Source organism: Lissotriton vulgaris, chromosome 5 (assembly GCF_964263255.1).
Source record: "Lissotriton vulgaris chromosome 5, aLisVul1.2, whole genome shotgun sequence".
NCBI lineage: Eukaryota > Metazoa > Chordata > Amphibia > Caudata > Salamandridae > Lissotriton > Lissotriton vulgaris.
Window position 1 is genome coordinate 541,967,298 of NC_141693.1, and position 144,179 is coordinate 542,111,476.

Below are 144,179 nucleotides of genomic sequence, written 5' to 3' on the forward strand. Positions count from 1 at the left end.
ACTGTGAGGGTTTAAAAAAGTGGTTATTCAACATGAGGCCCGATCCAAATGACATTTTGAATAATTTTTGGTAGAGTCCAAAAAATCAATTTTCTGATGAAAAACGATGACCCCGGACCAGTCGAACGTTGACAAAATGGTTAATATTGATGAAATTTTAACATTTAATCTTTTGACTTTAAATGACGGCTGGATGTGAATTATTACTTTTTCAACTAAAATAAGTGTGTTTAAAGTCATTTCTGTGCCTGAAATTGGTCAAAATTGAAGCTTCTGAGTAGGAGCAAAACTCTTTAAAAATTGCAATTTTGGTCACTGTGAGGGTTTAAAAAGTTGTTATTCAACATGAGGCCCGATCCAAAAGACATTTTGAATCATTTTTGGTAGAGTCCCAAAAATCAATTTTGTGATGAAAAACGATGACCCCGGACCAGTCGAACGTTGAAAAAATGGTCAATATTGATGAAATTTTAACATTTAATCTTTTGACTTTAAATGACGGTTGGATGTGAATAATCATTTTTTCAACTAAAATAAGTGTGTTTAAAGTCATTTCTGAGCCTGAAATTGGTCAAAAGTGAAGATTTTGAGTAAGCAAAACTCTGTAAAAATGGCAATTTTGGTCACTGTGAGGGTTTTAAAAAGTGGTTATTCAACATGAGGCCCGATCCAAATGACATTTTGAATAATTTTTGGTAGAGTCCAAAAAATCGATTTTCTGATGAAAAACGATGACCCCGGACCAGTCGAACGTTGACAAAATGGTCAATATTGATGAAATTTTAACATTTAATCTTTTGACTTTAAATGACGGTTGGATGCGAATTATTACTTTTTCAACTAAAATAAGTGTGTTTAAAGTCATTTCTGTGCCTGAAATTGGTCGAAATTGAAGATTTTGAGTAAGCAAAACTCTGTAAAAATGGCAATTTTGGTCACTGTGAGGGTTTAAAAAGTGGTTATTCAACATGAGGCCCGATCCAAATGACATTTTGAATCATTTTTGGTAGAGTCCGAAAAATCAATTTTCTGAGGAAAAAAGAAGACCCCGGACCAGTCAAACGTTGAAAAAATGGTCAATATTGATGAAATTTTAACATTTAATCTTTTGACTTTAAATGACGGTTGGAAGTGAAGTATTACTTTTTCAACTAAAATAAGTCTGTTTAAAGTCATTTCTGTGCCTGAAATTGGTCAAAATTGAAGATTTTGAGTAAGCAAATCTCTGTAAAAATGGCAATTTTGGTCACTGTGAGGGTTTAAAAAGTGGTTATTAAACATGAGGCCCGATCCAAAAGACATTTTGAATCATTTTTGGTAGAGTCCCAAAAATCAATTTTGTGATGAAAAACGATGACCCCGGACCAGTCGAACGTTGAAAAAATTGGTCAATATTGATGAAATTTTAACATTTAATCTTTTGACTTTAAACGACGGTTGGAAGTGAAATATTACTTTTTCAACTAAAATAAGTGTGTTTAAAGTCATATCTGTGCCTGAAATTTGTCAAAATTGAAGATTTTGTGTAAGCAAAACTCTGTAAAAATGGCAATTTCGGTCACTGTGAGGGTTTAAAAAGTGGTTAATCAACATGAGTCCCGATCCAAAAGACCTTTAGAATCATTTTTGGTACAGTCCAAAAAATCAATTTTGTGATGAAAAACGAGGACCCCGGACCAGTCGAACGTTGAAAAAATGGTCAATATTGATGAAATTTTAACATTTAATCTTTTGACTTTAAATGATGGTTGGATGTGAATTATTACTTTTTCAACTAAAATAAGTGTGTTTAAAGTCATTTCTGTGCCTGAAATTGGTCAAAATTGAAGATTTTGAGTAAGCAAAACTCTGTAAAAATGGCAATTTTGGTCACTGTGAGGGTTTAAAAAGTGGTTATTAAACACGAGGCCCGATCCAAAAGACATTTTGAATCATTTTTGGTAGAGTCCCAAAAATCAATTTTGTGATGAAAAACGATGACCCCGGACCAGTCGAACGTTGAAAAAATGGTCAATATTGATGAAATTTTAACATTTATTCTTTTGACTTTAAATGACGGTTGGATGTGAATTATTACTTTTTCAACTAAAATAAGTGTGTTTAAAGTCATTTCTGTGCCTGAAATTGGTCAAAATTGAAGATTTTGAGTAAGCAAATCTCTGTAAAAATGGCAATTTTGGTCACTGTGAGGGTTTAAAAAGTGGTTATTAAACATGAGGCCCGATCCAAAAGACATTTTGAATCATTTTTGGTAGAGTCCCAAAAATCAATTTTGTGATGAAAAACGATGACCCCGGACCAGTCGAACGTTGAAAAAATGGTCAATATTGATGAAATTTTAACATTTAATCTTTTGACTGTAAATGACGGTTGGATGTGAATTATTACTTTTTCAACTAAAATAAGTGTGTTTAAAGTCATTTCTGTGCCTGAAATTGGTCAAAATTGAAGATTTTGAGTAAGCAAAACTCTGTAAAAATGGGAATTTTGGTCACTGTGAGGGTTTAAAAAGTGGTTATTAAACATGAGGCCCGATCCAAAAGACATTTTGAATCATTTTTGGTAGAGTCCAAAAAATCAATTTCCTGATGAAAAACGATGACCCCGGACCAGTCGAACGTTGACAAAATGGTCAATATTGATGAAATTTTAACATTTAATCTTTTGACTTTAAATGACGGTTGGATGTGAATAATCATTTTTTCAACTAAAATAAGTGTGTTTAAAGTCATTTCTGAGCCTGAAATTGGTCAAAAGTGAAGATTTTGAGTAAGCAAAACTCTGTAAAAATGGCAATTTTGGTCACTGTGAGGGTTTTAAAAAGTGGTTATTCAACATGAGGCCCGATCCAAATGACATTTTGAATAATTTTTGGTAGAGTCCAAAAAATCGATTTTCTGATGAAAAACGATGACCCCGGACCAGTCGAACGTTGACAAAATGGTCAATATTGATGAAATTTTAACATTTAATCTTTTGACTTTAAATGACGGTTGGATGCGAATTATTACTTTTTCAACTAAAATAAGTGTGTTTAAAGTCATTTCTGTGCCTGAAATTGGTCAAAATTGAAGATTTTGAGTAAGCAAAACTCTGTAAAAATGGCAATTTTGGTCACTGTGAGGGTTTAAAAAGTGGTTATTCAACATGAGGCCCGATCCAAATGACATTTTGAATCATTTTTGGTAGAGTCCGAAAAATCAATTTTCTGAGGAAAAAAGAAGACCCCGGACCAGTCAAACGTTGAAAAAATGGTCAATATTGATGAAATTTTAACATTTAATCTTTTGACTTTAAATGACGGTTGGAAGTGAAGTATTACTTTTTCAACTAAAATAAGTCTGTTTAAAGTCATTTCTGTGCCTGAAATTGGTCAAAATTGAAGATTTTGAGTAAGCAAATCTCTGTAAAAATGGCAATTTTGGTCACTGTGAGGGTTTAAAAAGTGGTTATTAAACATGAGGCCCGATCCAAAAGACATTTTGAATCATTTTTGGTAGAGTCCCAAAAATCAATTTTGTGATGAAAAACGATGACCCCGGACCAGTCGAACGTTGAAAAAATTGGTCAATATTGATGAAATTTTAACATTTAATCTTTTGACTTTAAACGACGGTTGGAAGTGAAATATTACTTTTTCAACTAAAATAAGTGTGTTTAAAGTCATATCTGTGCCTGAAATTTGTCAAAATTGAAGATTTTGTGTAAGCAAAACTCTGTAAAAATGGCAATTTCGGTCACTGTGAGGGTTTAAAAAGTGGTTAATCAACATGAGTCCCGATCCAAAAGACCTTTAGAATCATTTTTGGTACAGTCCAAAAAATCAATTTTGTGATGAAAAACGAGGACCCCGGACCAGTCGAACGTTGAAAAAATGGTCAATATTGATGAAATTTTAACATTTAATCTTTTGACTTTAAATGATGGTTGGATGTGAATTATTACTTTTTCAACTAAAATAAGTGTGTTTAAAGTCATTTCTGTGCCTGAAATTGGTCAAAATTGAAGATTTTGAGTAAGCAAAACTCTGTAAAAATGGCAATTTTGGTCACTGTGAGGGTTTAAAAAGTGGTTATTAAACACGAGGCCCGATCCAAAAGACATTTTGAATCATTTTTGGTAGAGTCCCAAAAATCAATTTTGTGATGAAAAACGATGACCCCGGACCAGTCGAACGTTGAAAAAATGGTCAATATTGATGAAATTTTAACATTTATTCTTTTGACTTTAAATGACGGTTGGATGTGAATTATTACTTTTTCAACTAAAATAAGTGTGTTTAAAGTCATTTCTGTGCCTGAAATTGGTCAAAATTGAAGATTTTGAGTAAGCAAATCTCTGTAAAAATGGCAATTTTGGTCACTGTGAGGGTTTAAAAAGTGGTTATTAAACATGAGGCCCGATCCAAAAGACATTTTGAATCATTTTTGGTAGAGTCCCAAAAATCAATTTTGTGATGAAAAACGATGACCCCGGACCAGTCGAACGTTGAAAAAATGGTCAATATTGATGAAATTTTAACATTTAATCTTTTGACTGTAAATGACGGTTGGATGTGAATTATTACTTTTTCAACTAAAATAAGTGTGTTTAAAGTCATTTCTGTGCCTGAAATTGGTCAAAATTGAAGATTTTGAGTAAGCAAAACTCTGTAAAAATGGGAATTTTGGTCACTGTGAGGGTTTAAAAAGTGGTTATTAAACATGAGGCCCGATCCAAAAGACATTTTGAATCATTTTTGGTAGAGTCCCAAAAATCAATTTTGTGATGAAAAACGATGACCCCGGACCAGTCGAACGTTGAAAAAATTGGTCAATATTGATGAAATTTTAACATTTAATCTTTTGACTTCAAACGACGGTTGGAAGTGAATTATTACTTTTTCAACTAAAATAAGTGTGTTTAAAGTCATATCTGTGCCTGAAATTTGTCAAAATTGAAGTTTCTGAGTAAGCTAAATTTTGCAGAAATGGCAATTTTGGTCACTGTGAGTGTTTAAAAAGTGGTGTTTCAACATGAGGCACGATCCAATTGACATTTTGAATCATTTTTGGTTCGATCCAAAAAATAAATTTTCTGATGAAAAATGATGACGCCGGACTCGTCGAACGTTCCCAAAATGGTCAGTAGTGATGACATTTTAACATTTAATCTTTTGACTTTAAATGACGGTTGGAAGTGAATTATTACTTTTTCAACTAAAATAAGTGTGTTTAAAGTCATATTTGTGGCTGAAATGGGTCAAAATTGAAGATTTTGAGTAAGCAAAACTCTGTAAAAATGGCAATTTTGGTCACTGTGAGGGTTTAAAAAGTGGTTATTCAACATGAGGCCCGATCCAAAAGACATTTTGAATCATTTTTGGTAGAGTCCCAAAAATCAATTTTGTGATGAAAAACGAGGACCCCGGACCAGTCGAACGTTGAAAAAATTGGTCAATATTGATGAAATTTTAACATTTAATCTTTTGACTTCAAACGACGGTTGGAAGTGAATTATTACTTTTTCAACTAAAATAAGTGTGTTTAAAGTCATATCTGTGCCTGAAATTTGTCAAAATTCAAGATTTTGTGTAAGCAAAACTCTGTAAAAATGGCAATTTCGGTCACTGTGAGGGTTTAAAAAGTGGTTAATCAACATGAGTCCCGATCCAAAAGACATTTTGAATCATTTTTGGTAAAGTCCAAAAAATCAATTTCCTGATGAAAAACAATGACCCCGGACCAGTCGAACGTTGAAAAAATGGTCAATATTGATGAAATTTTAACATTTAATCTTTTGACTTTAAATGACGGTTGGATGTGAATTATTACTTTTTCAACTAAAATAAGTGTGTTTAAAGTCATTTCTGTGCCTGAAATTGGTCAAAATTGAAGATTTTGAGTAAGCAAAACTCTGTAAAAATGGCAATTTTGGTCACTGTGAGGGTTTAAAAAGTGGTTATTAAACATGAGGCCCGATCCAAAAGACATTTTGAATCATTTTTGGTAGAGTCCCAAAAATCAATTTTGTGATGAAAAACGAGGACCCCGGACCAGTCGAACGTTGAAAAAATTGGTCAATATTGATGAAATTTTAACATTTAATCTTTTGACTTTAAACGACGGTTGGAAGTGAAATATTACTTTTTCAACTAAAATAAGTGTGTTTAAAGTCATATCTGTGCCTGAAATTTGTCAAAATTGAAGATTTTGTGTAAGCAAAACTCTGTAAAAATGGCAATTTCGGTCACTGTGAGGGTTTAAAAAGTGGTTAATCAACATGAGTCCCGATCCAAAAGACATTTAGAATCATTTTTGGTACAGTCCAAAAAATCAATTTTGTGATGAAAAACAATGACCCCGGACCAGTCGAACGTTCAAAAAATGGTCAATATTGATGAAATTTTAACATTTAATCTTTTGACTTTAAATGACGGTTGGATGTGAATTATTACTTTTTCAACTAAAATAAGTGTGTTTAAAGTCATTTCTGTGCCTGAAATTGGTCAAAATTTAAGATTTTGAGTAAGCAAAACTCTGTAAAAATGGCAATTTTGGTCACTGTGAGGGTTTAAAAAGTGGTTATTAAACATGAGGCCCGATCCAAAAGACATTTTGAATCATTTTTGGTAGAGTCCCAAAAATCAATTTTGTGATGAAAAACGATGACCCCGGACCAGTCGAACGTTGAAAAAATGGTCAATATTGATGAAATTTTAACATTTATTCTTTTGACTTTAAATGACGGTTGGATGTGAATTATTACTTTTTCAACTAAAATAAGTGTGTTTAAAGTCATTTCTGTGCCTGAAATTGGTCAAAATTGAAGATTTTGAGTAAGCAAAACTCTGTAAAAATGGCAATTTTGGTCACTGTGAGGGTTTAAAAAGTGGTTATTAAACATGAGGCCCGATCCAAAAGACATTTTGAATCATTTTTGGTAGAGTCCCAAAAATCAATTTTGTGATGAAAAACGATGACCCCGGACCAGTCGAACGTTGAAAAAATGGTCAATATTGATGAAATTTTAACATTTAATCTTTTGACTTTAAATGACGGTTGGATGTGAATTATTACTTTTTCAACTAAAATAAGTGTGTTTAAAGTCATTTCTGTGCCTGAAATTGGTCAAAATTGAAGATTTTGAGTAAGCAAAACTCTGTAAAAATGGCAATTTTGGTCACTGTGAGGGTTTAAAAAGTGGTTATTAAACACGAGGCCCGATCCAAAAGACATTTTGAATCATTTTTGGTAGAGTCCCAAAAATCAATTTTGTGATGAAAAACGATGACCCCGGACCAGTCGAACGTTGAAAAAATGGTCAATATTGATGAAATTTTAACATTTATTCTTTTGACTTTAAATGACGGTTGGATGTGAATTATTACTTTTTCAACTAAAATAAGTGTGTTTAAAGTCATTTCTGTGCCTGAAATTGGTCAAAATTGAAGATTTTGAGTAAGCAAATCTCTGTAAAAATGGCAATTTTGGTCACTGTGAGGGTTTAAAAAGTGGTTATTAAACATGAGGCCCGATCCAAAAGACATTTTGAATCATTTTTGGTAGAGTCCCAAAAATCAATTTTGTGATGAAAAACGATGACCCCGGACCAGTCGAACGTTGAAAAAATGGTCAATATTGATGAAATTTTAACATTTAATCTTTTGACTGTAAATGACGGTTGGATGTGAATTATTACTTTTTCAACTAAAATAAGTGTGTTTAAAGTCATTTCTGTGCCTGAAATTGGTCAAAATTGAAGATTTTGAGTAAGCAAAACTCTGTAAAAATGGGAATTTTGGTCACTGTGAGGGTTTAAAAAGTGGTTATTAAACATGAGGCCCGATCCAAAAGACATTTTGAATCATTTTTGGTAGAGTCCCAAAAATCAATTTTGTGATGAAAAACGATGACCCCGGACCAGTCGAACGTTGAAAAAATTGGTCAATATTGATGAAATTTTAACATTTAATCTTTTGACTTCAAACGACGGTTGGAAGTGAATTATTACTTTTTCAACTAAAATAAGTGTGTTTAAAGTCATATCTGTGCCTGAAATTTGTCAAAATTGAAGTTTCTGAGTAAGCTAAATTTTGCAGAAATGGCAATTTTGGTCACTGTGAGTGTTTAAAAAGTGGTGTTTCAACATGAGGCACGATCCAATTGACATTTTGAATCATTTTTGGTTCGATCCAAAAAATCAATTTTCTGATGAAAAATGATGACGCCGGACTCGTCGAACGTTCCCAAAATGGTCAGTAGTGATGACATTTTAACATTTAATCTTTTGACTTTAAATGACGGTTGGAAGTGAATTATTACTTTTTCAACTAAAATAAGTGTGTTTAAAGTCATATTTGTGGCTGAAATGGGTCAAAATTGAAGATTTTGAGTAAGCAAAACTCTGTAAAAATGGCAATTTTGGTCACTGTGAGGGTTTAAAAAGTGGTTATTCAACATGAGGCCCGATCCAAAAGACATTTTGAATCATTTTTGGTAGAGTCCCAAAAATCAATTTTGTGATGAAAAACGAGGACCCCGGACCAGTCGAACGTTGAAAAAATTGGTCAATATTGATGAAATTTTAACATTTAATCTTTTGACTTCAAACGACGGTTGGAAGTGAATTATTACTTTTTCAACTAAAATAAGTGTGTTTAAAGTCATATCTGTGCCTGAAATTTGTCAAAATTCAAGATTTTGTGTAAGCAAAACTCTGTAAAAATGGCAATTTCGGTCACTGTGAGGGTTTAAAAAGTGGTTAATCAACATGAGTCCCGATCCAAAAGACATTTTGAATCATTTTTGGTAGAGTCCAAAAAATCAATTTCCTGATGAAAAACAATGACCCCGGACCAGTCGAACGTTGAAAAAATGGTCAATATTGATGAAATTTTAACATTTAATCTTTTGACTTTAAATGACGGTTGGATGTGAATTATTACTTTTTCAACTAAAATAAGTGTGTTTAAAGTCATTTCTGTGCCTGAAATTGGTCAAAATTGAAGATTTTGAGTAAGCAAAACTCTGTAAAAATGGCAATTTTGGTCACTGTGAGGGTTTAAAAAGTGGTTATTAAACATGAGGCCCGATCCAAAAGACATTTTGAATCATTTTTGGTAGAGTCCCAAAAATCAATTTTGTGATGAAAAACGATGACCCCGGACCAGTCGAACGTTGAAAAAATGGTCAATATTGATGAAATTTTAACATTTAATCTTTTGACTTTAAATGACGGTTGGATGTGAATTATTACTTTTTCAACTAAAATAAGTGTGTTTAAAGTCATTTCTGTGCCTGAAATTGGTCAAAATTGAAGATTTTGAGTAAGCAAAACTCTGTAAAAATGGCAATTTTGGTCACTGTGAGGGTTTAAAAAGTGGTTATTAAACATGAGGCCCGATCCAAAAGACATTTTGAATCATTTTTGGTAGAGTCCCAAAAATCAATTTTGTGATGAAAAACGATGACCCCGGACCAGTCGAACGTTGAAAAAATGGTCAATGTTGATGAAATTTTAACATTTAATCTTTTGACTGTAAATGACGGTTGGATGTGAATTATTACTTTTTCAACTAAAATAAGTGTGTTTAAAGTCATTTCTGTGCCTGAAATTGGTCAAAATTGAAGATTTTGAGTAAGCAAAACTCTGTAAAAATGGCAATTTTGGTCACTGTGAGGGTTTAAAAAGTGGTTATTAAACATGAGGCCCGATCCAAAAGACATTTTGAATCATTTTTGGTAGAGTCCCAAAAATCAATTTTGTGATGAAAAACGATGACCCCGGACCAGTCGAACGTTGAAAAAATTGGTCAATATTGATGAAATTTTAACATTTAATCTTTTGACTTCAAACGACGGTTGGAAGTGAATTATTACTTTTTCAACTAAAATAAGTGTGTTTAAAGTCATATCTGTGCCTGAAATTTGTCAAAATTGAAGTTTCTGAGTAAGCTAAATTTTGCAGAAATGGCAATTTTGGTCACTGTGAGTGTTTAAAAAGTGGTGTTTCAACATGAGGCACGATCCAATTGACATTTTGAATCATTTTTGGTTCGATCCAAAAAATCAATTTTCTGATGAAAAATGATGACGCCGGACTCGTCGAACGTTCCCAAAATGGTCAGTAGTGATGACATTTTAACATTTAATCTTTTGACTTTAAATGACGGTTGGAAGTGAATTATTACTTTTTCAACTAAAATAAGTGTGTTTAAAGTCATATTTGTGGCTGAAATGGGTCAAAATTGAAGATTTTGAGTAAGCAAAACTCTGTAAAAATGGCAATTTTGGTCACTGTGAGGGTTTAAAAAGTGGTTATTCAACATGAGGCCCGATCCAAAAGACATTTTGAATCATTTTTGGTAGAGTCCCAAAAATCAATTTTGTGATGAAAAACGAGGACCCCGGACCAGTCGAACGTTGAAAAAATTGGTCAATATTGATGAAATTTTAACATTTAATCTTTTGACTTCAAACGACGGTTGGAAGTGAATTATTACTTTTTCAACTAAAATAAGTGTGTTTAAAGTCATATCTGTGCCTGAAATTTGTCAAAATTCAAGATTTTGTGTAAGCAAAACTCTGTAAAAATGGCAATTTCGGTCACTGTGAGGGTTTAAAAAGTGGTTAATCAACATGAGTCCCGATCCAAAAGACATTTTGAATCATTTTTGGTAGAGTCCAAAAAATCAATTTCCTGATGAAAAACAATGACCCCGGACCAGTCGAACGTTGAAAAAATGGTCAATATTGATGAAATTTTAACATTTAATCTTTTGACTTTAAATGACGGTTGGATGTGAATTATTACTTTTTCAACTAAAATAAGTGTGTTTAAAGTCATTTCTGTGCCTGAAATTGGTCAAAATTGAAGATTTTGAGTAAGCAAAACTCTGTAAAAATGGCAATTTTGGTCACTGTGAGGGTTTAAAAAGTGGTTATTCAACATGAGGCCCGATCCAAAAGACATTTTGAATCATTTTTGGTAGAGTCCCAAAAATCAATTTTGTGATGAAAAACGAGGACCCCGGACCAGTCGAACGTTGAAAAAATTGGTCAATATTGATGAAATTTTAACATTTATTCTTTTGACTTCAAACGACAGTTGGAAGTGAATTATTACTTTTTCAACTAAAATAAGTGTGTTTAAAGTCATATCTGTGCCTGAAATTTGTCAAAATTGAAGATTTTGTGTAAGCAAAACTCTGTAAAAATGGCAATTTCGGTCACTGTGAGGGTTTAAAAAGTGGTTAATCAACATGAGTCCCGATCCAAAAGACATTTTGAATCATTTTTGGTAGAGTCCAAAAAATCAATTTCCTGATGAAAAAGAATGACCTCGGACCAGTCGAACGTTGAAAAAATGGTCAATATTGATGAAATTTTAACATTTATTCTTTTGACTTTAAATGACGGTTGGATGTGAAATATTACTTTTTCAACGAAAATAAGTGTGTTTAAAGTCATATCTGTGCCTGAAATTGGTCAAAATTGAAGATTTTGAGTAAGCAAAACTCTGTAAAAATGGCACTTTTAGTCACTGTGAGGGTTTAAAAAGTGGTTATTCAACATGAGGCCCGATCCAAAAGACATTTTGAATCATTTTTGGTAGAGTCCCAAAAATAAATTTTGTGATGAAAAACGATGACCCCGGACTCGTCGAACGTTCCCAAAATGGTCAACATTGATGTCATTTTAAAATGTAATCTTTTGACTGTAAATGACTGTTAGATGTGAATAATTACTTTTTCAACTAAAATAAGTGTGTTTAAAGTCAATTCTGTGCCTGAAATCGGTCAAAATTGAAGTTTCTGAGTAAGCTAAATTTTGCAGAAATGGCAATTTTGGTCACTGTGAGTGTTTAAAAAGTGGTGTTTCAACATGAGGCACGATCCAATTGACATTTTGAATCATTTTTGGTACAGTCCAAAAAATCAATTTTCTGATGAAAAATGATGACGCCGGACTCGTCGAACGTTCCCAAAATGGTCAGTAGTGATGACATTTTTACATTTAATCTTTTGACTGTAAATAACTGTTGGATGTGAATTATTACTTTTTCAACTAAAATAAGTGGGTTTAAAGTCATTTCTGTGCCTGAAATCGGTCAAAATTGAAGCCTTTGAGTAAGCAAAACTCTGTAAAAATGGCAATTTTGGCCACATTAAGGGTTTCAAAAGTGGTTATTCAACATGAGGCACGATCCAATTGACATTTTGAATCATTTTTGTTACACTCCACAAAATAATTTTTCTGATGAAAAACGGTGACCCCAGACCTGTCGAACGTTCCCAAAATGTCAGAAGTGATGTTTTTTTTAACATTTAATCTTTTGACTGTAAATGACTGTTGGATATGAATAATTACTTTTTCAACTAAAATAAGTGTGTTTAAAGTCATTTCTGTGCCTGAAATTGGTCAAAATTGAAGCTTCTGAGTAGGAGCAAAACTCAGTAAAAATGGCAATTTTGCTCACTGTGAGGGATTAAAAAGTGGTTATTCAACATGAGGCCCGATCCAAAAGACATTTTGAATCATTTTTGGTAGAGTCCCAAAAATCGATTTTGTGACGATAAACGATGACCCCGGACCAGTCGAACGTTGAAAAAATGGTCAATATTGATGAAATTTTAACATTTAATCTTTTGACTTTAAATGACGGTTGGATGTGAATAATCATTTTTTCAACTAAAATAAGTGTGTTTAAAGTCATTTCTGTGCCTGAAATTGGTCAAAATTGAAGATTTTGAGTAAGCAAAACTCTGTAAAAATGGCAATTTTGGTCACTGTGAGGGTTTAAAAAAGTGGTTATTCAACATGAGGCCCGATCCAAATGACATTTTGAATAATTTTTGGTAGAGTCCAAAAAAATCAATTTTCTGATGAAAAACGATGACCCCGGACCAGTCGAACGTTGACAAAATGGTCAATATTGATGAAATTTTAACATTTAATCTTTTGACTTTAAATGACGGTTGGATGTGAATTATTACTTTTTCAACTAAAATAAGTGTGTTTTAAGTCATATCTGTGCCTGAAATTTGTCAAAATTGAAGATTTTGTGTAAGCAAAACTCTGTAAAAATGGCAATTTCGGTCACTGTGAGGGTTTAAAAAGTGGTTAATCAACATGAGTCCCGATCCAAAAGACATTTAGAATCATTTTTGGTACAGTCCAAAAAATCAATTTTGTGATGAAAAACAATGACCCCGGACCAGTCGAACGTTCAAAAAATGGTCAATATTGATGAAATTTTAACATTTAATCTTTTGACTTTAAATGACGGTTGGATGTGAATTATTACTTTTTCAACTAAAATAAGTGTGTTTAAAGTCATTTCTGTGCCTGAAATTGGTCAAAATTTAAGATTTTGAGTAAGCAAAACTCTGTAAAAATGGCAATTTTGGTCACTGTGAGGGTTTAAAAAGTGGTTATTAAACATGAGGCCCGATCCAAAAGACATTTTGAATCATTTTTGGTAGAGTCCCAAAAATCAATTTTGTGATGAAAAACGATGACCCCGGACCAGTCGAACGTTGAAAAAATGGTCAATATTGATGAAATTTTAACATTTATTCTTTTGACTTTAAATGACGGTTGGATGTGAATTATTACTTTTTCAACTAAAATAAGTGTGTTTAAAGTCATTTCTGTGCCTGAAATTGGTCAAAATTGAAGATTTTGAGTAAGCAAATCTCTGTAAAAATGGCAATTTTGGTCACTGTGAGGGTTTAAAAAGTGGTTATTCAACATGAGGCCCGATCCAAATGACATTTTGAATCATTTTTGGTAGAGTCCAAAAAATCAATTTTCTGATGAAATATGATGACCCCGGACCAGTCGAACGTTGAAAAAATGGTCAATATTGATGAAATTTTAACATTTAATCTTTTGACTTTAAATGACGGTTGGATGTGAAATATTACTTTTTCAACTAAAATAAGTGTGTTTAAAGTCAATTCTGTGCCTGAAATCGGTCAAAATTGAAGTTTCTGAGTAAGCTAAATTTTGCAGAAATGGCAATTTTGGTCACTGTGAGTGTTTAAAAAGTGGTGTTTCAACATGAGGCATGATCCAATTGACATTTTGAATCATTTTTGGTACAGTCCAAAAAAATCAATTTTCTGATGAAAAATGATGACGCCGGACTCGTCGAACGTTCCCAAAATGGTCAGTAGTGATGACATTTTTACATTTAATCTTTTGACTGTAAATAACTGTTGGATGTGAATTATTACTTTTTCAACTAAAATAAGTGTGTTTAAAGTCATTTCTGTGCCTGAAATCGGTCAAAATTGAAGCCTTTGAGTAAGCAAAACTCTGTAAAAATGGCAATTTTGGCCACATTAAGGGTTTCAAAAGTGGTTATTCAACATGAGGCACGATCCAATTGACATTTTGAATCATTTTTGTTACACTCCACAAAATAATTTTTCTGATGAAAAACGGTGACCCCAGACCTGTCGAACGTTCCCAAAATGTCAGAAGTGATGATTTTTTTAACATTTAATCTTTTGACTGTAAATGACTGTTGGATATGAATAATTACTTTTTCAACTAAAATAAGTGTGTTTAAAGTCATTTCTGTGCCTGAAATTGGTCAAAATTGAAGCTTCTGAGTAGGAGCAAAACTCAGTAAAAATGGCAATTTTGCTCACTGTGAGGGATTAAAAAGTGGTTATTCAACATGAGGCCCGATCCAAAAGACATTTTGAATCATTTTTGGTAGAGTCCCAAAAATCAATTTTGTGACGATAAACGATGATCCCGGACCAGTCGAACGTTGAAAAAATGATCAATATTGATGAAATTTTAACATTTAATCTTTTGACTTTAAATGACGGTTGGATGTGAATAATTATTTTTTCAACTAAAATAAGTGTGTTTAAAGTCATTTCTGTGCCTGAAATTGGTCAAAATTGAAGATTTTGAGTAAGCAAAACTCTGTAAAAATGGCAATTTTGGTCACTGTGAGGGTTTAAAAAAGTGGTTATTCAACATGAGGCCCGATCCAAATGACATTTTGAATAATTTTTGGTAGAGTCCAAAAAATCAATTTTCTGATGAAAAACGATGACCCCGGACCAGTCGAACGTTGACAAAATGGTTAATATTGATGAAATTTTAACATTTAATCTTTTGACTTTAAATGACGGCTGGATGTGAATTATTACTTTTTCAACTAAAATAAGTGTGTTTAAAGTCATTTCTGTGCCTGAAATTGGTCAAAATTGAAGCTTCTGAGTAGGAGCAAAACTCTTTAAAAATTGCAATTTTGGTCACTGTGAGGGTTTAAAAAGTTGTTATTCAACATGAGGCCCGATCCAAAAGACATTTTGAATCATTTTTGTTAGAGTCCCAAAAATCAATTTTGTGATTAAAAACGATGACCCCGGACCAGTCGAACGTTGAAAAAATGGTCAATATTGATGAAATTTTAACATTTAATCTTTTGACTTTAAATGACGGTTGGATGTGAATAATCATTTTTTCAACTAAAATAAGTGTGTTTAAAGTCATTTCTGAGCCTGAAATTGGTCAAAAGTGAAGATTTTGAGTAAGCAAAACTCTGTAAAAATGGCAATTTTGGTCACTGTGAGGGTTTTAAAAAGTGGTTATTCAACATGAGGCCCGATCCAAATGACATTTTGAATAATTTTTGGTAGAGTCCAAAAAATCGATTTTCTGATGAAAAACGATGACCCCGGACCAGTCGAACGTTGACAAAATGGTCAATATTGATGAAATTTTAACATTTAATCTTTTGACTTTAAATGACGGTTGGATGCGAATTATTACTTTTTCAACTAAAATAAGTGTGTTTAAAGTCATTTCTGTGCCTGAAATTGGTCAAAATTGAAGATTTTGAGTAAGCAAAACTCTGTAAAAATGGCAATTTTGGTCACTGTGAGGGTTTAAAAAGTGGTTATTCAACATGAGGCCCGATCCAAATGACATTTTGAATCATTTTTGGTAGAGTCCGAAAAATCAATTTTCTGAGGAAAAAAGAAGACCCCGGACCAGTCAAACGTTGAAAAAATGGTCAATATTGATGAAATTTTAACATTTAATCTTTTGACTTTAAATGACGGTTGGAAGTGAAGTATTACTTTTTCAACTAAAATAAGTCTGTTTAAAGTCATTTCTGTGCCTGAAATTGGTCAAAATTGAAGATTTTGAGTAAGCAAAACTCTGTAAAAATGGCAATTTTGGTCACTGTGAGGGTTTAAAAAGTGGTTATTAAACACGAGGCCCGATCCAAAAGACATTTTGAATCATTTTTGGTAGAGTCCCAAAAATCAATTTTGTGATGAAAAACGATGACCCCGGACCAGTCGAACGTTGAAAAAATGGTCAATATTGATGAAATTTTAACATTTAATCTTTTGACTGTAAATGACGGTTGGATGTGAATTATTACTTTTTCAACTAAAATAAGTGTGTTTAAAGTCATTTCTGTGCCTGAAATTGGTCAAAATTGAAGATTTTGAGTAAGCAAAACTCTGTAAAAATGGGAATTTTGGTCACTGTGAGGGTTTAAAAAGTGGTTATTAAACATGAGGCCCGATCCAAAAGACATTTTGAATCATTTTTGGTAGAGTCCAAAAAATCAATTTCCTGATGAAAAACGATGACCCCGGACCAGTCGAACGTTGACAAAATGGTCAATATTGATGAAATTTTAACATTTAATCTTTTGACTTTAAATGACGGTTGGATGTGAATAATCATTTTTTCAACTAAAATAAGTGTGTTTAAAGTCATTTCTGAGCCTGAAATTGGTCAAAAGTGAAGATTTTGAGTAAGCAAAACTCTGTAAAAATGGCAATTTTGGTCACTGTGAGGGTTTTAAAAAGTGGTTATTCAACATGAGGCCCGATCCAAATGACATTTTGAATAATTTTTGGTAGAGTCCAAAAAATCGATTTTCTGATGAAAAACGATGACCCCGGACCAGTCGAACGTTGACAAAATGGTCAATATTGATGAAATTTTAACATTTAATCTTTTGACTTTAAATGACGGTTGGATGCGAATTATTACTTTTTCAACTAAAATAAGTGTGTTTAAAGTCATTTCTGTGCCTGAAATTGGTCAAAATTGAAGATTTTGAGTAAGCAAAACTCTGTAAAAATGGCAATTTTGGTCACTGTGAGGGTTTAAAAAGTGGTTATTCAACATGAGGCCCGATCCAAATGACATTTTGAATCATTTTTGGTAGAGTCCGAAAAATCAATTTTCTGAGGAAAAAAGAAGACCCCGGACCAGTCAAACGTTGAAAAAATGGTCAATATTGATGAAATTTTAACATTTAATCTTTTGACTTTAAATGACGGTTGGAAGTGAAGTATTACTTTTTCAACTAAAATAAGTCTGTTTAAAGTCATTTCTGTGCCTGAAATTGGTCAAAATTGAAGATTTTGAGTAAGCAAATCTCTGTAAAAATGGCAATTTTGGTCACTGTGAGGGTTTAAAAAGTGGTTATTAAACATGAGGCCCGATCCAAAAGACATTTTGAATCATTTTTGGTAGAGTCCCAAAAATCAATTTTGTGATGAAAAACGATGACCCCGGACCAGTCGAACGTTGAAAAAATTGGTCAATATTGATGAAATTTTAACATTTAATCTTTTGACTTTAAACGACGGTTGGAAGTGAAATATTACTTTTTCAACTAAAATAAGTGTGTTTAAAGTCATATCTGTGCCTGAAATTTGTCAAAATTGAAGATTTTGTGTAAGCAAAACTCTGTAAAAATGGCAATTTCGGTCACTGTGAGGGTTTAAAAAGTGGTTAATCAACATGAGTCCCGATCCAAAAGACCTTTAGAATCATTTTTGGTACAGTCCAAAAAATCAATTTTGTGATGAAAAACGAGGACCCCGGACCAGTCGAACGTTGAAAAAATGGTCAATATTGATGAAATTTTAACATTTAATCTTTTGACTTTAAATGATGGTTGGATGTGAATTATTACTTTTTCAACTAAAATAAGTGTGTTTAAAGTCATTTCTGTGCCTGAAATTGGTCAAAATTGAAGATTTTGAGTAAGCAAAACTCTGTAAAAATGGCAATTTTGGTCACTGTGAGGGTTTAAAAAGTGGTTATTAAACACGAGGCCCGATCCAAAAGACATTTTGAATCATTTTTGGTAGAGTCCCAAAAATCAATTTTGTGATGAAAAACGATGACCCCGGACCAGTCGAACGTTGAAAAAATGGTCAATATTGATGAAATTTTAACATTTATTCTTTTGACTTTAAATGACGGTTGGATGTGAATTATTACTTTTTCAACTAAAATAAGTGTGTTTAAAGTCATTTCTGTGCCTGAAATTGGTCAAAATTGAAGATTTTGAGTAAGCAAATCTCTGTAAAAATGGCAATTTTGGTCACTGTGAGGGTTTAAAAAGTGGTTATTAAACATGAGGCCCGATCCAAAAGACATTTTGAATCATTTTTGGTAGAGTCCCAAAAATCAATTTTGTGATGAAAAACGATGACCCCGGACCAGTCGAACGTTGAAAAAATGGTCAATATTGATGAAATTTTAACATTTAATCTTTTGACTGTAAATGACGGTTGGATGTGAATTATTACTTTTTCAACTAAAATAAGTGTGTTTAAAGTCATTTCTGTGCCTGAAATTGGTCAAAATTGAAGATTTTGAGTAAGCAAAACTCTGTAAAAATGGGAATTTTGGTCACTGTGAGGGTTTAAAAAGTGGTTATTAAACATGAGGCCCGATCCAAAAGACATTTTGAATCATTTTTGGTAGAGTCCCAAAAATCAATTTTGTGATGAAAAACGATGACCCCGGACCAGTCGAACGTTGAAAAAATTGGTCAATATTGATGAAATTTTAACATTTAATCTTTTGACTTCAAACGACGGTTGGAAGTGAATTATTACTTTTTCAACTAAAATAAGTGTGTTTAAAGTCATATCTGTGCCTGAAATTTGTCAAAATTGAAGTTTCTGAGTAAGCTAAATTTTGCAGAAATGGCAATTTTGGTCACTGTGAGTGTTTAAAAAGTGGTGTTTCAACATGAGGCACGATCCAATTGACATTTTGAATCATTTTTGGTTCGATCCAAAAAATAAATTTTCTGATGAAAAATGATGACGCCGGACTCGTCGAACGTTCCCAAAATGGTCAGTAGTGATGACATTTTAACATTTAATCTTTTGACTTTAAATGACGGTTGGAAGTGAATTATTACTTTTTCAACTAAAATAAGTGTGTTTAAAGTCATATTTGTGGCTGAAATGGGTCAAAATTGAAGATTTTGAGTAAGCAAAACTCTGTAAAAATGGCAATTTTGGTCACTGTGAGGGTTTAAAAAGTGGTTATTCAACATGAGGCCCGATCCAAAAGACATTTTGAATCATTTTTGGTAGAGTCCCAAAAATCAATTTTGTGATGAAAAACGAGGACCCCGGACCAGTCGAACGTTGAAAAAATTGGTCAATATTGATGAAATTTTAACATTTAATCTTTTGACTTCAAACGACGGTTGGAAGTGAATTATTACTTTTTCAACTAAAATAAGTGTGTTTAAAGTCATATCTGTGCCTGAAATTTGTCAAAATTCAAGATTTTGTGTAAGCAAAACTCTGTAAAAATGGCAATTTCGGTCACTGTGAGGGTTTAAAAAGTGGTTAATCAACATGAGTCCCGATCCAAAAGACATTTTGAATCATTTTTGGTAAAGTCCAAAAAATCAATTTCCTGATGAAAAACAATGACCCCGGACCAGTCGAACGTTGAAAAAATGGTCAATATTGATGAAATTTTAACATTTAATCTTTTGACTTTAAATGACGGTTGGATGTGAATTATTACTTTTTCAACTAAAATAAGTGTTTTAAAGTCATTTCTGTGCCTGAAATTGGTCAAAATTGAAGATTTTGAGTAAGCAAAACTCTGTAAAAATGGCAATTTTGGTCACTGTGAGGGTTTAAAAAGTGGTTATTAAACATGAGGCCCGATCCAAAAGACATTTTGAATCATTTTTGGTAGAGTCCCAAAAATCAATTTTGTGATGAAAAACGAGGACCCCGGACCAGTCGAACGTTGAAAAAATTGGTCAATATTGATGAAATTTTAACATTTAATCTTTTGACTTTAAACGACGGTTGGAAGTGAAATATTACTTTTTCAACTAAAATAAGTGTGTTTAAAGTCATATCTGTGCCTGAAATTTGTCAAAATTGAAGATTTTGTGTAAGCAAAACTCTGTAAAAATGGCAATTTCGGTCACTGTGAGGGTTTAAAAAGTGGTTAATCAACATGAGTCCCGATCCAAAAGACATTTAGAATCATTTTTGGTACAGTCCAAAAAATCAATTTTGTGATGAAAAACAATGACCCCGGACCAGTCGAACGTTCAAAAAATGGTCAATATTGATGAAATTTTAACATTTAATCTTTTGACTTTAAATGACGGTTGGATGTGAATTATTACTTTTTCAACTAAAATAAGTGTGTTTAAAGTCATTTCTGTGCCTGAAATTGGTCAAAATTTAAGATTTTGAGTAAGCAAAACTCTGTAAAAATGGCAATTTTGGTCACTGTGAGGGTTTAAAAAGTGGTTATTAAACATGAGGCCCGATCCAAAAGACATTTTGAATCATTTTTGGTAGAGTCCCAAAAATCAATTTTGTGATGAAAAACGATGACCCCGGACCAGTCGAACGTTGAAAAAATGGTCAATATTGATGAAATTTTAACATTTATTCTTTTGACTTTAAATGACGGTTGGATGTGAATTATTACTTTTTCAACTAAAATAAGTGTGTTTAAAGTCATTTCTGTGCCTGAAATTGGTCAAAATTGAAGATTTTGAGTAAGCAAAACTCTGTAAAAATGGCAATTTTGGTCACTGTGAGGGTTTAAAAAGTGGTTATTAAACATGAGGCCCGATCCAAAAGACATTTTGAATCATTTTTGGTAGAGTCCCAAAAATCAATTTTGTGATGAAAAACGATGACCCCGGACCAGTCGAACGTTGAAAAAATGGTCAATATTGATGAAATTTTAACATTTAATCTTTTGACTTTAAATGACGGTTGGATGTGAATTATTACTTTTTCAACTAAAATAAGTGTGTTTAAAGTCATTTCTGTGCCTGAAATTGGTCAAAATTGAAGATTTTGAGTAAGCAAAACTCTGTAAAAATGGCAATTTTGGTCACTGTGAGGGTTTAAAAAGTGGTTATTAAACACGAGGCCCGATCCAAAAGACATTTTGAATCATTTTTGGTAGAGTCCCAAAAATCAATTTTGTGATGAAAAACGATGACCCCGGACCAGTCGAACGTTGAAAAAATGGTCAATATTGATGAAATTTTAACATTTATTCTTTTGACTTTAAATGACGGTTGGATGTGAATTATTACTTTTTCAACTAAAATAAGTGTGTTTAAAGTCATTTCTGTGCCTGAAATTGGTCAAAATTGAAGATTTTGAGTAAGCAAATCTCTGTAAAAATGGCAATTTTGGTCACTGTGAGGGTTTAAAAAGTGGTTATTAAACATGAGGCCCGATCCAAAAGACATTTTGAATCATTTTTGGTAGAGTCCCAAAAATCAATTTTGTGATGAAAAACGATGACCCCGGACCAGTCGAACGTTGAAAAAATGGTCAATATTGATGAAATTTTAACATTTAATCTTTTGACTGTAAATGACGGTTGGATGTGAATTATTACTTTTTCAACTAAAATAAGTGTGTTTAAAGTCATTTCTGTGCCTGAAATTGGTCAAAATTGAAGATTTTGAGTAAGCAAAACTCTGTAAAAATGGCAATTTTGGTCACTGTGAGGGTTTAAAAAGTGGTTATTAAACATGAGGCCCGATCCAAAAGACATTTTGAATCATTTTTGGTAGAGTCCCAAAAATCAATTTTGTGATGAAAAACGATGACCCCGGACCAGTCGAACGTTGAAAAAATTGGTCAATATTGATGAAATTTTAACATTTAATCTTTTGACTTCAAACGACGGTTGGAAGTGAATTATTACTTTTTCAACTAAAATAAGTGTGTTTAAAGTCATATCTGTGCCTGAAATTTGTCAAAATTGAAGTTTCTGAGTAAGCTAAATTTTGCAGAAATGGCAATTTTGGTCACTGTGAGTGTTTAAAAAGTGGTGTTTCAACATGAGGCACGATCCAATTGACATTTTGAATCATTTTTGGTTCGATCCAAAAAATCAATTTTCTGATGAAAAATGATGACGCCGGACTCGTCGAACGTTCCCAAAATGGTCAGTAGTGATGACATTTTAACATTTAATCTTTTGACTTTAAATGACGGTTGGAAGTGAATTATTACTTTTTCAACTAAAATAAGTGTGTTTAAAGTCATATTTGTGGCTGAAATGGGTCAAAATTGAAGATTTTGAGTAAGCAAAACTCTGTAAAAATGGCAATTTTGGTCACTGTGAGGGTTTAAAAAGTGGTTATTCAACATGAGGCCCGATCCAAAAGACATTTTGAATCATTTTTGGTAGAGTCCCAAAAATCAATTTTGTGATGAAAAACGAGGACCCCGGACCAGTCGAACGTTGAAAAAATTGGTCAATATTGATGAAATTTTAACATTTAATCTTTTGACTTCAAACGACGGTTGGAAGTGAATTATTACTTTTTCAACTAAAATAAGTGTGTTTAAAGTCATATCTGTGCCTGAAATTTGTCAAAATTCAAGATTTTGTGTAAGCAAAACTCTGTAAAAATGGCAATTTCGGTCACTGTGAGGGTTTAAAAAGTGGTTAATCAACATGAGTCCCGATCCAAAAGACATTTTGAATCATTTTTGGTAGAGTCCAAAAAATCAATTTCCTGATGAAAAACAATGACCCCGGACCAGTCGAACGTTGAAAAAATGGTCAATATTGATGAAATTTTAACATTTAATCTTTTGACTTTAAATGACGGTTGGATGTGAATTATTACTTTTTCAACTAAAATAAGTGTGTTTAAAGTCATTTCTGTGCCTGAAATTGGTCAAAATTGAAGATTTTGAGTAAGCAAAACTCTGTAAAAATGGCAATTTTGGTCACTGTGAGGGTTTAAAAAGTGGTTATTAAACATGAGGCCCGATCCAAAAGACATTTTGAATCATTTTTGGTAGAGTCCCAAAAATCAATTTTGTGATGAAAAACGATGACCCCGGACCAGTCGAACGTTGAAAAAATGGTCAATATTGATGAAATTTTAACATTTAATCTTTTGACTTTAAATGACGGTTGGATGTGAATTATTACTTTTTCAACTAAAATAAGTGTGTTTAAAGTCATTTCTGTGCCTGAAATTGGTCAAAATTGAAGATTTTGAGTAAGCAAAACTTTGTAAAAATGGCAATTTTGGTCACTGTGAGGGTTTAAAAAGTGGTTATTAAACATGAGGCCCGATCCAAAAGACATTTTGAATCATTTTTGGTAGAGTCCCAAAAATCAATTTTGTGATGAAAAACGATGACCCCGGACCAGTCGAATGTTGAAAAAATGGTCAATGTTGATGAAATTTTAACATTTAATCTTTTGACTGTAAATGACGGTTGGATGTGAATTATTACTTTTTCAACTAAAATAAGTGTGTTTAAAGTCATTTCTGTGCCTGAAATTGGTCAAAATTGAAGATTTTGAGTAAGCAAAACTCTGTAAAAATGGCAATTTTGGTCACTGTGAGGGTTTAAAAAGTGGTTATTAAACATGAGGCCCGATCCAAAAGACATTTTGAATCATTTTTGGTAGAGTCCCAAAAATCAATTTTGTGATGAAAAACGATGACTCCGGACCAGTCGAACGTTGAAAAAATTGGTCAATATTGATGAAATTTTAACATTTAATCTTTTGACTTCAAACGACGGTTGGAAGTGAATTATTACTTTTTCAACTAAAATAAGTGTGTTTAAAGTCATATCTGTGCCTGAAATTTGTCAAAATTGAAGTTTCTGAGTAAGCTAAATTTTGCAGAAATGGCAATTTTGGTCACTGTGAGTGTTTAAAAAGTGGTGTTTCAACATGAGGCACGATCCAATTGACATTTTGAATCATTTTTGGTTCGATCCAAAAAATCAATTTTCTGATGAAAAATGATGACGCCGGACTCGTCGAACGTTCCCAAAATGGTCAGTAGTGATGACATTTTAACATTTAATCTTTTGACTTTAAATGACGGTTGGAAGTGAATTATTACTTTTTCAACTAAAATAAGTGTGTTTAAAGTCATATTTGTGGCTGAAATGGGTCAAAATTGAAGATTTTGAGTAAGCAAAACTCTGTAAAAATGGCAATTTTGGTCACTGTGAGGGTTTAAAAAGTGGTTATTCAACATGAGGCCCGATCCAAAAGACATTTTGAATCATTTTTGGTAGAGTCCCAAAAATCAATTTTGTGATGAAAAACGAGGACCCCGGACCAGTCGAACGTTGAAAAAATTGGTCAATATTGATGAAATTTTAACATTTAATCTTTTGACTTCAAACGACGGTTGGAAGTGAATTATTACTTTTTCAACTAAAATAAGTGTGTTTAAAGTCATATCTGTGCCTGAAATTTGTCAAAATTCAAGATTTTGTGTAAGCAAAACTCTGTAAAAATGGCAATTTCGGTCACTGTGAGGGTTTAAAAAGTGGTTAATCAACATGAGTCCCGATCCAAAAGACATTTTGAATCATTTTTGGTAGAGTCCAAAAAATCAATTTCCTGATGAAAAACAATGACCCCGGACCAGTCGAACGTTGAAAAAATGGTCAATATTGATGAAATTTTAACATTTAATCTTTTGACTTTAAATGACGGTTGGATGTGAATTATTACTTTTTCAACTAAAATAAGTGTGTTTAAAGTCATTTCTGTGCCTGAAATTGGTCAAAATTGAAGATTTTGAGTAAGCAAAACTCTGTAAAAATGGCAATTTTGGTCACTGTGAGGGTTTAAAAAGTGGTTATTAAACATGAGGCCCGATCCAAAAGACATTTTGAATCATTTTTGGTAGAGTCCCAAAAATCAATTTTGTGATGAAAAACGATGACCCCGGACCAGTCGAACGTTGAAAAAATGGTCAATATTGATGAAATTTTAACATTTAATCTTTTGACTTTAAATGACGGTTGGATGTGAATTATTACTTTTTCAACTAAAATAAGTGTGTTTAAAGTCATTTCTGTGCCTGAAATGGGTCAAAATTGAAGATTTTGAGTAAGCAAAACTCTGTAAAAATGGCAATTTTGGTCACTGTGAGGGTTTAAAAAGTGGTTATTAAACATGAGGCCCGATCCAAAAGACATTTTGAATCATTTTTGGTAGAGTCCCAAAAATCAATTTTGTGATGAAAAACGATGACCCCGGACCAGTCGAACGTTGAAAAAATTGGTCAATATTGATGAAATTTTAACATTTAATCTTTTGACTTCAAACGACGGTTGGAAGTGAATTATTACTTTTTCAACTAAAATAAGTGTGTTTAAAGTCATATCTGTGCCTGAAATTTGTCAAAATTGAAGTTTCTGAGTAAGCTAAATTTTGCAGAAATGGCAATTTTGGTCACTGTGAGTGTTTAAAAAGTGGTGTTTCAACATGAGGCACGATCCAATTGACATTTTGAATCATTTTTGGTTCGATCCAAAAAATAAATTTTCTGATGAAAAATGATGACGCCGGACTCGTCGAACGTTCCCAAAATGGTCAGTAGTGATGACATTTTAACATTTAATCTTTTGACTTTAAATGACGGTTGGAAGTGAATTATTACTTTTTCAACTAAAATAAGTGTGTTTAAAGTCATATTTGTGGCTGAAATGGGTCAAAATTGAAGATTTTGAGTAAGCAAAACTCTGTAAAAATGGCAATTTTGGTCACTGTGAGGGTTTAAAAAGTGGTTATTCAACATGAGGCCCGATCCAAAAGACATTTTGAATCATTTTTGGTAGAGTCCCAAAAATCAATTTTGTGATGAAAAACGAGGACCCCGGACCAGTCGAACGTTGAAAAAATTGGTCAATATTGATGAAATTTTAACATTTAATCTTTTGACTTCAAACGACGGTTGGAAGTGAATTATTACTTTTTCAACTAAAATAAGTGTGTTTAAAGTCATATCTGTGCCTGAAATTTGTCAAAATTCAAGATTTTGTGTAAGCAAAACTCTGTAAAAATGGCAATTTCGGTCACTGTGAGGGTTTAAAAAGTGGTTAATCAACATGAGTCCCGATCCAAAAGACATTTTGAATCATTTTTGGTAAAGTCCAAAAAATCAATTTCCTGATGAAAAACAATGACCCCGGACCAGTCGAACGTTGAAAAAATGGTCAATATTGATGAAATTTTAACATTTAATCTTTTGACTTTAAATGACGGTTGGATGTGAATTATTACTTTTTCAACTAAAATAAGTGTTTTAAAGTCATTTCTGTGCCTGAAATTGGTCAAAATTGAAGATTTTGAGTAAGCAAAACTCTGTAAAAATGGCAATTTTGGTCACTGTGAGGGTTTAAAAAGTGGTTATTAAACATGAGGCCCGATCCAAAAGACATTTTGAATCATTTTTGGTAGAGTCCCAAAAATCAATTTTGTGATGAAAAACGAGGACCCCGGACCAGTCGAACGTTGAAAAAATTGGTCAATATTGATGAAATTTTAACATTTAATCTTTTGACTTTAAACGACGGTTGGAAGTGAAATATTACTTTTTCAACTAAAATAAGTGTGTTTAAAGTCATATCTGTGCCTGAAATTTGTCAAAATTGAAGATTTTGTGTAAGCAAAACTCTGTAAAAATGGCAATTTCGGTCACTGTGAGGGTTTAAAAAGTGGTTAATCAACATGAGTCCCGATCCAAAAGACATTTAGAATCATTTTTGGTACAGTCCAAAAAATCAATTTTGTGATGAAAAACAATGACCCCGGACCAGTCGAACGTTCAAAAAATGGTCAATATTGATGAAATTTTAACATTTAATCTTTTGACTTTAAATGACGGTTGGATGTGAATTATTACTTTTTCAACTAAAATAAGTGTGTTTAAAGTCATTTCTGTGCCTGAAATTGGTCAAAATTTAAGATTTTGAGTAAGCAAAACTCTGTAAAAATGGCAATTTTGGTCACTGTGAGGGTTTAAAAAGTGGTTATTAAACATGAGGCCCGATCCAAAAGACATTTTGAATCATTTTTGGTAGAGTCCCAAAAATCAATTTTGTGATGAAAAACGATGACCCCGGACCAGTCGAACGTTGAAAAAATGGTCAATATTGATGAAATTTTAACATTTATTCTTTTGACTTTAAATGACGGTTGGATGTGAATTATTACTTTTTCAACTAAAATAAGTGTGTTTAAAGTCATTTCTGTGCCTGAAATTGGTCAAAATTGAAGATTTTGAGTAAGCAAAACTCTGTAAAAATGGCAATTTTGGTCACTGTGAGGGTTTAAAAAGTGGTTATTAAACATGAGGCCCGATCCAAAAGACATTTTGAATCATTTTTGGTAGAGTCCCAAAAATCAATTTTGTGATGAAAAACGATGACCCCGGACCAGTCGAACGTTGAAAAAATGGTCAATATTGATGAAATTTTAACATTTAATCTTTTGACTTTAAATGACGGTTGGATGTGAATTATTACTTTTTCAACTAAAATAAGTGTGTTTAAAGTCATTTCTGTGCCTGAAATTGGTCAAAATTGAAGATTTTGAGTAAGCAAAACTCTGTAAAAATGGCAATTTTGGTCACTGTGAGGGTTTAAAAAGTGGTTATTAAACACGAGGCCCGATCCAAAAGACATTTTGAATCATTTTTGGTAGAGTCCCAAAAATCAATTTTGTGATGAAAAACGATGACCCCGGACCAGTCGAACGTTGAAAAAATGGTCAATATTGATGAAATTTTAACATTTATTCTTTTGACTTTAAATGACGGTTGGATGTGAATTATTACTTTTTCAACTAAAATAAGTGTGTTTAAAGTCATTTCTGTGCCTGAAATTGGTCAAAATTGAAGATTTTGAGTAAGCAAATCTCTGTAAAAATGGCAATTTTGGTCACTGTGAGGGTTTAAAAAGTGGTTATTAAACATGAGGCCCGATCCAAAAGACATTTTGAATCATTTTTGGTAGAGTCCCAAAAATCAATTTTGTGATGAAAAACGATGACCCCGGACCAGTCGAACGTTGAAAAAATGGTCAATATTGATGAAATTTTAACATTTAATCTTTTGACTGTAAATGACGGTTGGATGTGAATTATTACTTTTTCAACTAAAATAAGTGTGTTTAAAGTCATTTCTGTGCCTGAAATTGGTCAAAATTGAAGATTTTGAGTAAGCAAAACTCTGTAAAAATGGCAATTTTGGTCACTGTGAGGGTTTAAAAAGTGGTTATTAAACATGAGGCCCGATCCAAAAGACATTTTGAATCATTTTTGGTAGAGTCCCAAAAATCAATTTTGTGATGAAAAACGATGACCCCGGACCAGTCGAACGTTGAAAAAATTGGTCAATATTGATGAAATTTTAACATTTAATCTTTTGACTTCAAACGACGGTTGGAAGTGAATTATTACTTTTTCAACTAAAATAAGTGTGTTTAAAGTCATATCTGTGCCTGAAATTTGTCAAAATTGAAGTTTCTGAGTAAGCTAAATTTTGCAGAAATGGCAATTTTGGTCACTGTGAGTGTTTAAAAAGTGGTGTTTCAACATGAGGCACGATCCAATTGACATTTTGAATCATTTTTGGTTCGATCCAAAAAATCAATTTTCTGATGAAAAATGATGACGCCGGACTCGTCGAACGTTCCCAAAATGGTCAGTAGTGATGACATTTTAACATTTAATCTTTTGACTTTAAATGACGGTTGGAAGTGAATTATTACTTTTTCAACTAAAATAAGTGTGTTTAAAGTCATATTTGTGGCTGAAATGGGTCAAAATTGAAGATTTTGAGTAAGCAAAACTCTGTAAAAATGGCAATTTTGGTCACTGTGAGGGTTTAAAAAGTGGTTATTCAACATGAGGCCCGATCCAAAAGACATTTTGAATCATTTTTGGTAGAGTCCCAAAAATCAATTTTGTGATGAAAAACGAGGACCCCGGACCAGTCGAACGTTGAAAAAATTGGTCAATATTGATGAAATTTTAACATTTAATCTTTTGACTTCAAACGACGGTTGGAAGTGAATTATTACTTTTTCAACTAAAATAAGTGTGTTTAAAGTCATATCTGTGCCTGAAATTTGTCAAAATTCAAGATTTTGTGTAAGCAAAACTCTGTAAAAATGGCAATTTCGGTCACTGTGAGGGTTTAAAAAGTGGTTAATCAACATGAGTCCCGATCCAAAAGACATTTTGAATCATTTTTGGTAGAGTCCAAAAAATCAATTTCCTGATGAAAAACAATGACCCCGGACCAGTCGAACGTTGAAAAAATGGTCAATATTGATGAAATTTTAACATTTAATCTTTTGACTTTAAATGACGGTTGGATGTGAATTATTACTTTTTCAACTAAAATAAGTGTGTTTAAAGTCATTTCTGTGCCTGAAATTGGTCAAAATTGAAGATTTTGAGTAAGCAAAACTCTGTAAAAATGGCAATTTTGGTCACTGTGAGGGTTTAAAAAGTGGTTATTAAACATGAGGCCCGATCCAAAAGACATTTTGAATCATTTTTGGTAGAGTCCCAAAAATCAATTTTGTGATGAAAAACGATGACCCCGGACCAGTCGAACGTTGAAAAAATGGTCAATATTGATGAAATTTTAACATTTAATCTTTTGACTTTAAATGACGGTTGGATGTGAATTATTACTTTTTCAACTAAAATAAGTGTGTTTAAAGTCATTTCTGTGCCTGAAATTGGTCAAAATTGAAGATTTTGAGTAAGCAAAACTTTGTAAAAATGGCAATTTTGGTCACTGTGAGGGTTTAAAAAGTGGTTATTAAACATGAGGCCCGATCCAAAAGACATTTTGAATCATTTTTGGTAGAGTCCCAAAAATCAATTTTGTGATGAAAAACGATGACCCCGGACCAGTCGAATGTTGAAAAAATGGTCAATGTTGATGAAATTTTAACATTTAATCTTTTGACTGTAAATGACGGTTGGATGTGAATTATTACTTTTTCAACTAAAATAAGTGTGTTTAAAGTCATTTCTGTGCCTGAAATTGGTCAAAATTGAAGATTTTGAGTAAGCAAAACTCTGTAAAAATGGCAATTTTGGTCACTGTGAGGGTTTAAAAAGTGGTTATTAAACATGAGGCCCGATCCAAAAGACATTTTGAATCATTTTTGGTAGAGTCCCAAAAATCAATTTTGTGATGAAAAACGATGACCCCGGACCAGTCGAACGTTGAAAAAATTGGTCAATATTGATGAAATTTTAACATTTAATCTTTTGACTTCAAACGACGGTTGGAAGTGAATTATTACTTTTTCAACTAAAATAAGTGTGTTTAAAGTCATATCTGTGCCTGAAATTTGTCAAAATTGAAGTTTCTGAGTAAGCTAAATTTTGCAGAAATGGCAATTTTGGTCACTGTGAGTGTTTAAAAAGTGGTGTTTCAACATGAGGCACGATCCAATTGACATTTTGAATCATTTTTGGTTCGATCCAAAAAATCAATTTTCTGATGAAAAATGATGACGCCGGACTCGTCGAACGTTCCCAAAATGGTCAGTAGTGATGACATTTTAACATTTAATCTTTTGACTTTAAATGACGGTTGGAAGTGAATTATTACTTTTTCAACTAAAATAAGTGTGTTTAAAGTCATATTTGTGGCTGAAATGGGTCAAAATTGAAGATTTTGAGTAAGCAAAACTCTGTAAAAATGGCAATTTTGGTCACTGTGAGGGTTTAAAAAGTGGTTATTCAACATGAGGCCCGATCCAAAAGACATTTTGAATCATTTTTGGTAGAGTCCCAAAAATCAATTTTGTGATGAAAAACGAGGACCCCGGACCAGTCGAACGTTGAAAAAATTGGTCAATATTGATGAAATTTTAACATTTAATCTTTTGACTTCAAACGACGGTTGGAAGTGAATTATTACTTTTTCAACTAAAATAAGTGTGTTTAAAGTCATATCTGTGCCTGAAATTTGTCAAAATTCAAGATTTTGTGTAAGCAAAACTCTGTAAAAATGGCAATTTCGGTCACTGTGAGGGTTTAAAAAGTGGTTAATCAACATGAGTCCCGATCCAAAAGACATTTTGAATCATTTTTGGTAGAGTCCAAAAAATCAATTTCCTGATGAAAAACAATGACCCCGGACCAGTCGAACGTTGAAAAAATGGTCAATATTGATGAAATTTTAACATTTAATCTTTTGACTTTAAATGACGGTTGGATGTGAATTATTACTTTTTCAACTAAAATAAGTGTGTTTAAAGTCATTTCTGTGCCTGAAATTGGTCAAAATTGAAGATTTTGAGTAAGCAAAACTCTGTAAAAATGGCAATTTTGGTCACTGTGAGGGTTTAAAAAGTGGTTATTAAACATGAGGCCCGATCCAAAAGACATTTTGAATCATTTTTGGTAGAGTCCCAAAAATCAATTTTGTGATGAAAAACGATGACCCCGGACCAGTCGAACGTTGAAAAAATGGTCAATATTGATGAAATTTTAACATTTAATCTTTTGACTTTAAATGACGGTTGGATGTGAATTATTACTTTTTCAACTAAAATAAGTGTGTTTAAAGTCATTTCTGTGCCTGAAATGGGTCAAAATTGAAGATTTTGAGTAAGCAAAACTCTGTAAAAATGGCAATTTTGGTCACTGTGAGGGTTTAAAAAGTGGTTATTAAACATGAGGCCCGATCCAAAAGACATTTTGAATCATTTTTGGTAGAGTCCCAAAAATCAATTTTGTGATGAAAAACGATGACCCCGGACCAGTCGAACGTTGAAAAAATTGGTCAATATTGATGAAATTTTAACATTTAATCTTTTGACTTCAAACGACGGTTGGAAGTGAATTATTACTTTTTCAACTAAAATAAGTGTGTTTAAAGTCATATCTGTGCCTGAAATTTGTCAAAATTGAAGTTTCTGAGTAAGCTAAATTTTGCAGAAATGGCAATTTTGGTCACTGTGAGTGTTTAAAAAGTGGTGTTTCAACATGAGGCACGATCCAATTGACATTTTGAATCATTTTTGGTTCGATCCAAAAAATCAATTTTCTGATGAAAAATGATGACGCCGGACTCGTCGAACGTTCCCAAAATGGTCAGTAGTGATGACATTTTAACATTTAATCTTTTGACTTTAAATGACGGTTGGAAGTGAATTATTACTTTTTCAACTAAAATAAGTGTGTTTAAAGTCATATTTGTGGCTGAAATGGGTCAAAATTGAAGATTTTGAGTAAGCAAAACTCTGTAAAAATGGCAATTTTGGTCACTGTGAGGGTTTAAAAAGTGGTTATTCAACATGAGGCCCGATCCAAAAGACATTTTGAATCATTTTTGGTAGAGTCCCAAAAATCAATTTTGTGATGAAAAACGAAGACCCCGGACCAGTCGAACGTTGAAAAAATTGGTCAATATTGATGAAATTTTAACATTTAATCTTTTGACTTCAAACAACGGTTGGAAGTGAAATATTACTTTTTCAACTAAAATAAGTGTGTTTAAAGTCATATCTGTGCCTGAAATTTGTCAAAATTGAAGTTTCTGAGTAAGCTAAATTTTGCAGAAATGGCAATTTTGGTCACTGTGAGTGTTTAAAAAGTGGTGTTTCAACATGAGGCACGATCCAATTGACATTTTGAATCATTTTTGGTTCGATCCAAAAAATCAATTTTCTGATGAAAAATGATGACGCCGGACTCGTCGAACGTTCCCAAAATGGTCAGTAGTGATGACATTTTAACATTTAATCTTTTGACTTTAAATGACGGTTGGATGTGAATTATTACTTTTTCAACTAAAATAAGTGTGTTTAAAGTCATTTCTGTGCCTGAAATCGGTCAAAATTGAAGCCTTTGAGTAAGCAAAACTCTGTAAAAATGGCAATTTTGGCCACATTAAGGGTTTCAAAAGTGGTTATTCAACATGAGGCACGATCCAATTGACATTTTGAATCATTTTTGTTACACTCCACAAAATAATTTTTCTGATGAAAAACGGTGACCCCAGACCTGTCGAACGTTCCCAAAATGTCAGAAGTGATGATTTTTTTAACATTTAATCTTTTGACTGTAAATGACTGTTGGATATGAATAATTACTTTTTCAACTAAAATAAGTGTGTTTAAAGTCATTTCTGTGCCTGAAATTGGTCAAAATTGAAGCTTCTGAGTAGGAGCAAAACTCAGTAAAAATGGCAATTTTGCTCACTGTGAGGGATTAAAAAGTGGTTATTCAACATGAGGCCCGATCCAAAAGACATTTTGAATCATTTTTGGTAGAGTCCCAAAAATCAATTTTGTGACGATAAACGATGATCCCGGACCAGTCGAACGTTGAAAAAATGATCAATATTGATGAAATTTTAACATTTAATCTTTTGACTTTAAATGACGGTTGGATGTGAATAATTATTTTTTCAACTAAAATAAGTGTGTTTAAAGTCATTTCTGTGCCTGAAATTGGTCAAAATTGAAGATTTTGAGTAAGCAAAACTCTGTAAAAATGGCAATTTTGGTCACTGTGAGGGTTTAAAAAAGTGGTTATTCAACATGAGGCCCGATCCAAATGACATTTTGAATAATTTTTGGTAGAGTCCAAAAAATCAATTTTCGGATGAAAAACGATGACCCCGGACCAGTCGAACGTTGACAAAATGGTTAATATTGATGAAATTTTAACATTTAATCTTTTGACTTTAAATGACGGCTGGATGTGAATTATTACTTTTTCAACTAAAATAAGTGTGTTTAAAGTCATTTCTGTGCCTGAAATTGGTCAAAATTGAAGCTTCTGAGTAGGAGCAAAACTCTTTAAAAATTGCAATTTTGGTCACTGTGAGGGTTTAAAAAGTTGTTATTCAACATGAGGCCCGATCCAAAAGACATTTTGAATCATTTTTGGTAGAGTCCCAAAAATCAATTTTGTGATGAAAAACGATGACCCCGGACCAGTCGAACGTTGAAAAAATTGGTCAATATTGATGACATTTTAACATTTAATCTTTTGACTTCAAACGACGGTTGGAAGTGAATTATTACTTTTTCAACTAAAATAAGTGTGTTTAAAGTCATATCTGTGCCTGAAATTTGTCAAAATTGAACATTTTGTGTAAGCAAAACTCGGTAAAAATGGCAATTTTGGTCACTGTGAGGGTTTAAAAAGTGGTTAATCAACATGAGTCCCGATCCAAAAGACATTTAGAATCATTTTTGGTACAGTCCAAAAAATCAATTTTGTGATGAAAAACGATGACCCCGGACCAGTCGAACGTTGAAAAAATGGTCAATATTGATGAAATTTTAACATTTAATCTTTTGACTTTAAATGACGGTTGGATGTGAATAATCATTTTTTCAACTAAAATAAGTGTGTTTAAAGTCATTTCTGAGCCTGAAATTGGTCAAAAGTGAAGATTTTGAGTAAGCAAAACTCTGTAAAAATGGCAATTTTGGTCACTGTGAGGGTTTAAAAAGTGGTTATTCAACATGAGGCCCGATCCAAATGACATTTTGAATCATTTTTGGTAGAGTCCGAAAAATCAATTTTCTGAGGAAAAAAGAAGACCCCGGACCAGTCAAACGTTGAAAAAATGGTCAATATTGATGAAATTTTAACATTTAATCTTTTGACTTTAAATGACGGTTGGAAGTGAATTATTACTTTTTCAACTAAAATAAGTGTGTTTAAAGTCTTATCTGTGCCTGAAATGGGTCAAAATTGAAGATTTTGAGTAAGCAAAACTATGTAAAAATGGCAATTTTGGTCACTGTGAGGGTTTAAAAAGTGGTTATTCAACATGAGGCCCGATCCAAAAGACATTTTGAATCATTTTTGGTAGAGTCCCAAAAATCAATTTTGTGATGAAAAACGAGGACCCCGGACCAGTCGAACGTTGAAAAAATTGGTCAATATTGATGAAATTTTAACATTTAATCTTTTGACTTTAAACGACGGTTGGAAGTGAAATATTACTTTTTCAACTAAAATAAGTGTGTTTAAAGTCATATCTGTGCCTGAAATTTGTCAAAATTGAAGATTTTGTGTAAGCAAAACTCTGTAAAAATGGCAATTTCGGTCACTGTGAGGGTTTAAAAAGTGGTTAATCAACATGAGTCCCGATCCAAAAGACCTTTAGAATCATTTTTGGTACAGTCCAAAAAATCAATTTTGTGATGAAAAACAATGACCCCGGACCAGTCGAACGTTGAAAAAATGGTCAATATTGATGAAATTTTAACATTTATTCTTTTGACTTTAAATGACGGTTGGATGTGAATTATTACTTTTTCAACTAAAATAAGTGTGTTTAAAGTCATTTCTGTGCCTGAAATTGGTCAAAATTGAAGATTTTGAGTAAGCAAAACTCTGTAAAAATGGCAATTTTGGTCACTGTGAGGGTTTAAAAAGTGGTTATTAAACATGAGGCCCGATCCAAAAGACATTTTGAATCATTTTTGGTAGAGTCCCAAAAATCAATTTTGTGATGAAAAACGATGACCCCGGACCAGTCGAACGTTGAAAAAATGGTCAATATTGATGAAATTTTAACATTTAATCTTTTGACTTTAAATGACGGTTGGATGTGAATTATTACTTTTTCAACTAAAATAAGTGTGTTTAAAGTCATTTCTGTGCCTGAAATTGGTCAAAATTGAAGATTTTGAGTAAGCAAAACTCTGTAAAAATGGCAATTTTGGTCACTGTGAGGGTTTAAAAAGTGGTTATTAAACACGAGGCCCGATCCAAAAGACATTTTGAATCATTTTTGGTAGAGTCCCAAAAATCAATTTTGTGATGAAAAACGATGACCCCGGACCAGTCGAACGTTGAAAAAATGGTCAATATTGATGAAATTTTAACATTTATTCTTTTGACTTTAAATGACGGTTGGATGTGAATTATTACTTTTTCAACTAAAATAAGTGTGTTTAAAGTCATTTCTGTGCCTGAAATTGGTCAAAATTGAAGATTTTGAGTAAGCAAATCTCTGTAAAAATGGCAATTTTGGTCACTGTGAGGGTTTAAAAAGTGGTTATTAAACATGAGGCCCGATCCAAAAGACATTTTGAATCATTTTTGGTAGAGTCCCAAAAATCAATTTTGTGATGAAAAACGAGGACCCCGGACCAGTCGAACGTTGAAAAAATTGGTCAATATTGATGAAATTTTAATATTTAATCTTTTGACTTCAAACGACGGTTGGAAGTGAATTATTACTTTTTCAACTAAAATAAGTGTGTTTAAAGTCATATCTGTGCCTGAAATTTGTCAAAATTGAAGTTTCTGAGTAAGCTAAATTTTGCAGAAATGGCAATTTTGGTCACTGTGAGTGTTTAAAAAGTGGTGTTTCAACATGAGGCACGATCCAATTGACATTTTGAATCATTTTTGGTTCGATCCAAAAAATCAATTTTCTGATGAAAAATGATGACGCCGGACTCGTCGAACGTTCCCAAAATGGTCAGTAGTGATGACATTTTAACATTTAATCTTTTGACTTTAAATGACGGTTGGAAGTGAATTATTACTTTTTCAACTAAAATAAGTGGGTTTAAAGTCATATTTGTGGCTGAAATGGGTCAAAATTGAAGATTTTGAGTAAGCAAAACTCTGTAAAAATGGCAATTTTGGTCACTGTGAGGGTTTAAAAAGTGGTTATTCAACATGAGGCCCGATCCAAAAGACATTTTGAATCATTTTTGGTAGAGTCCCAAAAATCAATTTTGTGATGAAAAACGAAGACCCCGGACCATTCGAACGTTGAAAAAATTGGTCAATATTGATGAAATTTTAACATTTAATCTTTTGACTTCAAACGACGGTTGGAAGTGAATTATTACTTTTTCAACTAAAATAAGTGTGTTTAAAGTCATATCTGTGCCTGAAATTTGTCAAAATTGAAGTTTCTGAGTGAGCTAAATTTTGCAGAAATGGCAATTTTGGTCACTGTGAGTGTTTAAAAAGTGGTGTTTCAACATGAGGCATGATCCAATTGACATTTTGAATCATTTTTGGTTCGATCCAAAAAATCAATTTTCTGATGAAAAATGATGACGCCGGACTCGTCGAACGTTCCCAAAATGGTCAGTAGTGATGACATTTTAACATTTAATCTTTTGACTTTAAATGACGGTTGGAAGTGAATTATTACTTTTTCAACTAAAATAAGTGTGTTTAAAGTCATATTTGTGGCTGAAATGGGTCAAAATTGAAGATTTTGAGTAAGCAAAACTCTGTAAAAATGGCAATTTTGGTCACTGTGAGGGTTTAAAAAGTGGTTATTCAACATGAGGCCCGATCCAAAAGACATTTTGAATCATTTTTGGTAGAGTCCCAAAAATCAATTTTGTGATGAAAAACGAGGACCCCGGACCAGTCGAACGTTGAAAAAATTGGTCAATATTGATGAAATTTTAACATTTAATCTTTTGACTTCAAACGACGGTTGGAAGTGAATTATTACTTTTTCAACTAAAATAAGTGTGTTTAAAGTCATATCTGTGCCTGAAATTTGTCAAAATTGAAGATTTTGTGTAAGCAAAACTCTGTAAAAATGGCAATTTCGGTCACTGTGAGGGTTTAAAAAGTGGTTAATCAACATGAGTCCCGATCCAAAAGACATTTTGAATCATTTTTGGTAGAGTCCAAAAAATCAATTTCCTGATGAAAAACGATGACCCCGGACCAGTCGAACGTTGACAAAATGGTCAATATTGATGAAATTTTAACATTTAATCTTTTGACTTTAAATGACGGTTGGATGTGAATAATCATTTTTTCAACTAAAATAAGTGTGTTTAAAGTCATTTCTGTGCCTGAAATTGGTCAAAATTGAAGATTTTGAGTAAGCAAAACTCTGTAAAAATGGCAATTTTGGTCACTGTGAGGGTTTAAAAAAGTGGTTATTCAACATGAGGCCCGATCCAAATGACATTTTGAATAATTTTTGGTAGAGTCCAAAAAAATCAGTTTTCTGATGAAAAACGATGACCCCGGACCAGTCGAACGTTGACAAAATGGTCAATATTGATGAAATTTTAACATTAACGTTTTGCTTACTCAAAATCTTCAATTTTGACCAATTTCAGGCACAGAAATGACTTTAAACACACTTATTTTAGTTGAAAAAATGATTATTCACATCCAACCGTCATTTAAAGTCAAAAGATTAAATGTTAAAATTTCATCAATATTGACCATTTTGTCAACGTTCGACTGGTCCGGGGTCATCGTTTTTCATCAGGAAATTGATTTTTTGGACTCTACCAAAAATGATTCAAAATGACGGTTGGATGTGAATTATTACTTTTTCAACTAAAATAAGTGTGTTTAAAGTCATATCTGTGCCTGAAATTTGTCAAAATTGAAGATTTTGTGTAAGCAAAACTCTGTAAAAATGGCAATTTCGGTCACTGTGAGGGTTTAAAAAGTGGTTAATCAACATGAGTCCCGATCCAAAAGACATTTAGAATCATTTTTGGTACAGTCCAAAAAATCAATTTTGTGATGAAAAACAATGACCCCGGACCAGTCGAACGTTCAAAAAATGGTCAATATTGATGAAATTTTAACATTTAATCTTTTGACTTTAAATGACGGTTGGATGTGAATTATTACTTTTTCAACTAAAATAAGTGTGTTTAAAGTCATTTCTGTGCCTGAAATTGGTCAAAATTTAAGATTTTGAGTAAGCAAAACTCTGTAAAAATGGCAATTTTGGTCACTGTGAGGGTTTAAGAAGTGGTTATTAAACATGAGGCCCGATCCAAAAGACATTTTGAATCATTTTTGGTAGAGTCCCAAAAATCAATTTTGTGATGAAAAACGATGACCCCGGACCAGTCGAACGTTGAAAAAATGGTCAATATTGATGAAATTTTAACATTTATTCTTTTGACTTTAAATGACGGTTGGATGTGAATTATTACTTTTTCAACTAAAATAAGTGTGTTTAAAGTCATTTCTGTGCCTGAAATTGGTCAAAATTGAAGATTTTGAGTAAGCAAATCTCTGTAAAAATGGCAATTTTGGTCACTGTGAGGGTTTAAAAAGTGGTTATTCAACATGAGGCCCGATCCAAATGACATTTTGAATCATTTTTGGTAGAGTCCAAAAAATCAATTTTCTGATGAAAAATGATGACCCCGGACCAGTCGAACGTTGAAAAAATGGTCAATATTGATGAAATTTTAACATTTAATCTTTTGACTTTAAATGACGGTTGGATGTGAAATATTACTTTTTCAACTAAAATAAGTGTGTTTAAAGTCAATTCTGTGCCTGAAATCGGTCAAAATTGAAGTTTCTGAGTAAGCTAAATTTTGCAGAAATGGCAATTTTGGTCACTGTGAGTGTTTAAAAAGTGGTGTTTCAACATGAGGCATGATCCAATTGACATTTTGAATCATTTTTGGTACAGTCCAAAAAAATCAATTTTCTGATGAAAAATGATGACGCCGGACTCGTCGAACGTTCCCAAAATGGTCAGTAGTGATGACATTTTTACATTTAATCTTTTGACTGTAAATAACTGTTGGATGTGAATTATTACTTTTTCAACTAAAATAAGTGTGTTTAAAGTCATTTCTGTGCCTGAAATCGGTCAAAATTGAAGCCTTTGAGTAAGCAAAACTCTGTAAAAATGGCAATTTTGGCCACATTAAGGGTTTCAAAAGTGGTTATTCAACATGAGGCACGATCCAATTGACATTTTGAATCATTTTTGTTACACTCCACAAAATAATTTTTCTGATGAAAAACGGTGACCCCAGACCTGTCGAACGTTCCCAAAATGTCAGAAGTGATGATTTTTTTAACATTTAATCTTTTGACTGTAAATGACTGTTGGATATGAATAATTACTTTTTCAACTAAAATAAGTGTGTTTAAAGTCATTTCTGTGCCTGAAATTGGTCAAAATTGAAGCTTCTGAGTAGGAGCAAAACTCAGTAAAAATGGCAATTTTGCTCACTGTGAGGGATTAAAAAGTGGTTATTCAACATGAGGCCCGATCCAAAAGACATTTTGAATCATTTTTGGTGGAGTCCCAAAAATCAATTTTGTGACGATAAACGATGATCCCGGACCAGTCGAACGTTGAAAAAATGATCAATATTGATGAAATTTTAACATTTAATCTTTTGACTTTAAATGACGGTTGGATGTGAATAATTATTTTTTCAACTAAAATAAGTGTGTTTAAAGTCATTTCTGTGCCTGAAATTGGTCAAAATTGAAGATTTTGAGTAAGCAAAACTCTGTAAAAATGGCAATTTTGGTCACTGTGAGGGTTTAAAAAAGTGGTTATTCAACATGAGGCCCGATCCAAATGACATTTTGAATAATTTTTGGTAGAGTCCAAAAAATCAATTTTCGGATGAAAAACGATGACCCCGGACCAGTCGAACGTTGACAAAATGGTTAATATTGATGAAATTTTAACATTTAATCTTTTGACTTTAAATGACGGCTGGATGTGAATTATTACTTTTTCAACTAAAATAAGTGTGTTTAAAGTCATTTCTGTGCCTGAAATTGGTCAAAATTGAAGCTTCTGAGTAGGAGCAAAACTCTTTAAAAATTGCAATTTTGGTCACTGTGAGGGTTTAAAAAGTTGTTATTCAACATGAGGCCCGATCCAAAAGACATTTTGAATCATTTTTGGTAGAGTCCCAAAAATCAATTTTGTGATGAAAAACGATGACCCCGGACCAGTCGAACGTTGAAAAAATTGGTCAATATTGATGACATTTTAACATTTAATCTTTTGACTTCAAACGACGGTTGGAAGTGAATTATTACTTTTTCAACTAAAATAAGTGTGTTTAAAGTCATATCTGTGCCTGAAATTTGTCAAAATTGAAGATTTTGTGTAAGCAAAACTCGGTAAAAATGGCAATTTTGGTCACTGTGAGGGTTTAAAAAGTGGTTAATCAACATGAGTCCCGATCCAAAAGACATTTAGAATCATTTTTGGTACAGTCCAAAAAATCAATTTTGTGATGAAAAACGATGACCCCGGACCAGTCGAACGTTGAAAAAATGGTCAATATTGATGAAATTTTAACATTTAATCTTTTGACTTTAAATGACGGTTGGATGTGAATAATCATTTTTTCAACTAAAATAAGTGTGTTTAAAGTCATTTCTGAGCCTGAAATTGGTCAAAAGTGAAGATTTTGAGTAAGCAAAACTCTGTAAAAATGGCAATTTTGGTCACTGTGAGGGTTTAAAAAGTGGTTATTCAACATGAGGCCCGATCCAAATGACATTTTGAATCATTTTTGGTAGAGTCCGAAAAATCAATTTTCTGAGGAAAAAAGAAGACCCCGGACCAGTCAAACGTTGAAAAAATGGTCAATATTGATGAAATTTTAACATTTAATCTTTTGACTTCAAATGACGGTTGGAAGTGAATTATTACTTTTTCAACTAAAATAAGTGTGTTTAAAGTCATATCTGTGCCTGAAATGGGTCAAAATTGAAGATTTTGAGTAAGCAAAACTATGTAAAAATGGCAATTTTGGTCACTGTGAGGGTTTAAAAAGTGGTTATTCAACATGAGGCCCGATCCAAAAGACATTTTGAATCATTTTTGGTAGAGTCCCAAAAATCAATTTTGTGATGAAAAACGAGGACCCCGGACCAGTCGAACGTTGAAAAAATTGGTCAATATTGATGAAATTTTAACATTTAATCTTTTGACTTTAAACGACGGTTGGAAGTGAAATATTACTTTTTCAACTAAAATAAGTGTGTTTAAAGTCATATCTGTGCCTGAAATTTGTCAAAATTGAAGATTTTGTGTAAGCAAAACTCTGTAAAAATGGCAATTTCGGTCACTGTGAGGGTTTAAAAAGTGGTTAATCAACATGAGTCCCGATCCAAAAGACCTTTAGAATCATTTTTGGTACAGTCCAAAAAATCAATTTTGTGATGAAAAACAATGACCCCGGACCAGTCGAACGTTGAAAAAATGGTCAATATTGATGAAATTTTAACATTTAATCTTTTGACTTTAAATGATGGTTGGATGTGAATTATTACTTTTTCAACTAAAATAAGTGTGTTTAAAGTCATTTCTGTGCCTGAAATTGGTCAAAATTGAAGATTTTGAGTAAGCAAAACTCTGTAAAAATGGCAATTTTGGTCACTGTGAGGGTTTAAAAAGTGGTTATTAAACATGAGGCCCGATCCAAAAGACATTTTGAATCATTTTTGGTAGAGTCCAAAAAATCAATTTTGTGATGAAAAACGATGACCCCGGACCAGTCGAACGTTGAAAAAATGGTCAATATTGATGAAATTTTAACATTTAATCTTTTGACTTTAAATGACGGTTGGATGTGAATTATTACTTTTTCAACTAAAATAAGTGTGTTTAAAGTCATTTCTGTGCCTGAAATTGGTCAAAATTGAAGATTTTGAGTAAGCAAAACTCTGTAAAAATGGCAATTTTGGTCACTGTGAGGGTTTAAAAAGTGGTTATTAAACACGAGGCCCGATCCAAAAGACATTTTGAATCATTTTTGGTAGAGTCCCAAAAATCAATTTTGTGATGAAAAACGATGACCCCGGACCAGTCGAACGTTGAAAAAATGGTCAATATTGATGAAATTTTAACATTTATTCTTTTGACTTTAAATGACGGTTGGATGTGAATTATTACTTTTTCAACTAAAATAAGTGTGTTTAAAGTCATTTCTGTGCCTGAAATTGGTCAAAATTGAAGATTTTGAGTAAGCAAATCTCTGTAAAAATGGCAATTTTGGTCACTGTGAGGGTTTAAAAAGTGGTTATTAAACATGAGGCCCGATCCAAAAGACATTTTGAATCATTTTTGGTAGAGTCCCAAAAATCAATTTTGTGATGAAAAACGAGGACCCCGGACCAGTCGAACGTTGAAAAAATTGGTCAATATTGATGAAATTTTAACATTTAATCTTTTGACTTCAAACACCGGTTGGAAGTGAATTATTACTTTTTCAACTAAAATAAGTGTGTTTAAAGTCATATCTGTGCCTGAAATTTGTCAAAATTCAAGATTTTGTGTAAGCAAAACTCTGTAAAAATGGCAATTTCGGTCACTGTGAGGGTTTAAAAAGTGGTTAATCAACATGAGTCCCGATCCAAAAGACATTTTGAATCATTTTTGGTAGAGTCCAAAAAATCAATTTCCTGATGAAAAACAATGACCCCGGACCAGTCGAACGTTGAAAAAATGGTCAATATTGATGAAATTTTAACATTTAATCTTTTGACTTTAAATGACGGTTGGATGTGAATTATTACTTTTTCAACTAAAATAAGTGTGTTTAAAGTCATTTCTGTGCCTGAAATTGGTCAAAATTGAAGATTTTGAGTAAGCAAAACTCTGTAAAAATGGCAATTTTGGTCACTGTGAGGGTTTAAAAAGTGGTTATTAAACATGAGGCCCGATCCAAAAGACATTTTGAATCATTTTTGGTAGAGTCCCAAAAATCAATTTTGTGATGAAAAACGATGACCCCGGACCAGTCGAACGTTGAAAAAATTGGTCAATATTGATGAAATTTTAACATTTAATCTTTTGACTTCAAACGACGGTTGGAAGTGAATTATTACTTTTTCAACTAAAATAAGTGTGTTTAAAGTCATATCTGTGCCTGAAATTTGTCAAAATTGAAGTTTCTGAGTGAGCTAAATTTTGCAGAAATGGCAATTTTGGTCACTGTGAGTGTTTAAAAAGTGGTGTTTCAACATGAGGCATGATCCAATTGACATTTTGAATCATTTTTGGTTCGATCCAAAAAATCAATTTTCTGATGAAAAATGATGACCCCGGACTCGTCGAACGTTCCCAAAATGGTCAGTAGTGATGACATTTTAACATTTAATCTTTTGACTTTAAATGACGGTTGGAAGTGAATTATTACTTTTTCAACTAAAATAAGTGTGTTTAAAGTCATATTTGTGGCTGAAATGGGTCAAAATTGAAGATTTTGAGTAAGCAAAACTCTGTAAAAATGGCAATTTTGGTCACTGTGAGGGTTTAAAAAGTGGTTATTCAACATGAGGCCCGATCCAAAAGACATTTTGAATCATTTTTGGTAGAGTCCCAAAAATCAATTTTGTGATGAAAAACGAGGACCCCGGACCAGTCGAACGTTGAAAAAATTGGTCAATATTGATGAAATTTTAACATTTAATCTTTTGACTTCAAACGACGGTTGGAAGTGAATTATTACTTTTTCAACTAAAATAAGTGTGTTTAAAGTCATATCTGTGCCTGAAATTTGTCAAAATTCAAGATTTTGTGTAAGCAAAACTCTGTAAAAATGGCAATTTCGGTCACTGTGAGGGTTTAAAAAGTGGTTAATCAACATGAGTCCCGATCCAAAAGACATTTTGAATCATTTTTGGTAGAGTCCAAAAAATCAATTTCCTGATGAAAAACAATGACCCCGGACCAGTCGAACGTTGAAAAAATGGTCAATATTGATGAAATTTTAACATTTATTCTTTTCACTTTAAATGACGGTTGGATGTGAAATATTACTTTTTCAACTAAAATAAGTGTGTTTAAAGTCATATCTGTGCCTGAAATTGGTCAAAATTGAAGATTTTGAGTAAGCAAAACTCTGTAAAAATTGCTATTTTGGTCACTGTGAGGGTTTAAAAAGTGGTTATTAAACATGAGGCCCGATCCAAAAGACATTTTGAATCATTTTTGGTAGAGTCCCAAAAATCAATTTTGTGATGAAAAACGATGACCCCGGACCAGTCGAACGTTGAAAAAATGGTCAATATTGATGAAATTTTAACATTTATTCTTTTGACTTTAAATGACGGTTGGATGTGAATTATTACTTTTTCAACTAAAATAAGTGTGTTTAAAGTCATTTCTGTGCCTGAAATGGGTCAAAATTGAAGATTTTGAGTAAGCAAAACTCTGTAAAAATGGCAATTTTGGTCACTGTGAGGGTTTAAAAAGTGGTTATTCAACATGAGGCCCGATCCAAAAGACATTTTGAATCATTTTTGGTAGAGTCCCAAAAATCAATTTTGTGATGAAAAACGAAGACCCCGGACCAGTCGAACGTTGAAAAAATTGGTCAATATTGATGAAATTTTAACATTTAATCTTTTGACTTCAAACGACGGTTGGAAGTGAATTATTACTTTTTCAACTAAAATAAGTGTGTTTAAAGTCATATCTGTGCCTGAAATTTGTCAAAATTGAAGTTTCTGAGTAAGCTAAATTTTGCAGAAATGGCAATTTTGGTCACTGTGAGTGTTTAAAAAGTGGTGTTTCAACATGAGGCACGATCCAATTGACATTTTGAATCATTTTTGGTTCGATCAAAAAAATCAATTTTCTGATGAAAAATGATGACGCCGGACTCGTCGAACGTTCCCAAAATGGTCAGTAGTGATGACATTTTAACATTTAATCTTTTGACTTTAAATGACGGTTGGAAGTGAATTATTACTTTTTCAACTAAAATAAGTGTGTTTAAAGTCATATTTGTGGCTGAAATGGGTCAAAATTGAAGATTTTGAGTAAGCAAAACTCTGTAAAAATGGCAATTTTGGTCACTGTGAGGGTTTAAAAAGTGGTTATTCAACATGAGGCCCGATCCAAAAGACATTTTGAATCATTTTTGGTAGAGTCCCAAAAATCAATTTTGTGATGAAAAACGAGGACCCCGGACTCGTCGAACGTTCCCAAAATGGTCAACATTGATGTCATTTTAAAATGTAATCTTTTGACTGTAAATGACTGTTAGATGTGAATGATTACTTTTTCAACTAAAATAAGTGTGTTTAAAGTCAATTCTGTGCCTGAAATCGGTCAAAATTGAAGTTTCTGAGTAAGCTAAATTTTGCAGAAATGGCAATTTTGGTCACTGTGAGTGTTTAAAAAGTGGTGTTTCAACATGAGGCACGATCCAATTGACATTTTGAATCATTTTTGGTACAGTCCAAAAAATCAATTTTCTGATGAAAAATGATGACGCCGGACTCGTCGAACGTTCCCAAAATGGTCAGTAGTGATGACATTTTTACATTTAATCTTTTGACTGTAAATAACTGTTGGATGTGAATTATTACTTTTTCAACTAAAATAAGTGGGTTTAAAGTCATTTCTGTGCCTGAAATCGGTCAAAATTGAAGCCTTTGAGTAAGCAAAACTCTGTAAAAATGGCAATTTTGGCCACATTAAGGGTTTCAAAAGTGGTTATTCAACATGAGGCACGATCCAATTGACATTTTGAATCATTTTTGTTACACTCCACAAAATAATTTTTCTGATGAAAAACGGTGACCCCAGACCTGTCGAACGTTCCCAAAATGTCAGAAGTGATGGTTTTTTTAACATTTAATCTTTTGACTGTAAATGACTGTTGGATATGAATAATTACTTTTTCAACTAAAATAAGTGTGTTTAAAGTCATTTCTGTGCCTGAAATTGGTCAAAATTGAAGCTTCTGAGTAGGAGCAAAACTCAGTAAAAATGGCAATTTTGCTCACTGTGAGGGATTAAAAAGTGGTTATTCAACATGAGGCCCGATCCAAAAGACATTTTGAATCATTTTTGGTAGAGTCCCAAAAATCAATTTTGTGACGATAAACGATGACCCCGGACCAGTCGAACGTTGAAAAAATGGTCAATATTGATGAAATTTTAACATTTAATCTTTTGACTTTAAATGACGGTTGGATGTGAATAACCATTTTTTCAACTAAAATAAGTGTGTTTAAAGTCATTTCTGTGCCTGAAATTGGTCAAAATTGAAGATTTTGAGTAAGCAAAACTCTGTAAAAATGGCAATTTTGGTCACTGTGAGGGATTAAAAAGTGGTTATTCAACATGAGGCCCGATCCAAAAGACATTTTGAATCATTTTTGGTAGAGTCCCAAAAATCAATTTTGTGACGATAAACGATGACCCCGGACCAGTCGAACGTTGAAAAAATGGTCAATATTGATGAAATTTTAACATTTAATCTTTTGACTTTAAATGACGGTTGGATGTGAATAACCATTTTTTCAACTAAAATAAGTGTGTTTAAAGTCATTTCTGTGCCTGAAATTGGTCAAAATTGAAGATTTTGAGTAAGCAAAACTCTGTAAAAATGGCAATTTTGGTCACTGTGAGGGTTTAAAAAAGTGGTTATTCAACATGAGGCCCGATCCAAATGACATTTTGAATAATTTTTGGTAGAGTCCAAAAAAATCAATTTTCTGATGAAAAACGATGACCCCGGACCAGTCGAACGTTGACAAAATGGTCAATATTGATGAAATTTTAACATTTAATCTTTTGACTTTAAATGACGGTTGGATGTGAATTATTACTTTTTCAACTAAAATAAGTGTGTTTAAAGTCATATCTGTGCCTGAAATTTGTCAAAATTGAAGATTTTGTGTAAGCAAAACTCTGTAAAAATGGCAATTTCGGTCACTGTGAGGGTTTAAAAAGTGGTTAATCAACATGAGTCCCGATCCAAAAGACATTTAGAATCATTTTTGGTACAGTCCAAAAAATCAATTTTGTGATGAAAAACAATGACCCCGGACCAGTCGAACGTTCAAAAAATGGTCAATATTGATGAAATTTTAACATTTAATCTTTTGACTTTAAATGACGGTTGGATGTGAATTATTACTTTTTCAACTAAAATAAGTGTGTTTAAAGTCATTTCTGTGCCTGAAATTGGTCAAAATTTAAGATTTTGAGTAAGCAAAACTCTGTAAAAATGGCAATTTTGGTCACTGTGAGGGTTTAAAAAGTGGTTATTAAACATGAGGCCCGATCCAAAAGACATTTTGAATCATTTTTGGTAGAGTCCCAAAAATCAATTTTGTGATGAAAAACGATGACCCCGGACCAGTCGAACGTTGAAAAAATGGTCAATATTGATGAAATTTTAACATTTATTCTTTTGACTTTAAATGACGGTTGGATGTGAATTATTACTTTTTCAACTAAAATAAGTGTGTTTAAAGTCATTTCTGTGCCTGAAATTGGTCAAAATTGAAGATTTTGAGTAAGCAAATCTCTGTAAAAATGGCAATTTATGGTCACTGTGAGGGTTTAAAAAGTGGTTATTCAACATGAGGCCCGATCCAAATGACATTTTGAATCATTTTTGGTAGAGTCCAAAAAATCTATTTTCTGATGAAAAATGATGACCCCGGACCAGTCGAACGTTGAAAAAATGGTCAATATTGATGAAATTTTAACATTTAATCTTTTGACTTTAAATGACGGTTGGATGTGAAATATTACTTTTTCAACTAAAATAAGTGTGTTTAAAGTCAATTCTGTGCCTGAAATCGGTCAAAATTGAAGTTTCTGAGTAAGCTAAATTTTGCAGAAATGGCAATTTTGGTCACTGTGAGTGTTTAAAAAGTGGTGTTTCAACATGAGGCACGATCCAATTGACATTTTGAATCATTTTTGGTTCGATCCAAAAAATCAATTTTCTGATGAAAAATGATGACGCCGGACTCGTCGAACGTTCCCAAAATGGTCAGTAGTGATGACATTTTAACATTTAATCTTTTGACTTTAAATGACGGTTGGAAGTGAATTATTACTTTTTCAACTAAAATAAGTGTGTTTAAAGTCATATTTGTGGCTGAAATGGGTCAAAATTGAAGATTTTGAGTAAGCAAAACTCTGTAAAAATGGCAATTTTGGTCACTGTGAGGGTTTAAAAAGTGGTTATTCAACATGAGGCCCGATCCAAAAGACATTTTGAATCATTTTTGGTAGAGTCCCAAAAATCAATTTTGTGATGAAAAACGAGGACCCCGGACCAGTCGAACGTTGAAAAAATTGGTCAATATTGATGAAATTTTAACATTTATTCTTTTGACTTCAAACGACGGTTGGAAGTGAATTATTACTTTTTCAACTAAAATAAGTGTGTTTAAAGTCATATCTGTGCCTGAAATTTGTCAAAATTGAAGATTTTGTGTAAGCAAAACTCTGTGAAAATGGCAATTTTGGTCACTGTGAGGGTTTAAAAAGTGGTTAATCAACATGAGTCCCGATCCAAAAGACATTTTGAATCATTTTTGGTAGAGTCCAAAAAATCAATTTCCTGATGAAAAACAATGACCCCGGACCAGTCGAACGTTGAAAAAATGGTCAATATTGATGAAATTTTAACATTTATTCTTTTGACTTTAAATGACGGTTGGATGTGAAATATTACTTTTTCAACGAAAATAAGTGTGTTTAAAGTCATATCTGTGCCTGAAATTGGTCAAAATTGAAGATTTTGAGTAAGCAAAACTCTGGAAAAATGGCACTTTTAGTCACTGTGAGGGTTTAAAAAGTGGTTATTCAACATGAGGCCCGATCCAAAAGACATTTTGAATCATTTTTGGTAGAGTCCCAAAAATAAATTTTGTGATGAAAAACGATGACCCCGGACTCGTCAAACGTTCCCAAAATGGTCAACATTGATGTCATTTTAAAATGTAATCTTTTGACTGTAAATGACTGTTAGATGTGAATAATTACTTTTTCAACTAAAATAAGTGTGTTTAAAGTCAATTCTGTGCCTGAAATCGGTCAAAATTGAAGTTTCTGAGTAAGCTAAATTTTGCAGAAATGGCAATTTTGGTCACTGTGAGTGTTTAAAAAGTGGTGTTTCAACATGAGGCACGATCCAATTGACATTTTGAATCATTTTTGGTACAGTCCAAAAAATCAATTTTCTGATGAAAAATGATGACGCCGGACTTGTCGAACGTTCCCAAAATGGTCAGTAGTGATGACATTTTTACATTTAATCTTTTGACTGTAAATAACTGTTGGATGTGAATTATTACTTTTTCAACTAAAATAAGTGGGTTTAAAGTCATTTCTGTGCCTGAAATCGGTCAAAATTGAAGCCTTTGAGTAAGCAAAACTCTGTAAAAATGGCAATTTTGGCCACATTAAGGGTTTCAAAAGTGGTTATTCAACATGAGGCACGATCCAATTGACATTTTGAATCATTTTTGTTACACTCCACAAAATAATTTTTCTGATGAAAAACGGTGACCCCAGACCTGTCGAACGTTCCCAAAATGTCAGAAGGGATGGTTTTTTTAACATTTAATCTTTTGACTGTAAATGACTGTTGGATATGAATAATTACTTTTTCAACTAAAATAAGTGTGTTTAAAGTCATTTCTGTGCCTGAAATTGGTCAAAATTGAAGCTTCTGAGTAGGAGCAAAACTCAATAAAAATGGCAATTTTGCTCACTGTGAGGGATTAAAAAGTGGTTATTCAACATGAGGCCCGATCCAAAAGACATTTTGAATCATTTTTGGTAGAGTCCCAAAAATCAATTTTGTGACGATAAACGATGACCCCGGACCAGTCGAACGTTGAAAAAATTGTCAATATTGATGAAATTTTAACATTTAATCTTTTGACTTTAAATGACGGTTGGATGTGAATAATCATTTTTTCAACTAAAATAAGTGTGTTTAAAGTCATTTCTGTGCCTGAAATTGGTCAAAATTGAAGATTTTGAGTAAGCAAAACTCTGTAAAAATGGCAATTTTGGTCACTGTGAGGGTTTAAAAAAGTGGTTATTCAACATGAGGCCCGATCCAAATGACATTTTGAATAATTTTTGGTAGAGTCCAAAAAAATCAATTTTCTGATGAAAAACGATGACCCCGGACCAGTCGAACGTTGACAAAATGGTCAATATTGATGAAATTTTAACATTTAATCTTTTGACTTTAAATGACGGTTGGATGTGAATTATTACTTTTTCAACTAAAATAAGTGTGTTTAAAGTCATATCTGTGCCTGAAATTTGTCAAAATTGAAGATTTTGTGTAAGCAAAACTCTGTAAAAATGGCAATTTCGGTCACTGTGAGGGTTTAAAAAGTGGTTAATCAACATGAGTCCCGATCCAAAAGACATTTAGAATCATTTTTGGTACAGTCCAAAAAATCAATTTTGTGATGAAAAACAATGACCCCGGACCAGTCGAACGTTGAAAAAATTGGTCAATATTGATGAAATTTTAACATTTAATCTTTTGACTTCAAACGACGGTTGGAAGTGAATTATTACTTTTTCAACTAAAATAAGTGTGTTTAAAGTCATATCTGTGCCTGAAATTTGTCAAAATTGAAGATTTGGTGTAAGAAAAACTCGGTAAAAATGGCAATTTTGGTCACTGTGAGGGTTTAAAAAGTGGTTAATCAACATGAGTCCCGATCCAAAAGACATTTAGAATCATTTTTGGTACAGTCCAAAAAATCAATTTTGTGATGAAAAACGATGACCCCGGACCAGTCGAACGTTGAAAAAATGGTCAATATTGATGAAATTTTAACATTTAATCTTTTGACTTTAAATGACGGTTGGATGTGAATAATCATTTTTTCAACTAAAATAAGTGTGTTTAAAGTCATTTCTGAGCCTGAAATTGGTCAAAATTGAAAATTTTGAGTAAGCAAAACTCTGTAAAAATGGCAATTTTGGTCACTGTGAGGGTTTTAAAAAGTGGTTATTCAACATGAGGCCCGATCCAAATGACATTTTGAATAATTTTTGGTAGAGTCCAAAAAATCGATTTTCTGATGAAAAACGATGACCCTGGACCAGTCGAACGTTGACAAAATGGTCAATATTGATGAAATTTTAACATTTAATCTTTTGACTTTAAATGACGGTTGGATGCGAATTATTACTTTTTCAACTAAAATAAGTGTGTTTAAAGTCATTTCTGTGCCTGAAATTGGTCAAAATTGAAGATTTTGAGTAAGCAAAACTCTGTAAAAATGGCAATTTTGGTCACTGTGAGGGTTTAAAAAGTGGTTATTCAACATGAGGCCCGATCCAAATGACATTTTGAATCATTTTTGGTAGAGTCCGAAAAATCAATTTTCTGAGGAAAAAAGAAGACCCCGGACCAGTCAAACGTTGAAAAAATGGTCAATATTGATGAAATTTTAACATTTAATCTTTTGACTTTAAATGACGGTTGGAGGTGAATTATTACTTTTTCAACTAAAATAAGTGTGTTTAAAGTCATATCTGTGCCTGAAATGGGTCAAAATTGAAGATTTTGAGTAAGCAAAACTATGTAAAAATGGCAATTTTGGTCACTGTGAGGGTTTAAAAAGTGGTTATTCAACATGAGGCCCGATCCAAAAGACATTTTGAATCATTTTTGGTAGAGTCCCAAAAATCAATTTTGTGATGAAAAACGAGGACCCCGGACCAGTCGAACGTTGAAAAAATTGGTCAATATTGATGAAATTTTAACATTTAATCTTTTGACTTCAAACGACGGTTGGAAGTGAAATATTACTTTTTCAACTAAAATAAGTGTGTTTAAAGTCATATCTGTGCCTGAAATTTGTCAAAATTGAAGATTTTGTGTAAGCAAAACTCTGTAAAAATGGCAATTTCGGTCACTGTGAGTTTTTAAAAAGTGGTTAATCAACATGAGTCCCGATCCAAAAGACCTTAAGAATCATTTTTGGTACAGTCCAAAAAATCAATTTTGTGATGAAAAACAATGACCCCGGACCAGTCGAACGTTGAAAAAATGGTCAATATTGATGACATTTTAACATTTAATCTTTTGACTTTAAATGACGGTTGGAAGTGAATTATTACTTTTTCAACTAAAATAAGTGTGTTTAAAGTCATATCTGTGCCTGAAATGGGTCAAAATTGAAGATTTTGAGTAAGCAAAACTCTGTAACAATGGCAATTTTGGTCACTGTGAGGGTTTAAAAAGTGGTTATTCAACATGAGGCCCGATCCAAAAGACATTTTGAATCATTTTTGGCAGAGTCCCAAAAATCAATTTTGTGATGAAAAACGAGGACCCCGGACCAGTCGAACGTTGAAAAAATTGGTCAATATTGATGAAATTTTAACATTTAATCTTTTGAATTTAAACGACGGTTGGAAGTGAAATATTACTTTTTCAACTAAAATAAGTGTGTTTAAAGTCATATCTGTGCCTGAAATTTGTCAAAATTGAAGATTTTGTGTAAGCAAAACTCTGTAAAAATGGCAATTTCGGTCACTGTGAGGGTTTAAAAAGTGGTTAATCAACATGAGTCCCGATCCAAAAGACCTTTAGAATCATTTTTGGTACAGTCCAAAAAATCAATTTTGTGATGAAAAACAATGACCCTGGACCAGTCGAACGTTGAAAAAATGGTCAATATTGATGAAATTTTAACATTTAATCTTTTGACTTTAAATGACGGTTGGATGTGAATTATTACTTTTTCAACTAAAATAAGTGTGTTTAAAGTCATTTCTGTGCCTGAAATTGGTCAAAATTGAAGATTTTGAGTAAGCAAAACTCTGTAAAAATGGCACTTTTAGTCACTGTGAGGGTTTAAAAAGTGGTTATTCAACATGAGGCCCGATCCAAAAGACATTTTGAATCATTTTTGGTAGAGTCCCAAAAATAAATTTTGTGATGAAAAACGATGACCCCGGACCAGTCGAACGTTGAAAAAATGGTCAATATTGATGAAATTTTAACATTTAATCTTTTGACTTTAAATGACGGTTGGATGTGAATTATTACTTTTCCAACTAAAATAAGTGTGTTTAAAGTAATTTCTGTGGCTGAAATGGGTCAAAATTGAAGATTTTGAGTAAGCAAAACTCTGTAAAAATGGCAATTTTGGTCACTGTGAGGGTTTAAAAAGTGGCTATTCAACATGAGGCCCGATCCAAAAGACATTTTGAATCATTTTTGGTAGAGTCCCAAAAATCAATTTTGTGATGAAAAACGATGACCCCGGACCAGACGAACGTTGAAAAAATTGGTCAATATTGATGAAATTTTAACATTTAATCTTTTGACTTCAAACGACGGTTGGAAGTGAATTATTACTATTTCAACTAAAATAAGTGTGTTTAAAGTCATATCTGTGCCTGAAATTTGTCAAAATTGAAGTTTCTGAGTAAGCTACATTTTGCAGAAATGGCAATTTTGGTCACTGTGAGTGTTTAAAAAGTGGTGTTTCAACATGAGGCACGATCCAATTGACGTTTTGAATCATTTTTGGTTCGATCCAAAAAATCAATTTTCTGATGAAAAATGATGACGCCGGACTCGTCGAACGTTCCCAAAATGGTCAGTAGTGATGACATTTTAACATTTAATCTTTTGACTTTAAATGACGGTTGGAAGTGAATTATTACTTTTTCAACTAAAATAAGTGTGTTTAAAGTCATATTTGTGGCTGAAATGGGTCAAAATTGAAGATTTTGAGTAAGCAAAACTCTGTAAAAATGGCAATTTTGGTCACTGTGAGGGTTTAAAAAGTGGTTTTTCAAAATGAGGCCCGATCCAAAAGACATTTTGAATCATTTTTGGTAGAGTCCCAAAAATCAATTTTGTGATGAAAAACGAGGACCCCGGACCAGTCGAACGTTGAAAAAATTGGTCAATATTGATGAAATTTTAACATTTAATCTTTTGACTTCAAACGACGGTTGGAAGTGAATTATTACTTTTTCAACTAAAATAAGTGTGTTTAAAGTCATATCTGTGCCTGAAATTTGTCAAAATTGAAGATTTTGTGTAAGCAAAACTCTGTAAAAATGGCAATTTCGGTCACTGTGAGGGTTTAAAAAGTGGTTAATCAACATGAGTCCCGATCCAAAAGACATTTTGAATCGTTTTTGGTAGAGTCCAAAAAATCAATTTCCTGATGAAAAACAATGACCCCGGACCAGTCGAACGTTGAAAAAATGGTCAATAATGATGAAATTTTAACATTTATTCTTTTGACTTTAAATGATGGTTGGATGTGAAATATTACTTTTTCAACTAAAATAAGTGTGTTTAAAGTCATATCTGTGCCTGAAATTGGTCAAAATTGAAGATTTTGAGTAAGCAAAACTCTGTAAAAATGGCACTTTTAGTCACTGTGAGGGTTTAAAAAGTGGTTATTCAACATGAGGCCCGATCCAAAAGACATTTTGAATCATTTTTGGTAGAGTCCCAAAAATAAATTTTGTGATGAAAAACGATGACCCCGGACTCGTCGAACGTTCCCAAAATGGTCAACATTGATGTCATTTTAAAATGTAATCTTTTGACTGTAAATGACTGTTAGATGTGAATAATTACTTTTTCAACTAAAATAAGTGTGTTTAAAGTCAATTCTGTGCCTGAAATCGGTCAAAATTGAAGTTTCTGAGTAAGCTAAATTTTGCAGAAATGGCAATTTTGGTCACTGTGAGTGTTTAAAAAGTGGTGTTTCAACATGAGGCACGATCCAATTGACATTTTGAATCATTTTTGGTACAGTCCAAAAAATCAATTTTGTGATGAAAAATGATGACGCCGGACTCGTCGAACGTTCCCAAAATGGTCAGTAGTGATGACATTTTTACATTTAATCTTTGACTGTAAATAACTGTTGGATGTGAATTATTACTTTTTCAACTAAAATAAGTGGGTTTAAAGTCATTTCTGTGCCTGAAATCGGTCAAAATTGAAGCCTTTGAGTAAGCAAAACTCTGTAAAAATGGCAATTTTGGCCACATTAAGGGTTTCAAAAGTGGTTATTCAACATGAGGCACGATCCAAAAGACATTTAGAATCATTTTTGGTACAGTCCAAAAAATCAATTTTGTGATGAAAAACAATGACCCCGGACCAGTCGAACGTTGAAAAAATTGGTCAATATTGATGAAATTTTAACATTTAATCTTTTGACTTCAAACGACGGTTGGAAGTGAATTATTACTTTTTCAACTAAAATAAGTGTGTTTAAAGTCATATCTGTGCCTGAAATTTGTCAAAATTGAAGATTTGGTGTAAGAAAAACTCGGTAAAAATGGCAATTTTGGTCACTGTGAGGGTTTAAAAAGTGGTTAATCAACATGAGTCCCGATCCAAAAGACATTTAGAATCATTTTTGGTACAGTCCAAAAAATCAATTTTGTGATGAAAAACGATGACCCCGGACCAGTCGAACGTTGAAAAAATGGTCAATATTGATGAAATTTTAACATTTAATCTTTTGACTTTAAATGACGGTTGGATGTGAATAATCATTTTTTCAACTAAAATAAGTGTGTTTAAAGTCATTTCTGAGCCTGAAATTGGTCAAAATTGAAAATTTTGAGTAAGCAAAACTCTGTAAAAATGGCAATTTTGGTCACTGTGAGGGTTTTAAAAAGTGGTTATTCAACATGAGGCCCGATCCAAATGACATTTTGAATAATTTTTGGTAGAGTCCAAAAAATCGATTTTCTGATGAAAAACGATGACCCCGGACCAGTCGAACGTTGACAAAATGGTCAATATTGATGAAATTTTAACATTTAATCTTTTGACTTTAAATGACGGTTGGATGCGAATTATTACTTTTTCAACTAAAATAAGTGTGTTTAAAGTCATTTCTGTGCCTGAAATTGGTCAAAATTGAAGATTTTGAGTAAGCAAAACTCTGTAAAAATGGCAATTTTGGTCACTGTGAGGGTTTAAAAAGTGGTTATTCAACATGAGGCCCGATCCAAATGACATTTTGAATCATTTTTGGTAGAGTCCGAAAAATCAATTTTCTGAGGAAAAAAGAAGACCCCGGACCAGTCAAACGTTGAAAAAATGGTCAATATTGATGAAATTTTAACATTTAATCTTTTGACTTTAAATGACGGTTGGAGGTGAATTATTACTTTTTCAACTAAAATAAGTGTGTTTAAAGTCATATCTGTGCCTGAAATGGGTCAAAATTGAAGATTTTGAGTAAGCAAAACTATGTAAAAATGGCAATTTTGGTCACTGTGAGGGTTTAAAAAGTGGTTATTCAACATGAGGCCCGATCCAAAAGACATTTTGAATCATTTTTGGTAGAGTCCCAAAAATCAATTTTGTGATGAAAAACGAGGACCCCGGACCAGTCGAACGTTGAAAAAATTGGTCAATATTGATGAAATTTTAACATTTAATCTTTTGACTTCAAACGACGGTTGGAAGTGAAATATTACTTTTTCAACTAAAATAAGTGTGTTTAAAGTCATATCTGTGCCTGAAATTTGTCAAAATTGAAGATTTTGTGTAAGCAAAACTCTGTAAAAATGGCAATTTCGGTCACTGTGAGGGTTTAAAAAGTGGTTAATCAACATGAGTCCCGATCCAAAAGACCTTAAGAATCATTTTTGGTACAGTCCAAAAAATCAATTTTGTGATGAAAAACAATGACCCCGGACCAGTCGAACGTTGAAAAAATGGTCAATATTGATGACATTTTAACATTTAATCTTTTGACTTTAAATGACGGTTGGAAGTGAATTATTACTTTTTCAACTAAAATAAGTGTGTTTAAAGTCATATCTGTGCCTGAAATGGGTCAAAATTGAAGATTTTGAGTAAGCAAAACTCTGTAACAATGGCAATTTTGGTCACTGTGAGGGTTTAAAAAGTGGTTATTCAACATGAGGCCCGATCCAAAAGACATTTTGAATCATTTTTGGCAGAGTCCCAAAAATCAATTTTGTGATGAAAAACGAGGACCCCGGACCAGTCGAACGTTGAAAAAATTGGTCAATATTGATGAAATTTTAACATTTAATCTTTTGACTTTAAACGACGGTTGGAAGTGAAATATTACTTTTTCAACTAAAATAAGTGTGTTTAAAGTCATATCTGTGCCTGAAATTTGTCAAAATTGAAGATTTTGTGTAAGCAAAACTCTGTAAAAATGGCAATTTCGGTCACTGTGAGGGTTTAAAAAGTGGTTAATCAACATGAGTCCCGATCCAAAAGACCTTTAGAATCATTTTTGGTACAGTCCAAAAAATCAATTTTGTGATGAAAAACAATGACCCTGGACCAGTCGAACGTTGAAAAAATGGTCAATATTGATGAAATTTTAACATTTAATCTTTTGACTTTAAATGACGGTTGGATGTGAATTATTACTTTTTCAACTAAAATAAGTGTGTTTAAAGTCATTTCTGTGCCTGAAATTGGTCAAAATTGAAGATTTTGAGTAAGCAAAACTCTGTAAAAATGGCACTTTTAGTCACTGTGAGGGTTTAAAAAGTGGTTATTCAACATGAGGCCCGATCCAAAAGACATTTTGAATCATTTTTGGTAGAGTCCCAAAAATAAATTTTGTGATGAAAAACGATGACCCCGGACCAGTCGAACGTTGAAAAAATGGTCAATATTGATGAAATTTTAACATTTAATCTTTTGACTTTAAATGACGGTTGGATGTGAATTATTACTTTTCCAACTAAAATAAGTGTGTTTAAAGTAATTTCTGTGGCTGAAATGGGTCAAAATTGAAGATTTTGAGTAAGCAAAACTCTGTAAAAATGGCAATTTTGGTCACTGTGAGGGTTTAAAAAGTGGCTATTCAACATGAGGCCCGATCCAAAAGACATTTTGAATCATTTTTGGTAGAGTCCCAAAAATCAATTTTGTGATGAAAAACGATGACCCCGGACCAGACGAACGTTGAAAAAATTGGTCAATATTGATGAAATTTTAACATTTAATCTTTTGACTTCAAACGACGGTTGGAAGTGAATTATTACTATTTCAACTAAAATAAGTGTGTTTAAAGTCATATCTGTGCCTGAAATTTGTCAAAATTGAAGTTTCTGAGTAAGCTACATTTTGCAGAAATGGCAATTTTGGTCACTGTGAGTGTTTAAAAAGTGGTGTTTCAACATGAGGCACGATCCAATTGACGTTTTGAATCATTTTTGGTTCGATCCAAAAAATCAATTTTCTGATGAAAAATGATGACGCCGGACTCGTCGAACGTTCCCAAAATGGTCAGTAGTGATGACATTTTAACATTTAATCTTTTGACTTTAAATGACGGTTGGAAGTGAATTATTACTTTTTCAACTAAAATAAGTGTGTTTAAAGTCATATTTGTGGCTGAAATGGGTCAAAATTGAAGATTTTGAGTAAGCAAAACTCTGTAAAAATGGCAATTTTGGTCACTGTGAGGGTTTAAAAAGTGGTTTTTCAAAATGAGGCCCGATCCAAAAGACATTTTGAATCATTTTTGGTAGAGTCCCAAAAATCAATTTTGTGATGAAAAACGAGGACCCCGGACCAGTCGAACGTTGAAAAAATTGGTCAATATTGATGAAATTTTAACATTTAATCTTTTGACTTCAAACGACGGTTGGAAGTGAATTATTACTTTTTCAACTAAAATAAGTGTGTTTAAAGTCATATCTGTGCCTGAAATTTGTCAAAATTGAAGATTTTGTGTAAGCAAAACTCTGTAAAAATGGCAATTTCGGTCACTGTGAGGGTTTAAAAAGTGGTTAATCAACATGAGTCCCGATCCAAAAGACATTTTGAATCGTTTTTGGTAGAGTCCAAAAAATCAATTTCCTGATGAAAAACAATGACCCCGGACCAGTCGAACGTTGAAAAAATGGTCAATAATGATGAAATTTTAACATTTATTCTTTTGACTTTAAATGATGGTTGGATGTGAAATATTACTTTTTCAACTAAAATAAGTGTGTTTAAAGTCATATCTGTGCCTGAAATTGGTCAAAATTGAAGATTTTGAGTAAGCAAAACTCTGTAAAAATGGCACTTTTAGTCACTGTGAGGGTTTAAAAAGTGGTTATTCAACATGAGGCCCGATCCAAAAGACATTTTGAATCATTTTTGGTAGAGTCCCAAAAATAAATTTTGTGATGAAAAACGATGACCCCGGACTCGTCGAACGTTCCCAAAATGGTCAACATTGATGTCATTTTAAAATGTAATCTTTTGACTGTAAATGACTGTTAGATGTGAATAATTACTTTTTCAACTAAAATAAGTGTGTTTAAAGTCAATTCTGTGCCTGAAATCGGTCAAAATTGAAGTTTCTGAGTAAGCTAAATTTTGCAGAAATGGCAATTTTGGTCACTGTGAGTGTTTAAAAAGTGGTGTTTCAACATGAGGCACGATCCAATTGACATTTTGAATCATTTTTGGTACAGTCCAAAAAATCAATTTTGTGATGAAAAATGATGACGCCGGACTCGTCGAACGTTCCCAAAATGGTCAGTAGTGATGACATTTTTACATTTAATCTTTGACTGTAAATAACTGTTGGATGTGAATTATTACTTTTTCAACTAAAATAAGTGGGTTTAAAGTCATTTCTGTGCCTGAAATCGGTCAAAATTGAAGCCTTTGAGTAAGCAAAACTCTGTAAAAATGGCAATTTTGGCCACATTAAGGGTTTCAAAAGTGGTTATTCAACATGAGGCACGATCCAATTGACTTTTTGAATCATTTTTGGTAGAGTCCCAAAAATCAATTTTGTGACGATAAACGATGACCCCGGACCAGTCGAACGTTGAAAAAATGGTCAATATTGATGAAATTTTAACATTTAATCTTTTGACTTTAAATGACGGTTGGATGTGAATTATTACTTTTTCAACTAAAATAAGTGTGTTTAAAGTCATTTCTGTGGCTAAAAAGTGGTTAATCAACATGAGTCCCGATCCAAAAGACATTTAGAATCATTTTTGGTACAGTCCAAAAAATCAATTTTGTGATGAAAAACGAGGACCCCGGACCAGTCGAACGTTGAAAAAATTGGTCAATATTGATGAAATTTTAACATTTAATCTTTTGACTTCAAACGACGGTTGAAAGTGAATTATTACTTATTCAACTAAAATAAGTGTGTTTAAAGTCATATCTGTGCCTGAAATTAGTCAAAATTGAAGATTTTGAGTAAGCAAAACTCTGTAAAAATGGCACTTTTAGTCACTGTGAGGGTTTAAAAAGTGGTTATTCAACATGAGGCCCGATCCAAAAGACATTTTGAATCATTTTTGGTACAGTCCAAAAAATCAATTTTCTGATGAAAAATGATGACGCCGGACTCGTCGAACGTTCCCAAAATGGTCAACATTGATGTCATTTTAAAATGTAATCTTTTGACTGTAAATGACTGTTACATGTGAATAATTACTTTTTCAACTAAAATAAGTGTGTTTAAAGTCAATTCTGTGCCTGAAATCGGTCAAAATTGAAGTTTCTGAGTAAGCTAAATTTTGCAGAAATGGCAATTTTGGTCACTGTGAGTGTTTAAAAAGTGGTGTTTCAACATGAGGCACGATCCAATTGACATTTTGAATCATTTTTGGTACAGTCCAAAAAATCAATTTTGTGATGAAAAATGATGACGCCGGACTCGTCGAACGTTCCCAAAATGGTCAGTAGTGATGACATTTTTACATTTAATCTTTGACTGTAAATAACTGTTGGATGTGAATTATTACTTTTTCAACTAAAATAAGTGGGTTTAAAGTCATTTCTGTGCCTGAAATCGGTCAAAATTGAAGCCTTTGAGTAAGCAAAACTCTGTAAAAATGGCAATTTTGGCCACATTAAGGGTTTCAAAAGTGGTTATTCAACATGAGGCACGATCCAATTGACTTTTTGAATCATTTTTGGTAGAGTCCCAAAAATCAATTTTGTGACGATAAACGATGACCCCGGACCAGTCGAACGTTGAAAAAATGGTCAATATTGATGAAATTTTAACATTTAATCTTTTGACTTTAAATGACGGTTGGATGTGAATTATTACTTTTTCAACTAAAATAAGTGTGTTTAAAGTCATTTCTGTGGCTAAAAAGTGGTTAATCAACATGAGTCCCGATCCAAAAGACATTTAGAATCATTTTTGGTACAGTCCAAAAAATCAATTTTGTGATGAAAAACGAGGACCCCGGACCAGTCGAACGTTGAAAAAATTGGTCAATATTGATGAAATTTTAACATTTAATCTTTTGACTTCAAACGACGGTTGGAAGTGAATTATTACTTATTCAACTAAAATAAGTGTGTTTAAAGTCATATCTGTGCCTGAAATTAGTCAAAATTGAAGATTTTGAGTAAGCAAAACTCTGTAAAAATGGCACTTTTAGTCACTGTGAGGGTTTAAAAAGTGGTTATTCAACATGAGGCCCGATCCAAAAGACATTTTGAATCATTTTTGGTACAGTCCAAAAAATCAATTTTCTGATGAAAAATGATGACGCCGGACTCGTCGAACGTTCCCAAAATGGTCAACATTGATGTCATTTTAAAATGTAATCTTTTGACTGTAAATGACTGTTACATGTGAATTATTACTTTTTCAACTAAAATAAGTGTGTTTAAAGTCATATCTGTGCCTGAAATTTGTCAAAATTGAAGATTCTGAGTAAGCTAAATTTTGCAGAAATGGCAATTTTGGTCACTGTGAGTGTTTAAAAAGTGGTGTTTCAACATGAGGCACGATCCAATTGACATTTTGAATCATTTTTGGTACAGTCCAAAAAATCAATTTTCTGATGAAAAATGATGACGCCGGACTCGTCGAACGTTCCCAAAATGGTCAGTAGTGATGACATTTTTACATTTAATCTTTTGACTGTAAATAACTGTTGGATGTGAATTATTACTTTTTCAACTAAAATAAGTGGGTTTAAAGTCATTATGGCTGAGATACCCGCCACCCCCTCTCAACACAATCCCCAAGAATTGGGAAACCGGAAACAGTTCTTGAACTTTTGGAAGGCGGGAAGGGAGTTACCCTTCCCAGCCGTATTTATTAAAATATGAAACAAAATCAAAACATTAAAATAACAGTTTCATATTATGTACAATTTCATTTCCACATTACGATGTTTGGCTAACCTTAACAGATCTCTAATACAAAGGTTCTCCTAGCCGAACTAACATCCTACAAAACATTTGACTTGAAATTGTACATCCTAACGTTAAGGGCCAACGGCAAGGTCGTAACCGGTGTCAGATCCCTAAACCAGAAATACCACCCTCACTTGTGAGGGGAGCGACCGCACAGAGGCGTACCTCAAGTGCATCTACCAATTTCCCTTGGACTTGACGGGGGCCCCAATGAACTCGACGCCATTTAACGGTCATCCGAGGACTCGTGTGAGGTGTCTAAAAGGTAGCGTAAACCCCCTCCCGCACCCCACACAACTTACCCATCTGCCGTCGCAGATGTCCTGGCCCCGGGAAATTCCCCAGGAGGGCCCGTAGCCCCTCCTATCCAGGAAGGGGCCTTGACCACCTTTCCTTTCCTTCCGGCGGCCTATCCTTAGACGGGACCGCCTCCCAGTTGAGGGGCCAATGGCCACCTCCCCCGAGCGCTCCCATCCGTAATGGGTGACGCCCCCCCATAGGGATCTTCCAATTACTGCTCACCGATCATGACCTTACCGCCCGACCAAAATAAATACGACAATTCTACCTAACTTACTAAGATTACAAAACAAACATAACTTATTACAAGCATGAATACTGATCAACACTAGTGCAAAATTACTTTATTTGCAAAATATACTGAAAATAACCATTTTTTATTGCATATTCAAAAAATTTCACGACGATCATCACAACCTGCAAGAAACAGAGTTACCACATCAAAACTTTATTCAAAAACAACTAGCTGTCCTCAGGGGCTGGTGGGTGGGTCAAAATTGGCTCTTCGTTCCGTCTCGAGCTCACGTGCAGCGGGGAGGTGCAGCTTCAGAGCACAGGAACAAGAGGATGCTTTCTTGGCTTCCTGCTCCTTTTATCCGTCTTCAGGGCGGGCGTAAACCTGCCCCTGCCTGCCTCCGAGGGCGTGGCCGGCCGCGTCAGTGTCTAGGACAACCCACTCTAGGGCGGGAAAAAGGCACGCCCCGGCTACGCCGCTTCGGGCATACCAGCCGAGACTCGCCTCCCGCCCAAGATGGCTTCCCGGGGGGATCGTGGTACTCCACCATATGTTCGGGGGGACCGAATGGTCGCCCCTTTCCATATGGCTGAGATACCCGCCACCCCCTCTCAACACAATCCCCAAGAATTGGGAAACCGGAAACAGTTCTTGAACTTTTGGAAGGCGGGAAGGGAGTTACCCTTCCCGGCCGTATTTATTAAAATATGAAACAAAATCAAAACATTAAAATAACAGTTTCATATTATGTACAATTTCATTTCCACATTACGATGTTTGGCTAACCTTAACAGATCTCTAATACAAAGGTTCTCCTAGCCGAACTAACATCCTACAAAACATTTGACTTGAAATTGTACATCCTAATGTTAAGGGCCAACGGCAAGGTCGTAACCGGTGTCAGATCCCTAAACCAGAAATACCACCCTCACTTGTGAGGGGAGCGACCGCACAGAGGCGTACCTCAAGTGCATCTACCAATTTCCCTTGGACTTGACGGGGGCCCCAATGAACTCGACGCCATTTAACGGTCGTCCGAGGACTCGTGTGAGGTGTCTAAAAGGTAGCGTAAACCCCCCCCGCACCCCACACAACTTACCCATCTGCCGTCGCAGATGTCCTGGCCCCGGGAAATTCCCCAGGAGGGCCCGTAGCCCCTCCTATCCAGGAAGGGGCCTTGACCACCTTTCCTTTCCTTCCGGCAGCCTATCCTTAGACGGGACCGCCTCCCCATTGAGGGGCCAATGGCCACCTCCCCCGAGCGCTCCCATCCGTAATGGGTGACGCCCCCCCATAGGGATCTTCCAATTACTGCTCACCGATCATGACCTTACCGCCACAGGCCGGATAGTTGACCGGCTATCCGGACCCCCCACTCCTACCTAAAGGTCATGTTTTAAACCCCTCAACCAAGCTATGAGGTCTCCTATGAGTAACTCATTCCCCACCCGGGACAAATGAACCCCGTCCCCCAAATACATACTGTCCCCTTTGATACAACCATGCGAAACAGAATGCAGTGAACTTGAACGAAACAATCTACTCACTTTGTTATTTATTTTCCTTACCGAATGATTCAGAGCAGAAACCGAAATAGCCCCCCGCCACACTTTCCGTGGGATCATATGGGACCATGCAATTGTGCACCCTGGAACTCTTCTTGCCAACCAACTTACTGTGGAAAGCATTGCCTCAAGAAGAAGTCGTCTACCAGTGGCCACCAAATCGTTGCCCCCAAGATGGACTATGATTATAGACGGCGGTGACCTTGTCCGCCCTAATAAACCCTCGAAAAAGGATTGAAACTGGTCAATACAGAGCCCGCCCTTTCCGTAAAAGGACACCCTGTACCCGTATTCCCCAGCCACGTGAATCATATCACCTGCATTGAATACGTCCGCGGCACGCCTCACGTATGAGTGGCCCACGACCCACACCTCCTTTTTCGCAGTCGGTGATTTCTGACCGCTGGTCCCCAGGTGTCGGGTCGACTGCACAGTCCGCCCCGCTCCGTAAGCTTGCGCAACTAAAAAACCAAACAAAAACAAGAAGCGTGAGTATATCATTACAGCTTCACAACATGTGCAACCGCACATACCTTTTATAACAGTTCGAGGACCAACGCCTCACACGTTTTACTTCCTCTACACTCAGACCCTTGGCTGTAGCCTCAGTAGCAGCCCCTATCCGAAAGGAATGGGTCCCGAACTCGCCGGGGTTCAAGCCCACGGCCGAAATCGACATCACAAGCACCCTCTGGAACTGAAACCTCGTCAGTGGGGTGGCGTCAGCGTGTTGCAACAAGGTCCCCCCCCATGCTGCCACCCTCTGCGCTAAATATTGCTCTACGCACACCACAGGGCACATGGAAGAACCGGGGATCCTCTGAATGATTACGCAGTCCCTGATTGCACCCTGATCGGTTTTGGACCTAACAAACGAGACCGTCATCGTCTCCCCCTCACCTGAATGTGCTCCCGGCACAGTCCCCCATCGTATCCCGCTTGTTCCTCGCCACTAATTCGCTTACCCGCATAGCCCCATGGAATGCTAGTGCAAACGCGGCTCGGAACAACACTGCTTCGTACTGGGATGAACACGTTGCCGGGAGTACGGACCATAACAGGGTCAGCCTATCCAGACCTATCGGGTGCCTCTCATCTACTCTGCGACCCTCAAGGCGTTGCCACCCACGTAGCGCTTTCTGCACAACAAAAGACGCTGTCGGGTCCTGGATCCCATGAGCCTTTGCCATAAAGGAAATGGCGGCCCGATGCCTCTGGGCCGTAGCTACTGATTTGCCTGCCTGATGTAAAGAGAGCAGAAATTTCACTACAGACTCTTCCTGACCCCAAAGTTCCCCACTAGCAGTACCCAAAAAGGCCCAATAGGAACGGAACGCCCCTTCATATGCCTTCCTCGTCCTGGGTGCTAAACTCTCTCCCACGAGGTTTTGTAGTTCGGGGCACCGAGAGACCAGAGAGCTTCGGGGAAGGGTGCCGCCACCGGGTCCGCTGTGGGCAAAAAACCCCAGAAGGCCTGCATACGGAAACGAGAAAGCGCATCAGCCACTTGGTTCATTACCCCCGGCACATGTCTTGCCCTAAACAGTACATTCAGTTGCATGCATAACAACACAATTTCTTTGAGCAGTCTCAGAATTAATTTGCATCGGGCTGCCTGACTATTGATACACTCAACCACGGTCATGTTATCAGACCAGAACACCACAGAGTGATCACGGAACCCCTCGGGCCAAGTTTTCAGTGCCACCAAAATAGGGAAAAGTTCGAGAAAAGCAATGTTACTTGTCAACCCGCACTCGTGCCACCATGGCGGCCATTTTTGAGCCGACCATTGTGCACCAAATATGGCACCAAAACCTATACTCCCCGCCTAATCTGTCCACAGCCCCAGCTCTTCGGAGGACACTGCCGGCCTGTTCCAGACAACTCGACCATTGAAATCCGCCAGGAATGCCAACCAAATGCGCATGTCCTGGCGAACCTCTGCCGAGAGCCTCGTGCGATGATGGCCTTCCTTCAGGCCGACCATGGCTTGTGCAATCGAGCGGGAAAAGGGGCGCGCCATTGGCATCACTCTTAGGGCAAAATTCAACTGACCCACCACCTGTTGCAATTGATGCAGGTTTACTTTTGTTGCACGAATACATGTCTCAAGGGATAACCTGAATTTCAACACTTTTTCCTTGGGTAATCGAAAACAACCTTCTACCGAGTCGAGCTCGATCCCCAGAAACTCGAGCAAGGTCGAGGGACCCACAGTCTTACCTGGTGCCAATGGCACTCTGAATTGATTCATTAAGACACGAAATTCATGTAAAGCCTGTCCACACTCAGGATCCCCAGCTGCCCCCAAAAACAGAAAGTCATCGAGATAGTGCATAACATGTTGAAAACCTGTCTTCCTTGTGAATACCCATTGCAGAAAACAACTGAACTTCTCGAAATAGGCACAGGATATCGAGCACCCCATTGGCATACATCTATCCGTGTAATAGCGACCCTGAAACCGAAAACCCAGGAGACGCTGATTGTCTGGGTGTACCGGGAGCAACCGGAACGCTGACTCGATGTCCGATTTTGCCATCAGCGTCCCGGGCCCCAGGCGATTCAACATGGCAACGGCCTCATCGAAAGATGCGTACCGCACCGAACACACTTCCGGGTCTATCGCGTCATTCACGGAAAGACCACGTGGGGCTGATAAGTTATGTATCAGCCGAAACTCACCCGGGTCCTTCTTGGGGACCACCCCTAGAGGGGAACAAACAAAGTTAGCAACCGGTGGCAAATCGAATGGACCGGCGACGCGACCTCGAGTCACCTCCTTCCCAATCTTTACCTGTACCACCGCCGTGTGCTGCAAGACCGACAGTTGATTATTACAATTTGCTACACCCTGAAAATCCCCCACTGGGATGCGGAAACCATATGAAAACCCCGTTTCGTAACACCCCAGCGGAAGCATGATCCGGGTATTCGTTGAGCCAAGGAATCATTGCCATGGTATCAATCGGGGTAGGTAAAGGCGCCCCTCGGACTATATCAGACCTGTTTGGTGCCTCCCTTACCACCGTTATCACCCGTTTTGGCTCTGCACATGGACTCAGGATGGGATGGCTGCCCACACCCCCCACACTCATGTCTGAATTTGCATGACCCCTGGGGCCTCGTACATTTCCCTCTGTTAAAATTCCAACAGATCCCCCTTTTACCTGTGTTGCCACTTGGCTTCGAGTGGTACTCGTTACCTGCACCCGTCCGAAAGGGTGTCCCAGAGTTCTGGCGGGAAGATTCCCCCCTGTTACTCCCTAACAATGGTACCTTCAACATTCCTGTACTCTCCATTTTTTGCCATGACACGGAGTCGTAACAATCCCAAGTCAAAAATGGGTCGTGTTCCTTAGCTTTTCTAAAAAGATTGTCATAGCAAAACCACTGATTGCCCCCATATGCTACGGAATACTCCATGATACGTGATTGATAAATTGGCAACTCGGTCAACAACTCGGGCCTGCGCTCGCCCATGATGGAGGTAAAAATGCCCCACGCTCTGCCCCAAGTACCAATGTTTTCGTCAACCTTAAAGGCGGCCATTTTTGCGCACCAAACACTCGGATGCATGAGCTCCTTTTGGCTCTTCACATGCTCTATCTCGTAATGGTCAGTAAGCAAAGAAAACATGTTCACATACTTATCGGCCCAAATCTTTTCCTTAATTTCAAGTGGAACATGCTGGGCCACTTTCTCCCTTCGTGAGGGTACTGACCCCTCCCCTGCAATCGGCAGTAGCCGCTTACCTGAACTAGGTGCTGTACTTGCTGCCGAACTCGGGCCTGCTGCAATCTCAGCCACTGGAACCTGTGGGGGAACAGAAGATGGTGCCTTTGCCGCCTCTCTAGATTCCCGCAGTTGTCTCATTACTGCCCTGGCGTCGTCAGCCGTGGTGCCCTCGCTATCTTTTCCCAACCACGCTGCCAGTTGTGCCGCCAACTCGGGAGGCATATCCTCTCCGTTCACGGGGGTGACTACCACGGGGATTGGATGCCCCTCCTTCGGAACCGGGGCAGGCTCCTCTAGCGGTGTACCGGGAACCGGGGCCTCCCCCCCAGGTGCCCCCCTCTTGGACCTCTTGCCTCTCCCGCTAGGGACTACTCCCGGCAATGCTGGACCGAAGATTCGCTTTGGTCCTCCCTCCCCATTCTTTACCGCCATCTGCTTCTTCAACTCGGCTACCTCCTTTATGAGCATGCGGAGCATCTGATCGGTCCCGACCCGCTCTCCGACCTTCTTGCCCGGCATTCTCGAACGAGATATCTGTAAAACAAAGACAAAAATTACAACGCTCAAAATTGGCTCTTCGTTCCGTCTCGAGCTCACGTGCAGCGGGGAGGTGCACCTTCAGAGCACAGGAACAAGAGGATGCTTTCTTGGCTTCCTGCTCCTTTTATCCGTCTTCAGGGCGGCCGTAAACCTGCCCCGCCTGCCTCCGAGGGCGTGGCCGGCCGCGTCAGTGTCTAGGACAACCCACTCTAGGGCGGGAAAAAGGCGCGCCCCGGCTACGCCGCTTCCGGCATACCAGCCGAGACTCGCCTCCCGCCCAAGATGGCTTCCCGGGGGGATCGTGGTACTCCACCATACGTTCGGGGGGACCGAATGGTCGCCCTTTCCATTCTGTGCCTGAAATCGGTCAAAATTGAAGCCTTTGAGTAAGCAAAACTCTGTAAAAATGGCAATTTTGGCCACATTAAGGGTTTCAAAAGTGGTTATTCGACATGAGGCACGATCCAATTGACATTTTGGATCATTTTTGTTACACTCCACAAAATAATTTTTCTGATGAAAAACGGTGACCCCAGACCTGTCGAACGTTCCCAAAATGTCAGAAGTGATGGTTTTTTTAACATTTAATCTTATGACTGTAAATGACTGTTGGATATGAATAATTACTTTTTCAACTAAAATAAGTGTGTTTAAAGTCATTTCTGTGCCTGAAATTGGTCAAAATTGAAGCTTCTGAGTAGGAGCAAAACTCAGTAAAAATGGCAATTTTGCTCACTGTGAGGGATTAAAAAGTGGTTATTCAACATGAAGCCCGATCCAAAAGACATTTTGAATCATTATTGGTAGAGTCCCAAAAATCAATTTTGTGACGATAAACGATGACCCCGGACCAGTCGAACGTTGAAAAAATGGTCAATATTGATGAAATTTTAACATTTTATCTTTTGACTTTAAATGACGGTTGGATGTGAATAATCATTTTTTCAACTAAAATAAGTGTGTTTAAAGTCATTTCTGTGCCTGAAATTGGTCAAAATTGAAGATTTTGAGTAAGCAAAACTCTGTAAAAATGGCAATTTTGGTCACTGTGAGGGTTTAAAAAAGTGGTTATTCAACATGAGGCCCGATCCAAATGACATTTTGAATAATTTTTGGTAGAGTCCAAAAAAATCAATTTTCTGATGAAAAACGATGACCCCGGACCAGTCGAACGTTGACAAAATGGTCAATATTGATGAAATTTTAACATTTAATCTTTTGACTTTAAATGACGGTTGGATGTGAATTATTACTTTTTCAACTAAAATAAGTGTTTAAAGTCATTTCTGTGCCTGAAATTGGTCAAAATTGAAGATTTTGAGTAAGCAAAACTCTGTAAAAATGGCAATTTTGGTCACTGTGAGGGTTTAAAAAGTGGTTATTAAACATGAGGCCCGATCCAAAAGACATTTTGTATCATTTTTGGTAGAGTCCCAAAAATCAATTTTGTGATAAAAAACGATGACCCCGGACCAGTCGAACGTTGAAAAAATGGTCAATATTGATGAAATTTTAACATTTATTCTTTTGACTTTAAATGACGGTTGGATGTGAATTATTACTTTTTCAACTAAAATAAGTGTGTTTAAAGTCATTTCTGTGCCTGAAATTGGTCAAAATTGAATATTTTGAGTAAGCAAATCTCTGTAAAAATGGCAATTTTGGTCACTGTGAGGGTTTAAAAAGTGGTTATTCAACATGAGGCCCGATCCAAATGACATTTTGAATCATTTTTGGTAGAGTCCAAAAAATCAATTTTCTGATGAAAAATGATGACCCCGGACCAGTCGAACGTTGAAAAAATGGTCAATATTGATGAAATTTTAACATTTAATCTTTTGACTTTAAATGACGGTTGGATGTGAAATATTACTTTTTTAACTAAAATAAGTGTGTTTAAAGTCAATTCTGTGCCTGAAATCGGTCAAAATTGAAGTTTCTGAGTAAGCTAAATTTTGCAGAAATGGCAATTTTGGTCACTGTGAGTGTTTAAAAAGTGGTGTTTCAACATGAGGCACGATCCAATTGACATTTTGAATCATTTTTGGTACAGTCCAAAAAATCAATTTTCTGATGAAAAATGATGACGCCGGACTCGTCGAACGTTCCCAAAATGGTCAGTAGTGATGACATTTTTACATTTAATCTTTTGACTGTAAATAACTGTTGGATGTGAATTATTACTTTTTCAACTAAAATAAGTGTGTTTAAAGTCATTTCTGTGCCTGAAATCGGTCAAAATTGAAGCCTTTGAGTAAGCAAAACTCTGTAAAAATGGCAATTTTGGCCACATTAAGGGTTTCAAAAGTGGTTATTCAACATGAGGCACGATCCAATTGACATTTTGAATCATTTTTGTTACACTCCACAAAATAATTTTTCTGATGAAAAACGGTGACCCCAGACCTGTCGAACGTTCCCAAAATGTCAGAAGTGATGATTTTTTTAACATTTAATCTTTTGACTGTAAATGACTGTTGGGTATGAATAATTACTTTTTCAACTAAAATAAGTGTGTTTAAAGTCATTTCTGTGCCTGAAATTGGTCAAAATTGAAGCTTCTGAGTAGGAGCAAAACTCAGTAAAAATGGCAATTTTGCTCACTGTGAGGGATTAAAAAGTGGTTATTCAACATGAGGCCCGATCCAAAAGATATTTTGAATCATTTTTGGTAGAGTCCCAAAAATCAATTTTGTGACGATAAACGATGACCCTGGACCAGTCGAACGTTGAAAAAATGGTCAATATTGATGAAATTTTAACATTTAATCTTTTGACTTTAAATGACGGTTGGATGTGAATAATCATTTTTTCAACTAAAATAAGTGTGTTTAAAGTCATTTCTGTGCCTGAAATTGGTCAAAATTGAAGATTTTGAGTAAGCAAAACTCTGTAAAAAAGGCAATTTTGGTCACTGTGAGGGTTTAAAAAAGTGGTTATTCAACATGAGGCCCGATCCAAATGACATTTTGAATAATTTTTGGTAGAGTCCAAAAAATCAATTTTCTGATGAAAAACGATGACCCCGGACCAGTCGAACGTTGACAAAATGGTCAATATAGATGAAATTTTAACATTTAATCTTTTGACTTTAAATGACGGTTGGATGTGAATAATTACTTTTTCAACTAAAATAAGTGTGTTTAAAGTCATTTCTGTGCCTGAAATTGGTCAAAATTGAAGATTTTGAGTAAGCAAAACTCTGTAAAAATGGCAATTTTGGTCACTGTGAGGGTTTAAAAAGTGGTTATTCAACATGAGGCCCGATCCAAATGACATTTTGAATCATTTTTGGTAGAGTCCGAAAAATCAATTTTCTGAGGAAAAAAGAAGACCCCGGACCAGTCAAACGTTGAAAAAATGGTCAATATTGATGAAATTTTAACATTTAATCTTTTGACTTTAAATGACGGTTGGAAGTGAATTATTACTTTTTCAACTAAAATAAGTGTGTTTAAAGTCATTTCTGTGCCTGAAATTGGTCAAAATTGAAGATTTTGAGTAAGCAAAACTCTGTAAAAATGGCAATTTTGGTCACTGTGAGGGTTTAAAAAGTGGTTATTCAACATGAGGCCCGATCCAAAAGACATTTTGAATCATTTTTGGTAGAGTCCCAAAAATCAATTTTGTGATGAAAAACGATGACCCCGGACCAGTCGAACGTTGAAAAAATGGTCAATATTGATGAAATTTTAACATTTAATCTTTTGACTTTAAATGACGGTTGGATGTGAATTATTACTTTTTCAACTAAAATAAGTGTGTTTAAAGTCATTTCTGTGGCTGAAATGGGTCAAAATAGAAGATTTTGAGTAAGCAAAACTGTAAAAATGGCAATTTTGGTCACTGTGAGGGTTTAAAAAGTGGTTATTCAACATGAGGCCAGATCCAAAAGACATTTAGAATCATTTTTGGTACAGTCCAAAAAATCAATTTTGTGATGAAAAACAATGACCCCGGACCAGTCGAACGTTGAAAAAATGGTCAATATTGATGAAATTTTAACATTTAATCTTTTGACTTTAAATGACGGTTGGATGTGAATTATTACTTTTTCAACTAAAATAAGTGTGTTTAAAGTCATTTCTGTGCCTGAAATTGGTCAAAATTGAAGATTTTGAGTAAGCAAAACTCTGTAAAAATGGCAATTTTGGTCACTGTGAGGGTTTAAAAAGTGGTTATTCAACATGAGGCCCGATCCAAAAGACATTTTGAATGATTTTTGGTAGAGTCCCAAAAATCAATTTTCTGATGAAAAACGATGACCCCGGACCAGTCGAACGTTGAAAAAATGGTCAATATTGATGACATTTTAACATTTAATCTTTTGACTTTAAATGACGGTTGGATGTGAATTATTACTTTTTCAACTAAAATAAGTGTGTTTAAAGTCATTTCTGTGGCTGAAATGGGTCAAAATTGAAGATTTTGAGTAAGCAAAACTGTAAAAATGGCAATTTTGGTCACTGTGAGGGTTTAAAAAGTGGTTATTCAACATGAGGCCCGATCCAAATGACATTTTGAATCTTTTTTGGTAGAGTCCAAAAAATCAATTTTCTGATGAAAAACGATGACCTCGGACCAGTCGAACGTTGAAAAAATGGTCAATATTGATGAAATTTTAACATTCAATCTTTTGACTTTAAATGACGGTTGGATGTGAATTATTACTTTTTCAACTGAAATAAGTGTGTTTAAAGTCATTTCTGTGCCTGAAATTAGTCAAAATTGAAGATTTTGAGTAAGCAAAACTCTGTAAAAATGGCAATTTTGGTCACTGTGAGGGTTTAAAAAGTGGTTATTCAACATGAGGCCCGATCCAAAAGATATTTTGAATCATTTTTGGTAGAGTCCCAAAAATCAATTTTGTGACGATAAACGATGACCCCGGACCAGTCGAACGTTGAAAAAATGGTCAATATTGATGAAATTTTAACATTTAATCTTTTGACTTTAAATGACGGTTGGATGTGAATAATCATTTTTTCAACTAAAATAAGTGTGTTTAAAGTCATTTCTGTGCCTGAAATTGGTCAAAATTGAAGATTTTGAGTAAGCAAAACTCTGTAAAAATGGCAATTTTGGTCACTGTGAGGGTTTAAAAAAGTGGTTATTCAACATGAGGCCCGATCCAAATGACATTTTGAATAATTTTTGGTAGAGTCCAAAAAATCAATTTTCTGATGAAAAACGATGACCCCGGACCAGTCGAACGTTGACAAAATGGTCAATATAGATGAAATTTTAACATTTAATCTTTTGACTTTAAATGACGGTTGGAAGTGAATTATTACTTTTTCAACTAAAATAAGTGTGTTTAAAGTCATTTCTGTGCCTGAAATTGGTCAAAATTGAAGATTTTGAGTAAGCAAAACTCTGTAAAAATGGCAATTTTGGTCACTGTGAGGGTTTAAAAAGTGGTTATTCAACATGAGGCCCGATCCAAAAGACATTTTGAATCATTTTTGGTAGAGTCCCAAAAATCAATTTTGTGATGAAAAACGATGACCCCGGACCAGTCGAACGTTGAAAAAATGGTCAATATTGATGAAATTTTAACATTTAATCTTTTGACTTTAAATGACGGTTGGATGTGAATTATTACTTTTTCAACTAAAATAAGTGTGTTTAAAGTCATTTCTGTGGCTGAAATGGGTCAAAATAGAAGATTTTGAGTAAGCAAAACTGTAAAAATGGCAATTTTGGTCACTGTGAGGGTTTAAAAAGTGGTTATTCAACATGAGGCCAGATCCAAAAGACATTTAGAATCATTTTTGGTACAGTCCAAAAAATCAATTTTGTGATGAAAAACAATGACCCCGGACCAGTCGAACGTTGAAAAAATTGTCAATATTGATGAAATTTTAACATTTAATCTTTTGACTTTAAATGACGGTTGGATGTGAATTATTACTTTTTCAACTAAAATAAGTGTGTTTAAAGTCATTTCTGTGCCTGAAATTGGTCAAAATTGAAGATTTTGAGTAAGCAAAACTCTGTAAAAATGGCAATTTTGGTCACTGTGAGGGTTTAAAAAGTGGTTATTCAACATGAGGCCCGATCCAAAAGACATTTTGAATCATTTTTGGTAGAGTCCCAAAAATCAATTTTGTGATGAAAAACGATGACCCCGGACCAGTCGAACGTTGAAAAAATGGTCAATATTGATGAAATTTTAACATTTAATCTTTTGACTTTAAATGACGGTTGGATGTGAATTATTACTTTTTCAACTAAAATAAGTGTGTTTAAAGTCATTTCTGTGGCTGAAATGGGTCAAAATAGAAGATTTTGAGTAAGCAAAACTGTAAAAATGGCAATTTTGGTCACTGTGAGGGTTTAAAAAGTGGTTATTCAACATGAGGCCAGATCCAAAAGACATTTAGAATCATTTTTGGTACAGTCCAAAAAATCAATTTTGTGATGAAAAACAATGACCCCGGACCAGTCGAACGTTGAAAAAATGGTCAATATTGATGAAATTTTAACATTTAATCTTTTGACTTTAAATGACGGTTGGATGTGAATTATTACTTTTTCAACTAAAATAAGTGTGTTTAAAGTCATTTCTGTGCCTGAAATTGGTCAAAATTGAAGATTTTGAGTAAGCAAAACTCTGTAAAAATGGCAATTTTGGTCACTGTGAGGGTTTAAAAAGTGGTTATTCAACATGAGGCCCGATCCAAAAGACATTTTGAATCATTTTTGGTAGAGTCCCAAAAATCAATTTTGTGATGAAAAACGATGACCCCGGACCAGTCGAACGTTGAAAAAATGGTCAATATTGATGAAATTTTAACATTTAATCTTTTGACTTTAAATGACGGTTGGATGTGAATTATTACTTTTTCAACTAAAATAAGTGTGTTTAAAGTCATTTCTGTGGCTGAAATGGGTCAAAATTGAAGATTTTGAGTAAGCAAAACTGTAAAAATGGCAATTTTGGTCACTGTGAGGGTTTAAAAAGTGGTTATTCAACATGAGGCCAGATCCAAAAGACATTTAGAATCATTTTTGGTACAGTCCAAAAAATCAATTTTGTGATGAAAAACAATGACCCCGGACCAGTCGAACGTTGAAAAAATGGTCAATATTGATGAAATTTTAACATTTAATCTTTTGACTTTAAATGACGGTTGGATGTGAATTATTACTTTTTCAACTAAAATAAGTGTGTTTAAAGTCATTTCTGTGCCTGAAATTGGTCAAAATTGAAGATTTTGAGTAAGCAAAACTCTGTAAAAATGGCAATTTTGGTCACTGTGAGGGTTTAAAAAGTGGTTATTCAACATGAGGCCCGATCCAAAAGACATTTTGAATCATTTTTGGTAGAGTCCCAAAAATCAATTTTGTGATGAAAAACGATGACCCCGGACCAGTCGAACGTTGAAAAAATGGTCAATATTGATGACATTTTAACATTTAATCTTTTGACTTTAAATGACGGTTGGATGTGAATTATTACTTTTTCAACTAAAATAAGTGTGTTTAAAGTCATTTCTGTGGCTGAAATGGGTCAAAATTGAAGATTTTGAGTAAGCAAAACTGTAAAAATGGCAATTTTGGTCACTGTGAGGGTTTAAAAAGTGGTTATTAAACATGAGGCCCGATCCAAAAGACATTTTGAATCATTTTTGGTAGAGTCCCAAAAATCAATTTTGTGATGAAAAACGATGACCCCGGACCAGTCGAACGTTGAAAAAATGGTCAATATTGATGAAATTTTAACATTTATTCTTTTGACTTTAAATGACGGTTGGATGTGAATTATTACTTTTTCAACTAAAATAAGTGTGTTTAAAGTCATTTCTGTGCCTGAAATTGGTCAAAATTGAAGATTTTGAGTAAGCAAAACTCTGTAAAAATGGCAATTTTGGTCACTGTGAGGGTTTAAAAAGTGGTTATTCAACATGAGGCCCGATCCAAATGACATTTTGAATCTTTTTTGGTAGAGTCCAAAAAATCAATTTTCTGATGAAAAACGATGACCTCGGACCAGTCGAACGTTGAAAAAATGGTCAATATTGATGAAATTTTAACATTCAATCTTTTGACTTTAAATGACGGTTGGATGTGAATTATTACTTTTTCAACTGAAATAAGTGTGTTTAAAGTCATTTCTGTGCCTGAAATTAGTCAAAATTGAAGATTTTGAGTAAGCAAAACTCTGTAAAAATGGCAATTTTGGTCACTGTGAGGGTTTAAAAAGTGGTTATTCAACATGAGGCCCGATCCAAAAGATATTTTGAATCATTTTTGGTAGAGTCCCAAAAATCAATTTTGTGACGATAAACGATGACCCCGGACCAGTCGAACGTTGAAAAAATGGTCAATATTGATGAAATTTTAACATTTAATCTTTTGACTTTAAATGACGGTTGGATGTGAATAATCATTTTTTCAACTAAAATAAGTGTGTTTAAAGTCATTTCTGTGCCTGAAATTGGTCAAAATTGAAGATTTTGAGTAAGCAAAACTCTGTAAAAATGGCAATTTTGGTCACTGTGAGGGTTTAAAAAAGTGGTTATTCAACATGAGGCCCGATCCAAATGACATTTTGAATAATTTTTGGTAGAGTCCAAAAAATCAATTTTCTGATGAAAAACGATGACCCCGGACCAGTCGAACGTTGACAAAATGGTCAATATAGATGAAATTTTAACATTTAATCTTTTGACTTTAAATGACGGTTGGATGTGAATAATTACTTTTTCAACTAAAATAAGTGTGTTTAAAGTCATTTCTGTGCCTGAAATTGGTCAAAATTGAAGATTTTGAGTAAGCAAAACTCTGTAAAAATGGCAATTTTGGTCACTGTGAGGGTTTAAAAAGTGGTTATTCAACATGAGGCCCGATCCAAATGACATTTTGAATCATTTTTGGTAGAGTCCGAAAAATCAATTTTCTGAGGAAAAAAGAAGACCCCGGACCAGTCAAACGTTGAAAAAATGGTCAATATTGATGAAATTTTAACATTTAATCTTTTGACTTTAAATGACGGTTGGAAGTGAATTATTACTTTTTCAACTAAAATAAGTGTGTTTAAAGTCATTTCTGTGCCTGAAATTGGTCAAAATTGAAGATTTTGAGTAAGCAAAACTCTGTAAAAATGGCAATTTTGGTCACTGTGAGGGTTTAAAAAGTGGTTATTCAACATGAGGCCCGATCCAAAAGACATTTTGAATCATTTTTGGTAGAGTCCCAAAAATCAATTTTGTGATGAAAAACGATGACCCCGGACCAGTCGAACGTTGAAAAAATGGTCAATATTGATGAAATTTTAACATTTAATCTTTTGACTTTAAATGACGGTTGGATGTGAATTATTACTTTTTCAACTAAAATAAGTGTGTTTAAAGTCATTTCTGTGGCTGAAATGGGTCAAAATAGAAGATTTTGAGTAAGCAAAACTGTAAAAATGGCAATTTTGGTCACTGTGAGGGTTTAAAAAGTGGTTATTCAACATGAGGCCAGATCCAAAAGACATTTAGAATCATTTTTGGTACAGTCCAAAAAATCAATTTTGTGATGAAAAACAATGACCCCGGACCAGTCGAACGTTGAAAAAATGGTCAATATTGATGAAATTTTAACATTTAATCTTTTGACTTTAAATGACGGTTGGATGTGAATTATTACTTTTTCAACTAAAATAAGTGTGTTTAAAGTCATTTCTGTGCCTGAAATTGGTCAAAATTGAAGATTTTGAGTAAGCAAAACTCTGTAAAAATGGCAATTTTGGTCACTGTGAGGGTTTAAAAAGTGGTTATTCAACATGAGGCCCGATCCAAATGACATTTTGAATCATTTTTGGTAGAGTCCAAAAAATCAATTTTCTGATGAAAAACGATGACCCCGGACCAGTCGAACGTTGAAAAAATGGTCAATATTGATGAAATTTTAACATTTAATCTTTTGACTTTAAATGACGGTTGGATGTGAATTATTACTTTTTCAACTAAAATAAGTGTGTTCAAAGTCATTTCTGTGCCTGAAATTGGTCAAAATTGAAGATTTTGAGTAAGCAAAACTCTGTAAAAATGGCAATTTTGGTCACTGTGAGGGTTTAAAAAGTGGTTATTCAACATGAGGCCCGATCCAAAAGACATTTTGAATCATTTTTGGTAGAGTCCCAAAAATCAATTTTGTGATGAAAAACGATGACCCCGGACCAGTCGAACGTTGAAAAAATGGTCAATATTGATGAAATTTTAACATTTAATCTTTTGACTTTAAATGACGGTTGGATGTGAATTATTACTTTTTCAACTAAAATAAGTGTGTTTAAAGTCATTTCTGTGGCTGAAATGGGTCAAAATTGAAGATTTTGAGTAAGCAAAACTGTAAAAATGGCAATTTTGGTCACTGTGAGGGTTTAAAAAGTGGTTATTCAACATGAGGCCAGATCCAAAAGACATTTAGAATCATTTTTGGTAGAGTCCCAAAAATCAATTTTGTGATGAAAAACGATGACCCCGGACCAGTCGAACGTTGAAAAAATGGTCAATATTGATGAAATTTTAACATTTATTCTTTTGACTTTAAATGACGGTTGGATGTGAATTATTACTTTTTCAACTAAAATAAGTGTGTTTAAAGTCATTTCTGTGCCTGAAATTGGTCAAAATTGAAGATTTTGAGTAAGCAAAACTCTGTAAAAATGGCAATTTTGGTCACTGTGAGGGTTTAAAAAGTGGTTATTCAACATGAGGCCCGATCCAAATGACATTTTGAATCTTTTTTGGTAGAGTCCAAAAAATCAATTTTCTGATGAAAAACGATGACCTCGGACCAGTCGAACGTTGAAAAAATGGTCAATATTGATGAAATTTTAACATTCAATCTTTTGACTTTAAATGACGGTTGGATGTGAATTATTACTTTTTCAACTGAAATAAGTGTGTTTAAAGTCATTTCTGTGCCTGAAATTAGTCAAAATTGAAGATTTTGAGTAAGCAAAACTCTGTAAAAATGGCAATTTTGGTCACTGTGAGGGTTTAAAAAGTGGTTATTCAACATGAGGCCCGATCTAAAAGATATTTTGAATCATTTTTGGTAGAGTCCCAAAAATCAATTTTGTGACGATAAACGATGACCCCGGACCAGTCGAACGTTGAAAAAATGGTCAATATTGATGAAATTTTAACATTTAATCTTTTGACTTTAAATGACGGTTGGATGTGAATAATCATTTTTTCAACTAAAATAAGTGTGTTTAAAGTCATTTCTGTGCCTGAAATTGGTCAAAATTGAAGATTTTGAGTAAGCAAAACTGTGTAAAAATGGCAATTTTGGTCACTGTGAGGGTTTAAAAAGTGGTTATTCAACATGAGGCCCGATCCAAATGACATTTTGAATCATTTTTGGTAGAGTCCGAAAAATCAATTTTCTGAGGAAAAAAGAAGACCCCGGACCAGTCAAACGTTGAAAAATTGGTCAATATTGATGAAATTTTAACATTTAATCTTTTTACTTTAAATGACGGTTGGAAGTGAATTATTACTTTTTCAACTAAAATAAGTTTGTTTAAAGTCATTTCTGTGCCTGAAATTGGTCAAAATTGAAGATTTTGAGTAAGCAAAACTCTGTAAAAATGGCAATTTTGGTCACTGTGAGGGTTTAAAAAGTGGTTATTCAACATGAGGCCCGATCCAAAAGACATTTTGAATCATTTTTGGTAGAGTCCCAAAAATCAATTTTGTGATGAAAAACGATGACCCTGGACCAGTCGAACGTTGAAAAAATGGTCAATATTGATGAAATTTTTACATTTAATCTTTTGACTTTAAATGACGGTTGGATGTGAATTAGTACTTTTTCAACTAAAATAAGTGTGTTTAAAGTCATTTCTGTGCCTGAAAGTGGTCAAAATTGAAGATTTTGAGTAAGCAAAACTTTGTAAAAATGGCAATTTTGGTCACTGTGAGGGTTTAAAAAGTGGTTATTCAACATGAGACCCGATCCAAAAGACATTTTGAATCTTTTTTGGTAGAGTCCAAAAAATCAATTTTCTGATGAAAAACGATGACCCCGGACCAGTCGAACGTTGAAAAAATGGTCAATATTGATGAAATTTTTACATTTAATCTTTTGACTTTAAATGACGGTTGGATGTGAATTAGTACTTTTTCAACTAAAATAAGTGTGTTTAAAGTCATTTCTGTGCCTGAAAGTGGTCAAAATTGAAGATTTTGAGTAAGCAAAACTTTGTAAAAATGGCAATTTTGGTCACTGTGAGGGTTTAAAAAGTGGTTATTCAACATGAGACCCGATCCAAAAGACATTTTGAATCTTTTTTGGTAGAGTCCAAAAAATCAATTTTCTGATGAAAAACGATGACCCCGGACCAGTCGAACGTTGAAAAAATGGTCAATATTGATGAAATTTTAACATTTAATCTTTTGACTTTAAATGACGGTTGGATGTGAATTATTACTTTTTCAACTAAAATAAGTGTGTTTAAAGTCATTTCTGTGCCTGAAATTGGTCAAAATTGAAGATTTTGAGTAAGCAAAACTCTGTAAAAATGGCAATTTTGGTCACTGTGAGGGTTTAAAAAGTGGTTATTCAACATGAGGCCCGATCCAAATGACATTTTGAATCATTTTTGGTAGAGTCCAAAAAATCAATTTTCTGATGAAAAACGATGACCCCGGACCAGTCGAACGTTGAAAAAATGGTCAATATTGATGAAATTTTAACATTTAATCTTTTGACTTTAAATGACGGTTGGATGTGAATTATTACTTTTTCAACTAAAATAAGTGTGTTTAAAGTCATTTCTGTGCCTGAAAGTGGTCACCCCCGCGCCGCACGGCCACCAGCTGCTGCGTGTGTTCCCCTCTGCCTGCCTTCTGCCTCGCCGCCGGCCTCGCTGACGCCGTGGTCGCTCCCCTCTGGTTTCCCAGTTGTTTTGCCCTAAATTTGTGCTTGTCTGTTTCTGCCGTCTGCTCGCGTATTTTGCTGTTTTTCCTTGTTTTGCCCTAAATTTGTGCTTGTCTGTTTCTGCCGTCTGCTCGCGTATTTTGCTGTTTTTCCTCGTTTTGCCCGTAATTTGTGCTTGTCTGTTTCTGCCGTCTGCTCGCGTATTTTGCTGTTTTTATTTGTTTTGCCCTAAATTTGTGCTTGTCTGTTTCTGCCGTCTGCTCGCGTATTTTGCCGTTTTTATTTGTTTTGCCCTAAATTTGTGCCTGTTAATTTCTTTGTATCCCCTGTGCCGTGTCCAGTTTCCTTCCTGATTGGCCGCCTACCTCGCCGCCCTCCGCTCTCGCTTCCCGCCACCGACATTGGCCCCGCCCCTTTTTCTCTTCTGTTCCCTCCCCGCTCCCGCCTCCCAGCTGCTCCGCCCACCCGCGCACTTGGCCTTAAATGGCGACCGTGCAGCGCAGGTGAGTGTGACCCACTTGTGGGACACCCCCGCGCCGCACGGCCACCAGCTGCTGCGTGTGTTCCCCTCTGCCTGCCTTCTGCCTCGCCGCCGGCCTCGCTGACGCCGTGGTCGCTCCCCTCTGGTTTCCCAGTTGTTTTGCCCTAAATTTGTGCTTGTCTGTTTCTGCCGTCTGCTCGCGTATTTTGCTGTTTTTCCTTGTTTTGCCCTAAATTTGTGCTTGTCTGTTTCTGCCGTCTGCTCGCGTATTTTGCTGTTTTTCCTCGTTTTGCCCGTAATTTGTGCTTGTCTGTTTCTGCCGTCTGCTCGCGTATTTTGCTGTTTTTATTTGTTTTGCCCTAAATTTGTGCTTGTCTGTTTCTGCCGTCTGCTCGCGTATTTTGCCGTTTTTATTTGTTTTGCCCTAAATTTGTGCCTGTTAATTTCTTTGTATCCCCTGTGCCGTGTCCAGTTTCCTTCCTGATTGGCCGCCTACCTCGCCGCCCTCCGCTCTCGCTTCCCGCCACCGACATTGGCCCCGCCCCTTTTTCTCTTCTGTTCCCTCCCCGCTCCCGCCTCCCAGCTGCTCCGCCCACCCGCGCACTTCGCCTTAAATGGCGACCGTGCGGACGCGCAGCGGTCACGCGCAGCGGGCGCGCCGATTGTGCGCCGAAGGCGCGCCAAAGGTAAGCCCGTCTACGCCCGTCCGCGACCGGATCGCGACCAGCGCCAGGACCCCTGGCCCACGAAGACCCCGACCGACCCGCCTGACGTACTCCGCCGCCACCCTCACCGCTCTCAACACCAGCCGACTCCCAGAATGCCATCAAGCCTCTCCACGACGTACCCACGGACCCTTCAGCTGCCACGCCTGCAAGTTCACCTGCATCCGGACCTGCCTCGCACCAGCACCCACCAAGCCGAACACCAGCAGTACCCACCTCAAGTGCATCCTGCTCAACACCCGCTCCATCCACAGACATGCCATCGAACTCTGGAACCTCCTCGACACCACAGCTCCAGACGTTGCCTTCCTCACGGAGACCTGGATGAACGCCTCTTCAGCTCCCGACATCGCCATCGCCATCCCAGAGGGCTACAAGATCGTCCGGAGGGACCGAAACGCCAACCAGATGGGAGGAGGCATCGCCATCATCCACAGGAGCACCATCCGTCTCACGACCAGCACCGACAACTCCCTGACCACCGCCGAACACCTGCATTTCCAGATCCACACCAACCCGAACACCACCCTCAGAGGCACCCTGATCTACCGACCCCCTGGACCACGCACACAATTCAGCGAGGACATCGCCGACTTCGTCAGCCCACATGCCCTCCCCTCCGCTGACTACATCCTCCTGGGAGACCTCAACTTCCATCTGGAGAACAACAACGACCGCAACACCAGCACCCTGCTCGACAACCTCACCAACCTGGGACTCAAGCAACTGGTGTCCACCCCCACCCACCTCGCCGGACACACACTCGACGCTGTCTTCTCATCCAGCAAGGACATCAACTTCAGCCACACCACAGAGCTTCAATGGACGGACCACAGCTGCGTCCACTTCACCTTCAAGAAAACAACGACCCACCACCACCAGCAACAGACCGCCCGCAGAAGCTGGAACAAGATCACAGCAGACCAGCTCGCCACCTCCCTGAGCCAGCACCCTCCTGCCAGCTCAGCGAACCCCAGCCAGGCCGCCGACAACCTCACGAAGTGGATCAGCAACTGCGCGGACGAACTCGCCCCACTGAGGACCCCGCCCAGCAGACCCGGCAGCAAGAAAGCCCCATGGTTCACCGACGAACTCAAGAGCTCCAAGAAGAACTGCCGAGCCCTCGAGAAAGTCTGGAGAAGGGAACCGACACCGGACAACAGGACCTCCTTCAAACTTGCCACCCGGAAACACCACCAGCTGATCCGCGCCGCCAAGAAAACAGCATTCAAGGACCGGTTGGACAACAACGCACACAACTGCAAGGAACTCTTCAACATCGTCAAAGAGCTTTCCAACCCCAGCGCAGGAAACAACGACATCACCCCATCGCAAGACCTCTGCAACTCCCTGGCTTCATACTTCCACAACAAGATCGCGGACATACACAACAGCTTCAACAACCAACCAACGCACACCATGACCGAACAACCACCCCCCACCACCACCCTCCACGCCTGGACCCCGATCAGCACCGAAGACACCATCCGCACGATGAACTCCATCCACTCCGGATCACCGACCGACCCCTGCCCTCACCACGTCTTCAACAAAGCCGACGCTGTCATCGCACCCCACCTGCGAGACATCATCAACACATCCCTCGACACCACCATCTTCCCCGAGAGCTGGAAACACGCCGAACTCAGCGCCCTACTCAAGAAACCAACAGCGGACCCCACCGACCTCAAGAATTACCGCCCCATCTCGCTCCTCCCGTTTCCAGCCAAAGTCATCGAGAAGACCGTCAACAAGCAGATGGCCGCTTTCCTCGAGACTAACGGATCCCTCGACCCCTCACAGTCCGGCTTCCGAGCCAACCACAGCACCGAGACCGCCCTCATCGCCGCCACCGACGACATCCGAGCCCTGATGGACAATGGAGAAACAGCGGCCCTCATCCTCCTAGACCTCTCCGCGGCATTCGACACGGTCTGCCACCGCACCCTAGTACGGCGCCTCAGCAACGTCGGAATCCAGGACAAGGCGCTGGAGTGGATCACCTCCTTCCTCGACGGGAGAACACAGAGAGTCCGCCTACCACCGTACAAGTCAGAGGCCACCGAAGTCATCTGCGGCGTCCCCCAAGGATCATCTCTGAGCCCCACCCTCTTCAACGTCTACATGAGCCCCCTCGCGGCCATCGTACGCAAACACAACCTCAGCATAATCTCCTACGCCGACGACACCCAGCTGATCCTCTCCCTGACCAACGACCCCGCCGCCGCCAGAGCCAACCTGCACGAAGGGATGAAAGAGGTAGCCGAGTGGATGACGACCAGCCGCCTGAAACTGAACTCGGACAAGACGGAGGTCCTCATCCTGGGCTCCTCTCCCTCCGCCTGGGACGACTCCTGGTGGCCTCCCGCCCTGGGCACCGCACCCAAACCGACAGACCATGCACGCAACCTGGGCTTCATCCTGGACTCCTCCCTCTCCATGACCAGGCAAGTCAACAACGTCTCCTCGGCATGCTTCAACATCCTACGCATGCTACGGAAGATCTTCTGGTGGATCCCCACCGAGACCAGGAAGACCGTCACCCAGGCCCTCGTCACCAGCCGACTGGACTACGGCAACGCCCTCTACGCCGGGACCACCGCCAAGCTCCAGAAGAGACTCCAGCGGATCCAGAACGCCTCAGCCAGACTCATCCTCGACATCCCACGAACCAGCCACATCTCCGGACATCTGCGAGACCTTCACTGGCTCCCCGTCAACAAAAGAATCACCTTCCGCCTCCTCACCCACGCACACAAAGCCCTACACGACCAAGGCCCGAGCTACCTCAACAGCCGAGTCAACTTCTACGCTCCCAAACGCCACCTCCGATCAGCCAACCACGCCCTCGCCGCCGTCCCCCGCATCCGAAGAGCGACTACAGGAGGAAGGTCCTTCTCCCACCTGGCCGCCAAGACCTGGAACTCCCTCCCGACCGACCTGCGCCTGACCCAAGACCACCTCTCCTTCAGGAAGAAGCTGAAGACCTGGCTGTTCGAGCAGTAGCGGCTCCCCCCCCCCCAGCGCCTTGAGACCCCACGGGTATGTAGCGCGCTTTATAAGTGTCACTGATTGATTGATTGATTGAAAATTGAAGATTTTGAGTAAGCAAAACTCTGTAAAAATGGCAATTTTGGTCACTGTGAGGGTTTAAAAAGTGGTTATTCAACATGAGGCCCGATCCAAATGACATTTTGAATCATTTTTGGTAGAGTCCAAAAAATCAATTTTCTGATGAAAAACGATGACCCCGGACCATTCGAACGTTGAAAAAATGGTCAATATTGATGAAATTTTAACATTTAATCTTTTGACTTTAAATGACGGTTGGATGTGAATTATTACTTTGTCAACTAAAATAAGTGTGTTTAAAGTCATTTCTGTGCCTGAAATTGGTCAAAATTTAAGATTTTGAGTAAGCAAAACTCTGTAAAAATGGCACTTTTGGTCACTGTGAGGGTTTAAAAAGTGGTTATTCAACATGAAGCCCGATCCAAATGACATTTTGAATCATTTTTGGTGGAGTCCAAAAAATCAATTTTCTAATGAAAAACGATGACCCCGGACCAGTCGAACGTTGAAAAAATGGTCAATATTGATGAAATTTTAACATTTAATCTTTTCACTTTAAATGACGGTTGGATGTGAATTATTACTTTTTCAACTAAAATAAGTGTGTTTAAAGTCATTTCTGTGCCTGAAAGTGGTCAAAATTGAAGATTTTGAGTAAGCAAAACTTTGTAAAAATGGCAATTTTGGTCACTGTGAGGGTTTAAAAAGTGGTTATTCAACATGAGACCCGATCCAAAAGACATTTTGAATCTTTTTTGGTAGAGTCCAAAAAATCAATTTTCTGATGAAAAACGATGACCTCGGACCAGTCGAACGTTGAAAAAATGGTCAATATTGATGAAATTTTAACATTTAATCTTTTGACTTTAAATGACGGTTGGATGTGAATTATTACTTTTTCAACTAAAATAAGTGTGTTTAAAGTCATTTCTGTGCCTGAAATTAGTCAAAATTGAAGATTTTGAGTAAGCAAAACTCTGTAAAAATGGCAATTTTGGTCACTGTGAGGGTTTAAAAAGTGGTTATTCAACATGAGGCCCGATCCAAAAGATATTTTGAATCATTTTTGGTAGAGTCCCAAAAATCAATTTTGTGACGATAAACGATGACCCCGGACCAGTCGAACGTTGAAAAAATGGTCAATATTGATGAAATTTTAACATTTAATCTTTTGACTTTAAATGACGGTTGGATGTGAATAATCATTTTTTCAACTAAAATAAGTGTGTTTAAAGTCATTTCTGTGCCTGAAATTGGTCAAAATTGAAGATTTTGAGTAAGCAAAACTGTGTAAAAATGGCAATTTTGGTCACTGTGAGGGTTTAAAAAGTGGTTATTCAACATGAGGCCCGATCCAAATGACATTTTGAATCATTTTTGGTAGAGTCCGAAAAATCAATTTTCTGAGGAAAAAAGAAGACCCCGGACCAGTCAAACGTTGAAAAATTGGTCAATATTGATGAAATTTTAACATTTAATCTTTTTACTTTAAATGACGGTTGGAAGTGAATTATTACTTTTTCAACTAAAATAAGTTTGTTTAAAGTCATTTCTGTGCCTGAAATTGGTCAAAATTGAAGATTTTGAGTAAGCAAAACTCTGTAAAAATGGCAATTTTGGTCACTGTGAGGGTTTAAAAAGTGGTTATTCAACATGAGGCCCGATCCAAAAGACATTTTGAATCATTTTTGGTAGAGTCCCAAAAATCAATTTTGTGATGAAAAACGATGACCCTGGACCAGTCGAACGTTGAAAAAATGGTCAATATTGATGAAATTTTTACATTTAATCTTTTGACTTTAAATGACGGTTGGATGTGAATTAGTACTTTTTCAACTAAAATAAGTGTGTTTAAAGTCATTTCTGTGCCTGAAAGTGGTCAAAATTGAAGATTTTGAGTAAGCAAAACTTTGTAAAAATGGCAATTTTGGTCACTGTGAGGGTTTAAAAAGTGGTTATTCAACATGAGACCCGATCCAAAAGACATTTTGAATCTTTTTTGGTAGAGTCCAAAAAATCAATTTTCTGATGAAAAACGATGACCCCGGACCAGTCGAACGTTGAAAAAATGGTCAATATTGATGAAATTTTTACATTTAATCTTTTGACTTTAAATGACGGTTGGATGTGAATTAGTACTTTTTCAACTAAAATAAGTGTGTTTAAAGTCATTTCTGTGCCTGAAAGTGGTCAAAATTGAAGATTTTGAGTAAGCAAAACTTTGTAAAAATGGCAATTTTGGTCACTGTGAGGGTTTAAAAAGTGGTTATTCAACATGAGACCCGATCCAAAAGACATTTTGAATCTTTTTTGGTAGAGTCCAAAAAATCAATTTTCTGATGAAAAACGATGACCCCGGACCAGTCGAACGTTGAAAAAATGGTCAATATTGATGAAATTTTAACATTTAATCTTTTGACTTTAAATGACGGTTGGATGTGAATTATTACTTTTTCAACTAAAATAAGTGTGTTTAAAGTCATTTCTGTGCCTGAAATTGGTCAAAATTGAAGATTTTGAGTAAGCAAAACTCTGTAAAAATGGCAATTTTGGTCACTGTGAGGGTTTAAAAAGTGGTTATTCAACATGAGGCCCGATCCAAATGACATTTTGAATCATTTTTGGTAGAGTCCAAAAAATCAATTTTCTGATGAAAAACGATGACCCCGGACCAGTCGAACGTTGAAAAAATGGTCAATATTGATGAAATTTTAACATTTAATCTTTTGACTTTAAATGACGGTTGGATGTGAATTATTACTTTTTCAACTAAAATAAGTGTGTTTAAAGTCATTTCTGTGCCTGAAAGTGGTCACCCCCGCGCCGCACGGCCACCAGCTGCTGCGTGTGTTCCCCTCTGCCTGCCTTCTGCCTCGCCGCCGGCCTCGCTGACGCCGTGGTCGCTCCCCTCTGGTTTCCCAGTTGTTTTGCCCTAAATTTGTGCTTGTCTGTTTCTGCCGTCTGCTCGCGTATTTTGCTGTTTTTCCTTGTTTTGCCCTAAATTTGTGCTTGTCTGTTTCTGCCGTCTGCTCGCGTATTTTGCTGTTTTTCCTCGTTTTGCCCGTAATTTGTGCTTGTCTGTTTCTGCCGTCTGCTCGCGTATTTTGCTGTTTTTATTTGTTTTGCCCTAAATTTGTGCTTGTCTGTTTCTGCCGTCTGCTCGCGTATTTTGCCGTTTTTATTTGTTTTGCCCTAAATTTGTGCCTGTTAATTTCTTTGTATCCCCTGTGCCGTGTCCAGTTTCCTTCCTGATTGGCCGCCTACCTCGCCGCCCTCCGCTCTCGCTTCCCGCCACCGACATTGGCCCCGCCCCTTTTTCTCTTCTGTTCCCTCCCCGCTCCCGCCTCCCAGCTGCTCCGCCCACCCGCGCACTTGGCCTTAAATGGCGACCGTGCAGCGCAGGTGAGTGTGACCCACTTGTGGGACACCCCCGCGCCGCACGGCCACCAGCTGCTGCGTGTGTTCCCCTCTGCCTGCCTTCTGCCTCGCCGCCGGCCTCGCTGACGCCGTGGTCGCTCCCCTCTGGTTTCCCAGTTGTTTTGCCCTAAATTTGTGCTTGTCTGTTTCTGCCGTCTGCTCGCGTATTTTGCTGTTTTTCCTTGTTTTGCCCTAAATTTGTGCTTGTCTGTTTCTGCCGTCTGCTCGCGTATTTTGCTGTTTTTCCTCGTTTTGCCCGTAATTTGTGCTTGTCTGTTTCTGCCGTCTGCTCGCGTATTTTGCTGTTTTTATTTGTTTTGCCCTAAATTTGTGCTTGTCTGTTTCTGCCGTCTGCTCGCGTATTTTGCCGTTTTTATTTGTTTTGCCCTAAATTTGTGCCTGTTAATTTCTTTGTATCCCCTGTGCCGTGTCCAGTTTCCTTCCTGATTGGCCGCCTACCTCGCCGCCCTCCGCTCTCGCTTCCCGCCACCGACATTGGCCCCGCCCCTTTTTCTCTTCTGTTCCCTCCCCGCTCCCGCCTCCCAGCTGCTCCGCCCACCCGCGCACTTCGCCTTAAATGGCGACCGTGCGGACGCGCAGCGGTCACGCGCAGCGGGCGCGCCGATTGTGCGCCGAAGGCGCGCCAAAGGTAAGCCCGTCTACGCCCGTCCGCGACCGGATCGCGACCAGCGCCAGGACCCCTGGCCCACGAAGACCCCGACCGACCCGCCTGACGTACTCCGCCGCCACCCTCACCGCTCTCAACACCAGCCGACTCCCAGAATGCCATCAAGCCTCTCCACGACGTACCCACGGACCCTTCAGCTGCCACGCCTGCAAGTTCACCTGCATCCGGACCTGCCTCGCACCAGCACCCACCAAGCCGAACACCAGCAGTACCCACCTCAAGTGCATCCTGCTCAACACCCGCTCCATCCACAGACATGCCATCGAACTCTGGAACCTCCTCGACACCACAGCTCCAGACGTTGCCTTCCTCACGGAGACCTGGATGAACGCCTCTTCAGCTCCCGACATCGCCATCGCCATCCCAGAGGGCTACAAGATCGTCCGGAGGGACCGAAACGCCAACCAGATGGGAGGAGGCATCGCCATCATCCACAGGAGCACCATCCGTCTCACGACCAGCACCGACAACTCCCTGACCACCGCCGAACACCTGCATTTCCAGATCCACACCAACCCGAACACCACCCTCAGAGGCACCCTGATCTACCGACCCCCTGGACCACGCACACAATTCAGCGAGGACATCGCCGACTTCGTCAGCCCACATGCCCTCCCCTCCGCTGACTACATCCTCCTGGGAGACCTCAACTTCCATCTGGAGAACAACAACGACCGCAACACCAGCACCCTGCTCGACAACCTCACCAACCTGGGACTCAAGCAACTGGTGTCCACCCCCACCCACCTCGCCGGACACACACTCGACGCTGTCTTCTCATCCAGCAAGGACATCAACTTCAGCCACACCACAGAGCTTCAATGGACGGACCACAGCTGCGTCCACTTCACCTTCAAGAAAACAACGACCCACCACCACCAGCAACAGACCGCCCGCAGAAGCTGGAACAAGATCACAGCAGACCAGCTCGCCACCTCCCTGAGCCAGCACCCTCCTGCCAGCTCAGCGAACCCCAGCCAGGCCGCCGACAACCTCACGAAGTGGATCAGCAACTGCGCGGACGAACTCGCCCCACTGAGGACCCCGCCCAGCAGACCCGGCAGCAAGAAAGCCCCATGGTTCACCGACGAACTCAAGAGCTCCAAGAAGAACTGCCGAGCCCTCGAGAAAGTCTGGAGAAGGGAACCGACACCGGACAACAGGACCTCCTTCAAACTTGCCACCCGGAAACACCACCAGCTGATCCGCGCCGCCAAGAAAACAGCATTCAAGGACCGGTTGGACAACAACGCACACAACTGCAAGGAACTCTTCAACATCGTCAAAGAGCTTTCCAACCCCAGCGCAGGAAACAACGACATCACCCCATCGCAAGACCTCTGCAACTCCCTGGCTTCATACTTCCACAACAAGATCGCGGACATACACAACAGCTTCAACAACCAACCAACGCACACCATGACCGAACAACCACCCCCCACCACCACCCTCCACGCCTGGACCCCGATCAGCACCGAAGACACCATCCGCACGATGAACTCCATCCACTCCGGATCACCGACCGACCCCTGCCCTCACCACGTCTTCAACAAAGCCGACGCTGTCATCGCACCCCACCTGCGAGACATCATCAACACATCCCTCGACACCACCATCTTCCCCGAGAGCTGGAAACACGCCGAACTCAGCGCCCTACTCAAGAAACCAACAGCGGACCCCACCGACCTCAAGAATTACCGCCCCATCTCGCTCCTCCCGTTTCCAGCCAAAGTCATCGAGAAGACCGTCAACAAGCAGATGGCCGCTTTCCTCGAGACTAACGGATCCCTCGACCCCTCACAGTCCGGCTTCCGAGCCAACCACAGCACCGAGACCGCCCTCATCGCCGCCACCGACGACATCCGAGCCCTGATGGACAATGGAGAAACAGCGGCCCTCATCCTCCTAGACCTCTCCGCGGCATTCGACACGGTCTGCCACCGCACCCTAGTACGGCGCCTCAGCAACGTCGGAATCCAGGACAAGGCGCTGGAGTGGATCACCTCCTTCCTCGACGGGAGAACACAGAGAGTCCGCCTACCACCGTACAAGTCAGAGGCCACCGAAGTCATCTGCGGCGTCCCCCAAGGATCATCTCTGAGCCCCACCCTCTTCAACGTCTACATGAGCCCCCTCGCGGCCATCGTACGCAAACACAACCTCAGCATAATCTCCTACGCCGACGACACCCAGCTGATCCTCTCCCTGACCAACGACCCCGCCGCCGCCAGAGCCAACCTGCACGAAGGGATGAAAGAGGTAGCCGAGTGGATGACGACCAGCCGCCTGAAACTGAACTCGGACAAGACGGAGGTCCTCATCCTGGGCTCCTCTCCCTCCGCCTGGGACGACTCCTGGTGGCCTCCCGCCCTGGGCACCGCACCCAAACCGACAGACCATGCACGCAACCTGGGCTTCATCCTGGACTCCTCCCTCTCCATGACCAGGCAAGTCAACAACGTCTCCTCGGCATGCTTCAACATCCTACGCATGCTACGGAAGATCTTCTGGTGGATCCCCACCGAGACCAGGAAGACCGTCACCCAGGCCCTCGTCACCAGCCGACTGGACTACGGCAACGCCCTCTACGCCGGGACCACCGCCAAGCTCCAGAAGAGACTCCAGCGGATCCAGAACGCCTCAGCCAGACTCATCCTCGACATCCCACGAACCAGCCACATCTCCGGACATCTGCGAGACCTTCACTGGCTCCCCGTCAACAAAAGAATCACCTTCCGCCTCCTCACCCACGCACACAAAGCCCTACACGACCAAGGCCCGAGCTACCTCAACAGCCGAGTCAACTTCTACGCTCCCAAACGCCACCTCCGATCAGCCAACCACGCCCTCGCCGCCGTCCCCCGCATCCGAAGAGCGACTACAGGAGGAAGGTCCTTCTCCCACCTGGCCGCCAAGACCTGGAACTCCCTCCCGACCGACCTGCGCCTGACCCAAGACCACCTCTCCTTCAGGAAGAAGCTGAAGACCTGGCTGTTCGAGCAGTAGCGGCTCCCCCCCCCCCAGCGCCTTGAGACCCCACGGGTATGTAGCGCGCTTTATAAGTGTCACTGATTGATTGATTGATTGAAAATTGAAGATTTTGAGTAAGCAAAACTCTGTAAAAATGGCAATTTTGGTCACTGTGAGGGTTTAAAAAGTGGTTATTCAACATGAGGCCCGATCCAAATGACATTTTGAATCATTTTTGGTAGAGTCCAAAAAATCAATTTTCTGATGAAAAACGATGACCCCGGACCATTCGAACGTTGAAAAAATGGTCAATATTGATGAAATTTTAACATTTAATCTTTTGACTTTAAATGACGGTTGGATGTGAATTATTACTTTGTCAACTAAAATAAGTGTGTTTAAAGTCATTTCTGTGCCTGAAATTGGTCAAAATTTAAGATTTTGAGTAAGCAAAACTCTGTAAAAATGGCACTTTTGGTCACTGTGAGGGTTTAAAAAGTGGTTATTCAACATGAAGCCCGATCCAAATGACATTTTGAATCATTTTTGGTGGAGTCCAAAAAATCAATTTTCTAATGAAAAACGATGACCCCGGACCAGTCGAACGTTGAAAAAATGGTCAATATTGATGAAATTTTAACATTTAATCTTTTCACTTTAAATGACGGTTGGATGTGAATTATTACTTTTTCAACTAAAATAAGTGTGTTTAAAGTCATTTCTGTGCCTGAAAGTGGTCAAAATTGAAGATTTTGAGTAAGCAAAACTTTGTAAAAATGGCAATTTTGGTCACTGTGAGGGTTTAAAAAGTGGTTATTCAACATGAGACCCGATCCAAAAGACATTTTGAATCTTTTTTGGTAGAGTCCAAAAAATCAATTTTCTGATGAAAAACGATGACCTCGGACCAGTCGAACGTTGAAAAAATGGTCAATATTGATGAAATTTTAACATTTAATCTTTTGACTTTAAATGACGGTTGGATGTGAATTATTACTTTTTCAACTAAAATAAGTGTGTTTAAAGTCATTTCTGTGCCTGAAATTAGTCAAAATTGAAGATTTTGAGTAAGCAAAACTCTGTAAAAATGGCAATTTTGGTCACTGTGAGGGTTTAAAAAGTGGTTATTCAACATGAGGCCCGATCCAAAAGATATTTTGAATCATTTTTGGTAGAGTCCCAAAAATCAATTTTGTGACGATAAACGATGACCCCGGACCAGTCGAACGTTGAAAAAATGGTCAATATTGATGAAATTTTAACATTTAATCTTTTGACTTTAAATGACGGTTGGATGTGAATAATCATTTTTTCAACTAAAATAAGTGTGTTTAAAGTCATTTCTGTGCCTGAAATTGGTCAAAATTGAAGATTTTGAGTAAGCAAAACTGTGTAAAAATGGCAATTTTGGTCACTGTGAGGGTTTAAAAAGTGGTTATTCAACATGAGGCCCGATCCAAATGACATTTTGAATCATTTTTGGTAGAGTCCGAAAAATCAATTTTCTGAGGAAAAAAGAAGACCCCGGACCAGTCAAACGTTGAAAAAATGGTCAATATTGATGAAATTTTAACATTTAATCTTTTGACTTATGACGGTTGGAAGTGAATTATTACTTTTTCAACTAAAATAAGTGTGTTTAAAGTCATTTCTGTGCCTGAAATTGGTCAAAATTGAAGATTTTGAGTAAGCAAAACTATGTAAAAATGGCAATTTTGGTCACTGTGAGGGTTTAAAAAGTGGTTATTCAACATGAGGCCCGATCCAAAAGACATTTTGAATCATTTTTGGTAGAGTCCCAAAAATCAATTTTGTGATGAAAAACGATGACCCCGGACCAGCCGAACGTTGAAAAAATGGTCAATATTGATGAAATTTTAACATTTAATCTTTTGACTTTAAATGACGGTTGGATGTGAATTATTACTTTTTCAACTAAAATAAGTGTGTTTAAAGTCATTTCTGTGGCTGAAACGGGTCAAAATTGAAGATTTTGAGTAAGCAAAACTGTAAAAATGGCAATTTTGGTCACTGTGAGGGTTTAAAAAGTGGTTATTCAACATGAGGCCAGATCCAAAAGACATTTAGAATCATTTTTGGTACAGTCCAAAAAATCAATTTTGTGATGAAAAACAATGACCCCGGACCAGTCGAACGTTGAAAAAATGGTCAATATTGATGACATTTTAACATTTAATCTTTTGACTTTAAATGACGGTTGGATGTGAATTATTACTTTTTCAACTAAAATAAGTGTGTTTAAAGTCATTTCTGTGCCTGAAATTGGTCAAAATTTAAGATTTTGAGTAAGCAAAACTCTGTAAAAATGGCAATTTTGGTCACTGTGAGGGTTTAAAAAGTGGTTATTAAACATGAGGCCCGATCCAAAAGACATTTTGAATCATTTTTGGTAGAGTCCCAAAAATCAATTTTGTGATGAAAAACGATGACCCCCGACCAGTCGAACGTTGAAAAAATGGTCAATATTGATGAAATTTTAACATTTATTCTTTTGACTTTAAATGACGGTTGGATGTGAATTATTACTTTTTCAACTAAAATAAGTGTGTTTAAAGTCATTTCTGTGCCTGAAATTGGTCAAAATTGAAGATTTTGAGTAAGCAAAACTCTGTAAAAATGGAGATTTTGGTCACTGTGAGGGTTTAAAAAGTGGTTATTCAACATGAGGCCCGATCCAAATGACATTTTGAATCATTTTTGGTAGAGTCCAAAAAATCAATTTTCTGATGAAAAACGATGACCCCGGACCAGTCGAACGTTGAAAAAAAGGTCAATATTGATGAAATTTTAACATTTAATATTTTGACTTTAAATGACGGTTGGATGTGAATTATTACTTTTTCAACTAAAATAAGTGTGTTTAAAGTCATTTCTGTGCCTGAAAGTGGTCAAAATGTAAGATTTTGAGTAAGCAAAACTCTGTAAAAATGGCAATTTTGGTCACTGTGAGGGTTTAAAAAGTGGTTATTCAACATGAGGCCCGATCCAAATGACATTTTGAATCATTTTTGGTAGAGTCCAAAAAATCAATTTTCTGATGAAAAACGATGACCCCGGACCAGTCGAACGTTGAAAAAATGGTCAATATTGATGAAATTTTTACATTTAATCTTTTGACTTTAAATGACGGTTGGATGTGAATTAGTACTTTTTCAACTAAAATAAGTGTGTTTAAAGTCATTTCTGTGCCTGAAATTGGTCAAAATTGAAGATTTTGAGTAAGCAAAACTCTGTAAAAATGGCAATTTTGGTCACTGTGAGGGTTTAAAAAGTGGTTATTCAACATGAGGCCCGATCCAAATGACATTTTGAATCATTTTTGGTAGAGTCCAAAAAATCAATTTTCTGATGAAAAACGATGACCCCGGACCAGTCGGACGTTGAAAAAATGGTCAATATTGATGAAATTTTAACATTTAATCTTTTGACTTTAAATGACGGTTGGATGTGAATTATTACTTTTTCAACTAAAATAAGTGTGTTTAAAGTCATTTCTGTGCCTGAAATTGGTCAAAATTTAAGATTTTGAGTAAGCAAAACTCTGTAAAAATGGCAATTTTGGTCACTGTGAGGGTTTAAAAAGTGGTTATTCAACATGAGGCCCGATCCAAATGACATTTTGAATCATTTTTGGTAGAGTCCAAAAAATCAATTTTCTGATGAAAAACGATGACCCCGGACCAGTCGGACGTTGAAAAAATGGTCAATATTGATGAAATTTTAACATTTAATCTTTTGACTTTAAATGACGGTTGGATGTGAATTATTACTTTTTCAACTAAAATAAGTGTGTTTAAAGTCATTTCTGTGCCTGAAATTAGTCAAAATTGAAGATTTTGAGTAAGCAAAACTCTGTAAAAATGGCAATTTTGGTCACTGTGAGGGTTTAAAAAGTGGTTATTCAACATGAGGCCCGATCCAAAAGATATTTTGAATCATTTTTGGTAGAGTCCCAAAAATCAATTTTGTGACGATAAACGATGACCCCGGACCAGTCGAACGTTGAAAAAATGGTCAATATTGATGAAATTTTAACATTTAATCTTTTGACTTTAAATGACGGTTGGATGTGAATAATCATTTTTTCAACTAAAATAAGTGTGTTTAAAGTCATTTCTGTGCCTGAAATTGGTCAAAATTGAAGATTTTGAGTAAGCAAAACTGTGTAAAAATGGGAATTTTGGTCACTGTGAGGGTTTAAAAAGTGGTTATTCAACATGAGGCCCGATCCAAATGACATTTTGAATCATTTTTGGTAGAGTCCGAAAAATCAATTTTCTGAGGAAAAAAGAAGACCCCGGACCAGTCAAACGTTGAAAAAATGGTCAATATTGATGAAATTTTAACATTTAATCTTTTGACTTATGACGGTTGGAAGTGAATTATTACTTTTTCAACTAAAATAAGTGTGTTTAAAGTCATTTCTGTGCCTGAAATTGGTCAAAATTGAAGATTTTGAGTAAGCAAAACTATGTAAAAATGGCAATTTTGGTCACTGTGAGGGTTTAAAAAGTGGTTATTCAACATGAGGCCCGATCCAAAAGACATTTTGAATCATTTTTGGTAGAGTCCCAAAAATCAATTTTGTGATGAAAAACGATGACCCCGGACCAGCCGAACGTTGAAAAAATGGTCAATATTGATGAAATTTTAACATTTAATCTTTTGACTTTAAATGACGGTTGGATGTGAATTATTACTTTTTCAACTAAAATAAGTGTGTTTAAAGTCATTTCTGTGGCTGAAACGGGTCAAAATTGAAGATTTTGAGTAAGCAAAACTGTAAAAATGGCAATTTTGGTCACTGTGAGGGTTTAAAAAGTGGTTATTCAACATGAGGCCAGATCCAAAAGACATTTAGAATCATTTTTGGTACAGTCCAAAAAATCAATTTTGTGATGAAAAACAATGACCCCGGACCAGTCGAACGTTGAAAAAATGGTCAATATTGATGACATTTTAACATTTAATCTTTTGACTTTAAATGACGGTTGGATGTGAATTATTACTTTTTCAACTAAAATAAGTGTGTTTAAAGTCATTTCTGTGCCTGAAATTGGTCAAAATTTAAGATTTTGAGTAAGCAAAACTCTGTAAAAATGGCAATTTTGGTCACTGTGAGGGTTTAAAAAGTGGTTATTAAACATGAGGCCCGATCCAAAAGACATTTTGAATCATTTTTGGTAGAGTCCCAAAAATCAATTTTGTGATGAAAAACGATGACCCCCGACCAGTCGAACGTTGAAAAAATGGTCAATATTGATGAAATTTTAACATTTATTCTTTTGACTTTAAATGACGGTTGGATGTGAATTATTACTTTTTCAACTAAAATAAGTGTGTTTAAAGTCATTTCTGTGCCTGAAATTGGTCAAAATTGAAGATTTTCAGTAAGCAAAACTCTGTAAAAATGGAGATTTTGGTCACTGTGAGGGTTTAAAAAGTGGTTATTCAACATGAGGCCCGATCCAAATGACATTTTGAATCATTTTTGGTAGAGTCCAAAAAATCAATTTTCAGATGAAAAACGATGACCCCGGACCAGTCGAACGTTGAAAAAATGGTCAATATTGATGAAATTTTAACATTTAATATTTTGACTTTAAATGACGGTTGGATGTGAATTATTACTTTTTCAACTAAAATAAGTGTGTTTAAAGTCATTTCTGTGCCTGAAAGTGGTCAAAATGTAAGATTTTGAGTAAGCAAAACTCTGTAAAAATGGCAATTTTGGTCACTGTGAGGGTTTAAAAAGTGGTTATTCAACATGAGGCCCGATCCAAATGACATTTTGAATCATTTTTGGTAGAGTCCAAAAAATCAATTTTCTGATGAAAAACGATGACCCCGGACCAGTCGAACGTTGAAAAAATGGTCAATATTGATGAAATTTTTACATTTAATCTTTTGACTTTAAATGACGGTTGGATGTGAATTAGTACTTTTTCAACTAAAATAAGTGTGTTTAAAGTCATTTCTGTGCCTGAAATTGGTCAAAATTGAAGATTTTGAGTAAGCAAAACTCTGTAAAAATGGCAATTTTGGTCACTGTGAGGGTTTAAAAAGTGGTTATTCAACATGAGGCCCGATCCAAATGACATTTTGAATCATTTTTGGTAGAGTCCAAAAAATCAATTTTCTGATGAAAAACGATGACCCGGGACCAGTCGAACGTTGAAAAAATGGTCAATATTGATGAAATTTTAACATTTAATCTTTTGACTTTAAATGACGGTTGGATGTGAATTATTACTTTTTCAACTAAAATAAGTGTGTTTAAAGTCATTTCTGTGCCTGAAAGTGGTCAAAATTGAAGATTTTGAGTAAGCAAAACTCTGTAAAAATGGCAATTTTGGTCACTGTGAGGGTTTAAAAAGTGGTTATTCAACATGAGACCCGATCCAAAAGACATTTTGAATCTTTTTGGTAGAGTCCAAAAAATCCATTTTCTGATGAAAAACGATGACCCCGGACCAGTCGAACGTTGAAAAAATTGTCAATATTGATGACATTTTAACATTTAATCTTTTGACTTTAAATGACGGTTGGATGTGAATTATTACTTTTTCAACTAAAATTAGTGTGTTGAAAGTCATTTCTGTGCCTGAAATTGGTCAAAATTGAAGATTTTGAGTAAGCAAAACTCTGTAAAAATGGCAATTTTGGTCACTGTGAGGGTTTAAAAAGTGGTTATTCAACATGAGGCCCGATCCAAATGACATTTTGAATCATTTTTGGTAGAGTCCAAAAAATCAATTTTCTGATGAAAAACGATGACCCCGGACCATTCGAACGTTGAAAAAATGGTCAATATTGATGAAATTTTAACATTTAATCTTTTGACTTTAAATGACGGTTGGATGTGAATTATTACTTTTTCAACTAAAATAAGTGTGTTTAAAGTCATTTCTGTGCCTGAAATTGGTCAAAATTGAAGATTTTGAGTAAGCAAAACTCTGTAAAAATGGCACTTTTGGTCACTGTGAGGGTTTAAAAAGTGGTTATTCAACATGAGGCCCGATCCAAATGACATTTTGAATCATTTTTGGTGGAGTCCAAAAAATCAATTTTCTAATGAAAAACGATGACCCCGGACCAGTCGAACGTTGAAAAAATGGTCAATATTGATGAAATTTTAACATTTAATCTTTTGACTTTAAATGACGGTTGGATGTGAATTATTACTTTTTCAACTAAAATAAGTGTGTTTAAAGTCATTTCTGTGCCTGAAAGTGGTCAAAATTGAAGATTTTGAGTAAGCAAAACTTTGTAAAAATGGCAATTTTGGTCACTGTGAGGGTTTAAAAAGTGGTTATTCAACATGAGACCCGATCCAAAAGACATTTTGAATCTTTTTTGGTAGAGTCCAAAAAATCAATTTTCTGATGAAAAACGATGACCTCGGACCAGTCGAACGTTGAAAAAATGGTCAATATTGATGAAATTTTAACATTTAATCTTTTGACTTTAAATGACGGTTGGATGTGAATTATTACTTTTTCAACTAAAATAAGTGTGTTTAAAGTCATTTCTGTGCCTGAAATTAGTCAAAATTGAAGATTTTGAGTAAGCAAAACTCTGTAAAAATGGCAATTTTGGTCACTGTGAGGGTTTAAAAAGTGGTTATTCAACATGAGGCCCGATCCAAATGACATTTTGAATCATTTTTGGTAGAGTCCAAAAAATCAATTTTCTGATGAAAAACGATGACCCCGGACCAGTCGAACGTTGAAAAAATGGTCAATATTGATGAAATTTTAACATTTAATCTTTTGACTTTAAATGACGGTTGGATGTGAATTATTACTTTTTCAACTAAAATAAGTGTGTTTAAAATCATTTCTGTGCCTGAAATTGGTCAAAATTTAAGATTTTGAGTAAGCAAAACTCTGTAAAAATGGCAATTTTGGTCACTGTGAGAGTTTATGTATTAAATATTTTATTGAGCATAAGCAAAAAATGCACCCCATCCAATTCTGCAAAGGCCGTAACCAGTCCAGGGAGGCCGAAATCAGCGGCCTCGCGGACACCCCGCCTAGGGCCAGCGGAGAAGTCATCTTATTAACACAGCAAGCCGCCTACAACCCGAAAAGGGCCGGCCGCGTCTTAAGAGGTGCTACAACGGTGCAAGCTGAGCAGTGCTAGTGCATTGCAAGGAAACGAGAATCAAAGAACTGTAAACAACCCCACCGCCCACCCCCCCCCCGCCCCACCCCTCTCCTTGTCCATTTCCGGGCTCTAGCTATAGGTCGGGAACCCCTCCCAACCGTCAGTGGATGCCACGCGTGCAGGGCCTGTGCGTTTGCGAGCGTGTGGTTTGGGGTCCGGGAGGGGCGTTTCCGCCAAGCGGAGCAGTCGCAGGTAGCGTGGACAGCTCACCTCCCGGAACTCACCAGTAAGCAAGGCGAGGAATGGCTGCCAAAGTTCCGCAAAGTCCGCCCCCTTCCCCGCTGCCGCCAGCGACAGTTTCTCCATTCCCAGGATTGCCCACAGACGGTGAAGCCACCCCAACTGCTGCGGCGCCTGGGTCGCCCTCCAGTGCGCCACAATATTCTGGACTGCAGCCCCAAGCGCAAGCGCGATCAGGCGCCCGCGCCAGGATTTCAGAGGATACATGAGTGCGTTGGGGAGGCCCAGCAGGATGTACGCAGGGAAGCGCGGCAGCTGTGTGTCTAGATGTGCATCTATAAGATCCAGGATAGGGTCCCAATACGGGCGCAGCGCCTTACAGCTCCAAAGTAGGTGTTCCAGTGTCCCTAGTTCCCCACAACCCCTCCAGCATCTGTCACTGATTCGGGCATCCCATTGGTGAAGTCTCTCAGGGGTGTGGTACCAGTAAGTTGCCACCTTCGTCAAGGTCTTGGTAAGATCAGTGTGGTGTGCCGAGTGCCTGGCTCTATGGTATACCCCTTCCCATTCTTTCCTAGTGAGCTGCCTCCCCAAGTCCCTCTCCCATCGGACCTGGCCTGCATTGTATGTGTGTGCCTGCGTGAGCAGCAGCTGCTGGTAGAGATCCGATATCAGTTTCTTGTCGGAGGTGCGCGTCAGCAGCCATCGCTCGTAGGGCGTGAGGTGCCGTTGGGCTCCGGGCTGGACCGAGGGGTGGAGCACCCAGTGGCGTACCTGCAGGTACTGCAAACGTTCTGATTCGGCCACGCCGTAATCTGCCTTGACCTGCTGGAACGACAGTACGCCCTTGAGGTCGAACATGTGTCCCGCCGTGCGACAGGGTGTCGTCCGCCACGTCGTGAACGTGCCGGCGTCCAGGCCCGGGGTGAAGTCGGGGTTCTCAAAGATAGGAGTCATGGGTGAGGGGAAGGTGGTCAGCCCCTTGGATACGGCCACTCTATCCCACACTCGCAGGGCCGTGCTGGTGATTGCAGAGGCATACAGGTTGTGAGGGCGGTGTCGGCGCGGGAGGAAGGGCACGCCCTGGAGGGTACGGCCGGCTACTGCCTGGTCGAGGAAGAGCCAGTGCCTACCGGACTCTAGCTGGAACCATTCCACAAAGGTGCGCAACTGAGCTGCCTGGAAATACAGTGTGAGGTCTGGCACCCCGACTCCTCCGTTCGCGGGGGGTAGAGTGGCGAGGGTGTGCTTGAACCTGGGTCGTCGGCCGTTCCAGATGAACCGTGACAGTTCCGATTGCGTTTGCTGGAGCCAACCCGTCGGGGGGTCCAGGGGGAGCGTCTGGAACAGGTACAGAATCTGCGGAAGTAGTGTCATTTTGACAGCGGCAATTCTTCCCAACCACGACAGCGTGAGTGGCTTCCAGCGCCGGAGCTGCTCCCGGAGCTTGCGAGTGAGGGCCTCGTAGTTGGTCCGCGTAGTGTCTCGGACCGTAGGAGCCAGGCGAACGCCCAAGTATGGGACGGTTGTGCCCGACCATTGGATCTGGAATTCCGATTTAATCTCGGCCACTACATCCGGGCTCAGCGAAACATTCAAAGCCTCTGATTTGGCTTCGTTGATCTTGAAGCCCGAGGCCAGGGCGAAGGTGTGCAGCTCCACGAAGAGAGCGCGCAGGGATCGCATCGGGTCGGTGAGGGACAGCAAGACGTCGTCAGCGTACAGGCTGATCTTATGCGTGTCGGCCCCAAATTTGATACCTGAGATGAGAGCATGCTGTCGCACCCTCTGGGCCATCGGCTCCATGTATAGTGCGAATAGGAGCGGCGACAGCGGGCATCCCTGGCGTGTACCCCTGCCGATGTCGAATCTCGGGGAGGTGTGCCCGTTCACCCGTACCGCGGCGTTGGGCCGGCGGTAGCAATTGAAGATGCGATGGCGGAGTTTCTCTCCGAATCCGAAGTGACGGAGGGCCTGGTTGAGGTATGGCCAGTGCACTCTGTCGAAGGCCTTCTCCGCATCAATGGTGAGCAGCATGCAGCCGGGTTTAGTGCGCGATCCGGCTTCAATGAGGTGCAGCACCCGCTTGGTGTTGTCGCTGGTCTGCCGTTGGGGGATAAAGCCCGCTTGGTCGGGATCTATCAGTTGCTGCATATATGGGGCGATGCGGCTCGCTAGTATGCCCGTGTAGAGCTTCAGGTCTACATTCAGTAGCGATATGGGTCTGTAGGAGCCGCAGGCTGCCGGGTCCCGACCGGGCTTGGGGATAACAGAAATCGATGCCTCCAGCAAGTCCGGGTGTATGGCGCCAGGCGAGTCAAACGTGTTGAACAGATCACGCAAGAGAGGGGCAAGCTGTTGGCAAAAGGTCTTGTAAAACGCCGCGGTATAGCCGTCGGGTCCCGGGGATTTCCCGACCTTGAGGCGGGCAATGGCCGAGATGACCTCTTCCAGGGCTATGGGCCTCTCCAGGAAGTCCGCCTGGGCCCGGGTGAGGGTGGGGAGGTCCGCACCCCGCACGTAGGCCAGACCGGCATCCGGGTCTAAGTGATCCGCGTCATAGAGCGCCGCATAGAAGTTGCCAAAGGCCGTCGCGATCGCTGCGTTTTCCGTGACCAGGTCACCACTGGGCAACCGGAGTGAGCGCACCTGTTGCCTCTGGGTTTGCGCCCGAAGCCTACTCGCCAGCAGTCTACCACAGCGGTCTCCGCCGGTGTAGTAGACGTGTTTAAGGCGCATCGCAGCGTATTCCGCTACGTCTTGGTCCAGGGCAGCTAGCATTTTCCGCTCGGCGCATAGTTGACGCCACGCTCTGGCTGCCCCGGTGCGTTGGTGCATCTGCTCCAATTCCGCCACGCGCTGGGAGAGTTCGGCGCGTTTCAGCTCCCTCTCTTTGTTGTTGGCCGTGGCGACGGAGATGATTTCCCCGCGTAAGACCGCCTTGAGGGCTGCCCATTGGGTCGCTTTGGTAGTGTCATCATTGGCATTGTGCTCCAGAAAATGGGTAATCGCCGACGCGAGCCGAGCTTGGGTGTCAGCCGAGTGCAGGAGACCGTCCCGCAGCCTCCAGTGCCGCTGTGGAGTCGGCATCGTTCCTACCCGAAGCGTCGCTACCACCGGGGAGTGGTCCGAGAGCGAGGCTGGCAGAATCTCCACGCTCTCCACTTGTAGCGCCAGCTGCGAGGAGCCCAGAAAATAGTCCAGCCTCGCGTATGTCTTATGCGCCGCCGAGTAGTATGTGTAGGCGGTAGTTTGGGGGTATGCGTGCCGCCAGAGGTCGATGAGACCCAGGTCCGACAGATGCGCGTGACCCGCCGCTGTGAGCGCCCCCACCTGACCGGATCTCTGACCCGAGCGATCCGCTGTGTTATGAAAGACTATGTTGAGGTCCCCCCCCAGTAGCAAATGAGTGTGTGTGGTGGCTGTAGCAGTCTCTAGAGCTGTGTGCAGGAACTTCTCCTGGCCCTCGTTCGGGCCATAAACAGAACCCACTAGCAAGGTGTGGCCCGCCATTAGGAAGCTATAGAGTAGGAGCCGCCCTCTAACTTCGGCCTCTTTCTGGAGGACTTTCCCCTCAAAGGATTTAGCCACAAGGATCGCCACCCCTGCGGTTTTCTTCGGGGAAGAGGAAAAGAACTGCCATGGGAACGCGCGGGATTTGAGTCTAAGCTGGTCGCTGCGCACAAGGTGTGTTTCCTGAAGCAGGCAGATATCCGCCTTGGAGCGCTCGAGGTAGGACAATATCGCCCTGCGTTTGTTCGGGCTGTTGAGACCCCGCACATTAAGCGTGAGCACTATCAGGTGTCGTGGCATAGCAGGGGTCGTGTCAAGGAAGCCAAGCTTGCCCCGCGGCCGGGATCGTAGGCCCGCGGGTCGCCACACAACACCGTGCTAGGGGTCGCGGCAGAACGCCATTTGACTGTGAAAGGCCCTGGACAAGGAGATCCCCCCCCGCCCCTCCCCCCTCTCACCCCGAGAACCCCCAACTTCAACCTGCCCCCCCAATCGGGACAAGTGTCTCGCCTGAACCCCCCCCCTCTGCAGTGCAAACTCCCCCCGCACAACTCCCCCCACCCGTAACCCCCCCCAACCCCTCTCCCCAACAAGCAAAGAAACATGGTCTATCATTGTCCCAGGTCCAGCCCCATGGCCGCTGGACCCGTGGTGAAGTAAGTCCGTAGAATGGGTGCAGTGGCAACGTCGCAAGCAGGTCCGTTCACTCTGAGCGCACCAATGCCGGTAGAACGTCAATGTCATCAGTAGGAAAGGACAGGGGGTGCGTTGCACGGGCCCCCGCCGCCGGGCTAGCGGAGCCCGGCATGACCAACTCCAGAACCATCAGTGCGTTGCCCTCTCCCCGGTCAGCCATTGTTCGCCGGCGCCAGGCCCTGTGCCACAGTTTCCACCGCAGACCTCCGCCCCTCCTCTATCTCCGTGTCCGCCGGGCGTCGCGGCCTGCGTCTGCGTCGCTGCTGCTGCCAGCGGCCCGGTCCCGCTTCGTTAGATGATTTGGCTCCAGGTGACTCGTCCTCAGCCCTCGGTTCGTCCAGCCCCAGCGCCTGACAGGCCTCTCGAAGAGTGCGTGGCTGGTGTAGGACATTGCCCAGCCGAAACATCAGCCGGAAGGGGTGCCCCCAGCTGTAGGAAATGTTGCGCTGTCTCAATTCCGCCGTTACCGGGCGGAAGGTGCGTCTCTTCTCCAATGTCAGTGCAGCCAGATCTTGGTAGAGCACCGGGGAATGCCCGCCGAAGGAAATCTTCTCCATGTGGCGAGCCTTGTGCAGGATTTCCTCCTTCGTCTTGTAGTCTTGCACGCACACTAGGATGTCCGGCGGGTTTGTTGCATTGGCCCTCGGCGGGCCCGTCCGATGGGCTCTGTCCAGGTGGAGGGGGGCATCCCCCTGACGGCCCAAGATGTGATTGAAGAGGCCCTGGGTGAACTGGAAGAGGTCCTCCGTGTCTGGGGACAGCTTCACACCTCTGATCCGGATATTATGCCGCCGGGAGCGGTTTTCTAAGTCCTCGGCGTGTGTCTGGAGGTCCACTTGCTGGTCGTGGATGCGGGCCAGTTCCTGTCGCAGGGCCTCTATTTCGGCGTCACGCGTATCGCTCTTGGTCTCCAGGTCTGCCACTCTCTCCCCTATGGCGTCGGTGTCACGGCGGACCTCCCTTATCTCATCCTGTAGCTCCTTCTTCAGGGCATGGATGTCCTCCCGCAGGCTAGAGAATAGGGACTCCAAGAAGGACCGCGTGACTGGAGCTTCGGGGTCGGCCTCCTCGTGGGGCGATGAGGCCCCCCCCTTCTTGTCCGTGTCTGCTCGGGGGGTAGCGCCTGTGGGGCCGCTCCGCTTCCCCGTGGTAGGGGGGGTGAAGAGGTCCTTGATGGAGCGGTCCTTCCTGGGCCTTCCGCCGGACATCGTGCCGCAGGGCCTTCAAGGTCGCCCCTCCGTCGGCAGCGAGGCAAGTCCCAGGCCCTCTGGACGCAAATTCGGGTCTGCGAGGCTAAAGTTGTGGAGGCGGTATCCCGCGGTCCCCAAAATCCAGGCGGGCAGTGCAGCGCCACAGGGCGCGGTAGGGGCACAGGAAAGGTTCCAACGGTCGGGGCGGGAAAAGTCAGCTAGGGAGCCGCCAAGATGGCGTCTGCCACGGGTCGCCCTGCCTCCTCCAGGGCCAGGAGCGTAGCAAAGTAGCTGGGCCTCCTCACATCCTGCAGGCTCCTACACCTCCGCAGGGACTGCCGTGGGAGAGCGTGGCTGCCGGTGTAGGTGCTCTGGGGTACACTCCGCCACGACAGGCCGGGCGCCCCGCCTGGGGGACGAGGCACGTGGGTGCAGTCCAGTTGGGTGCAGTCCTGCAGGGGCAGGCCCGCTGGGGGGGGGGGGGGGACAGAGCGCCTGACTTCCCCACTCCGCACACCCCCGCTCCGTGTTTCGCCCCCTCGGGGTCCCCTGGGCTCTCCGGGCCGGCTCCGGGCCAAGTTCCGTGGTTTCCTGGTGCCCCACGGGTCCTCCACGGTGCGGCGCGTGGCGCTCGGCCTCGGCGGCTGCAGTGCGCCGAGGTTCACCCCGACCGGGCAGGCGGGAAGCGGGAGCTCTGCAGGGAGAAGGGGGGGGCCCGCTGCCACTGTCCTACCCCCCCCGTACCTCCACTCCGCTGCTGCAAGTCCTCCTCGCGCTGGGGACACGTGCCTGCCCCGGGGCCTCACCTCTGCATGTCCGGCGCCGCTGTCGGGTCCTCAGGCGTGGGCCGGTGGCGAGCCGGTCGGGGGTCGCTCCGCCGTCCCGGGTGTGCTGCAGGTCCGCAGAAGCCCCCACAGGACGCTGTGGGAGGCCTCGCACAGTTCCGCGCGGGCCGGACCTGTCACTGCCGATCTCAGGGGACTCCGGGCGGCTCCGAGGCTCCACCCACCTCGGCCTCGTTCTCACCCCCAACCAGGGCTCGGGAGCGCACTAGGCCGCCGGCGGCGCCGCACTCGCGGTGGGAATCAGGCTGTCTCTGGACACTCGGCCGGCCCAAAGGTCGTCGCTGCCCCTTCTCTGGCGCTGGATGGTCCTCGAGGGTCAGTTGCAGCCGGGCACACGCTGAAAATGTGCTAAAATCAGCGGCCGGCGGCGGGAGCTCGGCGAGGCACGTCTGCTCACGCCGCCATCTTGGCCACGCCCCCCACTGTGAGAGTTTAAAAAGTGGTTATTCAACATGAGGCCCGATCCAAATGACATTTTGAATCATTTTTGGTAGAGTCCAAAAAATCAATTTTCTGATGAAAAACGATGACCCCGGACCAGTCGAACGTTGAAAAAATGGTCAATATTGATGAAATTTTAACATTTAATCTTTTGACTTTAAATGACGGTTGGATGTGAATTATTACTTTTTCAACTAAAATAAGTGTGTTTAAAGTCATTTCTGTGCCTGAAATTGGTCAAAATTGAAGATTTTGAGTAAGCAAAACTCTGTAAAAATGGCAATTTTGGTCACTGTGAGGGTTTAAAAAGTGGTTATTCAACATGAGGCCCGATCCAAATGACATTTTGAATCATTTTTGGTAGAGTCCAAAAAATCAATTTTCTGATGAAAAACGATGACCCCGGACCAGTCGAACGTTGAAAAAATGGTCAATATTGATGAAATTTTAACATTTAATCTTTTGACTTTAAATGACGGTTGGATGTGAATTATTACTTTTTCAACTAAAATAAGTGTGTTTAAAGTCATTTCTGTGCCTGAAATTGGTCAAAATTTAAGATTTTGAGTAAGCAAAACTCTGTAAAAATGGCACTTTTGGTCACTGTGAGGGTTTAAAAAGTGGTTATTCAACATGAGGCCCGATCCAAATGACATTTTGAATCATTTTTGGTGGAGTCCAAAAAATCAATTTTCTAATGAAAAACGATGACCCCGGACCAGTCGAACGTTGAAAAAATGGTCAATATTGGTGAAATTTTAACATTTAATCTTTTGACTTTAAATGACGGTTGGATGTGAATTATTACTTTTTCAACTAAAATAAGTGTGTTTAAAGTCATTTCTGTGCCTGAAATTGGTCAAAATTGAAGATTTTGAGTAAGCAAAACTCTGTAAAAATTGCAATTTTGGTCACTGTGAGGGTTTAAAAAGTGGTTATTCAACATGAGGCCCGATCCAAATGACATTTTGAATCATTTTTGGTAGAGTCCAAAAAATCAATTTTCTGATGAAAAACGATGACCCCGGACCAGTCGAACGTTGAAAAAATGGTCAATATTGATGAAATTTTAACATTTAATCTTTTGACTTTAAATGACGGCTGGATGTGAATTATTACTTTTTCAACTAAAATAAGTGTGTTTAAAGTCATTTCTGTGCCTGAAATTGGTCAAAATTTAAGATTTTGAGTAAGCAAAACTCTGTAAAAATGGCAATTTTGGTCACTGTGAGGGTTTAAAAAGTGGTTATTCAACATGAGGCCCGATCCAAATGACATTATGAATCATTTTTGGTAGAGTCCAAAAAATCAATTTTCTGATGAAAAACGATGACCCCGGACCAGTCGAACGTTGAAAAAATGGTCAATATTGATGAAATTTTAACATTTAATCTTTTGACTTTAAATGACGGCTGGATGTGAATTATTACTTTTTCAACTAAAATAAGTGTGTTTAAAGTCATTTCTGTGCCTGAAATTGGTCAAAATTGAAGATTTTGAGTAAGCAAAACTTTGTAAAAATGGCAATTTTGGTCACTGTAAGGGTTTAAAAAGTGGTTATTCAACATGAGACCCGAGCCAAAAGACATTTTGAATCTTTTTTGGTAGAGTCCAAAAAATCCATTTTCTGATGAAAAACGATGACCCCGGACCAGTCGAACGTTGAAAAAATGGTCAATATTGATGAAATTTTAACATTTAATCTTTTGACTTTAAATGACGGTTGGATGTGAATTATTACTTTTTCAACTAAAATAAGTGTGTTTAAAGGTATTTCTGTGCCTGAAATTAGTCAAAATTGAAGATTTTGAGTAAGCACAACTCTGTAAAAATGGCAATTTTGGTCACTGTGAGGGTTTAAAAAGTGGTTATTCAACATGAGGCCCGATCCAAATGACATTTTGAATCATTTTTGGTAGAGTCCAAAAAATCAATTTTCTGATGAAAAACGATGACCCCGGACCAGTCGAACGTTGAAAAAATAGTCAATATTGATGAAATTTTAACATTTAATCTTTTGACTTTAAATGACGGTTGGATGTGAATTATTACTTTTTCAACTAAAATAAGTGTGTTTAAAGTCATTTCTGTGCCTGAAATTGGTCAAAATTGAAGATTTTGAGTAAGCAAAACTCTGTAAAAATGGCAATTTTGGTCACTGTGAGGGTTTAAAAAGTGGTTATTCAACATGAGGCCCGATCCAAATGACATTTTGAATCATTTTTGGTAGAGTCCAAAAAATCAATTTTCTGATGAAAAACGATGACCCCGGACCAGTCGAACGTTGAAAAAATGGTCAATATTGATGAAATTTTAACATTTAATCTTTTGACTTTAAATGACGGTTGGATGTGAATTATTACTTTTTCAACTAAAATAAGTGTGTTTAAAGTCATTTCTGTGCCTGAAATTGGTCAAAATTTAAGATTTTGAGTAAGCAAAACTCTGTAAAAATGGCACTTTTGGTCACTGTGAGGGTTTAAAAAGTGGTTATTCAACATGAGGCCCGATCCAAATGACATTTTGAATCATTTTTGGTGGAGTCCAAAAAATCAATTTTCTAATGAAAAACGATGACCCCGGACCAGTCGAACGTTGAAAAAATGGTCAATATTGGTGAAATTTTAACATTTAATCTTTTGACTTTAAATGACGGTTGGATGTGAATTATTACTTTTTCAACTAAAATAAGTGTGTTTAAAGTCATTTCTGTGCCTGAAATTGGTCAAAATTGAAGATTTTGAGTAAGCAAAACTCTGTAAAAATGGCAATTTTGGTCACTGTGAGGGTTTAAAAAGTGGTTATTCAACATGAGGCCCGATCCAAATGACATTATGAATCATTTTTGGTAGAGTCCAAAAAATCAATTTTCTGATGAAAAACGATGACCCCGGACCAGTCGAACGTTGAAAAAATGGTCAATATTGATGAAATTTTAAAATTTAATCTTTTGACTTTAAATGACGGCTGGATGTGAATTATTACTTTTTCAACTAAAATAAGTGTGTTTAAAGTCATTTCTGTGCCTGAAATTGGTCAAAATTGAAGATTTTGAGTAAGCAAAACTTTGTAAAAATGGCAATTTTGGTCACTGTAAGGGTTTAAAAAGTGGTTATTCAACATGAGACCCGATCCAAAAGACATTTTGAATCTTTTTTGGTAGAGTCCCAAAAATCCATTTTCTGATGAAAAACGATGACCCCGGACCAGTCGAACGTTGAAAAAATGGTCAATATTGATAAAATTTTAACATTTAATCTTTTGACTTTAAATGACGGTTGGATGTGAATTATTACTTTTTCAACTAAAATAAGTGTGTTTAAAGTAATTTCTGTGCCTGAAATTAATCAAAATTGAAGATTTTGAGTAAGCACAACTCTGTAAAAATGGCAATTTTGGTCACTGTGAGGGTTTAAAAAGTGGTTATTCAACATGAGGCCCGATCCAAATGACATTTTGAATCATTTTTGGTAGAGTCCAAAAAATCAATTTTCTGATGAAAAACGATGACCCCGGACCAGTCGAACGTTGAAAAAATGGTCAATATTGATGAAATTTTAACATTTAATCTTTTGACTTTAAATGACGGTTGGATGTGAATTATTACTTTTTCAACTAAAATAAGTGTGTTTAAAATCATTTCTGTGCCTGAAATTGGTCAAAATTTAAGATTTTGAGTAAGCAAAACTCTGTAAAAATGGCAATTTTGGAAAGGGGCGACCAACTCGGTCCCCCCGAACGTATGGCCGAGTGCCTCGATCCCCCCGGGAAGCCATTTTTGGGCGGGAGGCGCGTCTCAGCTGGTATGCCCGAAGCGGCGTAGCTGGGGCGCGCTCGTTCCCGCCCTAGAGTGGGCTGGCCTAGACACCGACGCAGCCAGCCACGCCCTCGGGGCAGGCAGGGGCGGGTATATGCCCGCCCTGAAGACGGATAAAAAGGGACGCAAGACCAGAAGACATCCTCTTGTTCTTGTGCTCTGAAGCTGCACCTCCTCGCTGCACGTGAGCTCGGGACAGAACGAAGAGCCAATTTTGAGCGTTTTAATCTCTCTTTTTGTCTTCTAGATACTTCGTCTGAAAAGATGCCCAAGAAAGGCGCGAAGAGAATGTCGACTGACCAGTTGGTTCGGGCCCTCATGAAGGACATGTCCGAAATTAAGAAACGGTTGGCGGAGCGAGACGGCGAGGAGGGATCGGGGCGTCCACCGGCCGGAGGGAAGCCAAAGAGGCCGAGAAGGGGGCCGGTCGGGGGAGACGTCCCGGTTCCCTGTTCCCCGCTCGAGGCGCCAGCCCCGGTACCGGCCCCGGTACCGAAGGAGGGGAATCCGATCCCCGTAGTAGTCACCCCGACATCCACTGAAGATATGCCTCCCGAGTTGGCGGCACAGTTAGCGGCGTGGTTGGGGGACAGTAGCGAGGGCGCCACGGCTGCCGAAGCGCAAGCACTCATTAAACAGTTGCGCGAGAAACGTGATACAGCCAAGGTGCCCGCGTCGGATGCGGTGATAGACAAGCCACGAGTGGCGGAGGCAGCGTCCGGTGCAGGTAAGCGGCCATTGCCGATCGCAAGGGATGAGTCAACACCCTCTCGTAGAGAAAAGTTGGGGCAACATGTTCCTTTGGCAATAAAGGAAAAGATTTGGGCGGGGGAATACGTAAACATTTTCTCCTTGCTCGTTGATCATTATGAGGTTGAAACTGTTAAGGGCCAAAAGGATCTGATGCATCCAAGTGTTTGGCGCGCAAAAATGGCCGCCTTTAAAGTGAATGAGAATATTGGCAACTGGGGTAATGCTTGGGGAATTTTTACGTCAATTTTGGGGGAACGTAGGCCTGAATTGCTCCCTGAATTTCCAGTATATCAGTCACGAATTATGGGGTACTCGACATCGCACCAAGGTAACCAATGGTTCTGTTATGACAACCTTTTCAGGAAAGCGATGGAGCATAACAAAAGTTTAACCTGGGACTGTTACGATTCTTTGACATGGAATAAAATGAAAGAGTCGGGAATGTTGAAAGTGCCGTTGGTGGGGAGTACTGTTGGTGAGTCCTCCCGCCAAAATGGGGGGACGCCCTTTCGGTCGGGTACGGGTACAGACGATTACCCGAGACCCGCCGGCAATACAGGGAAGAGGGGTTTCTGTTTCAATTTCAACAGAAGTAAATGTACTAGGCCCCCGGGATCTTGTAAATTCAAACACGAATGTAGTGGTTGTGGGGCACCCCATCCTGAGTCCTCGTGCAGAGCCAAATCGGGTGAAAATGGGGGTAGAGGGGGCGCCAAACAGGTCTAATATAGTCCGAGGGGCGCCTTTACCAACCCCGATTGATACCCTGGCGATGATTCCCTGGCTCAGCGAATACCCAGAACGTACTTCTGCTGGGGTGCTACGAGACGGTTTTTCATATGGTTTCCGCATCCCGGTGGGGAACTTTCAGGGTGTCGGGACGTGCAAAAACCAACTTTCCGTCTTGCAGCATACGACTGTAGTACAGGATAAAATCCGGAAAGAGGTTACCCGAGGTCGGGTTGCCGGCCCGTTTAGTGTTCCCCCGGTACAGAATTTTGTTTGTTCTCCTTTAGGGGTGGTCCCCAAGAAGGACCCAGGTGAGTTTCGATTGATTCACAATTTATCAGCGCCTCATGGCCTTTCTGTAAACGACGCAATTGATCCAGAGATATGTTCGGTGCGGTACGCATCATTCGATGAGGCCGTAGCCATTTTGAATCGCCTGGGGCCCGGGACGCTGATGGCGAAATCAGATATCGAGTCAGCGTTCCGTTTGCTCCCGGTATACCCGGAAGACCAACGTCTTTTGGGATTCATGTTTCAAGGTTCGTATTACATGGATAGGTGTATGCCGATGGGGTGCTCTATATCTTGTGCATATTTCGAGAAATTCAGTAGTTTTCTACAATGGGTTTACACGAAGAAAACGGGTTTTCGAAATGTGATGCATTACCTCGATGACTTTCTGTTCCTTGGGGCCGGTGGGGTTGATGAATGTGCCCGGGCCTTGACTGAATTTTGTGTTTTAATGAATCAATTTGGCGTGCCATTGGCACCAGGTAAAACTGTGGGTCCCACGACTTGCCTCGAGTTTCTCGGGATCGAGTTGGACTCTAGTGAGGGTTGTTTTCGTTTACCAGCTGCCAAAGTGTCGAAATTCAGGGCAGCCCTGCAAATGTGTATTATTGCATCTAAAGTTACGCTGCATCAATTGCAGCAATTGGTGGGGAAGTTGAATTTTGCCCTAAGGGTGATCCCGATGGCCCGCCCCTTCTCCCGTTCAATTGCCCAGGCGATGGTCGGCTTAAAAGAGGGTCATCATCGCACGAGATTATCGGCCGAGGTCCGCCAAGACATGCGTATTTGGTTAGCATTTTTGGCGGATTTCAATGGTCGAGTCGTCTGGAACAAACCAGCCTTGTCCTCTGAAGAGCTTGGTTTATGGACGGATTCAGCGGGAAGCATGGGTTTCGGCGCCATCTTCGGCACAAAATGGTCGGCACAAAGGTGGCCAACATGGTGGCATGAAGAGGGGCTGACGAGTAATATTGCTTTCCTTGAACTGTTTCCCATTTTGGTGGCCCTCAGAACCTGGCCCGATGGATTCAAAAATCACTCTGTCATATTTTGGTCTGACAATATGACCGTTGTAGAATGCATCAATAGTCAGGCAGCACGTTGTAAAATGATTTTAAGGCTGCTTAAAGAAATTGTCTTACTGTGTATGCAACTGAACGTGGTATTCAGAGCAAAACATGTCCCAGGGGTGATGAATCAGGCTGCTGATGCACTGTCTCGTTTTCAAATGCAGGCTTTCTTGGGTTTCCTTCCCTCAGCGGACCCAGAGCCAGCACCCTTTCCCGAAGCTCTCTGGTCTCTCGGTGCCCCGAACTTCGTTACCTCGTGGGAGAGAGTCTAGCACCAAGGACGAGGAAGGCATACGAAGGGGCGTTTCGGGCTTATTTAGCCTTTTTGGGGACTGAGAGAGGGGGGCTTTGGGGGCATGAGGATTGGGTAGTACATTTTCTGATGTCCTTGCGTAAGGCTGGGAAGTCGGTGGCTACAGCCCAGAGGCATCGTGCTGCCATTTCCTTTGTTGCCAGGGCGCATAATATCCAGGACCCGACAGCGTCTTTTGTGGTACAGAAAGCACTGCGTGGGTGGCAACGCCTTGAGGGTCGCAAAGTAGATGAGAGGCGCCCGATAGGTCTGGATAGGTTGTCCCAGTTGCTGGCCACACTCCCCGCCACATGCTCGTCTCAGTTCGAGGCCTGTTTGTTCCGAGCTGCTTTTACGCTTGCATTTCACGGGGCAATGAGGATAAGTGAGCTGGTAGCAAGGAACAAGCGGGATGTGGTGGGGGGTTTGTACCGGGAACACGTTCAGATCAGGGGTGAGACGATGACTGTATCCTTTGTCAAGTCAAAAACCGATCAAGGTGGGGTGGGAGACTGCATAGTCATTCGCAGGATTTCAGGGTCTTCCATGTGTCCGGTGAAGTGTTTAGAAGATTACCTAGCACGAAGGGTGGCATCATGGGGGGGGACATTGTTGAGACACGCGGACGCCACCCCACTGATGAAGTTTCAGTTTCAGCGGGTGCTCGTGATGTCAATTACCGCAGCGGGCTTGGACCCGGGTGAGTTTGGGACCCATTCCTTTCGGATAGGGGCTGCCACTGAAGCTACAGCCAGGGGTCTTAATGTGGAACAAGTAAAACGAGTGGGGCGTTGGTCCTCCAATTGTTATAAGAGGTATGTGCGGTTGCACATGTTGTGAAGCTGTAATAATGTACTCACGCTTCTTGTCCTTTGTTTGGTTTTCAGTTACGCAAGCCTTCGAGGCGGGGCGGACTATGCAGTCGACCCAACACCAGGCCAGCGGTCAGACATCACCGGCTGTGAGAAAGGAGGTGTGGGTCGTGGGCCACTCATACGTGAGGCGTGCCGCTGACGTATTCGAAGCAGGTGACATGATTCACGTAGCTGGGGAATACGGGTACAGAATGTCCTTCTACGGAAGGGGCGGTCTCTGTATTGACCAGTTTCAGGCATTCTTTGAGGGTTTGTTAGGGCGGACGAGGTCACCGCCGTCTATAGTCATAGTACATTTAGGGGGCAATGATTTGGTCACCACCGGTAGACGACTTCTCCTGGAGGCAATGCTTTCCACTGTAAGTTGGTTGGCGAGGAAAGTTCCGGGGTGCATAATTGCGTGGTCTCATATGATCCCACGAAAAGTGTGGCGGGGGGCTGTTTCGATCCCTGCTTTGAACCATTCTGTTAGAAAACTTAATAACAAAGTGAGTAGGTTGTTTCGTTCCAGGACATTGCATTCTATCTCGCACGGTTGTATTAATGATGACAGTATGTATCTAGGGGATGGTGTGCATTTGTCTCGGGTGGGAAATGAGTTACTCATAGGAGACTTCTTAGCATGGTTAAAAACGTTGGAACATGACCTTTAGCTAGGAGTTTTGTGGGGGGCCCGGATAGCCGGTCAACTATCCGGGCCTGTGGCGGTAAGGTCATGATCGGTGAGCACTAATTAGTAGATCCCTATGAGTGGGCGTCACCCAACACGGATGGGAGCGCTCGGGAGAGGTGGCCATTGGCCCCTCAATGGGGAGGCGGTCCCTTCTAAGGATGGGTCGCCGGAAGTAAAGGAAAGGCGGTCAAGGCCCCTTCCTTTGTAGGAGGGGTTACAGCCCCCTCCTGGGGAATTTCCCGGGGCCAGTGACATCTGCGACGGCAGATGCGGTAAGTTGTGTGGGGTTGGGATAAGGTCTACGGTACCTTCTAGATACCTCACACGAGTATTCGAACGACCTTTAACTGGCGTCGAGTCTTTAGGTGCCCCCGTCAAGTCAAGGGAAATTGGTAATAGTTGCACTTGAGGTACGCCTCCGTGCTGTCGCCCAGCCCAAGTGGGAGGGGTAAGTCTGGTTAGGGATCTTGACACCGGTTATGACCTTGCCGTTGGCCCTTAAACGTTAGGTTGTACAATTTCAATATGTCAAGAAATGTTTTGTAGGATGCTAGTTCGGCTAGGAGAACCTCTGTATTAGAGAATCTGTTAAGGTTAGCCAAACATCGCAATATGGTAATGAAATTGTACATAACATGAAACGTTTAATGTTTTAATTTTGTTTTAATAAATACGGCCGGGATGGTCACTCCATCCCACTTCCAAAAACTTCAAGAACTGTTTCCGGTTTCCCTCCTTTTGGGGATTGTGTTGAGAGGGGGTGGCGGGTATCTCGGCCATATGGAAAGGGGCGACCAACTCGGTCCCCCCGAACGTATGGCCGAGTGCCTCGATCCCCCCGGGAAGCCATTTTTGGGCGGGAGGCGCGTCTCAGCTGGTATGCCCGAAGCGGCGTAGCTGGGGCGCGCTCGTTCCCGCCCTAGAGTGGGCTGGCCTAGACACCGACGCAGCCAGCCACGCCCTCGGGGCAGGCAGGGGCGGGTATACGCCCGCCCTGAAGACGGATAAAAAGGGACGCAAGACCAGAAGACATCCTCTTGTTCTTGTGCTCTGAAGCTGCACCTCCTCGCTGCACGTGAGCTCGGGACAGAACGAAGAGCCAATTTTGACCCACCCACCAGCCCCTGAAGACAGCCAGTTGTGTATAATAAAGTTGATTAATTTTGCTTCGGTTTTCGTATACAGGTTGTAGTGCCATGTTGATGAGTTAATAAAGAATGGTCGTTTTGAGAATGTTTGCCATTAAAGATATTCAGTTTAGTGTTGAATTTTTAATGCATGCTCTTTCGGTCATAGTGGCCAATGTATTCGTAGGTTAATTTGCACTGTCGTATTTATTTTGGTAGGCGGTAAGGTCATGATCGGTGAGCACTAATTAGTAGATCCCTATGAGTGGGCGTCACCCAACACGGATGGGAGCGCTCGGGAGAGGTGGCCATTGGCCCCTCAATGGGGAGGCGGTCCCTTCTAAGGATGGGTCGCCGGAAGTAAAGGAAAGGCGGTCAAGGCCCCTTCCTTTGTAGGAGGGGTTACAGCCCCCTCCTGGGGAATTTCCCGGGGCCAGTGACATCTGCGACGGCAGATGCGGTAAGTTGTGTGGGGTTGGGATAAGGTCTACGGTACCTTCTAGATACCTCACACGAGTATTCGAACGACCTTTAACTGGCGTCGAGTCTTTAGGTGCCCCCGTCAAGTCAAGGGAAATTGGTAATAGTTGCACTTGAGGTACGCCTCCGTGCTGTCGCCCAGCCCAAGTGGGAGGGGTAAGTCTGGTTAGGGATCTTGACACCGGTTATGACCTTGCCGTTGGCCCTTAAACGTTAGGTTGTACAATTTCAATATGTCAAGAAATGTTTTGTAGGATGCTAGTTCGGCTAGGAGAACCTCTGTATTAGAGAATCTGTTAAGGTTAGCCAAACATCGCAATATGGTAATGAAATTGTACATAACATGAAACGTTTAATGTTTTAATTTTGTTTTAATAAATACGGCCGGGATGGTCACTCCATCCCACTTCCAAAAACTTCAAGAACTGTTTCCGGTTTCCCTCCTTTTGGGGATTGTGTTGAGAGGGGGTGGTGGGTATCTCGGCCATATGGTCACTGTGAGAGTTTAAAAAGTGGTTATTCAACATGAGGCCCGATCCAAATGACATTTTGAATCATTTTTGGTAGAGTCCAAAAAATCAATTTTCTGATGAAAAACGATGACCCCGGACCAGTCGAACGTTGAAAAAATGGTCAATATTGATGAAATTTTAACATTTAATCTTTTGACTTTAAATGACGGTTGGATGTGAATTATTACTTTTTCAACTAAAATAAGTGTGTTTAAAGTCATTTCTGTGCCTGAAATTGGTCAAAATTTAAGATTTTGAGTAAGCAAAACTCTGTAAAAATGGCAATTTTGGTCACTGTGAGGGTTTAAAAAGTGGTTATTCAACATGAGGCCCGATCCAAATGACATTATGAATCATTTTTGGTAGAGTCCAAAAAATCAATTTTCTGATGAAAAACGATGACCCCGGACCAGTCGAACGTTGAAAAAATGGTCAATATTGATGAAATTTTAACATTTAATCTTTTGACTTTAAATGACGGTTGGATGTGAATTATTACTTTTTCAACTAAAATAAGTGTGTTTAAAGTCATTTCTGTGCCTGAAATTGGTCAAAATTGAAGATTTTGAGTAAGCAAAACTCTGTAAAAATGGCAATTTTGGTCACTGTGAGGGTTTAAAAAGTGGTTATTCAACATGAGGCCCGATCCAAATGACATTTTGAATCATTTTTGGTAGAGTCCAAAAAATCAATTTTCTGATGAAAAACGATGACCCCGGACCAGTCGAACGTTGAAAAAATGGTCAATATTGATGAAATTTTAACATTTAATCTTTTGACTTTAAATGACGGTTGGATGTGAATTATTACTTTTTCAACTAAAATAAGTGTGTTTAAAGTCATTTCTGTGCCTGAAATTGGTCAAAATTTAAGATTTTGAGTAAGCAAAACTCTGTAAAAATGGCACTTTTGGTCACTGTGAGGGTTTAAAAAGTGGTTATTCAACATGAGGCCCGATCCAAATGACATTTTGAATCATTTTTGGTGGAGTCCAAAAAATCAATTTTCTAATGAAAAACGATGACCCCGGACCAGTCGAACGTTGAAAAAATGGTCAATATTGGTGAAATTTTAACATTTAATCTTTTGACTTTAAATGACGGTTGGATGTGAATTATTACTTTTTCAACTAAAATAAGTGTGTTTAAAGTCATTTCTGTGCCTGAAATTGGTCAAAATTGAAGATTTTGAGTAAGCAAAACTCTGTAAAAATTGCAATTTTGGTCACTGTGAGGGTTTAAAAAGTGGTTATTCAACATGAGGCCCGATCCAAATGACATTTTGAATCATTTTTGGTAGAGTCCAAAAAATCAATTTTCTGATGAAAAACGATGACCCCGGACCAGTCGAACGTTGAAAAAATGGTCAATATTGATGAAATTTTAACATTTAATCTTTTGACTTTAAATGACGGTTGGATGTGAATTATTACTTTTTCAACTAAAATAAGTGTGTTTAAAGTCATTTCTGTGCCTGAAATTGGTCAAAATTTAAGATTTTGAGTAAGCAAAACTCTGTAAAAACGGCAATTTTGGTCACTGTCAGGGTTTAAAAAGTGGTTATTCAACATGAGGCCCGATCCAAATGACATTTTGAATCATTTTTGGTAGAGTCCAAAAAATCAATTTTCTGATGAAAAACGATGACCCCGGACGAGTCGAACGTTGAAAAAATGGTCAATATTGATGAAATTTTAACATTTAATCATTTGACTTTAAATGACGGTTGGATGTGAATTATTACTTTTTCAACTAAAATAAGTGTGTTTAAAGTCATTTCTGTGCCTGAAATTGGTCAAAATTTAAGATTTTGAGTAAGCAAAACTCTGTAAAAATGGCAATTTTGGTCACTGTGAGGGTTTAAAAAGTGGTTATTCAACATGAGGCCCGATCCAAATGACATTATGAATCATTTTTGGTAGAGTCCAAAAAATCAATTTTCTGATGAAAAACGATGACCCCGGACCAGTCGAACGTTGAAAAAATGGTCAATATTGATGAAATTTTAACATTTAATCTTTTGACTTTAAATGACGGTTGGATGTGAATTATTACTTTTTCAACTAAAATAAGTGTGTTTAAAGTCATTTCTGTGCCTGAAATTGGTCAAAATTGAAGATTTTGAGTAAGCAAAACTCTGTAAAAATGGCAATTTTGGTCACTGTGAGGGTTTAAAAAGTGGTTATTCAACATGAGGCCCGATCCAAGTGACATTTTGAATCATTTTTGGTAGAGTCCAAAAAAATAAATTTTCTGATGAAAAACGATGACCCCGGACCAGTCGAACGTTGAAAAAATGGTCAATATTGATGAAATTTTAACATTTAATCTTTTGACTTTAAATGACGGCTGGATGTGAATTATTACTTTTTCAACTAAAATAAGTGTGTTTAAAGTCATTTCTGTGCCTGAAATTAGTCAAAATTGAAGATTTTGAGTAAGCAAAACTCTGTAAAAATGGCAATTTTGGTCACTGTGAGGGTTTAAAAAGTGGTTATTCAACATGAGGCCCGATCCAAATGACATTTTGAATCATTTTTGGTAGAGTCCAAAAAATCAATTTTCTGATGAAAAACGATGACCCCGGTCGAACGTTGAAAAAATTGTCAATATTGATGAAATTTTAACATTTAATCTTTTGACTTTAAATGACGGTTGGATGTGAATTATTACTTTTTCAACTAAAATAAGTGTGTTTAAAGTCATTTCTGTGCCTGAAATTGGTCAAAATTTAAGATTTTGAGTAAGCAAAACTCTGTAAAAATGGCACTTTTGGTCACTGTGAGGGTTTAAAAAGTGGTTATTCAACATGAGGCCTGATCCAAATGACATTTTGATTCATTTTTGGTGGAGTCCAAAAAATCAATTTTCTAATGAAAAACGATGACCCCGGACCAGTCGAACGTTGAAAAAATGGTCAATATTGATGAAATTTTAACATTTAATCTTTTGACTTTAAATGACGGTTGGATGTGAATTATTACTTTTTCAACTAAAATAAGTGTGTTTAAAGTCATTTCTGTGCCTGAAATTGGTCAAAATTGAAGATTTTGAGTAAGCAAAACTCTGTAAAAATGGCAATTTTGGTCACTGTGAGGGTTTAAAAAGTGGTTATTCAACATGAGGCCCGATCCAAGTGACATTTTGAATCATTTTTGGTAGAGTCCAAAAAAATAAATTTTCTGATGAAAAAGGATGACCCCGGACCAGTCGAACGTTGAAAAAATGGTCAATATTGATGAAATTTTAACATTTAATCTTTTGACTTTAAATGACGGTTGGATGTGAATTATTACTTTTTCAACTAAAATAAGTGTGTTTAAAGTCATTTCTGTGCCTGAAATTGGTCAAAATTGAAGATTTTGAGTAAGCAAAACTCTGTAAAAATGGCAATTTTGGTCACTGTGAGGGTTTAAAAAGTGGTTATTCAACATGAGGCCCGATCCAAATGACATTTTGAATCATTTTTGGTAGAGTCCAAAAAATCAATTTTCTGATGAAAAACGATGACCCCGGACCAGTCGAACGTTGAAAAAATGGTCAATATTGATGAAATTTTAACATTTAATCTTTTGACTTTAAATGACGGTTGGATGTGAATTATTACTTTTTCAACTAAAATAAGTGTGTTTAAAGTCATTTCTGTGCCTGAAATTGGTCAAAATTTAAGATTTTGAGTAAGCAAAACTCTGTAAAAATGGCACTTTTGGTCACTGTGAGGGTTTAAAAAGTGGTTATTCAACATGAGGCCCGATCCAAATGACATTTTGAATCATTTTTGGTGGAGTCCAAAAAATCAATTTTCTAATGAAAAACGATGACCCCGGACCAGTCGAACGTTGAAAAAATGGTCAATATTGGTGAAATTTTAACATTTAATCTTTTGACTTTAAATGACGGTTGGATGTGAATTATTACTTTTTCAACTAAAATAAGTGTGTTTAAAGTCATTTCTGTGCCTGAAATTGGTCAAAATTGAAGATTTTGAGTAAGCAAAACTCTGTAAAAATTGCAATTTTGGTCACTGTGAGGGTTTAAAAAGTGGTTATTCAACATGAGGCCCGATCCAAAAGACATTTTGAATCATTTTTGGTAGAGTCCAAAAAATCAATTTTCTGATGAAAAACGATGACCCCGGACCAGTCGAACGTTGAAAAAATGGTCAATATTGATGAAATTTTAACATTTAATCTTTTGACTTTAAATGACGGTTGGATGTGAATTATTACTTTTTCAACTAAAATAAGTGTGTTTAAAGTCATTTCTGTGCCTGAAATTGGTCAAAATTTAAGATTTTGAGTAAGCAAAACTCTGTAAAAACGGCAATTTTGGTCACTGTCAGGGTTTAAAAAGTGGTTATTCAACATGAGGCCCGATCCAAATGACATTTTGAATCATTTTTGGTAGAGTCCAAAAAATCAATTTTCTGATGAAAAACGATGACCCCGGACGAGTCGAACGTTGAAAAAATGGTCAATATTGATGAAATTTTAACATTTAATCATTTGACTTTAAATGACGGTTGGATGTGAATTATTACTTTTTCAACTAAAATAAGTGTGTTTAAAGTCATTTCTGTGCCTGAAATTGGTCAAAATTTAAGATTTTGAGTAAGCAAAACTCTGTAAAAATGGCAATTTTGGTCACTGTGAGGGTTTAAAAAGTGGTTATTCAACATGAGGCCCGATCCAAATGACATTATGAATCATTTTTGGTAGAGTCCAAAAAATCAATTTTCTGATGAAAAACGATGACCCCGGACCAGTCGAACGTTGAAAAAATGGTCAATATTGATGAAATTTTAACATTTAATCTTTTGACTTTAAATGACGGTTGGATGTGAATTATTACTTTTTCAACTAAAATAAGCGTGTTTAAAGTCATTTCTGTGCCTGAAATTGGTCAAAATTGAAGATTTTGAGTAAGCAAAACTCTGTAAAAATGGCAATTTTGGTCACTGTGAGGGTTTAAAAAGTGGTTATTCAACATGAGGCCCGATCCAAGTGACATTTTGAATCATTTTTGGTAGAGTCCAAAAAAATAAATTTTCTGATGAAAAACGATGACCCCGGACCAGTCGAACGTTGAAAAAATGGTCAATATTGATGAAATTTTAACATTTAATCTTTTGACTTTAAATGACGGCTGGATGTGAATTATTACTTTTTCAACTAAAATAAGTGTGTTTAAAGTCATTTCTGTGCCTGAAATTAGTCAAAATTGAAGATTTTGAGTAAGCAAAACTCTGTAAAAATGGCAATTTTGGTCACTGTGAGGGTTTAAAAAGTGGTTATTCAACATGAGGCCCGATCCAAATGACATTTTGAATCATTTTTGGTAGAGTCCAAAAAATCAATTTTCTGATGAAAAACGATGACCCCGGTCGAACGTTGAAAAAATGGTCAATATTGATGAAATTTTAACATTTAATCTTTTGACTTTAAATGACGGTTGGATGTGAATTATTACTTTTTCAACTAAAATAAGTGTGTTTAAAGTCATTTCTGTGCCTGAAATTGGTCAAAATTTAAGATTTTGAGTAAGCAAAACTCTGTAAAAATGGCACTTTTGGTCACTGTGAGGGTTTAAAAAGTGGTTATTCAACATGAGGCCTGATCCAAATGACATTTTGATTCATTTTTGGTGGAGTCCAAAAAATCAATTTTCTAATGAAAAACGATGACCCCGGACCAGTCGAACGTTGAAAAAATGGTCAATATTGATGAAATTTTAACATTTAATCTTTTGACTTTAAATGACGGTTGGATGTGAATTATTACTTTTTCAACTAAAATAAGTGTGTTTAAAGTCATTTCTGTGCCTGAAATTGGTCAAAATTGAAGATTTTGAGTAAGCAAAACTCTGTAAAAATGGCAATTTTGGTCACTGTGAGGGTTTAAAAAGTGGTTATTCAACATGAGGCCCGATCCAAGTGACATTTTGAATCATTTTTGGTAGAGTCCAAAAAAATAAATTTTCTGATGAAAAAGGATGACCCCGGACCAGTCGAACGTTGAAAAAATGGTCAATATTGATGAAATTTTAACATTTAATCTTTTGACTTTAAATGACGGTTGGATGTGAATTATTACTTTTTCAACTAAAATAAGTGTGTTTAAAGTCATTTCTGTGCCTGAAATTGGTCAAAATTGAAGATTTTGAGTAAGCAAAACTCTGTAAAAATGGCAATTTTGGTCACTGTGAGGGTTTAAAAAGTGGTTATTCAACATGAGGCCCGATCCAAATGACATTTTGAATCATTTTTGGTAGAGTCCAAAAAATCAATTTTCTGATGAAAAACGATGACCCCGGACCAGTCGAACGTTGAAAAAATGGTCAATATTGATGAAATTTTAACATTTAATCTTTTGACTTTAAATGACGGTTGGATGTGAATTATTACTTTTTCAACTAAAATAAGTGTGTTTAAAGTCATTTCTGTGCCTGAAATTGGTCAAAATTTAAGATTTTGAGTAAGCAAAACTCTGTAAAAATGGCACTTTTGGTCACTGTGAGGGTTTAAAAAGTGGTTATTCAACATGAGGCCCGATCCAAATGACATTTTGAATCATTTTTGGTGGAGTCCAAAAAATCAATTTTCTAATGAAAAACGATGACCCCGGACCAGTCGAACGTTGAAAAAATGGTCAATATTGGTGAAATTTTAACATTTAATCTTTTGACTTTAAATGACGGTTGGATGTGAATTATTACTTTTTCAACTAAAATAAGTGTGTTTAAAGTCATTTCTGTGCCTGAAATTGGTCAAAATTGAAGATTTTGAGTAAGCAAAACTCTGTAAAAATTGCAATTTTGGTCACTGTGAGGGTTTAAAAAGTGGTTATTCAACATGAGGCCCGATCCAAATGACATTTTGAATCATTTTTGGTAGAGTCCAAAAAATCAATTTTCTGATGAAAAACGATGACCCCGGACCAGTCGAACGTTGAAAAAATGGTCAATATTGATGAAATTTTAACATTTAATCTTTTGACTTTAAATGACGGCTGGATGTGAATTATTACTTTTTCAACTAAAATAAGTGTGTTTAAAGTCATTTCTGTGCCTGAAATTGGTCAAAATTGAAGATTTTGAGTAAGCAAAACTCTGTAAAAATGGCAATTTTGGTCACTGTGAGGGTTTAAAAAGTGGTTATTCAACATGAGGCCCGATCCAAATGACATTATGAATCATTTTTGGTAGAGTCCAAAAAATCAATTTTCTGATGAAAAACGATGACCCCGGACCAGTCGAACGTTGAAAAAATGGTCAATATTGATGAAATTTTAACATTTAATCTTTTGACTTTAAATGACGGCTGGATGTGAATTATTACTTTTTCAACTAAAATAAGTGTGTTTAAAGTCATTTCTGTGCCTGAAATTGGTCAAAATTGAAGATTTTGAGTAAGCAAAACTTTGTAAAAATGGCAATTTTGGTCACTGTAAGGGTTTAAAAAGTGGTTATTCAACATGAGACCCGATCCAAAAGACATTTTGAATCTTTTTTGGTAGAGTCCAAAAAATCAATTTTCTGATGAAAAACGATGACCCCGGACCAGTCGAACGTTGAAAAAATGGTCAATATTGATGAAATTTTAACATTTAATCTTTTGACTTTAAATGACGGTTGGATGTGAATTATTACTTTTTCAACTAAAATAAGTGTGTTTAAAGTCATTTCTGTGCCTGAAATTAGTCGAAATTGAAGATTTTGAGTAAGCACAACTCTGTAAAAATGGCAATTTTGGTCACTGTGAGGGTTTAAAAAGTGGTTATTCAACATGAGGCCCGATCCAAATGACATTTTGAATCATTTTTGGTAGAGTCCAAAAAATCAATTTTCTGATGAAAAACGATGACCCCGGACCAGTCGAACGTTGAAAAAATGGTCAATATTGATGAAATTTTAACATTTAATCTTTTGACTTTAAATGACGGTTGGATGTGAATTATTACTTTTTCAACTAAAATAAGTGTGTTTAAAGTCATTTCTGTGCCTGAAATTGGTCAAAATTTAAGATTTTGAGTAAGCAAAACTCTGTAAAAATGGCAATTTTGGTCACTGTGAGGGTTTAAAAAGTGGTTATTCAACATGAGGCCCGATCCAAATGACATTATGAATCATTTTTGGTAGAGTCCAAAAAATCAATTTTCTGATGAAAAACGATGACCCCGGACCAGTCGAACGTTGAAAAAATGGTCAATATTGATGAAATTTTAACATTTAATCTTTTGACTTTAAATGACGGTTGGATGTGAATTATTACTTTTTCAACTAAAATAAGTGTGTTTAAAGTCATTTCTGTGCCTGAAATTGGTCAAAATTGAAGATTTTGAGTAAGCAAAACTCTGTAAAAATGGTAATTTTGGTCACTGTGAGGGTTTAAAAAGTGGTTATTCAACATGAGGCCCGATCCAAATGACATTTTGAATCATTTTTGGTAGAGTCCAAAAAATCAATTTTCTGATGAAAAACGATGACCCCGGACGAGTCGAACGTTGAAAAAATGGTCAATATTGATGAAATTTTAACATTTAATCATTTGACTTTAAATGACGGTTGGATGTGAATTATTACTTTTTCAACTAAAATAAGTGTGTTTAAAGTCATTTCTGTGCCTGAAATTGGTCAAAATTTAAGATTTTGAGTAAGCAAAACTCTGTAAAAATGGCAATTTTGGTCACTGTGAGGGTTTAAAAAGTGGTTATTCAACATGAGGCCCGATCCAAATGACATTATGAATCATTTTTGGTAGAGTCCAAAAAATCAATTTTCTGATGAAAAACGATGACCCCGGACCAGTCGAACGTTGAAAAAATGGTCAATATTGATGAAATTTTAACATTTAATCTTTTGACTTTAAATGACGGTTGGATGTGAATTATTAATTTTTCAACTAAAATAAGTGTGTTTAAAGTCATTTCTGTGCCTGAAATTGGTCAAAATTGAAGATTTTGAGTAAGCAAAACTCTGTAAAAATGGCACTTTTGGTCACTGTGAGGGTTTAAAAAGTGGTTATTCAACATGAGGCCTGATCCAAATGACATTTTGATTCATTTTTGGTGGAGTCCAAAAAATCAATTTTCTAATGAAAAACGATGACCCCGGACCAGTCGAACGTTGAAAAAATGGTCAATATTGATGAAATTTTAACATTTAATCTTTTGACTTTAAATGACGGTTGGATGTGAATTATTACTTTTTCAACTAAAATAAGTGTGTTTAAAGTCATTTCTGTGCCTGAAATTGGTCAAAATTTAAGATTTTGAGTAAGCAAAACTCTGTAAAAATGGCAATTTTGGTCACTGTCAGGGTTTAAAAAGTGGTTATTCAACATGAGGCCCGATCCAAATGACATTTTGAATCATTTTTGGTAGAGTCCAAAAAATCAATTTTCTGATGAAAAACGATGACCCCGGACCAGTCGAACGTTGAAAAAATGGTCAATATTGATGAAATTTTAATATTTAATCTTTTGACTTTAAATGACGGCTGGATGTGAATTATTACTTTTTCAACTACAATAAGTGTGTTTAAAGTCATTTCTGTGCCTGAAATTGGTCAAAATTTAAGATTTTGAGTAAGCAAAACTCTGTAAAAATGGCAATTTTGGTCACTGTGAGGGTTTAAAAAGTGGTTATTCAACATGAGGCCCGATCCAAGTGACATTTTGAATCATTTTTGGTAGAGTCCAAAAAAATCAATTTTCTGATGAAAAACGATGACCCCGGACCAGTCGAACGTTGAAAAAATGGTCAATATTGATGAAATTTTAACATTTAATCTTTTGACTTTAAATGACGGCTGGATGTGAATTATTACTTTTTCAACTAAAATAAGTGTGTTTAAAGTCATTTCTGTGCCTGAAATTAGTCAAAATTGAAGATTTTGAGTAAGCAAAACTCTGTAAAAATGGCAATTTTGGTCACTGTGAGGGTTTAAAAAGTGGTTATTCAACATGAGGCCCGATCCAAATGACATTTTGAATCATTTTTGGTAGAGTCCAAAAAATCAATTTTCTGATGAAAAACGATGACCCCGGACCAGTCGAACGTTGAAAAAATGGTCAATATTGATGAAATTTTAACATTTAATCTTTTGACTTTAAATGACGGTTGGATGTCAATTATTACTTTTTCAACTAAAATAAGTGTGTTTAAAGTCATTTCTGTGCCTGAAATTGGTCAAAATTTAAGATTTTGAGTAAGCAAAACTCTGTAAAAATGGCAATTTTGGTCACTGTGAGGGTTTAAAAAGTGGTTATTCAACATGAGGCCCGATCCAAATGACATTTTGAATCATTTTTGGTAGAGTCCAAAAAATCAATTTTCTGATGAAAAACGATGACCCCGGACCAGTCGAACGTTGAAAAAATGGTCAATATTGATGAAATTTTAACATTTAATCTTTTGACTTTAAATGACGGTTGGATGTGAATTATTACTTTTTCAACTAAAATAAGTGTGTTTAAAGTCATTTCTGTGCCTGAAATTGGTCAAAATTTAAGATTTTGAGTAAGCAAAACTCTGTAAAAATGGCAATTTTGGTCACTGTGAGGGTTTAAAAAGTGGTTATTCAACATGAGGCCCGATCCAAATGACATTTTGAATCATTTTTGGTAGAGTCCAAAAAATCAATTTTCTGATGAAAAACGATGACCCCGGACCAGTCGAACGTTGAAAAAATGGTCAATATTGATGAAATTTTAACATTTAATCTTTTGACTTTAAATGACGGTTGGATGTGAATTATTACTTTTTCAACTAAAATAAGTGTGTTTAAAGTCATTTCTGTGCCTGAAAGTGGTCAAAATTTAAGATTTTGAGTAAGCAAAACTCTGTAAAAATGGCAATTTTGGTCACTGTGAGGGTTTAAAAAGTGGTTATTCAACATGAGGCCCGATCCAAATGACATTTTGAATCATTTTTGGTAGAGTCCAAAAAATCAATTTTCTGATGAAAAACGATGACCCCGGACCAGTCGAACGTTGAAAAAATGGTCAATATTGATGAAATTTTAACATTTAATCTTTTGACTTTAAATGACGGTTGGATGTGAATTATTACTTTTTCAACTAAAATAAGTGTGTTTAAAGTCATTTCTGTGCCTGAAATTGGTCAAAATTTAAGATTTTGAGTAAGCAAAACTCTGTAAAAATGGCACTTTTGGTCACTGTGAGGGTTTAAAAAGTGGTTATTCAACATGAGGCCCGATCCAAATGACATTTTGAATCATTTTTGGTGGAGTCCAAAAAATCAATTTTCTAATGAAAAACGATGACCCCGGACCAGTCGAACGTTGAAAAAATGGTCAATATTGATGAAATTTTAACATTTAATCTTTTGACTTTAAATGACGGTTGGATGTGAATTATTACTTTTTCAACTAAAATAAGTGTGTTTAAAGTCATTTCTGTGCCTGAAATTGGTCAAAATTGAAGATTTTGAGTAAGCAAAACTCTGTAAAAATTGCAATTTTGGTCACTGTGAGGGTTTAAAAAGTGGTTATTCAACATGAGGCCCGATCCAAATGACATTTTGAATCATTTTTGGTAGAGTCCAAAAAATCAATTTTCTGATGAAAAACGATGACCCCGGACCAGTCGAACGTTGAAAAAATGGTCAATATTGATGAAATTTTAACATTTAATCTTTTGACTTTAAATGACGGCTGGATGTGAATTATTACTTTTTCAACTAAAATAAGTGTGTTTAAAGTCATTTCTGTGCCTGAAATTGGTCAAAATTTAAGATTTTGAGTAAGCAAAACTCTGTAAAAATGGCAATTTTGGTCACTGTGAGGGTTTAAAAAGTGGTTATTCAACATGAGGCCCGATCCAAATGACATTATGAATCATTTTTGGTAGAGTCCAAAAAATCAATTTTCTGATGAAAAACGATGACCCCGGACCAGTCGAACGTTGAAAAAATGGTCAATATTGATGAAATTTAAACATTTAATCTTATGACTTTAAATGACGGTTGGATGTGAATTATTACTTTTTCAACTAAAATAAGTGTGTTTAAAGTCATTTCTGTGCCTGAAAGTGGTCAAAATTGAAGATTTTGAGTAAGCAAAACTTTGTAAAAATGGCAATTTTGGTCACTGTGAGGGTTTAAAAAGTGGTTATTCAACATGAGACCAGATCCAAAAGACATTTTGAATCTTTTTTGGTAGAGTCCAAAAAAATCAATTTTCTGATGAAAAACGATGACCCCGGACCAGTCGAACGTTGAAAAAATGGTCAATATTGATGAAATTTTAACATTTAATCTTTTGACCGTATAAATGACGGTTGGATGTGAATTATTACTTTTTCAACTAAAATAAGTGTGTTTAAAGTCATTTCTGTGCCTGAAATTAGTCAAAATTGAAGATTTTGAGTAAGCAAAACTCTGTAAAAATGGCAATTTTGGTCACTGTGAGGGTTTAAAAAGTGGTTATTCAACATGAGGCCCGATCCAAATGACATTTTGAATCATTTTTGGTAGAGTCCAAAAAATCAATTTTCTGATGAAAAACGATGACCCCGGACCAGTCGAACGTTGAAAAAATGGTCAATATTGATGAAATTTTAACATTTAATCTTTTGACTTTAAATGACGGTTGGATGTGAATTATTACTTTTTCAACTAAAATAAGTGTGTTTAAAGTCATTTCTGTGCCTGAAATTGGTCAAATTTTAAGATTTTGAGTAAGCAAAACTCTGTAAAAATGGCAATTTTGGTCACTGTGAGGGTTTAAAAAGTGGTTATTCAACATGAGGCCCGATCCAAATGACATTATGAATCATTTTTGGTAGAGTCCAAAAAATCAATTTTCTGATGAAAAACGATGACCCCGGACCAGTCGAACGTTGAAAAAATGGTCAATATTGATGAAATTTTAACATTTAATCTTATGACTTTAAATGACGGTTGGATGTGAATTATTACTTTTTCAACTAAAATAAGTGTGTTTAAAGTCATTTCTGTGCCTGAAAGTGGTCAAAATTGAAGATTTTGAGTAAGCAAAACTTTGTAAAAATGGCAATTTTGGTCACTGTGAGGGTTTAAAAAGTGGTTATTCAACATGAGACCCGATCCAAAAGACATTTTGAATCTTTTTTGGTAGAGTCCAAAAAAATCAATTTTCTGATGAAAAACGATGACCCCCGGACCAGTCGAACGTTGAAAAAATGGTCAATATTGATGAAATTTTAACATTTAATCTTTTGACTTTAAATGACGGTTGGATGTGAATTATTACTTTTTCAACTAAAATAAGTGTGTTTAAAGTCATTTCTGTGCCTGAAATTGGTCAAAATTTAAGATTTTGAGTAAGCAAAACTCTGTAAAAATGGCAATTTTGGTCACTGTGAGGGTTTAAAAAGTGGTTATTCAACATGAGGCCCGATCCAAATGACATTTTGAATCATTTTTGGTAGAGTCCAAAAAATCAATTTTCTGATGAAAAACGATGACCCCGGACCAGTCGAACGTTGAAAAAATGGTCAATATTGATGAAATTTTAACATTTAATCTTTTGACTTTAAATGACGGTTGGATGTGAATTATTACTTTTTCAACTAAAATAAGTGTGTTTAAAGTCATTTCTGTGCCTGAAATTGGTCAAAATTTAAGATTTTGAGTAAGCAAAACTCTGTAAAAATGGCACTTTTGGTCACTGTGAGGGTTTAAAAAGTGGTTATTCAACATGAGGCCCGATCCAAATGACATTTTGAATCATTTTTGGTGGAGTCCAAAAAATCAATTTTCTAATGAAAAACGATGACCCCGGACCAGTCGAACGTTGAAAAAATGGTCAATATTGATGAAATTTTAACATTTAATCTTTTGACTTTAAATGACGGTTGGATGTGAATTATTACTTTTTCAACTAAAATAAGTGTGTTTAAAGTCATTTCTGTGCCTGAAATTGGTCAAAATTGAAGATTTTGAGTAAGCAAAACTCTGTAAAAATTGCAATTTTGGTCACTGTGAGGGTTTAAAAAGTGGTTATTCAACATGAGGCCCGATCCAAATGACATTTTGAATCATTTTTGGTAGAGTCCAAAAAATCAATTTTCTGATGAAAAACGATGACCCCGGACCAGTCGAACGTTGAAAAAATGGTCAATATTGATGAAATTTTAACATTTAATCTTTTGACTTTAAATGACGGTTGGATGTGAATTATTACTTTTTCAACTAAAATAAGTGTGTTTAAAGTCATTTCTGTGCCTGAAATTGGTCAAAATTGAAGATTTTGAGTAAGCAAAACTCTGTAAAAATGGCAATTTTGGTCACTGTGAGGGTTTAAAAAGTGGTTATTCAACATGAGGCCCGATCCAAATGACATTTTGAATCATTTTTGGTAGAGTCCAAAAAATCAATTTTCTGATGAAAAACGATGACCCCGGACCAGTCGAACGTTGAAAAAATGGTCAATATTGATGAAATTTTAACATTTAATCTTTTGACTTTAAATGACGGTTGGATGTGAATTATTACTTTTTCAACTAAAATAAGTGTGGTTAAAGTCATTTCTGTGCCTGAAATTGGTCAAAATTGAAGATTTTGAGTAAGCAAAACTCTGTAAAAATGGCAATTTTGGTCACTGTGAGGGTTTAAAAAGTGGTTATTCAACATGAGGCCCGATCCAAATGACATTTTGAATCATTTTTGGTAGAGTCCAAAAAATGAATTTTCTAATGAAAAACGATGACCCCGGACCAGTCGAACGTTGAAAAAATGGTCAATATTGATGAAATTTTAACATTTAATCTTTTGACTTTAAATGACGGTTGGATGTGAATTATTACTTTTTCAACTAAAATAAGTGTGTTTAAAGTCATTTCTGTGCCTGAAATTGGTCAAAATTTAAGATTTTGAGTAAGCAAAACTCTGTAAAAATGGCACTTTTGGTCACTGTGAGGGTTTAAAAAGTGGTTATTCAACATGAGGCCCGATCCAAATGACATTTTGAATCATTTTTGGTGGAGTCCAAAAAATCAATTTTCTAATGAAAAACGATGACCCCGGACCAGTCGAACGTTGAAAAAATGGTCAATATTGATGAAATTTTAACATTTAATCTTTTGACTTTAAATGACGGTTGGATGTGAATTATTACTTTTTCAACTAAAATAAGTGTGTTTAAAGTCATTTCTGTGCCTGAAATTGGTCAAAATTTAAGATTTTGAGTAAGCAAAACTCTGTAAAAATGGCACTTTTGGTCACTGTGAGGGTTTAAAAAGTGGTTATTCAACATGAGGCCCGATCCAAATGACATTTTGAATCATTTTTGGTGGAGTCCAAAAAATCAATTTTCTAATGAAAAACGATGACCCCGGACCAGTCGAACGTTGAAAAAATGGTCAATATTGATGAAATTTTAACATTTAATCTTTTGACTTTAAATGACGGTTGGATGTGAATTATTACTTTTTCAACTAAAATAAGTGTGTTTAAAGTCATTTCTGTGCCTGAAATTGGTCAAAATTGAAGATTTTGAGTAAGCAAAACTCTGTAAAAATTGCAATTTTGGTCACTGTGAGGGTTTAAAAAGTGGTTATTCAACATGAGGCCCGATCCAAATGACATTTTGAATCATTTTTGGTAGAGTCCAAAAAATCAATTTTCTGATGAAAAACGATGACCCCGGACCAGTCGAACGTTGAAAAAATGGTCAATATTGATGAAATTTTAACATTTAATCTTTTGACTTTAAATGACGGTTGGATGTGAATTATTACTTTTTCAACTAAAATAAGTGTGTTTAAAGTCATTTCTGTGCCTGAAATTGGTCAAAATTGAAGATTTTGAGTAAGCAAAACTCTGTAAAAATGGCAATTTTGGTCACTGTGAGGGTTTAAAAAGTGGTTATTCAACATGAGGCCCGATCCAAATGACATTTTGAATCATTTTTGGTAGAGTCCAAAAAATCAATTTTCTGATGAAAAACGATGACCCCGGACCAGTCGAACGTTGAAAAAATGGTCAATATTGATGAAATTTTAACATTTAATCTTTTGACTTTAAATGACGGTTGGATGTGAATTATTACTTTTTCAACTAAAATAAGTGTGGTTAAAGTCATTTCTGTGCCTGAAATTGGTCAAAATTGAAGATTTTGAGTAAGCAAAACTCTGTAAAAATGGCAATTTTGGTCACTGTGAGGGTTTAAAAAGTGGTTATTCAACATGAGGCCCGATCCAAATGACATTTTGAATCATTTTTGGTGGAGTCCAAAAAATCAATTTTCTAATGAAAAACGATGACCCCGGACCAGTCGAACGTTGAAAAAATGGTCAATATTGATGAAATTTTAACATTTAATCTTTTGACTTTAAATGACGGTTGGATGTGAATTATTACTTTTTCAACTAAAATAAGTGTGTTTAAAGTCATTTCTGTGCCTGAAATTGGTCAAAATTTAAGATTTTGAGTAAGCAAAACTCTGTAAAAATGGCACTTTTGGTCACTGTGAGGGTTTAAAAAGTGGTTATTCAACATGAGGCCCGATCCAAATGACATTTTGAATCATTTTTGGTGGAGTCCAAAAAATCAATTTTCTAATGAAAAACGATGACCCCGGACCAGTCGAACGTTGAAAAAATGGTCAATATTGATGAAATTTTAACATTTAATCTTTTGACTTTAAATGACGGTTGGATGTGAATTATTACTTTTTCAACTAAAATAAGTGTGTTTAAAGTCATTTCTGTGCCTGAAATTGGTCAAAATTGAAGATTTTGAGTAAGCAAAACTCTGTAAAAATTGCAATTTTGGTCACTGTGAGGGTTTAAAAAGTGGTTATTCAACATGAGGCCCGATCCAAATGACATTTTGAATCATTTTTGGTAGAGTCCAAAAAATCAATTTTCTGATGAAAAACAATGACCCCGGACCAGTCGAACGTTGAAAAAATGGTCAATATTGATGAAATTTTAACATTTAATCTTTTGACTTTAAATGACGGCTGGATGTGAATTATTACTTTTTCAACTAAAATAAGTGTGTTTAAAGTCATTTCTGTGCCTGAAATTGGTCAAAATTTAAGATTTTGAGTAAGCAAAACTCTGTAAAAATGGCAATTTTGGTCACTGTGAGGGTTTAAAAAGTGGTTATTCAACATGAGGCCCGATCCAAATGACATTATGAATCATTTTTGGTAGAGTCCAAAAAATCAATTTTCTGATGAAAAACGATGACCCCGGACCAGTCGAACGTTGAAAAAATGGTCAATATTGATGAAATTTTAACATTTAATCTTTTGACTTTAAATGACGGTTGGATGTGAATTATTACTTTTTCAACTAAAATAAGTGTGTTTAAAGTCATTTCTGTGCCTGAAAGTGGTCAAAATTTAAGATTTTGAGTAAGCAAAACTCTGTAAAAATGGCAATTTTGGTCACTGTGAGGGTTTAAAAAGTGGTTATTCAACATTAGGCCCGATCCAAATGACATTTTGAATCATTTTTGGTAGAGTCCAAAAAATCAATTTTCTGATGAAAAACGATGACCCCGGACCAGTCGAACGTTGAAAAAATGGTCAATATTGATGAAATTTTAACATTTAATCTTTTGACTTTAAATGACGGTTGGATGTGAATTATTACTTTTTCAACTAAAATAAGTGTGTTTAAAGTCATTTCTGTGCCTGAAATTGGTCAAAATTTAAGATTTTGAGTAAGCAAAACTCTGTAAAAATGGCACTTTTGGTCACTGTGAGGGTTTAAAAAGTGGTTATTCAACATGAGGCCCGATCCAAATGACATTTTGAATCATTTTTGGTGGAGTCCAAAAAATCAATTTTCTAATGAAAAACGATGACCCCGGACCAGTCGAACGTTGAAAAAATGGTCAATATTGATGAAATTTTAACATTTAATCTTTTGACTTTAAATGACGGTTGGATGTGAATTATTACTTTTTCAACTAAAATAAGTGTGTTTAAAGTCATTTCTGTGCCTGAAATTGGTCAAAATTGAAGATTTTGAGTAAGCAAAACTCTGTAAAAATTGCAATTTTGGTCACTGTGAGGGTTTAAAAAGTGGTTATTCAACATGAGGCCCGATCCAAATGACATTTTGAATCATTTTTGGTAGAGTCCAAAAAATCAATTTTCTGATGAAAAACGATGACCCCGGACCAGTCGAACGTTGAAAAAATGGTCAATATTGATGAAATTTTAACATTTAATCTTTTGACTTTAAATGACGGTTGGATGTGAATTATTACTTTTTCAGCTAAAATAAGTGTGTTTAAAGTCATTTCTGTGCCTGAAATTGGTCAAAATTGAAGATTTTGAGTAAGCAAAACTCTGTAAAAATGGCAATTTTGGTCACTGTGAGGGTTTAAAAAGTGGTTATTCAACATGAGGCCCGATCCAAATGACATTTTGAATCATTTTTGGTAGAGTCCAAAAAATCAATTTTCTGATGAAAAACGATGACCCCGGACCAGTCGAACGTTGAAAAAATGGTCAATATTGATGAAATTTTAACATTTAATCTTTTGACTTTAAATGACGGTTGGATGTGAATTATTACTTTTTTCAACTAAAATAAGTGTGGTTAAAGTCATTTCTGTGCCTGAAATTGGTCAAAATTGAAGATTTTGAGTAAGCAAAACTCTGTAAAAATTGCAATTTTGGTCACTGTGAGGGTTTAAAAAGTGGTTATTCAACATGAGGCCCGATCCAAATGACATTTTGAATCATTTTTGGTAGAGTCCAAAAAATCAATTTTCTGATGAAAAACGATGACCCCGGACCAGTCGAACGTTGAAAAAATGGTCAATATTGATGAAATTTTAACATTTAATCTTTTGACTTTAAATGACGGCTGGATGTGAATTATTACTTTTTCAACTAAAATAAGTGTGTTTAAAGTCATTTCTGTGCCTGAAATTGGTCAAAATTTAAGATTTTGAGTAAGCAAAACTCTGTAAAAATGGCAATTTTGGTCACTGTGAGGGTTTAAAAAGTGGTTATTCAACATGAGGCCCGATCCAAATGACATTATGAATCATTTTTGGTAGAGTCCAAAAAATCAATTTTCTGATGAAAAACGATGACCCCGGACCAGTCGAACGTTGAAAAAATGGTCAATATTGATGAAATTTAAACATTTAATCTTATGACTTTAAATGACGGTTGGATGTGAATTATTACTTTTTCAACTAAAATAAGTGTGTTTAAAGTCATTTCTGTGCCTGAAAGTGGTCAAAATTGAAGATTTTGAGTAAGCAAAACTTTGTAAAAATGGCAATTTTGGTCACTGTGAGGGTTTAAAAAGTGGTTATTCAACATGAGACCAGATCCAAAAGACATTTTGAATCTTTTTTGGTAGAGTCCAAAAAAATCAATTTTCTGATGAAAAACGATGACCCCGGACCAGTCGAACGTTGAAAAAATGGTCAATATTGATGAAATTTTAACATTTAATCTTTTGACCGTATAAATGACGGTTGGATGTGAATTATTACTTTTTCAACTAAAATAAGTGTGTTTAAAGTCATTTCTGTGCCTGAAATTAGTCAAAATTGAAGATTTTGAGTAAGCAAAACTCTGTAAAAATGGCAATTTTGGTCACTGTGAGGGTTTAAAAAGTGGTTATTCAACATGAGGCCCGATCCAAATGACATTTTGAATCATTTTTGGTAGAGTCCAAAAAATCAATTTTCTGATGAAAAACGATGACCCCGGACCAGTCGAACGTTGAAAAAATGGTCAATATTGATGAAATTTTAACATTTAATCTTTTGACTTTAAATGACGGTTGGATGTGAATTATTACTTTTTCAACTAAAATAAGTGTGTTTAAAGTCATTTCTGTGCCTGAAATTGGTCAAAATTTAAGATTTTGAGTAAGCAAAACTCTGTAAAAATGGCAATTTTGGTCACTGTGAGGGTTTAAAAAGTGGTTATTCAACATGAGGCCCGATCCAAATGACATTATGAATCATTTTTGGTAGAGTCCAAAAAATCAATTTTCTGATGAAAAACGATGACCCCGGACCAGTCGAACGTTGAAAAAATGGTCAATATTGATGAAATTTTAACATTTAATCTTATGACTTTAAATGACGGTTGGATGTGAATTATTACTTTTTCAACTAAAATAAGTGTGTTTAAAGTCATTTCTGTGCCTGAAAGTGGTCAAAATTGAAGATTTTGAGTAAGCAAAACTTTGTAAAAATGGCAATTTTGGTCACTGTGAGGGTTTAAAAAGTGGTTATTCAACATGAGACCCGATCCAAAAGACATTTTGAATCTTTTTTGGTAGAGTCCAAAAAAATCAATTTTCTGATGAAAAACGATGACCCCCGGACCAGTCGAACGTTGAAAAAATGGTCAATATTGATGAAATTTTAACATTTAATCTTTTGACTTTAAATGACGGTTGGATGTGAATTATTACTTTTTCAACTAAAATAAGTGTGTTTAAAGTCATTTCTGTGCCTGAAATTGGTCAAAATTTAAGATTTTGAGTAAGCAAAACTCTGTAAAAATGGCAATTTTGGTCACTGTGAGGGTTTAAAAAGTGGTTATTCAACATGAGGCCCGATCCAAATGACATTTTGAATCATTTTTGGTAGAGTCCAAAAAATCAATTTTCTGATGAAAAACGATGACCCCGGACCAGTCGAACGTTGAAAAAATGGTCAATATTGATGAAATTTTAACATTTAATCTTTTGACTTTAAATGACGGTTGGATGTGAATTATTACTTTTTCAACTAAAATAAGTGTGTTTAAAGTCATTTCTGTGCCTGAAATTGGTCAAAATTTAAGATTTTGAGTAAGCAAAACTCTGTAAAAATGGCACTTTTGGTCACTGTGAGGGTTTAAAAAGTGGTTATTCAACATGAGGCCCGATCCAAATGACATTTTGAATCATTTTTGGTGGAGTCCAAAAAATCAATTTTCTAATGAAAAACGATGACCCCGGACCAGTCGAACGTTGAAAAAATGGTCAATATTGATGAAATTTTAACATTTAATCTTTTGACTTTAAATGACGGTTGGATGTGAATTATTACTTTTTCAACTAAAATAAGTGTGTTTAAAGTCATTTCTGTGCCTGAAATTGGTCAAAATTGAAGATTTTGAGTAAGCAAAACTCTGTAAAAATTGCAATTTTGGTCACTGTGAGGGTTTAAAAAGTGGTTATTCAACATGAGGCCCGATCCAAATGACATTTTGAATCATTTTTGGTAGAGTCCAAAAAATCAATTTTCTGATGAAAAACGATGACCCCGGACCAGTCGAACGTTGAAAAAATGGTCAATATTGATGAAATTTTAACATTTAATCTTTTGACTTTAAATGACGGTTGGATGTGAATTATTACTTTTTCAACTAAAATAAGTGTGTTTAAAGTCATTTCTGTGCCTGAAATTGGTCAAAATTGAAGATTTTGAGTAAGCAAAACTCTGTAAAAATGGCAATTTTGGTCACTGTGAGGGTTTAAAAAGTGGTTATTCAACATGAGGCCCGATCCAAATGACATTTTGAATCATTTTTGGTAGAGTCCAAAAAATCAATTTTCTGATGAAAAACGATGACCCCGGACCAGTCGAACGTTGAAAAAATGGTCAATATTGATGAAATTTTAACATTTAATCTTTTGACTTTAAATGACGGTTGGATGTGAATTATTACTTTTTCAACTAAAATAAGTGTGGTTAAAGTCATTTCTGTGCCTGAAATTGGTCAAAATTGAAGATTTTGAGTAAGCAAAACTCTGTAAAAATGGCAATTTTGGTCACTGTGAGGGTTTAAAAAGTGGTTATTCAACATGAGGCCCGATCCAAATGACATTTTGAATCATTTTTGGTAGAGTCCAAAAAATGAATTTTCTAATGAAAAACGATGACCCCGGACCAGTCGAACGTTGAAAAAATGGTCAATATTGATGAAATTTTAACATTTAATCTTTTGACTTTAAATGACGGTTGGATGTGAATTATTACTTTTTCAACTAAAATAAGTGTGTTTAAAGTCATTTCTGTGCCTGAAATTGGTCAAAATTTAAGATTTTGAGTAAGCAAAACTCTGTAAAAATGGCACTTTTGGTCACTGTGAGGGTTTAAAAAGTGGTTATTCAACATGAGGCCCGATCCAAATGACATTTTGAATCATTTTTGGTGGAGTCCAAAAAATCAATTTTCTAATGAAAAACGATGACCCCGGACCAGTCGAACGTTGAAAAAATGGTCAATATTGATGAAATTTTAACATTTAATCTTTTGACTTTAAATGACGGTTGGATGTGAATTATTACTTTTTCAACTAAAATAAGTGTGTTTAAAGTCATTTCTGTGCCTGAAATTGGTCAAAATTTAAGATTTTGAGTAAGCAAAACTCTGTAAAAATGGCACTTTTGGTCACTGTGAGGGTTTAAAAAGTGGTTATTCAACATGAGGCCCGATCCAAATGACATTTTGAATCATTTTTGGTGGAGTCCAAAAAATCAATTTTCTAATGAAAAACGATGACCCCGGACCAGTCGAACGTTGAAAAAATGGTCAATATTGATGAAATTTTAACATTTAATCTTTTGACTTTAAATGACGGTTGGATGTGAATTATTACTTTTTCAACTAAAATAAGTGTGTTTAAAGTCATTTCTGTGCCTGAAATTGGTCAAAATTGAAGATTTTGAGTAAGCAAAACTCTGTAAAAATTGCAATTTTGGTCACTGTGAGGGTTTAAAAAGTGGTTATTCAACATGAGGCCCGATCCAAATGACATTTTGAATCATTTTTGGTAGAGTCCAAAAAATCAATTTTCTGATGAAAAACGATGACCCCGGACCAGTCGAACGTTGAAAAAATGGTCAATATTGATGAAATTTTAACATTTAATCTTTTGACTTTAAATGACGGTTGGATGTGAATTATTACTTTTTCAACTAAAATAAGTGTGTTTAAAGTCATTTCTGTGCCTGAAATTGGTCAAAATTGAAGATTTTGAGTAAGCAAAACTCTGTAAAAATGGCAATTTTGGTCACTGTGAGGGTTTAAAAAGTGGTTATTCAACATGAGGCCCGATCCAAATGACATTTTGAATCATTTTTGGTAGAGTCCAAAAAATCAATTTTCTGATGAAAAACGATGACCCCGGACCAGTCGAACGTTGAAAAAATGGTCAATATTGATGAAATTTTAACATTTAATCTTTTGACTTTAAATGACGGTTGGATGTGAATTATTACTTTTTCAACTAAAATAAGTGTGGTTAAAGTCATTTCTGTGCCTGAAATTGGTCAAAATTGAAGATTTTGAGTAAGCAAAACTCTGTAAAAATGGCAATTTTGGTCACTGTGAGGGTTTAAAAAGTGGTTATTCAACATGAGGCCCGATCCAAATGACATTTTGAATCATTTTTGGTGGAGTCCAAAAAATCAATTTTCTAATGAAAAACGATGACCCCGGACCAGTCGAACGTTGAAAAAATGGTCAATATTGATGAAATTTTAACATTTAATCTTTTGACTTTAAATGACGGTTGGATGTGAATTATTACTTTTTCAACTAAAATAAGTGTGTTTAAAGTCATTTCTGTGCCTGAAATTGGTCAAAATTGAAGATTTTGAGTAAGCAAAACTCTGTAAAAATTGCAATTTTGGTCACTGTGAGGGTTTAAAAAGTGGTTATTCAACATGAGGCCCGATCCAAATGACATTTTGAATCATTTTTGGTAGAGTCCAAAAAATCAATTTTCTGATGAAAAACAATGACCCCGGACCAGTCGAACGTTGAAAAAATGGTCAATATTGATGAAATTTTAACATTTAATCTTTTGACTTTAAATGACGGCTGGATGTGAATTATTACTTTTTCAACTAAAATAAGTGTGTTTAAAGTCATTTCTGTGCCTGAAATTGGTCAAAATTTAAGATTTTGAGTAAGCAAAACTCTGTAAAAATGGCAATTTTGGTCACTGTGAGGGTTTAAAAAGTGGTTATTCAACATGAGGCCCGATCCAAATGACATTATGAATCATTTTTGGTAGAGTCCAAAAAATCAATTTTCTGATGAAAAACGATGACCCCGGACCAGTCGAACGTTGAAAAAATGGTCAATATTGATGAAATTTTAACATTTAATCTTTTGACTTTAAATGACGGTTGGATGTGAATTATTACTTTTTCAACTAAAATAAGTGTGTTTAAAGTCATTTCTGTGCCTGAAAGTGGTCAAAATTTAAGATTTTGAGTAAGCAAAACTCTGTAAAAATGGCAATTTTGGTCACTGTGAGGGTTTAAAAAGTGGTTATTCAACATGAGGCCCGATCCAAATGACATTTTGAATCATTTTTGGTAGAGTCCAAAAAATCAATTTTCTGATGAAAAACGATGACCCCGGACCAGTCGAACGTTGAAAAAATGGTCAATATTGATGAAATGTTAACATTTAATCTTTTGACTTTAAATGACGGTTGGATGTGAATTATTACTTTTTCAACTAAAATAAGTGTGTTTAAAGTCATTTCTGTGCCTGAAATTGGTCAAAATTTAAGATTTTGAGTAAGCAAAACTCTGTAAAAATGGCACTTTTGGTCACTGTGAGGGTTTAAAAAGTGGTTATTCAACATGAGGCCCGATCCAAATGACATTTTGAATCATTTTTGGTGGAGTCCAAAAAATCAATTTTCTAATGAAAAACGATGACCCCGGACCAGTCGAACGTTGAAAAAATGGTCAATATTGATGAAATTTTAACATTTAATCTTTTGACTTTAAATGACGGTTGGATGTGAATTATTACTTTTTCAACTAAAATAAGTGTGTTTAAAGTCATTTCTGTGCCTGAAATTGGTCAAAATTGAAGATTTTGAGTAAGCAAAACTCTGTAAAAATTGCAATTTTGGTCACTGTGAGGGTTTAAAAAGTGGTTATTCAACATGAGGCCCGATCCAAATGACATTTTGAATCATTTTTGGTAGAGTCCAAAAAATCAATTTTCTGATGAAAAACGATGACCCCGGACCAGTCGAACGTTGAAAAAATGGTCAATATTGATGAAATTTTAACATTTAATCTTTTGACTTTAAATGACGGTTGGATGTGAATTATTACTTT